Below are 144,179 nucleotides of genomic sequence, written 5' to 3'. Positions count from 1 at the left end.
TGCACATAGGTTAATCATTAAAAACCACATAGCATGACTTACAAAAAGATACATGTTTATCCACATACACCAAGAGAGTTAATCATGGTGGACATATCAAATGAAAAGGTACCCATTGAATGATTCAAGATATATAACCTATAAAGCACACAGTCACGATTGAGCAAGCATGATTATGATCTTTGGAAATCATGGATTATTAATTGAAAGATATTCAACACAAGCAACCTAAGCCAAGATACTACCAATTGAAAGGCAAGAACATAGCTATGATCACAATCAACGGAACTTCAAGATATTTAATGAAATTGCATAGTTCCATTCTCCATACCTTTGCCTTTTACATGAATGCCATGAGATCCATTCTTTTAGGTAGTGTGGAGTGAGAGCACCTCTTGTCACCAATTTAGGGCTCCTTTTGCTCATGCACCTCATAGCTCGAGAGGGTGCATTAGAGACACAACATGGATTTCTTGTTTTGGTATACAAAGAGTACCAAGACAAAGTAATCATGTGAGCATGGACTAAACAAAACTATCATGCTTGCACATAGGTTAATCATTAAAAACCACATAGCATGACTTACAAAAAGATACATGTTTATCCACATACACCAAGAGAGTTAATCATGGTGGACATATCAAATGAAAAGGTACCCATTGAATGATTCAAGATATATAACCTATAAAGCACACAGTCACGATTGAGCAAGCATGATTATGATCTTTGGAAATCATGGATTATTAATTGAAAGATATTCAACACAAGCAATCTCAAAAGCATAACTACTCCAAGGATAGGTATAGCACGACAATCCAACTTAAGAGCAATACTGATTAGAAATAATGCACTTAAGATACATGGGTACCGTCCTTTGGAGAGCAAGTTGCAGATTCTCATCAAAGTCTTTTGCTTGATCCACCAATAATGATTAAGGACCTCTACAATTTATTTAACTTGAGATGAACAAGGGATTAATATTGCACAATAATTCAACCTTGGGTCAATAAATAGACAATGACAGCTTAAGCATAGAGTTTGAATTAACCATCTTAAGCTCTCCCAGGGTCTCAGGTCCATCTCGAGGCACCTGCATGGTCTAGTTGGCACAGTTTGGTACCCATCTCGGGATGGGTCCATAACGTTCATCTAAAAGAGCCTTTGGTACCCAAATAGCAGTTGTGCTAATTCTAGGTGATCTCATTACTGATCTAGCACAAGTGTATGATTTGGGTCTCCTAAGCGAATAAGATTAATTTACTTGCTTAGGAACCTCACCCTTCTTACATACCTTAGGTAGATGACCATGCTCACCACACATGTAGCAGAAGCGTCGCTCAGCCTGACACAACACTCGTTGTTTGTCTTTTTTCTTAGTGAGGGTCATCTTGGAGGGTGCACATCTTTGATTCTTCATGAGCGGACATGAAGTGATCATATGGTCCTTATCGTTGCATCCAAAACATCTCCTCATTCCTTCATCCTTGCCTTTGTGTGGACAAGACGCAATGAAGTGGCCTAATTCCTTGCACTTGAAGCACCTCCTTTTTCCCCTTCCCTTTTTGCTCCTGGATGACATAGAGAGATGATCAGTGCAAACAACGTGACTAATTGAATCTTTACCTTTTTCTTGTTTCATGTTGATTGCTTCACTTATTGCCTTAGGAACTTCTTTCTTGTAGAGTTTGACCCTTACTGCGTGTCGGTGTTTTGGGTCCGACCGCGCACCCAGGGTTGCCCCTCGAGGTGCTTTTTTGGAGTAGGACGGTGTTACTGACTGTAGCTCGATGGTTCTGCCAGATGCACGAGAGACAGTGGACAATTTTGTACAGGTTCGGGCCACTTTGAGACGAGTAATACCCTATGTCCTGGCATGGATACTTTGTGTGGTGGGTTACAAGGGGGTTCTCTAGTATCTGGGATGTTAGAGAACTGAGTAGATTGCTGAGTAGTGAGATATATTTTTGAGGGGATGCCCCCTAGGCCTTATATACTCGACCGTGGGGCGTTACATGAGGATATGATAACAACATGAGCTTAAGTAATAGTGAACCGACTGAGCCTATCTTCCTATAATTCCGCCGACCTATCTCCGTTCAGTTCCGATATATGAGGACACTGTACGGGAAGGTCGGATCATTGTTGTGGTTGCTGCTCAAATTCATCGGGCCATCTGGGCTTGCGTTGATCCAATCTTATGTCAATCCACTTCACTGGACGTCCCTCCCCAGGCCCACGAAGGGATGACCTTGCGAACTATTGGGCCCAAGGCCTTTCGCGAGGTCTTTTAGCCTTCCAGTGGACCCAGTGGATATCTGTCCCCCACAAGCCCCCAATCTTTGGGTTGATTTTGAAATAACCGGCCCAAAGATTCTAGGTCCAGCTTGCAGTTTTTGATTTTAATAAGGAATGACTTGAAAATAGGTCTGTCGAGCCGTTGCTTCTAAACTCTGAGTGACTCGGTAAAAATGATCTTCTGTTGTTTTCTTCCGCCATTATTCATCGGCCTTCGCTTTATTCTTTAGAAATCGGTGCTCTGTCTCGGGTTTATGCTTTGGAGGTCAGCATTCTGCTCTTTGGACTTCAGGATTCATTGGGTGCACCGAAGGTGCACCCAATGGGTGTAGCCCCCGAGCTTCGAGTGGATTACTGAAAATAACCCACTCGAAGGTCTTCATCTCAAGTCTTTTCAGAAATCATTTTTATCTTCAACTCATGCTTTAGAAGTCAGCATTGTTTTATTTTCATCTCATGCTTTAGAAATCAGCATTCTGTCTTTTTAGGGTTGGGTGTAGCCCCCGATCTTTGAGTGGATTACTGAAAATAATCTACTCAAAGGTCTTCATCTTGTGCTATTTTTAGGAATCATCCTTTCATCTTCGCTGAATGCCTTTGAAATCAGCATTATATCATCAACTTTATGCTTTAGAGGTCAGCATACAGTTTTGCCTTTGAGATCGAGCATGCAATCTGCCCATGTCCTGTTAGGTTTGAAATTTATTTGATCTGCGACAGATTGGACGTTCGGTAGATGGCTCTTGGCTAGTCTTCATATCACTTCTTGCTTCAATGCTTCTGTTGATTAGACTTGTACCTCATCGGCTATTTTTGGCTTTTCTCTGATCTCCGTCGATATCTTCCTTCTGTCTTGATACATTCATTGCGTATACTGTATGGATGTGACTGCTTGGGAAAATCTATTGAAAATTCCTGGACGTCCCCCCCCCCAATGGGTGTAGGCAAGGGACGGCTTGGTGCGCTGAGCGTTTAGCAAACTGCTCCTGAGTAGTAACTTGACATGACCGCAGGTGTAATCATATCGTCCAAGCAGTTGACTTGAGTCCCAATGGGTGTCGTGTTACGTGAAACGACGCTAGCCGCCTAACTTGTTTGCAGACGATTTGAATTGCTTATTGAATATTTGCGACTGTTCAGTGACCGTGGTAGGAGATGAGTGGTTGCCTTCTTCTTCTATAAATAGAGCGCTTGTTTCACTGGTGTCTTCACACATCTCTCTGCCACTTGCTGCTTACTCTCTTCTCTTCTCTTCTACTCCACCATGGGTAAGAGCAAGAAAGGCAGAATCTCCTTGCACCACTCCGGCGACAAGCAGAAGCGCGAGCCGACTCCTCCCTCGGAGGACTTCGGCGATTCCGAGTACTCGGAGGAGGAGTTCTCCTCCGAGTCCGAGGGATCACCGGTCCATGCCTCTCCCCCGTCATCGTCTGACGACTCAGACGATTCCCAGGGGATTGCTGCAGAGGTGTGGACATATATCCGGGTCGTCGAGCGCGCTGGGCTCGAGGGCTCGGATGAGTCAGAGGTTTCTCGGACGATGGGATCTCCTCTGACTTGTCCGAGGAGGGGAGCGATGGTGACGACGGCGACGAGGGCGACGACGACGACGGGGGCGACGGTGATGGCGATGGCAACAAGGATGACGACAAGGGTGACAGCTGGGGCGGCAGCGGCGAGGGCGGCAGTGGCAGCGACAAGGCCAGTGGCTAGATGCCACTGGCTTAGATGTTAGTATAGGTAAATAGCACTAGAAGTAGTATTACTAGAATAATGTAGTAGTAGTTAGTAGTATAGTGTAGTGAAATGTAATGTAGTAGTGTAATGTATCGGACAGTGGGAAGAAGACCAACTCATAATGAGTTGTTTTTTAGTTTGTGGAGATACTTCCCCTCCTTATATAATGAAGAAGACTTCATCTTGTTCTGTGTGCGTTTCTTTGCTTTTCCACCGTTCCTTTTGCAGTCGGTCGATCGATTGTATTTGTGCTTAATGTAGCCGTTGTTCACGGAGGTAATGCTCAAGTAACGACTTGGAATTGTTGAGTCGCATTTTATGTCCGCCTGCATATTTGTAGAGAAAAACGGCTGATTTACTGTCAGTATCTTTAGAGGTAATAGCTGAATGGTTTTTTTACGACGCCGGTGTTTTAGAGGTAACAGCCGAGTCCTTTTTGAGCCACATCAGCATTTTAGAAATAACGGCCGAGTGATTACTAGTGACGTTGGCGTTTTAGAAGTAACGACCGAGTTATATCGATCCATGTCGGCGTTTTAGAAATAACGGCCGAGTGAAGACTGGTGACGTCAGTGTTTTAGAAATAACAGCTGAGTTACATCAAGCCACATCAGCGTTTTAGAAGTAACAGCCGAGTGATGACTGGGCACTTTTAGAATCGGTGCCTGTCTCGGGAAAACCCCATTTGCACCGCGCTGTCGCATGCCTCTACATTCTGAGCCCTAAACTTACTTTCTGCTTCTAGACCTTCTCTGTTTCCCTTTGATCTCGCTTCCGCTCAGTTCGCCGACGAGATTGAGATGGCGCCCAAGCGGAAGAGTCAGAATTCCGCCGCTGCGATTATTCTTCCCATCGATCCCAACAGCCAATTACCTTTCGCAGGTAACCATATGTCTGTTGTTTCCGAGTCGGACCTTTTTCATCTTGTCTCTGTCGGAGTTCTTCCCCCGAAGGAGCTTTGCTTTTGGCAGATCTGTCATGGGGTTACTGACCCGACCAAGGATACCCACGAGTCCGTTATTTACATTCCTTTTCTCATCCGCGGCCTTGCTCTTCCTATTTCTCCTTTCTTTCGTGGTCTCCTTGATTTCTACCATCTGAATCTGACTCATCTGAATCCCAACTCTATTCTGCAAGTTTCTGTTTTTGTTCACTTGTGCGAAGCCTACCTTGGAATCCTTCCTCATTTTGGTTTATGGAAATACTTGTATCACTGTCGGCCTGGAATGGCCGGGGGGTAGCACCAGCTCGTGGGTGGTGCGAGTTTGGAAATGCACCGTGGGAGGAAGACAGAGTACCTCAACATCCCACTCAAGGACAACATCAAAGGATGGCGCTTGGAGTGGTTTATTGTAGAGAATCATGGCAAGTCCCTCCCCCCTCGGTCAGGGAGACAGCCGGATGTTCGCGCTCCAAGTTGGACTGAATCCCCCACAGACTTGGAGATAACAGAGGCCAAGGTTCTGCTTGCCGAAATTGGTTTGTTAAAGGAGAGAGGTCTGACTGCTGAAGCTGTAGTTGCAGACTTTGTTTTTAAGAACATTCAGCCACTGAAGGACAGAGTGTACCCGGCTTATTTGTATACTGGTGTCACTGATTCAACCCGGGTTACCAACAAGAAGATTCCTGCTGTGGATTTGGTAAGCCGACTGGAGATGATTCTTAGAGGCAAAGTATCGAATATTGGGGCTCCTGTTGCATATTCTGCCTGGAATCTGCCACCTTCCAAGGCTTTTTTCAATTTTGTGTCCAATCCTCCTGCTAGTGACAGTGGCTTGGGTCTTAGAGTGCGACCCTCTCCCGAAGAAGTTGAGGCTCTGGGATCTTCACTTGGTGATCTCCCCAATGATGAGAGGCAAGTTCACTTTGAGATGCCTATAAACCCAAGCGATGCAGAGATAAGTGCTATGCTGGACATGTTGGCTGAGGATTCTTCTGACTCGGTCCCTGCTGAAACCATAGCTGTTGCAACTATCCTAGAGCCTGGAAAAACCTTGAATGCTCAAAAATCTGATAGTGCCCGCCAAAAGTGCCTTCGCCCGGCCAATCATCCAACTGCTCCTGCCGAGGGGAAGAAGAAAAAGAGGAGGCTTCGGCGAGTGTCGTGCTTGAATCAGGATGCTGGCCCTTCTGTTCCTGCTGCTGAAGAAGTACCCGTGGAACTTTTTACTGGGGCTGACCCCAATGGGTGTGACCTTGATGATGCTGATCCCAATGGGTGTGACCCTGCTGAAGCTAACCCCAATGGGTGTGACCTTGATGATGCTGATCCCAATGGGTGTGATCCGGCCAGAGCTGACCCCAATGGGTGTGTTGTTCGTATTGTTGACGAGGATGAGGAAGAAGAGGAGGAAATCCCCTTAATTCGGAAGAACAGTCGGCGTTACATAGTCAGTGGGGAGAGTAGCGATATTCCTTCTCCAGCTTTGTCTGCTCTCATTGGTCTGCAGGAATTGTCCATAGCTAACTTTGATCAGGCTCTCGAGGATGTGGTACCTGAAGATCTACTGTCCGAGCCAACAGATGGTGGTATGATGGACGTTTGCTCTTACAATCCAAATGTGGGATTAGAGTTATCCCGAGCAGCGTCTCGTGCATCGTCGACCTTGGAGTGTGGTCTTTGGAGTCAAGAGGCTGGTCCAGGTTGTTCCATTCCCATGGAGGTGGATGAGAATCATTCAGCCTTAGAGGTGGCTGCTACAAAGAACCCAGTCCTCAGAGATGGTGCAAGCGGTTACCCAGCCCCCGAGGGTGTTGCCGGTAATGATCTGGCTCGGGTGGGCAGCGCGAGCTACAACCCAGCCCCTGAGGGTGCTGCCGGTGGTGATCTAGCTCCAATGGGCAGTGCGGGCTGCAACCCAGCCCCCGAGGGTGTCCGAGCGGGCTCCCCTTCTCATACCTCCATGGATTTCCACGTCGGGTCTTCTCCACATTCTGATTGTATGACAGCAGCACGTGCTTCAAATCAGGAAGTCACCTTAGAGACCGATGCACCTGATGCTAGAGTTCTGATTCCTGCTGGTGATGTTGAGTTGATCCCTGATGATGCTCTTCAGATTGCCTCAGTTGATATTCCTTCATCGAGCCATCAACTGGCTTCTCATGGTTTGGGGCTTCCTTTATTCTTCTCCAATCTTCAGGTAATTTAGCTTTTCTTGATTTGGCTATACTCCAGGCAAAATATTGTCTTTGCACTCATTTGTTTTCAATATCAGGCTTTGGTTGACGAGATGGCTGGTCAGCTGATATCACAGGGTGCCTCTATCCCAGAAAGGGCTCTGTCTTTGACGCGTTGGAATCCGACGTTGCTTCAGCGGCGAGTATCTGAGTTGGAGATGGCAAATGCTGGTTAGTGTCTCTGTTTCCTCCTTGGATATTTGATTAATCTGCTTTTTTCTGAATATCTTTCTTCAATCATTTCTTGCTAGATATGGTTCGGCGGTACTCTGAGCTCGAGGAGAAGTATTCTCAAGGTCAGATGGACCTGGCTCGAGTTTCTGCTTCTTTGGATGATGCCAACTCATTGAATTCTTCTCTTAGTGCTCATCTTGACTCTGAAAGGGTGGCTAATGAAGTAAGTTTACTTGACTTTCTCTGTTGTGTTTTTACTGCTTGCTGGGTGTTTGAGAACTGATTCTTGTCTGTAGGAAGAAAAACGTGCCCTTGTAGTCTCTCGCGATAACCTTGATAGGTTGTATCGCGACGCCAACAGTTCTTTGACTATCTTGGAAAGGAGCCATCATTTTACCATGGCAGATTTGGATAATCACCGTCATAAGCTGCAAGAGTCCCAGGATGAAATCCTTTGCCTTAGGCAATTGGTGTCGAGCAAAGATTCTATCATCAAGGATTTGCGCACTTCCAAACGATCAGTCGTCCAGGAGCTAGAAGCTGCTCGGCTAGCTGTCAAGGTTGCTGAAGACACTTCCACTACTTTGAAGGCTCAGCGTGACAAGGCTATGGACAAAGCCATTCGCGCGTGGTGGATCTTGATGAGAAGGTCGGGCGTGATTGTTCCTGACGACATAATTGCCGATGTCAACGCTACTCCTGACTCTTCAAGTTGCCCTTCTTCGTCAGTTGCTCCTGAGAAAAACATTACTAAGTAGAAACACTAAATGCATTGTGTATGTGGTCAATGTGCTCGAATATTCTGTTAGAAAGTGTTCTCGGTACTGAATGCTATTATTATTTTTCTGTTGTTTGAATTCAACAATGATTGCAGAAGTAAGTGCAGTGTGATGGTTTTGAAACTTCTTTCTATTTTGCGAGGCATAGAGATCTCCCTAAGACAAGTAATCGCAAGCGTGCTTATGCTGGATCGAGTAGACGTGAGCATGTCGCGCCGATTTAAGTCACTGCTGACTTAAACCGACTGCTCCGTTAGTAGGGTCTAGTGGTCACCCTAGGTTAAGTAAGCGTGAGCATGTCACACCGCCTTAAGTCATCGCCGACTTAAGTCGATTGCTCCATTCGTAGGGTATAGTGGTCACCCCGAGTTAAGTAAGCGTGAGCATGTCACACTGCCTTAAGTCATCGCCGACTTAAGTCGATTGCTCCGTTAGTAGGGTATAGTGGTCACCCCGAATTAAGTAAGCGTGAGCATGTCACACCGCCTTAAATCATCGCCGACTTAAGTCGATTGCTCCGTTAGTAGGGTATAGTGGTCACCCCGAGTTAAGTAAGCGTGAGCAAGTCACACCGCCTTAAGTCATCGCCGACTTAAGTCGATTGCTCCGTTAGTAGGGTATAGTGGTCACCTTGAGTCGAGTAAGCATGAGCATGTAGTTTGACAATAAACGGTTTGAATGCCTTTGAGAATGAAGTCTTTTTATTGATGGTGTATTTTCCAATTACGGAATACAATACCGTCCCAATAGCTTTTGAAATATAGCTAGGGGTAAAACTTCCTGAGATGCTCTATATTCCATGAGTTCAATATTTCCGTGCCATCCATTTGAGTAAGACAATATGATCCAGGCCCAGTGACTTCTGTTACTATGAATGGTCCTTCCCATAGTGGTGACATTTTGTGCCGTCCCTCCCCCGTTAGAATTCGGTGGAGGACAAGATCTCCCACTACGAAGGATCGATGCCGTATGGCCTTATCATGATAGTGCCTCAGAGTTTGCTGGTACCTGGCTGACTGAATCACTGTATTCAATCTTTCTTCTTCTAGTATATCAACATCTTCCAGTCTAGTAGCCTCAGTTTCGGCTATGTTTTCGAAGATCAATCTTGGTGCCCCAAACTTGAGATCAGCAGGTAGCACTGCATCCGAACCATAAACCATAAAGAAGGGAGTGTTTCCGTGCAAAGCTCGGCTAGGTTGAGTTCTTAGGCTCCAGACCACATACGACAACTCTCTGATCCACTTTCCTGCAAACTTTTCATTCTTGTTGAAGACTTTCTTTCTGAATGCTTCCAATATCATTCCGATGGCTCTTTCTACTTGCCCGTTGGCTCTTGGGTGTGCCACTGATGCATACTTGATCTGGATGCTTTTTTGTTCGCAGAAATCAAAGAATTCTGAACTAGTGAAATTGGATCCCAGGTCAGTTATGATGATATTCGGTATTCCAAACCTAAATATTATGTCTTGTATGAATTCCACTGCCTTAGCCGAAGTTAGAGAAGCGATGGGCTTGTACTCTATCCACTTAGTGAATTTGTCAATAGCAACCAGTACGTGAGTGTATCCTCCTTGAGCTTTCTTGAAGGGTCCAATCATATCCAGTCCCCAGCACGCGAATGGCCATGTTACAGGTATAGTTTGCAGTTGCTATGCTGGTAAATGTTGTTGTTTTGATAAGTATTGACAAGCTTCACATCTTTGGACTAACTCGGCTGCGTCACTCTTTGCCGTTGGCCAATAGAAACCAGACCTGAAGACCTTCCCAACCAGAGTCCTGGATGCTGCGTGTATCCCGCATTGCACAACGTGGACCTCATCTAGTAGTTGCTTCCCAGTAGCCGAAAGAATGCATTTCATGAGGACTCCTGTCGCGCCCCTTCTGTATAGCGTTTCCCCAATGAGAGTATAGTGAGCTGACTGCCTTGTAATGCGCTCTGCTGCGTTTTTGTCATCTGGCTCCTCCTCATTCTTTATATATCTGATGATTGGCTCCCTCCAGTCATCAGAATCTGACTCTGGTTGGTTCAGAATATTGCACTCTTCTGCCCGATCTAATGAAATGCTCTGGCGTAGTACTTCTTGGACAAAAACTCCAGGCGGGACCTGAGTTCGACTAGATCCTAGCTTTGACAACGCATCAGCTGCCGCGTTGCGATCTCTCTCCACATGATGAAATTCCAGCCCTTCGAATTTGTCCTCTAGCTTTCGGACGGCCATGCAGTACTTGCCCATTGAGTCATTTGAGCAATCCCATTCTTTGTTTATCTAACTTATGACCACCAGTGAATCTCCATATACCATCAGTCTCTTGATGCCTAGTGATATAGCAATGTTCAGTCCACGAATCAAAGCTTCATATTCTGCTACATTATTGGACGCTCAGAATAGTAACTGAAGAGCATATTTGAGTTGTTCACCTTTAGGTGCAATGAAGAGGATTCCTGCGCCTGCCCCCTGCAGTTTTAACGAGCCATCGAAATACATCCGCCATACTTCTGCAGTCTCCGGGTTATCTGGCACTTGTTGCTCGGTCCATTCTGATACGAAGTCAACTAGTTCTTGAGTCTTGATTGTAGTGCGAGGTCGAAATTCAATGTCGTGAGCTCCCAGCTCGCAGGCCCACTTGGCTATTCTTTCGATGGCTTCTTTGTTGTGGAGAATATCCCCTATTGGAAATCCAGTGACTACTATGACGTTGTGATCATCAAAGTAGTGACGGAGCTTGCGTGCAGTTAGAAGTACTGCATACAATAGTTTTTGAACTTGAGGATATTTCTTCTTCGAGGGTCCCAGAACTTCACTGATGAAATAGACGAGATGTTGTACTGGATATGCATGTCCTTCTTCTGCTCGCTCGACTACCAACACGGTGCTCACCACGTGAGTCGTGCAAGAGATGCATAACAGTAGATCTTCGGCCGGCTCACTAAGTGTGGCTCGGCGCGGTGGCTTTAACACTGGTGGTGTTGTCAAGAATTTCTTCAGTGCATCTAGAGCTTCCTGAGCCTCTGAAGTCCACTGGAATTTGTCTACCTTCTTGAGCAACTTGTAGAACGGTAGGCCTTTTTCTCCCAACCTTGATATGAACCTGCTTAGAGCCGCCATGCATCCAGTAAGTCTTTGCACTTTTTTTGTGATCGTGGTGCCTCCATTCTCATGATAGCCTCGATCTTTTCTGGATTAGCCTCAATTCCCCGGTGGCTGACAATAAACTCAAGCAATTTTTCTGCTAGTACTCCAAAGACACACTTTTCAGGATTAAGCTTCCATCGATATCACCGCAAACTGTTGAAGACCAGCTGTAAATCTTCAATGAAATTTTTGAGTTTTCTGTCTTGATCACCACGTCATCCACATAAGCTTCCACACGCTTGCCCTAGTGGTCGGCTAAACATGTCTGAATGGCTCTCTGGTAAGTCGCTCCAGCGTTTTGAGGCCAAACGACATGAAGGTATAGCAGAAAGCCCAAAACGGGGTGATGAATGCTGTTTTTTCCTCGTCTTCTTTTGCCAAGCTGATCTGATGATACCCAGAATAGCAATCTAAGAAAGACAACATAGAACACCCGGCGGTCGAGTCTACCACCTGGTCTATTCTGGGAAGTCCGAAGGGATCCTTCGAACAGTGTTTGTTGAGATCCGTATAGTCGACGCACATGCGCCAATCCACTTTATTCTTTTTGAGTACAAGAACATGATTTGCTAACCACTCAAGATGTATCACTTCTCTAATGAATCCTGCTGCGACCAAGCGAGCCAGCTCTGCACGGATGGCTTCTCTTTTGTCGGGCGTGAAACGATGTAATTTTTGTCGGATCGGCCTCGCCTGGGGCTAAACCTTCAGTTTGTGCTCGGCCAGTTCTCTCGGGACTCCCGGCATATCCGCAGGTTGCCATGCGAATACATCTCGGTTATCTTGCAGAAACTGAACGAGCGCGCCTTCCTATTTGTCATCCAGGCTGGAACTGATGATGGTAGTCTTGCGCTCATCGGCGAACCCGAGGTTGATTCTCTTGGTTTCTTCAGTCGGTCGCATAGAGGTCACGACTTGAGCTTCATTCGTGGGTACTGCGAGGTCTTCCTCAGGCTTTGAGTTCGCCTGAGCAGAAGAAGTCGCCGATGGCTTGGTGGTTAGGGCCGCCTGAATGGCCACTCGGAAACACTTTGCGGTGCCTTGGAAGTCAGCGCGCACAGTTATGATTCCTTGTGGTCCTGGCATCTTCAATATCATGTACGCATAATGTGGAATGGCCATGAACTTCGCCAGTCCAGGCCTGCCGATGATGGCATTGTATCTGTAGTCGAAGTTCACCACCTCGAACCTTAGGAACTCGGTTCTATAGTTTTCCGGAGTTCTGAAGGTGACCGACATGTAGATGTGTCCGAGTGGATATTCTGCTTCAGTCAGCATGATGCCGAAGAAAGGAGTGTCTGACTCGTGGAGCTCTTTGAGGGGAACTCCCAAGCCTTGAAGCGTCCGGGGGAAGGTGACGTTAATGTTGCTTCCCCCATACAGTAACACCTTCTTCACCCTGCTCTCTCGGATCACCGGGTCGACGAGGAGCCGATACTTGCCCGGGTGATCGACGTTGAGCCACTGATCTGCCCGAGTGAAGGTAATCGGGTGCTCGGACCATCAATATGGGGCGGGAGGGCTGGTGGCCGCCACCAGTATCTGACGGTCGTTGAGCTTCTGTTGCCTCTTACTTTCCTGCGATCCATGTCCACCGAAGATGACGTTGACTTCTCCATCGACGCGTGGGAACGCTCCGCCTCCACCCCCCTCCTGCTGTTGAGGTTGTCAAGATTCTCCAGGTCCTCCTCGCGGTGGGGGAGGTGGCAGAGGTTGGAAGGGTCGGCCGTTCCCCACGGAGTGCTTGAAGTCTCTACAGTTCCGGAGGGTGTGGCGCATGTCTTTGTGGTACGGGCACTGGGCGTCGAGGATGTCGTCCAGTGTACGTTCACCTCCACGAGGTCCTCCTCAGGTGCGAGAGGCGGGTGGTCCGGCAGCGTGGACTTTCTCACGAGGCCTCTTCTCCCAACGTTTGTCGGGTTGTTGGTTTGTGTTGCGTCGTGGTGCCGCCGGTGCAGACTTTGCTCCTCTGATGAGGTCCTGAGCTCGTTCGTCGGCGGTGATGTAGAGGTCGGCTTCCCGGAACAGTTGCTCGGAGGTAGTCGGCGCTTTTTGCAGTATGGCTCGGACGAAGGCCGAGTCATTAGATCCTCGGTAGAAGTCCTTGATCACTGCCGCTTCCGCGACCTCGGGGATATGATTTCTCATGGTCTGAAATCTCTTGAGGTATGACCAGAGAGTTTCATCCCCTCGGCGCTTGATGGATTTGAGGTCCCATGGCTGTGCCGGTTTGTCGAAGAGAGATTGAAAGTTGGCGGTAAAACGCTGACTGAAGTCGCTCCAGTCATCGATGCAGTGTCGGGGTAGGTGTCGAAGCCATTGCAGTGCATCCTACCCGAGGACGATGGGCAAGTATGTGGTCATCACATCTTCGGTTGCCCTAGTGGCTCGGGCGGCGGTGGTGTAGACGGCCAAACAGCCTCCCGGATCTTGCTTAGGCTCGTACTTGTCGATGTTGGAGACTTTGAAATTAGGGGGCCACTGAATGGCCCTGAGGCGTGGAGTGAGCGCCGATACTCCACATGTATCCTCCTGTCATCGATGATGATGTCTATCCCGGGGAGGGGAGTTGTTGTCTTGATGCCTCGATCGTCCTCGGGTTGTGCCGCCAGTCGAAGCCATTGCCGACTCAATTCTGGTGGTCTGACTCCATGCAGGGATGTCGTGGTCCCGATCATATTCTTCTCGGCGCCGGATCTTGTTCTCGTGTCGTCGTTCGCGCGAAGCGTTGATGAAGCTCCATGCGTCCCGCCGACTGTTGATGGCGTGTCGTAGATCACTCGGAGGATGAGCGAGAGGTAGAAGATGATTAGCAGCCCGAGTGAACAGCCGCCAATAGCCCTCGGCGTCCGGAGTCCTGGGGAGGCCATCGGCTATCCGAGCCAATACTCCACCGACCTTACTCAGTGTGTTCATGGCTCGGGCGAAGTCAGGGTTCAGGTTTCGTCCGAAAAGAGGGTTCTCTCGGCGTTGTCATGCTTCCTGCTCAGCCTGCTCTTGAGCTTGCCGACGATCACGTCATCGGGAATTCCTCCTTTCCCTGAAGACCCGTTCTTCTGGAGTTTCTCCCATCTCTGAGATCTCATCTCATGACACAGGCTGCGCCGGGTCCCGCTCTCCGGCTTCGTGATGTCGCCGAACATTTCGGCGTCGGTTCCTTCGTCGGCGAGATTCCCGCTGAAGGGGTTCTTCTCCCGGCGAGGTTGGTTCATCGTCGGAGATGGGATTTGATTCTACTCTTCCCCCGATGAAGAGGACGTCGGGGTAGAATGGAACCGTCGTAGTGACAAGCTTCTTTCTGTTCTCCTTTGAGGGTGGAGGTATCAGAAGAGCAGTTTGACGATCCTTGACCTTATTCGCCTCCTTTCTCCTAGTGATCTGTGTCCATATCTCTGTGGGAGAGGTGGACAGCGGAGTTCTTCGGGTAGACGGACCCTCTGCCCCTGGTTTGCAGGAGGGAGTCTCTGTTCGGAGCGCTAGGGGTCGCGCTTTTTCCTGGTTTGCTCCGGCTTTTCCGGAGTTTGTCGAGGAAGGCTTTCTCTCCGGCGGATCCGCGATGCGATGTAGAGTTCCTTCTTCATCTGCCACGGATGAAATGTTTCCGAAGCAGAACGTGGACCCGGGGCGGAGGACGATCTTGTGCTAGAAGGTGATGGCCATTGAGCTAGCTTGGATCAGTGACACACCCCCTACCTGGCGCGCCAGCTGTCGGTGTTTGGGTCCGACCGCGCACCCAGGGTTGCCCCTCGAGGTGCTTTTTTGGAGTAGGACAGTGTTACTGACTGTAGCTCGATGGTTCGTGCCAGATGCACGAGAGACAGTGGACAATTTTGTACAGGTTCGGGCCGCTTTGAGACGCGTAATACCCTACGTCCTGGCGTGGATACTTTGTGTGGTGGGTTACAAGGGGGTTCTCTAGTATCTGGGATGTTAGAGAACTGAGTAGATGGCTGAGTAGTGAGATATATTTTTGAGGGGATGCCCCCTAGGCCTTATATACTCGACCGTGGGGCGTTACATGCGGATATGATAACAACGTGAGCTTAAGAAATAGTGAACCGACTGAGCCTATCTTCCTATAATTACACCGACCTATCTCCGTTCAGTTCCGATATATGAGGACACTGTACGGGAAGGTCGGATCATTGTTGCGGTTGTTGCTCAAATTCATCGGGCCGTCTGGGCTTGCGTTGATCCAATCTTATGTCAATCCACTTCACTGGACGTCCCTCCCCAGGCCCACGAAGGGATGACCTTGCAAACTATTGGGCCCAAGGCCTTTCGCGAGGTCTTTTAGCCTTCCAGTGGACCCGGGGGATATCTGTCCCCCACACTGCAGTTTCTCCTTCCTCAAGATTCTTCACCACGTGTTCGTAGATATCTTGAGGAAGTCGAGCATAGCGTATTCTCCTCAATTGTCTTTGTTTCTTGTTCCTAAGCAATTTTCTTTTTGACCCTACAACTTGTTGCTCAATCAAAGATTGGCCTTTCTTGGGGCAGTAGAGGTTAGCACATGATGATATTTTAACTAATTGATCACTTATGCAAGAATGTAGTTCACATGAGTTTAAACTAGTAATTACTACCTCATGAGCAATATCGAGCATGATATGGTCATCAACTAATTCATTATGAGAATAAGATAGCATATCATATTTTTCACTTAGAGCAAGTTTTTCTAAATTTATCATTTCTACTTGACTCTTAAGCATAGAATTCTCAGTTTTAAGTTGAGCAACATCAGATAATATATCATGATTATTTCTTTGCTCAAATAAAACAGATTTGTACCGTTGGACCAAATTATCATGAGAGCACTTTAGCTCCTCATGTTCTTTGGTCATCTTCTCCAGGCTGTCGTTGGTTTTGATGAGAGTCTCCTCTAGCCTGAGAAGCATCTCGCCTTGTTCCTTGTTCCTCCTCAACAGCTTAACCAAGAGCAGTTTGTCTTCTTTGTTGAGATGGGTGTAGAACCGGCGAATCTCCTCTTCTTCCACATCGCCGGTCTCATTTTCCCTATCATTATTATCAGTGGAATCAATACAGGAAAATGTACCTTGTGGTGATGAAGACTCATCCTCGCTATCATCCTCATATTCCTCCTCATCATCGCTTTCGTCTCCACTATCATTGTTAGCAATAAGACATTTATAACTACTGGAAGACAAATCTGTCGATGAGGTGGATTCATCGTTTGGTTGCCATCGTTTTTCTTCTCCCTTTGAAAGGTTAGTACCATAAGCAACATAGGGAGTAGAAGTAGTACAATTGGACTCACAATATTTTATTTTAATTCTAGTCCATAGATCATGAGCATCAACAAATAAATCACTATCACTACTCATGATGGCAAAATAAGCACCTCTAGAAAGAGAGTCAACTAAGATGTTGCAAGCATGGTGATTGAGAGATAGACATCTTAGTTCAGCATTAGAAGGTCTTTTACTAATATCAGAGGGAAAAATACTTCTACTAAAAATCTGTCTCAAATCAGGATTAATATGCATGAAAGCATTATAAATAGAGACAGACCAAGATTTATAATTAGAACCATCGCCTAGAAGAAGTTCTAGAGTTACCTCTTGTGACGACATCGTCATCTCCGGACGGCTAAGCCCACAATAGAGCGGCCTAGCTCTGATACCAATTGAAAGTTCCCTATGCCCGGGAACAGGATCTGGATGTCACCTAGAGAGGGGTGAATAGGCGAATAATAATTATCACTTTATAACTGGAAATTCTTACTCTACTCGAAAGCTGGATCGCAGTGGAATGAAAGACCCTTTGAGTAGGTTGCAGCGGAATTGAAGTTCCTGTCTTAACATACCCTGCACTTCGAAGACATCTTGTACCACATATAAATATTGAAGTGCAAGTAAAAACAACAAATAAGACAGAGAAACAACACACAGCACAGAGCAGAGCACACAGACACAGGGATTTATCCCGAGGTTCGGTCAAGCCTGAAATGCTTGCCTAGTCCTCGTTGGACTTAGCCACACCTTGGCTTGGAGTCTATTTCAACTCCTTCTGCGTTTGCTCAGATCTGTCAGTGCGACAGATAGAGCCTTCCACTGTGTTGATATCAGTTACAAAGATGTTGTGGATGCTTACAATCTTCTTGACAGCACTCCGGTAGAGTAACAATGCGCTCAAGATAGCTCTCAGCAGCACTTCCCCTCTCTCTAAAGGCTTATAACTTCGCCTCTACACAAACTAGAGAGATACACAAGAGAGGGAGAGAAAGAATTGATCCAAATTATGTATGGATTTGTTGGCTGCACTTGTGTACTTGTTTGAGGCGCCTAGGGGTCCCTTTTATAGCCCCAAAGGGCCTAGGAGCCGTTGGAGCTTCATTTGGAAGCTCCCAGCCTTCCCTGGTTGCGGGTGCACCAGACTGTCCGGTGGCGCTCCGGACAGTGAACGGTAACAGATCTAATTGACAGTTTCCTTCTCTGGAACAGCTAGCCGTTGGTGCACCAGACAGGTACTATTCACTGTCCTGTGCACCAGACAGGTCACTATTCACTGGCCTGTGCACCGGACACAGCTATTCACTGTCCTGTGCACCGGACAGGTCACTAATCAATTTCCTGTGCACCGGACATAGCACTATTCACTGTCCTGTGCACCGGACACAACACTATTCATTGTCCAGTGCACCGGACATATCTACTATTCACTGTCCTATGCACCGGACAGAGTTACTATTCACTGTCATGTGCACCGGATAGCTACTATTCACTGCCCTGTGCACCAGCCAACAGCACACTAAGTGATTTTTCCTCCGTTCTTTCTCCGTTTGACTTCAACTTTTGGGAGGATTTTCTTGAGACTTAAACAAACACATTTAGAGTAGAATCCAATTGATTTAGTCCTAGAAACTTACATCTTTTTTGTTCTTCTCCTAGCTTTTCTGTTTCTCCTCCAGCAGAGCTCAGAATGGTACTTTCTCTACAGAACGAGTTAGAGAGCAAACCAAAGCACCAAACTTGTAGTAAGAGGTGTATGCAACATGGTTGAACACTCAAACCTTACATACTTAACCTTTTTCATCGTTTTACCCAATTTTGCATGTTTGAGGTCGATGTTGGACTCTAAACCATTAAGTCAACTTGACTTGATCTAGATTGACATATCTGAGCTCCAACTCCCTTGTTCATTTCTTGAGCTTGATCTTGAGCCTTATGACTTACACCACATAACTGTAGATGTTACCTCATTGGTTGTAAGTCATGTTCTTATGTAGTGATCCTTGATGCACCATAACTCTTAACTCGATCAACCTTGACTTTGCAAGTCTTCTTCTCCACCCCTAGCTTTGGGTTCCTGGTCTCCTTGACCTTCTCCCGTGCACTCGGTACCTCAAAGCTCTTCTTGCCTCCATCCTTGGCTTGATCGGTTGTCTCTGAGTTACGCACACCGAGTCTCACTTAAGCAGTGTTCTATAGATAATTCAGTCTTTGGACCATCACACTTGTTCACTTGTGTTGAACCCTATTAGCTTTGCATTAAGCACCTGTTCAACACTTAGCACACTTGTTAGTCCTTTAATTGGGTTGTCATTCAAACACCAAAACCCACAAGAGAGCTTTCACCACTGTGATTAGGCATCGTCATGTCTGCCCCTGTCGTCGGGGACACCGTCTCATTCCCCATCGCTCGTGTGGTCATCGAGTTTCCATCCAACAATGTACGCACCGCAGTTCCAAGCCTGGCATGCGCATCAAGAACTCCGTGGCCGGATCAGAGCTCTCCCATTTGGTCGCCGCCGCTGGGGTTTGTGTTCTACCTCACTCTGCGTTCGGAGATGGAAGAAGGTACACATACCATCCATTTTGGAATGAGTGGATGAGATTAAATTGGTGGGTGTCGTTTCACATTTTTCACTTTGGCTATCGGATCTCGATCGGTTGGACCAGGGGCGATCTCGGTTATTTAGAATCCGAGCCATCCGACCTGGATCCTACGGTCATGGTCAAATACCGGCCTGATGTGGGCTAGATTTAATCTGGGCCCTCTAGGTTGAATCCAACGACCAACCCACCGTCCCTTATAGTTCTAAATGTATTACAGATGGGTCCTGTCTTTAACAGTTTAGCCTCTGTAGTTTATTTCAGGCATGAAAAGTACTATAAAATGCACAAAACTTTGGAAATTCATATCTTACATTTTTAACCCCGATTTGACCCATTCAAGTTGCGATAACTTTGTAATAAAATTGCCTATACAGTATTAGCCTTAATTGTATCATATCATATACTTTTATAATTAGATACTTGTTTATCCTATGTTTAGTAGATTTATCTTACTAACCAAAGTTACTATGTCTATATTTGGACTAAAATGAGTATTCTAATCAAGTTATAATTTGATCAAGATTAAGTTGGTTATTTCTTTAGGACTATCTTTCTCACAATTTATATTACTTAAAGTCGACCTAGAATCTAGTTTTCCTGTTTAATCACATAAGTCTTCAGAAAATCATACCTTTTTAACCGTAACTCTGATTTTAGTGATTCTCGAACCCACGATCTTGTAGCAACACATAGATTATTATTATGCAGCTTATTCTTATGTTTGGTGTGATGTTAATTTTGTTTATACCATGTTTGTTTGTATTGCTACGACTAGCAGTGAGGTCACGAGAATCTGAAGATCATCCTGGTACCTGGAATCTCAAGTCCCAGGCAAGTTGTGCCCTTGATCACTTTTTTTTACCCAGTCATGTTCTGGTTAATCATAATGATCTGCATAGGTTAATTTTGATGGGACCTAATATGTTACCCTAGTTTGACTATCTTTAAACCTTGTTTACCACTGAATTTTTGGGTAGTACCTGCTATTGCTTTATGTGGTTATGGGTATGGAGATACATTTTTTTCATGGTTATACCTTTATTATCAGTTGTTATTTATTGTTCATGATAAGATCATTATGTTAATTGGAACATGGAGAACCACCCGGGAAAACAGTGCTACCACAAGGGTGGAATGGGACGCCCTTGGCTGACTAGTTAGGAAAGCTAGTGGAGGACTACCTTACTCGAAAGGGGCAAGGGCAGCAGGGGAGTGGTCAGTGTAGGGAGCTCCTCAGGTTGATTTTACTGCGATGGCGGTCAGACGAGGGATTCCTGCATTGGAGCTTCCTATAAACGGTAGCGGGTTTTTCTGAAGCTAGTGGAACTTTGTAAAGGCCTCGTAGTGTTACCCTGCCTCGCCTCCTCGGTAGAGGTGTATGGGATTGGCCGTCTCTTGGTAGATGGGTAACATGACTTGTGGGTAAAGATGTGCAACCTCTGCAGAGTGTAAAACTGGTATACTAGTCGTGCTCACGGTCGTGAGCAGCTCGGACACTCACATGATTAATTTATGTTATTAAATTCAATTTGTCATATGCATTGCATCGCAGGTGATGTTGTTATTTTGTTCTACTACTTAATTGGGTTTGATATTTACTTATATTTAGTAACTGCTAATAAAATTTTGACCAACTTTAAAAGCAATGCTCAGATTCAACCATCCACTTTGGTAAGCCTTACACTACACGTGAGCTCCCACCTTTGGCGAGTTCATGCACATTATTCCCCACAACTTGTTGAGCTATGAACGTATGTGAGATCACTCTTGCTGTCTCACACCCCCCACAGGTCAAGAACAAGTACCGCAGGATGTGGCGCTTGGAGGATGCTGTGGCGTGTTCGTGAGAGGTCTAGGTCGTTGTCTCCCAGTCAACTTTTGAGTTGCTGGACCGTTGTCTCCTTATAATGTAATTATTTATGTATTGATTTTGTATAGAACTCCTGTTATATAGTAAAGATGTGACATTCGATCTTGTGCCATGATTCATCATATGTGTGAGACTTGGTCCCAGCACACCTGGTGATTATGTTCGCGCCCGGGTCTTGGTGCTCCGAAACCCGGGTGTGACAGAAGTGGTATCAGAGGAATGTTGACTGTAGGATGAAACCTAGATAGAACTGGACAACCATTATCTACTTACCTTTGCTACTCTAATTCTTTTCTAAACTTATCTTAATCTTTCCTCATCTATTTCCTCTTTACTCTGTTTATTCTTACCTTTTCACTTCTAAAGACAAAAGTGGATTTCACACTTTGAAATCTTGTGCCTAAAGTGACTTTTAGGAATAGGGACCTAATCTTAGGAACCAAAACAAAACTATTTTTATAAGTATCTATATGCTTGAATGCTTGTTCTTATGATATTTGTTTGATTTGGATCTTTGATAGAGTGTGATGAGTTGTGGAGTAATGTCCACAATTGCATCTACATATACATAAAGGCATAAAAATCATAATATAACTAGATCAACTAAGAATATCCCTCATTAAAATATATCTAGCTTCATAAGATCAATCTTATCTTAAAAGATACTATCTTACCTTAATAGATTCATCTCATCTTAAAAGATTTTATCTTATCTTATCTTATCCTAACCACTTTACTTATCTCATCCTGGAGTAACCACCATGATCTAGTCCAAAATTAATTAAATCTTATCTAGTCTAATCTAGTCATGCCAATCTATCAAATCAAATTTGATCTAATCTAAGGTGAGTTCTTAAATAAGTTAGTAAATGCTGGTGAAATAGATTAGACCCTAATCCTATAAATATGTGTTGACCTAAAATTAGTACCTTAGACCAACTTGGCCATGCAGAACCACCTGACCTACTTGATAAGTTGTCTAATCCACCTATCCTAACCTGTAAGCAAAGTAAACCATGTTTGACCTATATCCCGTTTCACAACCATATACGTATCTAAACCTTCTAAAACCCAGATGGAGACACCAAAGAGCTAGAAGGAGGGGATCAACCTCGACATGGAATAATAGGAGTCAAATCAGATCTCGAGATGATTCAAGATCTACCACCTTGGATGGAGTCTTCCCTTACCAAGTTCTTCTTACCATCATCTAACCTCACTCTGACCATCTCTCTTTGTTGGAACTTGCTCTCTGTTGCAAGGGGATCCAACGGGGGTGTGTAGTGACGCAAACAAGGTTCTTGTACGAGATGGCAATAGCTCTGTTAATCTAGCCTCTCAAGGGCACTGTGCGGGGGTATTTATAGGTATCTGAGTGCCCAGCGTCCTGTGTTAAGGACGCATGTGCCCTCAGACACCTAGGTTATCCCCGGAATATTCCCATAAAGCGGGGTTACAGACCGTAATTACAGGGATGCCTTTACAAATTAGGCCCGTAATGCGCAACGGCCACGCAGGGCCTGTTACAATGGGCCGGATCACACGTGGGCCTCCAAGCTAGACGAGGTCGCAAGATGAGACGACCTCGTCACAGGTCTTCGTCCGGTGACGTATGGGACGAAGGGTGAGTCTGCCCGTTGTCTTGTCTCTGTTGGTCCAGCGATTACGGCGAAGGCATCGAGCGAAGGTTGGCGTCTTCGCCTTCACCCCAACATTTGCCCTCCGAGGGACCAGTTCGACTAAGTCATCTGGTGCCGAAGACGTCGCTAGATGGCAGAGACGTTGCCCTCGCTCGAAGTGGTTCCGCGGGGGTTTTTGACATGACCGTTGATTGACGCCGTACTGTTGGACTGCGGGTTTCCCGAAGCGCCACGCCCTGTGTATAAAAGGGGACAGGGGGGCAGCGCATTTTGAACTTTATCTTTCCGCGCTCCGCGAAAACCCTAACCGCCTTTTCAAACCTCTTGCTGCTCGTCTTCCCTCCTTGCTCTTGTTCGCCGAAGATCTGGCCCGTGTGAAGCAGACCACCCGCCGCCGCCGACGGTACGTAGCGATGCCGACCTCTTCTTCTTCTGCTGTCTCACCGAAGGGTCGATTCCCAAGCTATGCTCAATTATGGATCGGCTGACCCCGACCAGGTCGAGGGCTGACCAGGCGAAGACGTCTTTGTTCTTGGACAAGCAGCAGAGGAGTTTCTCCTCTTCATGCGAAGTGAGGTCTTCGCTGATGGTGACTTTCTGCTTGGGCGTGGCCTGGTCTAGGGGAGCAGTCTTGGTCCCGTCGTTGCTCTGCAGCTGTGCCTTGTCGTGTTCTTTGTCGGTTGGGCCGACGGACGCAGGGACCTCGCGCTGGGCCGTGAGGCAGTGCACATTTCTTTGCCCGGGGACGAAGTCCCGCTCTATGTTGCGCGCAGTCTGCTGATTGTCGTAGATTGTGATGGCGCCTAACGGTCCTGGTATCTTCATGCACAGGTACAGTCCGTGAATGGCTGCCTCAAACTTGTTGATAGAGCCCCGGCCCATGATGGCATTGTACGGATACATCATATCGACGATATCAAAGGTTATTTGCTCACTTCGGGCATTGGGTGCTACACCGAAGGAGAGAGGCAGTTCTATTTTGCCGACAGGAAAAGTGCCCTTGCCGCCGAAGCCATACAACGGGTTGTCCGAAGGCTTGAGCAGGCTGTGGCTTATGCCCATGCGGTCGAAGGCATGGAGGAAAATGATGTCTGCTTGACTGCCATTGTCGACTAGGACTTTGTGCAGGTCCCAACCTGTCACGCTGCAGTTGATAACCATGGCGTCGATGTGGGGGGCGCTGCGTAGGTTGACGTCTCGTACGTCGAAGGTCAGCGGTACGTGGGACCACTTTGTCTGCACGACTAGGCCGGTGATGGCGACGTGGTTGATGCTGCGGTAGTGGTCCTGCTTCTGCCGCTTTGTGTCGAAGTCAGTGCTGGACCCCCCAGTGATCATATGAATGACTCCACGATATGGCTGATCGGTGAAGTCTTCTTGTTTTGGGGCATGGGGGTGGGGGATGTTTTGTTGTTGCTGATGTGGAGGTGGGGGTGGGGGAGGTACGATTTGTACTTCCTGGTGGTGTTGGTATGCGTGGTGCGGTGGATGCGGGGCGGGGGCGTGGATGTATGGTGGAGGGGGTCGCTGATAAGTGTGCGCGACAACTCTAGGGTTGTCGGCTGGCTACGCCCGTGCCATCCTGTCTTTGGTGGCCTTTGTCTCTGGGCAGTCTCTGGTTTGGTGGGCGCAGTCTTCGCCATGAAAAAGACAGTAGAATCGGTGCGGCGGCTGCGCACGCCCCCGACCCCTACCGCGAGTTCCATTTCCGAGGCCCTGGGGGGGATATTCCTGGCGGCGAGGGGCGTCAGGAGCGGGGTGCTGGTTGGCGATGTTGTGCACTTGCTGCTGATTGCGGCCGTCTCGACCGGAGTCTGGCTGCGGAGTCCTCGTCCACGTGCGGCTGGACTGTGGAGCATCTTTGGGTTTCCTCTGAGACTCAACCTTGCGCTGGTGGAGCTCTTCGGATTTGGCATATTTTTCAAATAGCTGATATAATTCCTGGAGGTTCTTGGGCGGATCTCTGATGCAGTGGCTGTAAAGGACGCCGGCGCGAAGGCCACTGATGGCGTAGTGGATGGCGTTCTGGTCGTCGACTGAGGGCAGCTGTGACTTGAGTGTTAGAAACTTGCGGTAATACTCCCGCAGAGTCTCTTTTTCTAGCTGCTTGCAGAGTGAGAGTTCGGCCAAGGCGTCGGTGTCTGGGCGGTACCCTTGGAAGTTGAGCAGGAATTTGTCCCGGAGGCTTCTCCAGGAGTCAATGGACAGCGGGGGCAACCTGGTGAACCAAGTGAGAGCTGGGCCTTCGAGGGCGATGATGAAAGACTTGGCCATCGTAGCGTCGTCCCCTCCGGAAGATGCAACGGCGACCTGATAACTCATGATGTACTGTGCTGGGTCAGTGCTGCCGTTGTACTTGGGATAGGTCCCTGCCCGGAAGTTGGCAGGCCAGGGTGTCACTTGCAGGTGTGGCGCCAGGGGACTTCGCTCGTCGAGGTAGTTGACCCCTTTGAATGGCGCGGCGTGTGGGAAGGCATGGTCGCGCTGGGGGAAGTGTAGGTCTTCCATTTGCGCGCGCTGTTGCAGGGGTGGCCCGTGCTGCAGGCCGACGTGGCCTTCGCGTATGTCTTCCAGTTGTGCGCGCTGTTGCAGGGGTGGCCCGTGCTGCAGGCCGAGGTGGCCTTCGCGCTGCATCAGTGCGATCTCCCGCTCGAGGTCTTGGGCCTTCTGCTCTTCGTCGCGTATCATTTGCCACACCTTGGCTAGTGCAGACACACGCTGGCGCTTGGCCTCCAGTATCTCTTTTTGCCTCTGGAGATTGTGGTTCTTGATGCGCAAGGCACGCAGCTGTAGCTGTTCTTCCGCTGAGACGCCAAGGACTTCGCCGTCCTCGGTGAGGTCCGCGCCCTCCAGTGGGGCGAAGCCTGGGGGAGGTTGCGGTTGTCCTTCAGGGCCGCAGGTGCGGAGAGCGTCATCTTCGTAGGTGCGGAGAACGTCGTCTTCAGTAGCCTCTTGGTGGGTGGAGTGGGTGAGGGCGAGGGCCTTGCCCTTTTTTGCGGCCAGCAGTGCTGCCTTCGCAGCCTCGTCAGCCTTCGAGCTAGCTTTCTTGGGTGCCATCGCGGGTGGTTTTTTCGTAGCCGAATGGTGGGCGCCAAATGTTGGAACTTGCTCTCTGGTGCAAGGGGATCCAACGGGGGTGTGTAGTGACGTAAACAGGGTTCTCGCACGAGATGGCAATAGCTCTGTTAATCTAGCCTCTCAAGGGCACTGTGCGGGGGTATTTATAGGTATCTGAGTGCCCAGCGTCCTCTGTTAAGGACGCATGTGCCCTCAGACACCTAGGTTATCCCCGGAATATTCCCATAAAGCGGGGTTACAAACCGTAATTACAGGGATGCCTTTACAAATTAGGCCCGTAATGCGCAGCGGCCACGCAGGGCCTGTTACACTGGGCCGGATCACACGTGGGCCTCCAAGCTGGACGAGGTCGCAAGATGAGACGACCTCGTCACAGGTCTTCGTCCGGTGACGTATGGGACGAAGGGTGAGTCTGCCCGTTGTCTTGTCTCCGTTGGTCCAGCGATTACGACGAAGGCATCGAGCGAAGGGTGGCGTCTTCGCCTTCGCCCCAACACTCTTGTCACCTAACTGTGTGTCTAAACATAGAAGATACCCATGCATTTCTAATCACTTGCTAAATAGTATTAAAAGAGAGAGAGAGACTCTTAATTTTTGAACAATTAGAAACTACAAACTCAATTACAAACCAATCTTGGTATAATTATTTTTCCTACAAATCTCGAGGACGAGATTCCTGTTAAGGGGGTAGGATTTGTGAAGCCCGAAATTGGTATAGAATAATAAAAAATAAATATATATATTTATAATAAGGTTTGAGATTTTGTTTTACCTTTAGAAGTTATTGGGACCTTTTCTTTTATAATCAATTAGTTATATTAAAATAGTTTGTGACACATATAATATATATTTGTTTATTTATTGTTTTAAAAGAAAATAAGTAATGAAAATTAAAATATACACTCCAAATGAGTATCCTATATATATATGTGTGGTTTGAGGCAAATAGATAACCAAATATTATAAATGAAATACAATTTCGCATTTCATGCTGGAATCTATTTTGTTTATGCATTTGAACTTGGGTGTGGAATTCAAAACCCAATTTAAATTTGAATAAATAGAAAATAGGAAATAGAAATGGAAATAGAAAAGGAAAATAAAAAGAAAAGAAGGGAGAATCTCCTGCGCTTGGGCCAAACTTCGCTTGTCTCAGCCCATTTCCGAATTCTATCCCGCGCAGCCCAAACTCCCATCTCCCCTATCAACCCATGTCTCGCTCGGGCGGCCCGCTTCGCAATTTTCTTCCGCGTAGCCCATCACTCTAACCTGGTCACTTCCTTGCGGGCCCCACCTTGTGGGTTTAGCACCAACCTTGCGGATGGACGCAACAGTATCGCGGCGAGCTCCTCTGCAGCAAACAGACTCCGTAACAAACTCAAGTGAATCTCGCGGTCTCCGCTATGACCTCTATGCGTGTGGGACCAGAGTACCTGAGCTCCTCCATGCTCGGAGTCTGTTGCGGGGATTGCAGCTCACGTGTTCGCCGAAATCTCTCAACAATAATATCTCCTTGGATCCGCCTGCTGGGAATTTGTGATATATAATCCCTGACCGCTTCCCTTACTCGATCCGCCCAAGCACCCACCACCGGGTGCTCCAGCGTTTGGAGACAGGGAGGCGCCGCGCCACTGTGCTTGGTGCCGGGCCACGAAGTCTCCATCACCGAGCTAGAGGTCGCCGCCGTTGGCACCGCCATTGGACTGGTGGCAGAACTATAGGAGGGCAAGCAATGCGGGGCGTAGTGAACGTCGCCGCATCCTCGCGAATTGGGGCATAGCCGGGCTTCGATGCCGTGACCGGATTGGCGCCACGGGGGCGCGCGTACCACTATGATTGGGCATCGTCGTGTCCGCCCCTGTCGTTGGGGACACCGTCTCATTCCCCATCGCTCGTGTGGTCATCGAGTTTCCGTCCAACCGTGTACTCCCCGCCGTTCCAAGCCTGGCATGCACATTGAGAACTCCGTGGCTGGATCAAGCTCTCCGGTATGGTCGCTGCCGCGGGGGGGCTGTGTTCTACCTCACTCTGAGTTCGAAGATGGAAGAAGGTACACATACCGTCCGTTTTGGAATGAGTGGATGAGATTAGATTGGTGGGTGTCGTTTCACATTTTGCACTTCGGCTGTCGGATCTCGATCGATTAGACCAGGGGCGATCTCAGTTATTTAGAATCCGAGCCATCCGACCTGGATCCTATGGTCATGGTCGAATACCGGCCTGGTGTGGGCTAGATTTAATCTGGGCCCTCTAGGTTGAATCCAACGACCAAGACTTCATGTCGGTTTGATCTAATCTGCACTAGAGTTTGATAATCCAACGACCTAGAGACCTTCGTACCCCTTCGGCCATCTAATTTTATAAAAGAGCCCTCACATTTTTAAAAAACCAACCCACCGTCCCTTATAGTTCTAAATGTATTACAGATGGGTCCTGTCTTTAACAGTTTAGCCCCTGTAGTTTATTTCAGGCATGAAAATTACTATAAAATGCACAAAAATTTGGAAATTCATATCTTACATATTTTAACTCCGATTTGACCCATTCAAGTTGCGATAACTTTGTAATAAAATTGCCTATGCAAGATTAGCCTTAATTGTATCGTATCATATACTTTTATAATTAGATACTTGTTTATCCTATGATTAGAAGATTTATCTTACTAACCAAAGTTACTATGTCTATAATTGGACTAAAATGAGTATTCTAATCAAGTTATAATTTGATCAAGATTAAGTTGGTTATTTCTTTAGGACTATCTTTCTCACAATTTATATTACTTAAAGTCGACCTAGAATCTAGTTTTCCTGTTTAATCACATAAGTCTTTAGAAAATCATACCTTTTTAACCGTAACTCTGATTTTAGTGATTCTCGAACCCACGATCTTGTAGCAACACGTAGATTATTATTATGCAGCTTATTCTTATGTTTGGTGTGATGTTAATTTTGTTATACCATGTTTGTTTGTATTGCTACGACTAGTAGTGAGGTCACGAGAATCTGAAGATCATCCTGGTACCTGGAATCTCAAGTCCCAGGCAAGTTGTGCCGTTGATCACTTCTTTTTACCCTGTCATGTTCTGATTAATCATAATGATCTGCATAGGTTAATTTTGATGGGGCCCAATAGGTTACCTTAGTTTGACTATCTTTATACTTTATTTACCACTGAATTTTTGAGTAGCACCTGCTATTGCTTCATGTGGTTATGGGTATGGAGATACATTTTATTCATGATTATACCTTTATTATCAGTTGTTATTTATTGTTCATGATAAGATTATTATGTTAATTGGAACATGGAGAACCACCCGGGAAAACAGTACTACCACAAGGGTGGAATGGGACGCCCTTGGCTGACTAATTAGGAAAGCTAGTGGAGGACTACCTTACCCGAAAGGGGCAAGGGCAGTAGGGGAGTGGTCAGTGTAGGGAGGTCCTCGTGTTGATTTTGCTGCGATGGCGGTCAGACGAGTGATTCCTGCATTGGAGCTTCCTATAAACTGTAGCGGGTTTTTCTGAAGCTAGTGGAACTTTGTAAAGGCCTCGTAGTGTTACCCTGCCTTGCCTCCTCGGTAGAGGTGTATGGGATTGGCCGTCTCTTCGCAGATGGGTAACATGACTTGTGGGTAAAGATGTGCAACCTCTGCAGAGTGTAAAACTGGTATACTAGCCGTGCTCACGGTCATGAGCAGCTCGGACACTCACATGATTAATTTATGGAATTAAATTCAATTTGTCAAATGCATTGCATCGCATGTGATGTTGTTATTTTGTTCTACTGCTTAATTGGGTTTGATATTTACTTATATTTAGTAACTGCTAATAAAATTTTGACCAACTTTAAAAGCAATGCTCAGCTTCAACCATCCACTTTGGTAAGCCTTAGACTACACGTGAGCTCCCACCTTTGGCGAGTTCGTGCTTATTATTCCCCACAACTTGTTGAACTATGAACATATGTGAGCTCACTCTTGCTGTCTCACACCCCCACAGGTCAATAACAGGTACCACTGGATGTGGCGCTTGGAGGATGTTGTGGCGTGTTCGTGAGAGGTCTAGGTCGTCGTCTCCCAGTCAACTTTTGGGTTGCTAGACCGTTGTCTCCTTATAATGTAATTATTTATGTATTTATTTTGTATATAACTCCTGTTATATAGTAAAGATGTGACATTCGATCCTGTGCCATGATTCATCATATGTATGAGACATGGTCCCAGCACACCTGGTGATTATGTTCGCGCCCGGGTCTTGGTGCCCCGAAACCCGGGTGTGACATAATGGCAGCCCCACCCCTCTCCCTTCTCCACACGCCTCTTTCTTCTCCAGCCTGCTCCCTCTCTCCCACGGGTGCACATGCCCTTCTCCCTCATGCGCACTCTCCCCCCTCCACCCTCCTCTCCCCTTTGCCTGCGCGCTGATCTTGGCATGGCCTACAGTTCAAAGCTCTGGTTGTAACGGAACCTCCCAAGGTATTAGGCCCACCTACAGTTGTCCTTGTCCTAAGGACCTCGGACAATCATGTAGATGAGCATAATCACTCGACAAGATCGGTCTTCTGTATCGTCATCATATCGCCCAAGAGCGCTTTACCCATCACGCAGACATTACACACATAATCGGAGTGAGAATAAGAGGAAGGGTTACAATAACATAATTTACATTCATAAAATATAGATAGAGTATTTATTACAATACCGGGTGTCAGAGTGCATAACATAATATTACATATCAGGTAGGTAAAACATCCTCCCACCAACAAGTTCACTGTTGGAGACTTGTTCTCAAATGCTATGAATTAAGAACAAGGCAACATAAAATGTTAAATATCAAAGCCCTTCGTCCTTCGAAGCATTAGTTCCCTTCGGATATAATGAATTTCGGACGAAGGTTATGAAGGTCACACCTTCATAATCATAATAAAAGGTGAGAGAGATTTATACACAAAACACGGAAAATAACATGATTACTTTAAACATTATTATTAATTCCTTTTATTATATTACTTGTATAAACAACGGCAAATTACAAATGTACCTTCGGCTTGAAGGAAAGTAAGGGTACAAGCGTGATGCTAAAGCGAATGCCCAGTCAGCGTGAACAGTACGGGAGTACTGTTCATCTATTTATAGGCACGGGACGCAGCCCGTGTAAAATTACATTAATGCCCTTTACATTTATCAATAACTCTATAGTAATTATTCGAGGTCTAATTTGGCTTTTCATCTTTAAGACGGTTCCATTTTTCTGCTGTCATGCCGAAGCTTTTCTGCATATAGCTTCGTGATCGTCTCATCCTTCGTCATGATCGCCTTCCATTCCAGTCAAGCTTCGTCTTGACCATGCTCTTGTATACCCGTAACATGATTCCGAAGATGCCTGCTCGCATACTTGGAAAACATTGTCAAATCATGTTTTTCAGGACCTTCGGAAGCCGAAGGCCCCCAACAGTAGCCCCTCGCAATATTAATTTGCTGGAATGATAAATTCATATTGCGACATGGACGAGGGCCTTAAGCCGAAGGTCCGAAAAAACACCTTCTCTTTGCTAGAATAGCAACAGTCTTTGACAAGCGGGACCCTCCAGTTTTCAACGCACTAGGTGTATAAATAAGAGCTCATCACGAGTTTATTTGGCACGCTCTCTTGCCAACTGCTTTTACTCACCCAACTTTTAGCCTGCGCGCAACAACACTTGCTTGGCTTTTTAGATTTTTAAGCTTCGGTTTCGAGAGCACCTTCTCAGCATTTGCAAGGATGTCTGAAGATAAAAAAGTCGTTGGTGACTCGAAGCTAAGTCTTTCTGAGGAAATGCATCTGGGCTTTCTTCAATCAATGTCAAAGACTAATACAGAGAAGATTACTAAGGAAATTTTGGAGGGTTTATCTGAAGATACCGGTGACAGTGACAGTTATGATGTGGATAGTGGTGGTGAAGACTCCGAAGATCGACCTTGGCGACCAAGCCATGCGGTTTTTGGTAAATCAAGTATTAAAGAAAATCATCTTGTCAATATGAGGGGCCGGTATTTTCGGGACTTGTCCGTTGTGAGGGCTGATAAAGGAGAGAAGACTTGTCCGACTCCTGAGGAAAATGAAGTCGTGGTATTCCGAAGCTTCTTGAAAGCTGGACTACGATTTCCCTTAAGCAGCTTTGTTGTGGAAATACTGAAGATATTTGAAATCTACCTTCACCAACTTACCCCCGAAGCAATCATAAGGATGAGCATCTTTGTGTGGGCCATGCGAAGCCAAGGTTTGGAACCTAATGCGAAAAGTTTCTGCAACATACATGAGTTATTGTACGAGACAAAACTCTGGGGTAAAGAACAGTATCACAACAATTTTGGCTGCTACAGCTTCGGCTCCCGGTCTAGGTCAAGCTACCCCATGCCAACCTTTCGAAAGAGGTGGCCCGGCGACTGGATGACAGAATGGTTTTACGTGAAGAATGACTTGAAATCACGGGAAGATATTAAAAGTATCATTATGTGTCCCATCTGGCAACGCTTCGGCCTGCGGAGGCCGAAGGTGGAAATGAATGAAGCAGCCGAAGAATGCTAGAGAGCCTTCGGTGTTGTTTGTTCTTTTAATGGGACAAGGGATTTGGTCCAAGAACACATTGCCTTCAGAGTATGGCCACTTGTGGAAAAATGGGAAATGTCGAAGGAGACCATTAAAGAAACTGACGAAGGTGGACTAGTCAGGCTGAAATACACATTTAAATACGGAGATAAATTCGTTGAGCCAGATGATGACTGGTTGAAAAGTATTGAGGCCATCAGTGATGAATTACTTGGTGTATACTCAAAGGCCGAAGATACTGCATTATCAGCGGCCTTCGGAGGCTGAAAAAGGAAAAGGCTCAACCGAGTATTTGATGCAATTGGGTTTGTCTACCCCGACTACCATTATCCAGCACGGGGTGAAAAAAGAAAGAATACATCCTCTGCGAAGGAAACTGCTTCAGCCGCTCCTAGCGAGCCGGCGCCGAAGAGGAGAAGGGTAAAAGTTCTCACACACCGGCCACGTTATATTGAACCGGCCATAGTGCCTGCATTTTGTTGGTGGGACTCCTTCGGCCACTGAAGCTAAAGAGACAGCTCCCCTGCCAAATATTGAAGTGCTGGCCAAAGTGCCAGTGACTGAAAAAATAGAAGAAACGAGGGCTGAAGAAGTAAAGACAACAAAAGTCTTGAGTCCTTCGGCAAAAACTGAGGCAACAAAAAGCCATAAGGGTCCAGCAGTGACCCCTAAAAGAAAAAGGATGGTTAATGTGCTAGATGTTTTAGAGACAATTAAATCTTCAAGCACAACTCCAAAGAAAATTGCTAAAACTTCTGGAGTGCACACTGAAACCTTTGACGCCGAAGCTTCAAAGCCACAGTCTGAAACTGAAGCCGGGCCTTCAGAGCCCGCCAAGGTGAAATCCTTGGAAGCCGAAAAAACAGAAATAGCAGAACAAATTTTGAGTGAAGAAACTGGCACTGCTGCCCCCGAAGAATCTTCCAAAATACGTGATTATATTGTACGACATGCTTCGGGGAAGAGATTATCTGAAGAAGAGATTTTTGAAGCTAATCACTATGCCCGAGAACTGAAGTATCTGAAGGGGGCCTTAGTGTTCAATGGCACAGACGAAAATGACTTCTTATACTGTCTCCAAGACAACAAAGAATTATCTGTCTGCCGGGAGATGGCTAGAAGTATGGGGTTTCCGAAGCTTGAAGCTTGACTCTGCGCTATGACGAAGGACGATCTTGCGGATAGCCTTGCATATAATAGTCTGAAGGTGTGAGAATTGTATATTTGGAAATTTATAATTTTTGAATCATTCTTTTATTCTTATACTAATTCTTTTTCATATAGGGTTTAATACTGAGCAACGCTTTGAGAGCGCAAAAGAATGCCGAAGACGAGAGCTACAATATTGCTTTCAACAACCTTCGAACAGAGGTTATTAAGCTGAGGAACGAAGCTTTGGAAAAAGATAAAATTCTACTTACATTGGTGGATAAAATAAAGGAAGACGAAGCTACCTCTAAGGCTCAAGCTGAAGCCCAAAAACGCGAAATTGAAGATCTTCGGAAACAGCTAGCCAGAGCTAAAGAAGAACGCATACTTGAAGAGACAAAACGAGAACTTAGTGATCAATGGGCAAATCATTTGGAAATAAATGTTAAAGAGCTTCGTGCATCCAAGAAAAGGTGCTATGACAAATCCATAGAATGTGCTAAGAAAATAAAATCCAGCTTCGCCAGCGTTGGCACATTCTCTAGCGAAGAAAATTTCACAAGGGGTAATCCAGAAGGCCCGATTGAATGGATCAGTCACGAAGCTGAGGCCTTCGAGGAAATCTTGAATAGCCGCGGAGACATTTGTGCTTTTTCGGGCGCCAGGGGGATTGTTACTGTTTTGGAAAGAAAAGGCTGTGAGCATGTGAAATCTTTAGCGCAATCCAAAACTGCCTTGTCTTTCGAAGATATAAAAGACCCATCGGCCGAAGCAAGCCTGGTCGGTGGGAATATTTTCACCGACATCTGGGACAATGGTGGCCGAGAAATGGCCCAAGAAATCATTCAAAAAAGCAAAAAAGGCATCCATCTTTGGCGGAAGTCATTGTCAGCTCGAATATACTCGTCCATCTTCTAGAGCAGCTTCTCCAAAGTTTGTGGTGGCTTCCTGGCAAAGTATTGCGCTGAAGGTCCCGGCCGAAGTCCCTTAATCATGGCCTCAATGACAATTTCATTGGGCACTGTTGGCGCCTATGCCCTCAGACATAGAAACCTTCGGACATACGCCTGAAGGTATTCTTCGTGGTCCTGGGTACACTGGAATAAAGCTTGAGCGGTAACTGGCTTCTTCTGAAACCCTTGGAAGCTGATTATCAACATATCCTTCAGCTTCTGCCATGAGGTGATTGTCCTTGGCCGAAGAGAGGAGTACCAGGTCTGAGCGACACTCTTGATGGCCATGACAAAAGACTTTGCCATGACTGTAGTATTGCCACCATACGAAGATATGGTTGCTTCATAGCTCATCAAGAATTGCTTCGGGTCTGAATGACCGTCGTACATGGGGAGCTGGGGTGGCTTGTAAGACTGGGGCCATGGTGTAGCCTGCAATTCTGTTGATAGAGGAGAAGCATCATCAAAAGCAAAATTTCCATGATGGAAATCTTCATACCAGTCGTCCTCATTGTAGAAGCCCTCCTGATGAAGCTCTCTGCGTGGAGGCCTTCGGTTCTGGTCATCTTGAGCAAGATGACGAACCTCTTCCGAAGCTTCATCTATCTGCCTCTGAAGGTCAGCTAGACGAGCCATCTTCTCCTTCTTTTGTTGCACCTGTTGATGGAGCATCTCCAGGTTTTGGATTTCCTGGTCCAAGTTGTCCTCCGGAGGCGTTGGACTGGTGGCCTTCCTCTTCTGGATTCGGGCCTCCCTAAGAGAAAGGACGTCCTGATTGGGGTCCAGCGGCTGCAGAGTGGCAGCCCCTGTCGCTGAAGCATTTTTAGGCGGCATGACGAAGGTGATGCTTGCCGAAGATGTTCAAAGCTCAAGAAATGGAAGTGAGTTCACCGGAGGTGGGCGCCAATGTTGGAGACTTGTTCTCAAATGCTATGAATTAAGAACAAGGCAACATAAAATGTTAAATATCAAAGCCCTTCGTCCTTCGAAGCATTATTTCCCTTCGGATATAATGAATTTCGGACGAAGGTTATGAAGGTCACACCTTCATAATCATAATAAAAGATGAGAGAGATTTATACACAAAACACGGAAAATAACATGATTACTTTAAACATTATTATTAATTCCTTTTATTATATTACTTGTATAAACAACGACAAATTACAAATGTACCTTCGGCTTGAAGGAAAGTAAGGGTACAAGCGTGATGCTAAAGCGAATGCCCAGTCAGCGTGAACAGTACGGGAGTACTGTTCATCTATTTATAGGCACGGGACGCAGCCCGTGTAAAATTACATTAATGCCCTTTACATTTATCAATAACTCTATAGTAATTCTTCGAGGTCTAATTTGGCTTTTCATCTTTAAGTCGGTTCCCTTTTTCTGCTGTCATGCCGAAGCTTTTCTGCATATAGCTTCGTGATCGTCTCATCCTTCGTCATGATCGCCTTCCATTCCAGTCAAGCTTCGTCTTGACCATGCTCTTGTATACCCGTAACCTGGTTCCGAAGATGCCTGCTCGCATACTTGGAAAACATTGTCAAATCATGTTTTTGAGGACCTTCGGAAGCCGAAGGCCCCCAACATTCACTGATTTGCCTCAACCCTTGGCGCCACCTTCGAGCATAAACAGCAAAACTCGGCTGTTTCATCACCTACAACATGGGTTCGAAAACCCTAAGTACGGAGTGTACTTTCGCAAGTCTTACCCGACAAAGCAAAAAGACTTCTCAAGGATATGCCGGCTTATGGGATTCAAGATAAAGCTGATCAAGAATCAAAGACTCTGTTTGCATAAATGCTTACTAACGGTGGATCCCAAAAAATCCAGTTTTATTATCAGGTTAAGTTATTACATGTATCTAGAGTTCTTTCTATCCTAGTTTAGGCACTTAGCCTGTACTAGCCATCTTTTATCACCCCTTCGGTTCACTGGATTGCTACGTGTAAGTTAGTGACCAAGTCTTCATGTCCGAGAAGTAACGGCGATCCGAATCGATTAATACCCAGCTGGGGATCTCCAACCACACGACATATGTAGCACTTTACCCTTGCATATGTCAACTCGCCATCGGGTTTCTCAAGACCAGAATGGGTTCACGCCAACCGAGAGCACAGATACACCACCATCCAGCCTCTTGCCACGGAGGGTACACGCTACTCTCGCCATCTCTCCACTCCCATTGCATGGTGGCCTTTCTCGTATTGGTCCGACCGAGGCAAAGCTTACCCATGACGAGGCATGTGGCCAGTTAAAAGGTCCTCGGTCAGCAGGCCCACATCGACACGGTCCTTAATTGACTTAGACGAAGACACTACACCGAGAGTTGCTTCTCGTGCAAGTCATCCGCCCGGTCTCGTCTTTATCATTTACAACCCAAAGTTTGGTACCTAACAGAGGTACATCTTTTTAGATGTTGAACCCATCACGGCCATGATGGATTCACCATCAAGTCTTTTCTTTGAAAAATTCCCATCCCATATGAAGCATCACCTTTTTGTTTAAAACGAAACATTTTGTTTTCTAAAGCAAAGCTAAGCATTAGAAAACTTTAAGTAAAACAGGTATCAAAGAATGGTAAATAGTTCCAAGGAAGGAAATGCAACAATTGTTTTAGCACATAACTCCTATCACCTAATGCATCATTTCAAGTGATAAAGAGTTTAAAACAACAAGGAAAGGGTTAAATGCACCGGGGATTGCCTTGTGTTGTAGGAGGCTCAGGGTCTGTCCCACAAATGTCAAAATAGAAGCTGTTCTCGGTAGGTGGAATTTTAGCTTGTTCTTCTTCGACTACCACTTCTTCTTTGTTTTCTATACATAACAATACATATACATGAATGCCTATGTGATGCTATGAATATGCAGTTATAATAGAAACACACTAAGTTGTATCTTGAATACAACTTTCCTTCACGATACACCTGAGTCACTAGGGTTTCCTAAGTTAGTATTCTATTAGGGTTAGGTAAATTTTACCTTAGGGAGCTAGTGTCTTAGGTTTGGGACCAAACAATGTCCAAAGCATACCAAACATTACCCAAGGGTTTTAATCATCAAACCAAGCTTATCCAAGAAGTTTTATTATTTTTGGGACTACCAAATTAATTCTAAAATTCTAAAAGGCTAGGTTTTGGCATCTTTAAATGCTAAATAATTCCAGGTTTGAATTAAAAATCTTGGAACATTTTTTATTAAATAGATAAATTTAGGAGTCTAGCAAAAATGGTCCTATAATTTTACCATTTTTTCTAGAATTTTCTACAATTTTCCAAGTCTGGTAGTAAAAAGAAAAGGAGAAAGGAGGAACAGTACTGGGCTGAATCCAACCCGAACCACCCCACGATCAGGCAAACGCGCCTGCGCTGGCCAAATTGCACAGAGGACCCCGCTATTCGAAAAATCATTAAAGAATCCTTGATCACTATTCCTCTATGTCTCTGACATGTGCACCGAGGCCCTTTTTCTTTCTCATCTTCGCAAGCCTGGGTCCCCCACGATGGACGACGGCGTGCACGCTCCGGCGAACTTGTACCAGCCGCAACACCTAACAATCCATGCCCTAAGTCGGTCTACGCCAAATTCCACCCCTGGCGATCCACTGGAAATCCCTAGTTTAACCTGAACGCAGTTCTAGAGCTCAGTCCATGCACAACCGCGGAGCTAGCGACTTTCCCGACATGTTCCCAACGACACAGTGCAGTAACATACAAATTAGGGGCGCGGTAAGCTTTAGCAACATACCAGGACTCAAGAATGATATCTAGGAAGATGGGTGGAGGGACATGACAGTGGGTCGACGGAGGGGGTCCTCACGGCGGCGCGGAGAATGGATTTGGGAAAAATTCCAAATTAGGGTGCTACAGTAACTATTCGGAGGTGAGGAGTGGTTCACTGAGTTTGTAATGAGTAGGCGGAATAGGGGGTGCTTCCAATTTATAGACTCCGACCAAGCTATCACGAATTTTGGATTGAGATCAAGGTTACCGCGGCCAGGATATTTTACGGTGGCCAACTCACCGTGGCGCGCGGGAGGGAATTGGTCCAGGGATGATAACCGGTCGCTTTCCATGACCCTTACGGCACGGAGTAGAGATCATTGCGTGTCATGGTCAGAGAAATGGTGTGCTCCGGTGATGCCAACGTGACTGACCGCGGCGGGACACGATGGCCGGTCCAGCCAGTGACTGGGTTTACCCCTCCCGGATATTTTCACCTTGACTCGGTGTTATCTATCACTCCTGCGGCACGAATCTCCCAGGCGAGCGTGAATTGCGGCAGAAGATGACCGGCGTCAGGCTCACGGCACTGGAGATCTTTCCCGCCACTGTACCATGGCTATCTTCGTCAGTCCCTCTGTCCGAGCAACTTGCAGGGCCTTGTTCTTCAATTTTTGTGTGGCAACTCACTCACCCGCCTGTATCAAAGTTGGTGTCCAATGTAACAACTACAACTTTGCTACAAATATCCTGCGCAAACATCCACTAAATCCCCCGCAAGTCGATCGCAAAGTTCATCCGATTTCACTGTTGGTCAAAATTCAGGCCAACATTAAACCCAATTATCTCCCATTTTCATACAACATCAGTGCTTAGTCTCTTAATCAAAATTGTACCCCTAACATAGCTCTATAAGTATGATGTATTGACATAGGGCAAAACCTTCATGGATTAAGAAATACAAGGCCCCAAACTTGACCTAGTTACACTGATTTTTCACAGTTACCACATAGATGCCCTTAAGGCTTTTTGCAATTAAGTCCAACTTGTTCCACATTACTTGAAAATCCTCCAATGTAAAAGATGTTTGGTTTTTGATACCCTACCACTTTGATATATACACTTTAGTCCAAAAGTGTATAGAAATTGAAATCACCATATAGGGCACAAATTAGGGTTTTGGGGTACTTTAGGGTTTTTGTGCCACTTAAATCCATCACACTTAATATCTTGTGAACATTTCTCATAACTTTTGAGGTATTACTCATTTTGGCCTCACATTCACCCGTATACCCCAATCCCAGGGTTAAGTATCCTATTCTAGGGTTAAGAACACTTCAAATCACCACATCACAACTTGTGTTGAAGTTTTAGCCTAGTGAATGCATTCTAGGTGTAACAAACATAATGACATGTCAATGCATATGATGTCATGCTCAAGTTTTAGTTCTAGTAACACCAGGGATGTTACACTGGTGCTCGCGCTCAAGGTGCTCGGGAAAATGCCCCAATGACTATCTCTTATGTGCTCAAGTTACAATTTTGGTGTCGCCTTATAAAAATCATATCTCAAGTTTGGGAGCTCCAAAAATAGTGAAACTTGTTTTGTTAGCTTCCTTGAAGTGTTCTACATATTAGATCTATGATATGGCATGTTTTAGTGGAAGTTTTCTACTGTAGAAATTCATATTGAAATGTGGTTTCAAAATCAAATTAACTTGCTTCTCTCTATATTTCTAGTTTTAGGTGTCCAGACAGAATGAGACTTGTTTGGTTAGTTATATGGTGTCATACTCTAGCTAATAAAAATATAAAACCCATATGTTGTATACTGTTTTCTTGGAAAAAAGATGATTGTTTTGCTTGTTTTTTTGGATCTATAGCTCTATTGCTCCAAATGGCTTGAATGTTTTAAAGTATACTCTAGTTATGATGACTGGTGTCTGGTAAAAAGTTCATGATTTACAGTGCATGTATCATTGAGTTAGTGATTTAACTTGTTTGATTCATATTAAGTAGTTTTATATGGTTTATAAATAATATATGGATGTAAAAATGGAAAATGGTGTTCCAATGTCTTTACATGATGTTGTAGTGGCCTAATAAACCTTAATATGTTCATGTGTTTCGAGAAAATAATTAGTTTAGATTTAACTTCCTCTCACATGCTTTATTGAATTAATAATTTGTTCTTTTTGTAGAAATTAATATATAAAACCTAGACATGTAAAATTTGTATAGTAGTCATGATTTTTTATCACCTATCTCTAGTAAAAACATGGAATCCAAATGAGATGTTTACTACACCACCCAAAAATAACATTTATAGGCTAAATGTGTATAAGTGATGAAGGATTAGGAATGAGTGAAATCATGCATGCTTCTTGGAATGCTTGAGTGTGTAAGTTAGAGGTTTTATGGTTATGTAATGATAGTCTAGAGCTAAATGTTTGTGGTGCTTCATCATAATCTTGCTTGGTAGTAAAGTTAAGTCTTGTTGCCCCTGAGCTGAAATTGTTGCATGTATGTTCTCTGTTGTGGTGATGATTTATTGAAGCAAGTTATCTTTTTATGTAGTGTTCTATAAAAAAGATGTATTAAAATTCATAATGTAGCATGTCCTAAAATTTCAATAGTATAGGCTAAATGGTTTAGGAGTTATGCTTGTAGCAAGTTTACCGTCAGGTTTTGCTTGTTTTCTATGCAGACCTTAATGATTGCATTGTTTTAGAATAACTTATTATTGATATTAAAATAGTTGTATTAGTTTTTCTAAGATCTATAAAAAGTCTAGAACCACATTTATTTGATACATAGAACTCTATTTATGGCTATTTTAAGTTGCACATTCAAAACTATTAAAACCTGAACAACAATGCTTCTTACTAACATTTGAACTGGTTATTTACCAAATCATCTTATGGTAACCATATGAAAGTTGTATATAACTTCTTTCTCTTTCTTGTGTTAAAATTTCGTGACCATAGGCTGGATAGTTTGGGAGTTATGAATTTTACAAGATGACAGTTGTGTTCTGTTTACTCTCTGGACAAATTTTGATATTTGTGTTGTTTGGATTGATTAATCTTGGAATCACTTCTTGGTGATTATAAACATTGTGTGGTACTTTTTTTGAGCATTCCAAAATGTATAAATCAATGTTTTTGGTGGTCTAGAGGTCAAGTTATAGATGTTTGATGTGTGGAGCCTGAATCTGTCCTAATCTAGACTGCAAAGCCTTTCTATTGTCCTTTACCCTTGATGCATATTGAATCACTCTGGGATGTTTATAAAGGTTTTTTCGAAAATTTTGTTAGATTTCTAGAAAGTCTAGGATCACCTATTTTAGATGCCTAAATCTCTAGTTATGAATTTTTGAAGTAAGAAGTCTGAATCTGTAAAATCTGGACTGAGCTGGCGTTTCAGCACCAATCAACCTTGCTAATTGTCTAATCATGTTGTGAGTATAATACCAAAGTTGTAGAGCACTTCTAAACCTTTCCATAAAGTACATATTCAGTATTTTTGGATGAATGTCTTTTGGGTTATGATTAAAACAAGTGACTGCTATGTTGTTGTCCGTAAATCTGCAAGTGCTCATTTGAATGTTGGATTCACCCTTATTAGCTAAAAAGGTTTAGCTAGCGCTTAATTAATATAGACTTGCAAGGACTAAAGTTAACAAGTGTGCCATGATTAATGTGCTTTCTCTCTATAGTTGGTTGTGGACAGGAATTCCAGTCATTGATGCCTATGTCCTATTTAAACTTGTTTTTGTCTTGGTTGCTCTTGTTTGATCAATAAGAGAACTAATGAAAGATTAGAGCAACCGTGATAGATGCTTGTGCTTGTGATGTTGTGTTTGCGTTGTTTAAGTATAGGAAGTGTTTGTCGTCTTCCAGTGGTATTGATTTCGTGTGCCCGATGACGTGAAGACAGCTAGCGCTAGTGTGTGGTTGTTCATGTTGTCTCGCTATTTAGTGTTTCGTTCACTACTGTGTGGCTTCAGAGTGTCTTGTGCTATTTTCCGTCATATTCATACATATGTGTCATGCATCTCATTTAGGACTGGGAGATGATGATTGTGCGAGATAAAGGATGTGGAGTGGAGCCGACCACAAGATGAAGTCGGTGGACAAACCCAAAGATGGATAGACAAAACAAGCACCAAGATAGGAGGTGCTCGCCAAGCGAGTGCCCTCTAGCAAACACTAACTAGTGTTGTATTTCAGGAAAGCCCCGGTTTATTCATAATCTATTATATGCTATTTTACTGTAATGTTGTTTGTAGGCTTGTATTGTACACTAAGTGTAGGAGTTATGTGAAACCCTAGCTGCATGAACTCAGGTGCCATTTTGAGATGAATACTAGTATGCTAGGAAGAGTAGCTGTTATGCTAATTTAGGATCTCGGTAGAAGTCGTGTGATTTTTCTAATACTCGTACGAGGTCAGGAATTGGTTGTATCCATTTTTGATAACGGGATTATGATTATCTATGGACACAGATCCCTAGGCGATGTCCTGTACACAGAAGGAATTGGAATAAGGATTAACGTGTGGATACTTGTGTCAAGCATTTCAAAGTACTAAACATATGCTGAAAAATATGGTAAATCGGTAAGCCTAGTACCTGATTGAACCTGCCCACGGACTTTACCCCTCGCCTGCCTTGAGATGTGGTCCTCCCATTCTGAATATGGTGGGTACAAGGGAAGTCACTGCATGCGCAGCAGCCGGGACAGTGGGGCATTGTATGCCAAGGCAGTGAGTCCTGATCCGTTGATAGGGAATCAACGGGTACGGTTGATGTGTGTAGGTACGGTGCCCTACATGTCGTATGTTTAGGTTTACCTAGCAAGGTTAAAACTCGACTCGAATCGTCTACTTCTCACACTTCATGAGACTGAACCAATCACACTTTTACCACTAAACTATACCGATATACATGTAGCGGGTATAGTTTAGTGGTGAAAGTTTATTCGGATTTAAGTGTGGCATCGCCTCTAAGGTGGGACTTAGGAACTTAAGCTGGAATAACCTGAGCGGTTCTGCCACGTAAATATATCTTGGGTAAACTAAATTGAGAACTAAACATGAAAAGGGTGAGAGGAGAGACAATATCTAACCATGATATGCAACCTCATTTGAGAAAATAGATACAAAAACCTATCTACTCTTCTCTCTAACATGTGGTGAAACCCTAGATCCAAAATGTGGCTAAAATTGAGCAAGAATGAACAAAAATTGGTAAGAGAAATATCAACCAACCTTTTCTAGCAACTAATAAACAAAAACTCTTAATTACCAAATGTATCTTCCTCTCTCTCTATCCATACAAACACATGCACTATTCATTAAACAACTAAATATATCTTGGATAAGCTAAATTGAGAACATGAAAAGGGAGAGAGGAGAGATAATATCTAACCATGATAAGCAACCTCATTTGAGGAAATAGAGAAAAAAAACTAGCTATTCTTCTCTCTAACACATGGTAAAAATCTAGATCCAAAATGTAGTTAAAATTGAGCAAGAATGAACAAAAATTGACAAGAGAAACATAAACCAACCTTTCCTAGTAACTAAGAGAAAAAATCTTAATTACCAAACCTATTTTCCTCTCTCTCTATACAAACACATGCACCATTCATTAAACATCTAAATATATCTTGGATAAACTAATTTGAAAACTAAACATAAAAAGGGAGAGAGGAGAGACAATATCCAACCATCATAAGCAACCTCATTTGAGGAAATAGGGACAAAAACCTAGATACTCTTCTCTCTAACACATGGTGAAACCCTAGATCCAAAAGGTGGCTAAAATTGAGCAAGAATAAAGAAAAATTGGCAAGAGAAACATAAACCAACCTTTCTTAGCAATCTTTTTCCAAAAAAAATAAAGATTAAAACCTATATCCTTGTATTTTATGAAATCTGGATTTCTAAAATCGCCTACAATAGAAGGTGACTGTGAGCAACAGTACTTATCGGGGAGGCAGAATGGGGTTTTTATACTACAACCGTCACAAGCGGTTGGAGTAAGGAACCACCAGTGGAAATATTTCCGCATACGGTTTGTTTAAGTGAACCGAATGTGATGGTCTAGTTTTCACTCACGATTCTCTTACACCAACCGCTAGTGGAAATAGAGGCGGTTAGTGAAAACTAGACCATCACAAGCAGTTCACTTAAGCAAACAACCAGTGGAAAAGAAATGGACAATTTCCATTATCGATTTAGTTAAGAGAATCGTCGGTGAAAATGTGTCTTCACTGACGGTTCTTAAATCGGGCCCATTGGTTTACTGACGTGCGCTAGTGTAAATTTATGCGCACCAAAGGTATAGAGTTGTTTTCTGAATATAACCACTGCAAAACACTCATAAAAAACATACTAAAATAAATATTATTATATTTTTATGCTATACCTTTTGATGTCATAAGATTCTCTCTGTAATTTTAAATGATGTACTTTTACTCTTTAAAAGGTAAAATATAATTTGTAATCCTATCGAAATGACCTTGTCTTCACTCAACATTATTTATCATCCAGGATATAATCAGCAACTGCCCGACACAAATCCGATCTTCTCCGCGGCAACGTCGTAGATCATCTCGGTGTTCCGCTGCTGCGTGTTGCCGACGATGGTGAACGGCATCGTGGAAGGTCTCGGCACGAAGGCGAGGCAGCCGGTGGCGGGCGCCGTGTCGTCAGGGAATATCAGGACCCCGAAGGGGCTGAGGTCGAACGAGGAGCCGTCGCTGAACTTGAAAGACACCAACGGCATGAAGATGGCGTTCTGGCCCGCGAAGTCGTAGCACGTGTCGAAGGGGTCGTACGCCGGCGCCGGCTTGTACTGCGTCATGGTGAACTTGAACCTGTCGCGGAGCGCAGTGTACGCCTCCGGCGGGAGGTAGGTGAGGACGGTGCCGGAGTCGAGGAGCGTGCCGTCGCGTGTGAACAGTATTGGTGGCACGGGCAGGACGAAGCCGCCGACGACGATGGAGACGAGATCCACGAAGTAGAAGGACGGGTAGTCTTGCTTCTGTATCATCGCCGTGTAGCGCACGCCGTCGGAGCCGGAGGCCGGAGTGGTGGTGCCGATGGTGAGGTATCCATGCGAGGTGTTGTACGACGGCAGGCAGTACGAGAAGGCGGCGCCGAACGACGCGGCGGCTTGCGAGGACAGCGACAGCTGGCCGCGTCCGAGGCCGATCAGCCCATCGACGTCGCCGAAGTCGCCGAGATTTGTCTCGCCGCATCCGAAGGCGAACCCGGGGAGCGCCCGCGCGGAGGTGAGCGACAGCGTCTCGTGGGACAGGACCCCGGCGGTGGACGAGCCGTCGCCGTACTGGACCTTGTAGAGGCAGGTGCCGTTGCTGCTGCACTTCCCGCCGGCGGCCGCGCACTGCGGGTGGCCGCAGGGGACGGCGGAGTAGGTGGCGGACTTGGTCGGGTCGAAGATAGGGTCGTGCTGCTTGTAGCAGTGCCCGGAGCACGGTAGGCACTGGATCCATGAGACGTCGCTGCCGGTGTCGAACATCAGCGTGTACGTCTGGGCCGGCGTGCCGAAGCCGACGGTGACGACGAACTCCAGAGTGCCGAGGGACGTCCCGGTGCTGTCCGGGATCGTCACGGCTGGCGCCTCGGCTGGCGGTATTGTTGGAGGATATGAAATCGGAATTCCTCGAGGGCGGTGGGGCGACGGTGCTGGACCATAGGTCCATAGGTAATCCAGGGGAAGGGGTCTGCCGTTGCAGGTGCGGCTGATGAGCCGAGGGACCTCTGGAGGAGGGTGCTCAGCCGGTTCATGTCGTGGTTGAGGACGTGGCGCTCAAATGACCCGGCAGCGCCGCAGCATTTCGGTGGAAGCCCGCAGCTTGCAGGGACTGTCAGCTTGTTACCGGAAGAAGTCACTGTGCGTCAATGGCATGAAGTCAGGTACTCCGTACATGTCAAGCATTAATATTATCGATCCGGTTTTTTTTTTTTGACAACAAATATTTAATAGTAAGGTCCAACACGGGTCAGACCGCGTAGTGAACCCGGCCGTCAGTACCAACCGAGACGATCGCAGCATCAGCTAGCTCGGCCGGCCGGTACGGTGGGTTCAGGTGGTACCGCCTGTGTAGGAGCCAGCGCGATCGATACCAACTGTTAAGTACTTTAGAGCCGTTGGTAAAATCAACTGGACGTGGTCGGTCCACTATCTGATTGGCTTATTCAATTTTAAGCTTTTGATTTTGAAAAATCAAATAAAAAACTAAACTCACACGTAACACGCTATAAATAGATGAGTCCTTTCCTTCTTTCACCCACATTCACCTTCCCTTCTTTCACTCATATTCATCCACATTCACATAGTTCCATCTTCAATTAGATATGAGTTCAAAGTGGCGCCCTAAATACAAAACTTTCGCCTCGAATCAATTTTTATTGCACCACATGGGTTAATCTTGTTGTAGACAGTATAAGAACACGATGTGGTACAATAGAAATCAGTTCTTGAATAGGTCATCGAACTAAATAAGAACTTTACCCTTTTATTGTTTTCTAAAATTCAATAAACTTTATTTAATCTATGCATTATTATTTTTGGAACTAGCTACGTATTATTTGTAATATTTTTTTCATTTTGCTTATGTTACTTGAATTAATATTGTGTTTCGTTGTGCATCGAGTCTATAAGATAAAAGGTTGATATAGCGTTAATATGGTTGTAGACTGACAGTATAAATTGTGCACTAGAAAATTCTGGTAGATAAAACCTGAGGATGATAGATACATACAGTCAATAGTGATGTGTTGGTGCATCGGAACCGGCCTAAGCTGCCACTGCACCAGCCAAAACTAAAGAAAAAACAACTTACTGGATTTCACCAATCCTCTTTTTATTATCTCTACTATAAAACATCATTTTCATGTGTCGTGCAACACGTAGGTATATTCATCTCCTCCGCTTCTCACATAATAGTGGACCGTTACCGTACAGATGGACCGTGAGAAATCACACAAGTCCAACATGATAGAAAGCCACACATAGCGCAACATTCCACGTAGTACCACCCCGCTACCCGAAGAAAGACGAGCGACTAAACGAACTATAGAAAAGGGACCAGACTCCTTTACAAATCATACACCTTTTGGTCTTCTAGATAAGATAAAGTCTAATATTTGTTCTTATTATTTTAATATCTAGCATGTAATAAACCATATGTTCACTTAGATATTAGATTTATATTTTATGGAAGTTTTTTATGGGGAGGACCACCACACTGATTTACAGAACCTCGTGTATCGCTTAGTTGTTGTACTACTGGTATAGACTAGTCCACCCTAATAACGTATATCATCAAACTGATTGTACGTCGTCGCAACGTGGAAATAACCTGAATGTGTTTTCTCGAACTAGTTTTTAGGACAATGAGTATTATTGGTTTCCTTTTTCAAAAATTTGTTGCACACACTGGGCTGAGAATTGGTTTTTCGGACCTGAGTATTCCTTTATTTTTTTTAAAAAAACATCTGCCAGTTTCAGTGCATTATCGAGGTTCGTAACTTTCTATTACCATTTACTAGTAAGCTGCTACTGCATTCCATCGATCAGTCAAAACTTTAGAAAAAAACAATTTACTTGAGCTGTTTTTTTTCCTCGCCAATCCTTTTTTTTATTATAAGAATATGTGGATATGGAATCTATTTTCTCAAACTAGTGGAGATGCTCTTATTTTCTGCGTAACTTATGATTCTGCGTAACTTAGAGAAACTGCGATCGTCGCTGGAGTACGTACGTAGTTTCAGGTGCATGCATGGTTCGATCTCTTGGCCGGCCGTACCTGACTTGTTCCAGGGAGGGCAGTCGACGTGAGCCTTCTTGGAGCTGCCCCCGAGCAGTTCGTCCATGCTGACGGAGAGGTATCGCCGCTTCGCCGCTGCGCAGGCGCCGCCGCAGAGAAGGCAGAGCACGAGCAGTCGCGCCGCCAGCAGCGGCGAGGCCATTGCGTGCATCTCGCTCTGTGTACGTGTGCAGCATGCAGTGTGACGGGGGGACTCGTGATGTGGGTCACTAAATAGCTGTGCCGTGTGGAGCATTGTACTATACTTTGGAGCGGCCGAACGGGCAGATCAACTTTGGCTGCGGAAACTAGGATAGTAAGAAAAACCACGATGCAATCGATGCAAGGTTGGACCGGGCGGATGCAAGGAAGTTGGCGCCGTTGATGGACGGAAGGTATAATACAAAATGCACTCGGTCGCTCTAATACTAAAATAAACCGATTTCTCCGTCGTTCGTTCTCGAGTATTTGCAGACAGAGGAAATCTCTAATACAAACCGTTTGGTTGCATGGACGAGCGAGGACGGCTGTAGCCGCGGATCCTTAAAGCCAGCGCAGTATGTTTGGTTGGATGATCGTTGCATACATGTGGTTTTGATGCAAAATCATCCATCGAGCTAGGTTCCGTCCGTGCGGTCACCAAGAGCATCGCTGCTTATGCAGACCGAAAGCATGTTGGTTGCTCTCCAGACACGCAGTCCAAAACACTTTTTATCTTTGTTTTTTTTAAATATTTTAGTTTAAATAGCTAATTACTCAACGGACTTTACATATATATATTCTCTGTATTTTTACACACAAAATTAGAACACACTTGCTATATAAAATTTAATGATTTTATTTATTATTTATCCGATCTTGTTTAACGCAGGCAACCAAACAATATTTACATTACTACCGGAATCGCAGGCTTTGCCGAGTGTTGCATTCTTTGCCGAGTGCCTTTTGTCGGGCACTTGGCAAAGAAAGCTTTGCCGAGTGCCGCACTCGGCAAAGATAGGCTCTCGGCAAAGAGACCCTTTACCGAGTGCTGAACACTCGGCACAGGGGGCTCTCGGCAAAGACAAGCTTGCCGAGTGTCAAACACTCAGCAAAGGGGGCTCTCGGCAAAGGGCCGTCAGCGACCGTCCCAAAGCTGACGGCCGTTAGTCTTTGCCGAGAGCCAACTGCTGGCACTCGGCAAAGAGGCTTCTTTGCCGAGTGCCACATATTGGGCACTCGACAAAATGCTCTTTGCCGAGTGTCTTCTATAGACACTCGGCAAAGTATATTAGTATTTTTTTGATTTTGTCTCCCAAACTTTTTGTGGTATGTTCCTACACTATGTAGATCTACATGTACCATTTTGGGACAATTATAACAGTGTTTTCTATAGCTAGTACATTTAGTTTGTTTATTTAAATTTCTTCGGAAAATTCAGATTTGAACTGCAGGTCACTCGAAACTTGGAAAACCGTGCATGCAAAAATGATATCCATGCTACTTAGCACAAGTTACGACCGATTTCAGGAGCGGACCGAAAACTTCGAGCACCATGCTCACTCAACATGACCGTAAACTTGCCATGCATGTGTTTAAAAATTGTATAAAACAGAAACAAAGTCAGAAAATCATGAAACTTGTCCACGTGTCATGATATCATATGTAGAGGCTGTGATAAAAATTTGAAAAAGTTTCGAGAAAGCTGTAATGCACTATGTGTACAAACCTAAGAGATCCACATTGAAACTCTATGATTTCATGTGTGGTTCTCTTAGGTTTCTACACATAATGTCTCACACCTTTCTCCAAACATTCTAATTTTTTTATCACAGACTCTACATATGATATCATGACACGTGGACAAGTTTCATGATTTTCTGACTTTGTTTGTGTTTTATAAAAATTTTAAACATGTGGATGGCAAGTTTAGGACCATGTTTAGTGAGCATGTTGCTCAAAGTTTCCGATCCGCTCCTGAAATCGGTTGTAACCTATGCTAAGTAACATGAATATCATTTTTGTATGCACAGTTTTCTAAGTTTCGAGTGACCTGCATTTCAAATCTAAATTTTCCGAAAAAATTCAAATAAACGAACTAAATCTACTAGCTATTGAAAACACATTTATAATTGTCCCAAAATGGTATATGTAGGTCTACATAGTGTAGGAACATACCACAAAAAGTTTGGTAAACAAAATAAAAAAAATAAAAATATATTTTGCCGAGTGTCCAAGCCTAGGCACTCGGCAAAGAATGCTTTGCCGAGCGGCTCCCGTGCGACAGTCGGCATAGGTTTTTTAAAAACCCTAAGTCTAGTCTTTGCCGAGTGCCACCAGACAGGCACTCGGCAAAGAAGCCTTTGCCGAGTGCTAGATCGCAGGCACTCGACAAAGTATATTTGTTAATTTTAAAAAAATCTTTGCCGAGTGCCAGATCGCGGGCACTCGGCAAAGACATCAATTATACAGACCGACAGCCTCTTCTTCTCCTTCCTTCACCTTTCACTCTTATTTTCACACTCGCCGCCGTCCTTCCCACGCGCCGTCGCCCACGCGCCGTCGTCCGGCCACGCGCCGCCGTCCGGCCACGCGCCGCCGTCCGCCATCGCGCCGCCGTCCGCCCAAGCGCCGTGCCGCCGTCCGCCATCGCGCCGCGCCGTCCGCCCACGCCCTCGCCCACGCGCCGTCCGCCATCGCGCCGCCGTCCGCCATCGCGCCACACCGTGCGCCCACGCCCTCGCCCATCGCGCCGTCGTCCGCCATCGCGCCGCCGTCCTTCCCATGCGCCGTCGCCCACGCCCTCGCCCACGCGCCGCCGTCCGGCCACACCCCGCCGTCCGCCATCGCGCCGCGCCGTCCGCCCGCCCACGCGCCGTCCGTCCGCGCCGCGCAGTCTGCCCGCTCGCCGCCGTCCGCGCCGCATCGTCTGCCCGTTCGCCGCCGTCTGCGTCGCACACATCTTTGCGCTCCAGCAGCAGGTACGTATGTAGTAATACTATACTATACTAGATAGATTGTATGCCCGTTCCTTTGAGCTAGGCAATAGAGAATATATATGCACTAAGAGTATTGTGAGATGAAAGTGACTTATTAGATCGAGTAGGGTGTGCACACTCACCATGATGTATTTTTTGTTGATATACATAAGTAGTTCCACTTCACAATAAAAGCGATAGTAGCACAGTAGCGCAGTACGTAGAAAGTTTCTATATAATGTTTGTGTGGCGATAGATATGATTGTGTAGGGGTCCTAGTTTTAGTTGTATGCCGATTAGATATGATTGTGTGGCGATAGTAAAATAGTTTCTATATAATGTGATGGTGGATATGGATGTCGATTAAATGTGATTGTCGGCCATCGTGCCGTTGATAGTAAAATAGTTTTACTTATATTTTTTTAGATGATTCCTCATTGGTGCGCCGTGCATCCTGAGTGCTGGGAGCAGATGGTGCAGAGGTGGTGCTCGGCTGAGTGGGATGAGGCGCACAACGCTAGCCGGGAACGGCGTTTGCTGATGCAAGGTCCCTCCCACCATCAAGGCAGCCGCAGCCTGGGCAAATACGCGGAAGCATGGGTACGCGCTCTTTTTTATTTAGGTATATAACTTTCGATTAGACATGATTTCTAACCATCTCGTTGGTTTTCTCGCAGTCGGCGGCACATGGTGGCGCGCCTTGCTCCACGTTCTCGGCATATGCCATGGCCCACAAGGGGAAGGCGACGTCCGACGACACCTACAACCCGGATCACGGGCCCGAGGCGTACACCAACCCCGCCATCCACAGCCGACTCAGTGAGTACACCGCCATGGCCAAGGAGGTCCATGGGCCAGATTACGATCCGAGGACCGAGGACATCGACGGAGATGTCCTCATGAGGGTCGGAGGAGGCAAGAGGCATGAGCGGTACTGGATTGCCGACGGGGCAATCGACTCGTCCTCCACTCCCACTCTCTCTCAGGTGCGAGCAAGGAGCACGAGCGCGAGCCCAGCCATACGACCTCGGCAGGACACCTCACAGCATCGTATCCAGCAACTCCAGGTTATTCCTTATCTATTCATCGTTCATTGATTTTTATATATCTTCTCTTTGCATTATCGTAACATTAGGGCAAAATATTACAGACTCAGCTAGATGATGAGAGGAGGCAACGTGAGGAGCTGGAGAAGAGGATGGCGGAGATGTTCGCGTACATGCAGAGCCTTGGCGCCGCACAGGGTCATGCTCCACCACCTCCGTTGTTCCCTGCAGCTGACCCTACAGAGTTCACTACTCCTGTGAGTATCAGAATTTTAGTACTGCATGATATATATTCATATGTTCTCACACATACAATCTCTTCTCTCCGCAGGGTCAATCGGCGGCGTCGAACAACCCTCATGCTTCGTCCAGTCCTTCGCCGAACCAGTCCAGATGCCCACCTCGTTGATGATCTGTTTTGTGATGATCCAGACTTACCTTTATGAGTGTTGGTGATGTTAGTTAGACTTTATCTTGTGAGATACTTGGTGATGTTAGTGATGATGCAGACTTATATCTGTTTTGTGATGATCCTGACTTTAGTGAGACTTGTGATCTGTTTTGTGAGACTTTAGTGAGACTTTGTGATATATATGGTGTTGATGATAAATGTGTTCATTTTGTGATGTGATTGATATATAATGTGATGTGAATGATATATATCTTTTGTTTGTTTGGATGGAACAACAAAAGCAAATAAAAAAGGGACATCCTGGTCACTTTGCCGAGTGTAACACTCGGCAAAGGGTTGCTTTGCCGAGTGCTATGACCATGGCACTCGGCAAAGAAGGTAACCTGGGAACCGGTAAAGCCATCTTTGCCGAGTGCTGACAATGGCACTCGGCAAAGAAGGAAACCTGGGAACCGGCGAAGACATCTTTGCCGAGTGCTGTTGCCAAGGCACTCGGCAAAGATACTGGCAAAGGGGCCCACTGGAGGGTTCTTTGCCGAGTGCCAGTCCACCAGACACTCGGCAAAGAAGCCTCCTTTGCCGAGTGCCTACTAGAGCTCTCGGCACAGGGACTGGCGGTGGGGTCCACTGGACCAGTCTTTGCCGAGGGCCTCACACTCGACAAAATTGGCCTCTTTGCCGAGTGCCACAGAAGGCACTCGGCAAAGGATCCGTCACCGTCACTTGGCGCCGTGACGGTGACTTTTCTTTGCCGAGTGCCCGACAAAAAGTACTCGGCAAAGAGGCTGTTGCCGATGTACAGTTCGCCGAGCGTTCTTTGCCGAGTGTTACACTCGGCAAAGGCTTTGCCGAGTGTAAAATAGCCTTTGCCGTGTGTCTCAGACACACGACAAAGGAGCTGATTCCGGTAGTGCATCTAGTTTGTATAGACTTACACATCTAACCAAACAAGAGTTTCTCGAATATGTTGAGGTTGTCTTGTGGAAGCTTGGCTCTCTACATACGGACAAGAGTAGCTAGGCTCTGCTGATCCACAAACGAAGCACATGGAAAATGAACCATCTGGCGTAGCATGTCGTACCATTGGGCAACGAACATATGCTCCTTGCCTTTTTTATGGGCAAAGCTTGCGTTCCAAAAAAAACTATCAAATATATAGCTAAGCTTGGCTCATATAGAATTTTTAACTTCTCAAAATCCTATTTATATGTGCAACAAAGAGTGAAAGTGGAAATCCTTTAGCTTATCTCACTTGTGGAAGTGGAGGTAGTTGTACTTAAATATGTCCTCTCCACTCCGATTGTTACTTTATTCTATTGTGCTACCACCATAGTCTCTTCATCCTGGGTGCCTGTGTGCACTAGCGAACGGGAGAGTAGATATCTAAAATCCTTTTTCTTGTGATCCTACACCAGGTGAGGACAAAAAAGGTTTGGAAGCACTTCTAACCTTTACAATGGGTAGGGGTGGGCGTTTGGGTTAACCGAAAATTTCGGGTCGAATAATTCGGGTATTTAAAATTTCGGTTTTTGAGAATCGATACCTGAAACTACAACGGGTTTTACAATACCCGAAAATTCGGGTACCCGGAATTTCGGGTTCGGGTTCGAGTATTCCCGAACTACCCGAATTGTTGTGTCGGCTTCATAAAAACACATACACCCTATTAAATTAGTATAAAAATACAGTTTGAATAATGATATACATGGACATATAAAACACAAGCAATCTACAATCACAAGTTATGCACACTTACACATAATTATAGATGCACGAATTAATAATTAAGCATAACATGAGTACATGACACATGAAAGTTCGGGTAATTCGGGTATTTCGGGTACCCGATTGTGATACCCGAAATAAATTCGGGTTTTGCAAGTTGCTAACCGAAATTCTCGAACAAAATTCGGGTTTCGGGTTACGGGTTTTTTGCCCAGCCCTAACAATGGGTCATCTTCCATCCAACTTATGATGTTATGTTCTGACGTATTCGACGTCAACTACTCCAAGCTCTTCCTCTATCGTTCGACGACAACTTATTGCCACCAACAACAACAATATTTCCACCACTAACAATGTTGCCTCCCTCTACAAATGAAAGATACTGTTGGGGGCCTTTGTCTTCCGAAGGTCCTCAAAAACACGATTAACAATGTTTCCCAAGTATAATACATGTACAAGAACCTTTGGACTCGGAATAAAGTTGTACACAATATAAAAAGCATGGTCGGGACGAAGGTTGAATCAGTTCCGAAGCTACGCGCAGGGAAGCTTTGGCTCAGCAGCAGAAAACGGAACCGACTTAAGTCGATAGTAAACATAAAGGGCATGAATGTAATTTTACAGAGGTTGTGCCATGTGCCTATAAATAGATGAACAATACCCCCATACTGTTCACGCTAACTTGTATTCACTCGTGCATCACACTTGGACTTTTGCCTTCTGTGAAGTCGAAGGTACAAATGTAATTCAATATTGTACATGTTCATGATGATATAATAAAGATATATAAATGGTGTCATATGATTATTCATGTTATTTCTTATGTTTCATATGCTTCTACTTCCATTAATATACACTGTAATGATGAAGGTACGTCCTTCATAACCTTCGTCTGAAGATCATTATATCCTAAGGGAGATAATGCTTCGAAGGACGAAGGACATTAACCATTAATGTTTTGTGTTGCCTTGTTCTTAACTCATAGCATTTGAGAACAAGTCCCCAACATTGGCGCCCACCTCCGGTGAACTCAATCGACCACCTTCGGCAAGCCATGACATTCGTCATGCCACCGAAGAAAACTTCTTCAGAGCTAGGAGCCGCACTGCAGCCACTGGACGTCAACCAGGACACACTACGCGAAGCTCAAACTCAAAAGAGGAAGGCTACAAGTCCAACACCCCAGGAGGAGGAGCTGGACCAGGAGATAAGGGATCTCGAAGCTATCCATCAACAGGTCGAAAGGAAGAGAGAGAAAATGCTTCGTCTTTCCGATCTACAGAAGAAGATCGATGAAGCTGCTGAAGAAATACGTCATCTTACTCAAGATGACCAGGACCGAAGACCTCCACAAAGAGAGCTTCGTCAGGACAATTCCTACAATGATGATGATTGGTATGACGATTTCCATCATGGAAATTTTGCTTTTGATGATGCTTCTCCTCTATCAGCAGAACTGCAGGCTACCCCATGGCCCCCATCATACAAGCCACCTCAGCTCCCCATGTATGATGGGCACTCAGATCTGAAGCAGTTTCTGATGAGCTACGAAGTAACTATATCTTCATACAGGGGCAATACCGTAGTCATGACAAAGTCCATCATGGCAGTCCGAAGTGTGGCCCAGACATGGTACTCTTCTCTCCGGCCAGGGACAATCACGACATGGCAGAAGCTTAAGGACATGCTGGTCACCAGTTTTCAAGGGTTTCTGACAAAGCCAGTCACTGCTCAGGCCTTGTTTCAGTGCACACAAGACCATGAGGAGTACCTTTAGGCGTATGTCCGAAGGTTCTTATGTCTGAGAGCACAAGCGCCCACAATGCCCAATGAAATCGTCATTGAGGCCATGATCAAAGGTTTTCGGCTAGGGCCTACGGCTCAATACTTCACCAGGAAACCCCCCAGACTCTAGAGAAGCTGCTTCAAAAAATGGATGAGTACATCCAGGCTGATAATGATTTCCGCCAAAGAAGGGATGAAGCTTATAGGTTTTATGAGATGACTAGGGGCTTCGGAGGAAGAATCCACCCTAGGCATGTCAGATCAATCCACAGCTCCATCTAGAATGATGACAAAGGAAGCCAGTTTTAAAGGCCACAGCATAGCTCACAGTCTTCAGGACAGCAGCAAAGCTCCTTCAGGCCACCAGCTCCAAGGGGCAGAGGCGGCAGGGGCTCCGGAGGTAGATATGGGGATCAGCCCAGAAAAATCTATTGCTTATTCTGTGAAGACAAGGGCCACACGACAAGAACGTGTCAGATTACCATTCAAAAGCAAAAAGAGATCGCCGAAGCAGAAGCCTGGCAGAATCAGCCGAAGTAGGTCTTACATACTGCTTCATGCCACTCTCCCTATATACTAGAATATGTGGGCAATCAACCTGCAGCTTCTGTTGCTTCGGCGAGCCATTCACAAGCTTCCTAGCCTCAGCTCCCACCGCCACCACCATTGCAACCTACTTATACCCGAAGCCAGCAGCCAGAAGGACGCCAGCACCCTCAACAACAACGTGACTTCAGGGAGGAGTCCGAAGCTCGTACAGTCAACAACACTGTACCAGAATCAAAGCACATATACTAAGCAATATCCTACTTCTGAAATACTTTTACTTCTTACACCATTTTGCTTTCTCTATGAGGAACAAGTAATGAAAACTTAATTTTAATTTCTTGTAATGATTCTGCCTGCACCAGAATGAAATATATCTTCTTCACAGATTCACGAAGCTCAAGAGTTGTTCCTAAGAGAATGCAATAAACGAAGTTACAAAAGTCGTTCCTAAGGGAGCGCAGCGTAAGTTTTTAAGCTCAAAACTCATTCCTAAGGGAATGTGTGACACCCCAGTGTCACCTAGGGTTTCTTCTTTAAGCTAACTCAAACCATTATCACATGTGAACCAAATAGAGGAATGAACATCAAAAATTAATAACAAAGGTTAAAGTGAGTTTTTTCATCTTAAGAAATTCTCCTTAATCATGTCATGAACCTCAAGGCAAGAAGAAATTTCAAACCCTAATTAATCCTAAGTGAACCATTTAAGCACATAAAGGGAATTTGGGAAAAGACTTGGGAAAAATACAAAATTTTGGTAAGAACCAAATAACAAAGTTGTAGTGCACTAAATAACCAACAAAATATAGTAAGAAAGTTTTGCCATTTGAATTTTCAAAAATCCCTAAATCAGTCCTTGAACCCATGCGCTATGGAAAAATTTAGAAATTCAGAAAACTGAATTTCAAACTCTGCCTAAAGTTCAGTTGTGTTCCCTGTTTTCTAAAACTCAAATCCTCGAAGTCCAAATATCAAAGTGGTGCCAAAACACCCTAGGAACACTCTAGAGAAGTTTGAGATCAAACTCAAATCGTTTGACACAACTTGACACAGGTTTTGTCTCGGTTTGGACAGTGGTGACAGAGCAATCTTTAGGCCACCATATCTTCTCACCTAGGCCATATCTTCACTCGGGACTCACACAAGACAGGAAGACCTTGGCACGGTGAAGAGACGCTACACAGGATCCATTGCAAGATATGCACGTTTTGGTCGGCCAACGGGCGATTGAACTCGGGCAGAATCACACTTCCACGTGTTCGATCGCGTGCCCAAGCGCTCGGTCGTGCACTGGCTGCCCTCTGCGCGCTCCAAGCACGATCGGCTTCTGTCCCCCGCGCCTGCGCCCAACCATGCCTGAGGGCGCCTATAAGTACCCTGGGTGCGCAACGGTCTGCCCTTCACTCTGCCTCACGCCCGAGCAAGAACTCCAACTCCGGCGAGCTCTCCTCCGCCCGCCATCACCGCCCGAGCCTCGGCCACCGCGGCCAGCTCCCCCAGCCACTTCCAAGTTGCGCCAGTCACTCGGTTAGCTTTGCCAGTAGCCCGTGAAGCTTTCCAAGTCCTCGGACCCGGTAGAACTTCACCGGAGACCCGAGATCATCCTCGCCGGACTTCGGTCGCCCGCAGCCGCGTGTAGACCGAGCAATCCGATGAGCCATTCACAAATTCCTCGTGCGCATACCTTCCTTGATCTCTGGTAAAGCTCCCTGACCCATTCGATTAGACTATGGCGCCGTGAGCAGGCCGGATTCCTCGCCGCCGACGAGCTCCCCCGCCTGCGCACGCGGACCGATACTCCGACCACCAACGCCGACGATCCGTACCTCGACATGATCGCGAGAGACCCCCGGACCTCACCTGACCCCTCATCGGAGCAACCTCACCGCCGGTAAGCCCCTCCACCCTTTTCTTCCGCTGCGATCACTGTTCCATTAGGGGAATGATCGTGGGTTCGATTTCGTAAAACCCTAGGGGGTTTTCTGCAGAGTCATAGACTCAGATGAATAGTGAACCGAGGACCTGTCTGTAATACACTGAAAACCTTTCGCCAGGGACCCCAGTGCAAAACCCTTTTTCCTTTATCCATTTTGTCTATTCTTTTTAAATTCAGTAGAGAACTTAGGAAATTTATATCTTGAGTAATATTCAACCAAATTTAGCCAAACCAATTTTGTTAGATTCAAAATATTATGAACTATCACATAAAAATACTGAACTCTGTGCTTTCCGTTGTAAATTCTAGAGTTTGGAATTAATTAAAGAAATTGACCAAACCTTATATAAAGGAAGAAAATTAGTTATGCTTCTATCTGAACTTAAGAAAATTTGTAGAAGTTCAAACCCTACTTAGGCACTGTTAAAAAATATTGAGCACCACAGTATTGAAGATTTAAACATGGTTATCTATTGAAAGCCATAATTGCCCAAAACTTAAGAAAATGATATAGGTATTAGAAAATAATGAAAGTGGATGCAAATATTTTTCCTAGTCCACTTAAGTAATAAAGAACCTAGGAAAAATAAAAGAAACACTAGTCTAGAACAAATTCAAGGTGAAATGTTTTATTAGACACTAATCAAACTAGAAAGACAATTATTAGAATTATGAAAACAATTTCAAAATTGTTGAGAAAAATTCAGTGGACTTGTAACCACTAGGGCACCACTACAAAAAAATGTCTATTATTTTAAGTAGGGTGAACAAATAAAACTTGATATTGAGCCATATGTCCATTAAATCATAAGCAAGCCAAAAAGTGTGCAATAGTGGGCAAATAAATTTTTACCAGATTAATAATAAAGTAGTCCACCAGAGAAAAATGCAAACCCAATTGAAAGCTGCAAAGTAATACCCATTGCCCCTACTTCATGAAAAAGGCCATTTAGTTCAAGTAATTCCTACCACCCTTCCCTTAAGCAAAAAGTTGCCAAACTTTAGAATGATTGCTCTTGCACAAAGAAGAAGATAGGAAAAATGAGAAATCTGTTGTTTGATATTTTTCAAATATAGTGGTAGTAGAAAGCACCCCTTTGGCTATAAACTTTAGAAATCATAATAAAATAACTAATAAGTATTACTAGCTAAAAATTTGTACAAATTCATGTTATAACATCTAAATGCCAGAAAAAATAAGTCTTAGAAAATAACCCCCTGTTAAAAGGAGGTTGTAGTTCAAAACACCCCCTCTGCTCTAATGTTTGATAATTTTATATAGAGAGAAACCCTCACTTTTTAAGCCCCAAATTTTGAGACAGAGAATTATACACCAGTAAGAAGCCATTGTAATTGTTGCAGAATTTTTGGAAATTTATTAAGCTATCTTGTAGTTCAAACCCACCTTAAAAGCATGAAAGAAATAGAAAAGAAGAGAGAGAATAATAAATCTCACTCCAATAAATTCAGCTAGGAATCTTAACAAACTCTCACTAAGACATTAAAAAGAAATAAACGGAATATCGAAATAAACTTACCAATTAGCTTAACCAAGCTTGACCCTAATTTGCTAAGTGTACCACAAAAATCTTCAGTAGTAAGATTAAGCTCTACCTTATTAATTTGATCGTTCACCATCAAAGTTTAATTGCTAAATTGCATATCATGCCATGCATGTATCTTACTCATTGCATTCATTAGATTGCAATCTCGCTGACGAAGAGTACGTGCTCATCCCTGAGCAAGGAGCTGTCCGCGAGGAAGACCAGGAGCAAGCTCCCGAGACTTCCATCGAGGATCTCCCCGCAGCCCTAGCATTTGAAGGCAAGCCCCAGTTTTATGCATAACCAAGTTATATATATATGCTACTTTATTGCACTTAATGTTTATAGGCTTGTAATGTGCACTGAAGTGTAGGAGTTGATTGAAACCATTAGTTGCATGAATTTAGGATTCCTATTTGAGATGGATACTAGTATGCTAGGTCGAGTAGCTGCTTTGCTAAATTAGGATCTTGGTAGAAGTCGAGTGATTTTTCTAGCACTCGCGCGAGGTCAGGAATTGATTGTATTCATCTTGATAACGGGATCTATGATGGCATATGGACTTGGATCCAGGGAGGATGCCTTGTCGATGAGACGGGAAAAGGAATTAAGGATTAATGTGTGGATACATGAGTCAAGCGTTTGAACGTACTAAACACATGTCGAGAAATATGGTAACCGGTAAACCTAGTACCTGAGTGAAGCCGGACGCGAACTTTTCTCCTCACTCGTCCTGGGACTGGGTCTCCCATGCTAGCTATGGTGGGTACAAGTGCGGTCACTGCACGGCGGCAGCCGGAGTCAGTGGAGCATTGTATGCCAAGGCAGTGAGCCCTGGCCGCGAACAGGGAATCGATGGGGATGGTTGGAGTGTGTGGGGACGGAGTGCCCTTACATGTCGTGTGCTTAGATTTTCCTTGCAAGGTTTAAAAACTCGATTCGAATCGTCTGCTTCTCACAGCTAATGAGACTGCTTGACCCCTTGTACTACATTGAGTAAGAAGTGAAATGAGGTTTACATGAGATAACTTGTTGATTGTACTAAATGCTTGTTATCATGTATGCTTAGAAGGAGCAAACTTAGCTAAGATAATGATGATAGACATTGAAAAGCTAAAAATTGATTTTAGACTCAGCTAGTGCTTTTGGCAAACCAAACCCCTCAGCCAAACAGCTGCATGGTCTATAGGTAGAGGAGTAGTTTCCTCACACCGGGTAAGTCTAGCTGAGTATTAGTATACTCAGCCTTGCTTGTGGCATAATTTTTGCAGGTACGCTTCAAGATATGGTTGATGGTGTAACTTGACCTACCACCCTGCCACCGGGTTGGATGGTCGAGTGGGATGCTGCTCTAGCAGGAGAGGAGCAGGAGGAGTAGTGGGCTAGGCCTTGCCCTATTCCTCGCTTTTGACAATATCGATTATCCGCTGCAGTTTATTTTGTGAACTCATATCAGCTACTTGGAAGACTCCGACTTATGTAATAATTCCAGTACTTTAATTTGAGGTTTTCCTGCTTTATTGTATTTCTTCTGTGACTCACCTTCAAGTGAGTTTGTGGTATTTGATCATGGTTAAGTGGCTCTATCAGACTAGATCTGAGGGACTGACGGGTTATTCCGATTTAAGCGTGTTGCGGTCCCTGAGGCGTGACTTAGGCACTTAAGCTGGAGTAATTCGGGCGGTTCTGCCACTGCTGGTATCAGAGCAAATACCACCACAGAGAAGAACAATAAACCATGAATACCAATTTTCAAAAATCTAAAACTTGCTTAGAAACTAGTGTGAATCGTCAGGGCTAGACCGCTAGACCTAGGACGAAAGGCCTTAGGAATAGTGGGAGAAATAGGTGGCTAAGTAAGTAGGCCCTGTGGGCCAGTCCTGAGCTTTTTAAAGGATGCCCTAAGAGCACCCTTTTATTCGGAAAGGAGATGTTATTTCCAGCATGCATGCATTATAAAAAATTAAAGGGAATAAAAAACTAAAGAAGTAAAAATTTGAGCTAACCCGCTTCCTTTTAAACCACCCAGTTTCTTTTATTTTCCTCTTCCACCATAATCTTTACATCTGATACCCTTCCACAGATGACTTCACCCACCCCCACCAATGGAGGAGACACTCGTTTTAGCTCTGATTTCCTTTCTCACGATGGTTTTCCTTCCATCTTGTGGGAAGTGCTTAACTCCGCCGGTTACCCTACGCCCCCTTTGTACACGGTGCAGCTGTACGAGGAGCATCGGGTACCATGTTGCCGAGTCTGGCTGACTTTGGAGGCTCATCCCCTTCAGTTGGGTTAGCGTTCTCTTGACTCCGAGACGATTGGATTCAGGACGGACGACACCACTGAAGCAGCAGCTATGAAGACCCTGACGACTTTCTATGGCTACCATCCTCTGGAGATGGTGATGCACCCCTTGGGACTCTTCCCTGCTGAGAAGAAGGATGACCCCATGTGGTGCAACCGTGTGAGCCATGTGAAGGACGTGTGGGTGATGTATCCTGACTTGGTTGGGAGGGTCACTGTTCAGTGCATGAGTGCACTGTACCGCCTTCAGGCCCTGCAGAGCGACGCTATGACACATCTTGCTAACCTCGCTCAAACCACCAAGCTCACCCTCGACAGCCGGGAGGACTTCGTGGTCGACTTGTCCTCCAAGTTGGTGGAGAAGGACCTATAGGTGGGAAGCCTGAGCCAGCGCATCACCACCTTGTAACAGCAGGTGGAGATCCGAGACAAGACCATTGATGTCTTGGAAAACCAGCTCCATGATGTGCAGCAGGAACTTGAAGAAGCTAATGACCACCTGGACATGCACCACCTGGAGATGGAGGCCAATGAGGCCGGAAGCGAGGGAGAAGAGGCTCCTGAGGAGTTAGGACCAGCCCCTGGTGCCAATGTGACTGCCTCCGAGATGCACCCTTCACCTGCATCCAGTGTCGCTTCCACTACTCGGGGTTGATCAGTCGTTTTGACGCTTTAGGCGGATAGAAACCTACGCAAGCTTAGTAATGGCAGATTTTGGACTAGACTTACGGGTACTTTCCCCTAATTGATGTAACCCTTGAGAACTTTTGAGATCTATGGGATGTTTGTAACCATGTTATCTTCATTCGAACTTAATATTATAATTATGGCAATTCTTCTTCCATATGAGATAATAGCATGTTGTTCGAAATTGTGAATTGGGATAACAATGGCGACAATCTCTGTTTTCAGATGGCAGCTAGGCAGCATTGCGGGCAAAACGAGCAAGTTCCCCCACCACCTCCTCCAGCTCTCACAGTGCAGGAACTGATGGCCCAGCAGAACGAGATTCTGCGACATCTTTTGCAGCGCCAGCCCCACCCTCAGCAGTATGGTGGAGGCTAGCCGCAGCGACCTCCGGCAGCGGCAACCTACTAGGAGTTCCTGAGTACACAGCCGCCCTTGTTCACCAAGGCAGAGGATTCGTTGGACGCTGACGTGTGGTTACGTGTCGTGGAGTCCAAGTTTCCCCTCCTCACGGGAGACTGCCCTGATGACACCAAGGCTCGCTTCGCCGCGCAGCAGCTTCACGGACCTGCTCGGACTTGGTGGGACCACTTCCATGCTATGCTACCTGCTAGTCATGAAGTTTCTTAGGAGGAATTCAAGACTGCTTTCAGAGGGCACCATATCCTAGCTGGAATTCTTGATCGCAAGCTGAATGAGTTTCTAGCACTCAATCAAGGAACCCACACGGTATTGCAGTATGCTCAGGTCTTCAACGACCTGTGCCAGTACGCAGGATATCATGCTGATTCCGATGAGAAGAATAGATACCGCTTCCGCAGGGGTCTCAACACCAAGTCGCGTGAGCGTCTCAACACTTTCCGGGCCGATAGCTTCAATGAGTTGGTCAACCTGGCCATCTCTCAGGAGGATTGTATTGTAGCTCACCGGGCAGAGAAGAAGAGGAAGGCACCAATGGCAGCACCATCCGCTCAGACCCAGAGGTTCGGGATTGTTCCCCACAATCAGAGCGGGGGATTTCAGCAGCAGGCAGGCAGATGGGTGATCAGGCCACCTCAGCAGTAGCAGCCAGCACCCACTCATTTTCCAGCCCCCGCTCCAAGGAACAATCAGCCTCCGCAGCAGCAGTAGTTCCGCCAGGGTAATGGGAACAAGTGCTTCACTTGTGGCAATGTGGGCCACTATGCCAAAAATTGCCCAAGAAATCAGTAGAGGCAGATGCCGGCACCAAATCAAGACAAAGGAAGAAAGCAGAAGGTGCAAGTCAGGCAAGGGAAGCTCAACTTCACTACTCTGGAGGAGTTACCTGAGGGAGCCCCCATCATGACTGATACCTTTTCAGTTTTTAATCAACCTGCATTAATTCTGTTTGATTCTGGTGCATCTCATAGTTTCATGAGCCAGAAGTTCAGTGCTAAATGACAACTGCCTTTCTATCATACAAAAGGGTCATTCATGATAGCCACACGTGGGGGTAAAATTGCAACCAACCAATTAAACCGAAATGTGCCTATCTCAATGGGAAGTAAAATCTTCAAAACCACACTACTGATTTTGGGATTAGAGGGTATGGACATCATTCTCGGAGCCGACTGGATGACTCAACACCGAGTAATGTTGGATGTAGCTGCCAGAGCTCTAGAGATCCGTTCTCCTACGTCCGAAGACCTGGTGTTGTATCTACCCAGCCAAGATTCTACTCCATCATGTACTTTTGCTATGATGGAGTCACCTTTGAAGAAGATTCTAGTGGTCTGTGAGTACGCAGATGTTTTTCCTGATGAATTACTAGGAATGCCCCCAGACTGGGACATCAAATTCGCCATCGAGTTGCAACCGGGAACAACACCTATTTCCAAGAGGCCTTACCGGATGCCACCCACTGAGTTGGCAGAGTTGAAGAAACAATTGCAAGAATTGTTGGACAAAGGTTTTATTCGCCCAAGTACTTCGCCTTGGGGATGTTCAGCCTTGTTTGTGAAGAAGAAAGATGAAAGCTTGAGGCTATGCATAGATTACCGGCCACTTAATGCGGTGACTATCAAGAACAAGTATCCTTTGCCTCGTATTGATGTTCTTTTCGATCAGTTGGTCAGAGCCAAAGTGTTTTCCAAGATAGACCTTCGCTCCGGATATCATCAGATCAAGATACGGGCAAGTGATATTCTGAAGACCGCCTTCTCAACCAGATATGGGCCGTATGAATTTTTGGTGATGTCATTTGGGCTGACTAATGCACAAGCATACTTCATGTATCTGATGAATTCGGTTTTCATGCCTGAAATAGACAAGTTCGTGGTGGTTTTCATCGATGATATCTTGGTGTACTCAAAGAACGAAGAAGAACATGCCGGTCATTTGCATGTAGTGCTTCAACGACTGTGAGAGCACCGTCTTTATGCCAAATTGTCAAAATGTGATTTTTGGCTAAAGGAAATCAAATTCTTGGGTCACACTATCTCTCAGGTAGGCATAACTGTTGATCCTGATAAGGTGCAAGAGGTGATGAACTGGAAGCCGCCAACGACTGTCCGTCAGATTCGAAGTTTTCTAGGACTGGCTGGTTATTACCGAAGATTCATTCCGAATTTCTCTCGAATTGCGAAGCCCGTAACTGAATTGTTAAAGAAAGAAGCCAAGTTTGTTTGGGGTCAGAAGTTCGAAGATGCCTTCCACACATTGAGGCAACATCTGACCACAGCACCGGTGTTATCGCAACCCGAAAGCAGCAAGCCATTTGATGTAACTGTGATGCCTCTGGCACTGGACTGGGTTGTGTCTTGATGTAAGACAACCGAGTCATTGCTTACGCATCAAGAACACTCAGGCCTCATGAGCAAAATTATCCCACTCATGACTTGGAGTTAGCAGCCATGGTCCATGCATTGAAAATATGGAGACACTATTTGATGGCAACCCATCGCAACATCTTCACAGATCATAAGAGCCTTAAGTACATCTTTACTCAGGCTGATCTCAACATGAGGCATAGAAGATGGCTAGAGCTGATCAAGGACTATGACCTGGAGGTACATTATCACCCAGGGAAGGCCAATGTGGTGGCAGATGCCTTGAGTCGGGAATTGCAATGCAACTGTATTATGATGGATTCTCACATCAACACCCTATCTGATGAGTTGAGAAAAATGAAGATTGAAGTGATTCCTTCTAGTGCTTTGTCTCACATTTCCGTTGAGCCAACTTTGCAAGACCAGATCATCATGGCCCAACTCAGTGACAAGGGAGTGCAAATCATTAAAGAGAACCTCCGTCAGAGGATAGAGAAGTATAAATGTTTCTGTCAAGATGGAAAGGGTATATTGTGGTTTGAAAGCAGATTGGTGGTTCCTAAAAATAAAGACCTCAAGAAGAGAATCTTGGATGAGGCCCATCTCTCCTAATTCTCTATGCATCCAGGAAGCACCAAAATGTACCATGATCTAAAGCCCTTGTATTGGTGGACCAAAATGAAGAGGGAGATAGCCCAATATGTATCAGAATGTGACACATGTCAGAGGATAAAGGCAAGCCACTTGAAATCAGCTGAAGCTTTGCAACCCCTATCTATACCTTCGTGGAAATGGGATGACATCAGCATGGATTTTATCGTGGGTCTACCCAACACCTCTCATCATCATGATTCAATTTGGGTTATTGTGGACCGATTGGCGAAAGTGGCACATTTTCTTCCAGTGCACACCACTGATAAGGCTCAGAAGTATGCAGAGCTGTACATTAACCACATCGTGTGTTTGCACGGATTACCTCAGACCATTATCTCTGACCAAGGAGCACAATTTGTTGCCAGATTTTGGGAACAACTTCAAGAGTCTTTGGGAACCAAGCTAATCAGAAGTTCAGCTTACCACCCACACACTGATGGTCAGACCGAGAGGGTAAATCAGATCCTTGAAGATATGTTGAGAGCTTGTGCGATCGATTTGGCAAGAACTGGGATAAGCACCTCTCCTTGGTAGAGTTTGCTTATAATAACAGTTATCAATCCAGCCTCATTTGGTCTCAGCCTGGAGAAAGAGAAGTTTTCGGACCTGACTTTGTGACTGAATCCGAAAGGAAGGTCAAACTAATCAGGAAGAATTTAGAAGCTGCTCAGGCCAGACAGAAGAGTTACCATGATAAGAGAAGGAAACCTCTCCAATTCGAGGTGGGAAATTTCGTATATTTGAAGGTATCACCCACCAAGGGAGTGCAGAGGTTTGGGATCAAAGGCAAGTTAGCCCCTCGCTACATTGGACCTTATGAGATCATAGAAGCATGTGGACCCATGGCATACAAATTGAAGTTACCTCCAAAAATGTCTGCCATCCACAATGTATTCCATGTATCCCAACTGAAGAAGTGTGTTCGATTGCCGACTGAGGTCATAGCGGAACCATAATTGGAGATAGAGCCAAATCTATCATACCAAGAGTACTCTTCCAAGGTTCTGGATTGCAAAGAAAGATCAACTCGGGCTAAATCGATCAAGATGTATAAGATCCAATGGAGTAATCACTCAGAAGAAGAGGCTACTTGGGACACCGAGGAATTTCTACGTTTCAACTTCCCCGATTGTCTACCTAAGGAAATTGGTACGTAATCATGCCCAACCCCTCCCACTGCCCTTTGAATCTAAATATAAGAAAAATGATCTTAATATAGAAAGAGTTAATTGTAAGACTAAAATTAAAAGGACTTCCTTCTGAAGTTGCAAAGAGAATGACATTCGAAGAGCAGTTTACCAAGAAGAACCTTAATGAATAAATCACCCACATCAAGAGAGCCTTAACCCTCACTTCACCCCGGGAGGACTCCGCCCCGAATCTCGGGACGAGATTCCTTTAAGGGGGAGGATGTGACACCCCAGTGTCACCTAGGGTTTCTTCTTTAAGCTAACTCAAACCATTATCACATGTGAACCAAATAGGGGAATGAACATAAAAAATTAATAACAAAGGTTAAAGTGAGTCTTTTTCAACTTAAGAAATTCTCCTTAATCATGTCATGAACCTCAAGGCAAGAAGAACTCTCAAACCCTAATTAATCCTAAGTGAACCATTTAAGCACATAAAGGGAATTTGGGAAAAGACTTGGGAAAAATACAAAATTTTGGTAAGAACCAAATAACAAAGTTGTAGTGCACTAAAAAACCAACAAAATATAGTAAGAAAGTTTTGCCATTTGAATTTTCCAAAATCCCCAAATCAGTCCTTGAACCCATGCCCTATGGAAAAATTCAGAAATTCAGAAAACTGAATTTCAAACTCTTCCTAAAGTTCAGATGTGTTCCCTATTTTCCAAAACCCAAATCCTCGAAGTCCAAATATGAAAGTGGCTCCAAAATACCCTAGGAACACTCTGGAGAAGTTTGAGATCAAACCCAAATAGTTTGACACGACTTGACACAGGTTTTGTCTCAATTTAGACAGTGCTGACAGAGCAATCTTCAGGCCACCATATCTTCTCACCCAGGCCATATCTTCACTCGGGACTCACACACGACAGGAAGACCTTGGCACGGTGAAGAGACGCTACACAGGATCCTTGGCAAGATATGCACGTTTTGGTCGGCCAACGGGCGATTGAACTCGGGCAGAATCACACTTCCACGTGTTCGATCGCGTGCCCAAGCGCTCGGCCGCGCACTGGCTGCCCTCTGCGCGCGCGCCGTGCACGGTCGGCTTCTGTCCCCCGCGCCTGCGCCCAGCCATTCCCGAGGGCGCCTATAAGTACCCCAGGTGTGCAACGGTCTGCCCTTCAATCCGCCTCACGCCCGAGCAAGAACTCCAACTCCGGCGAGCTCTCCTCCGCCCGCCATCACCGCCCGAGCCTCGGCCACCGCGGCCAGCTCCCCCTAGCCACTTCCAAGCCGCGCCAGTCACTCGGTTAGCTTCGCCAGTAGCCCGTGAAACTTTCCAAGTCCTCGGACCTGACAGAACTTCACCGGAGACCCAAGATCGTCCTCGCCGGACTTCGGTCGCCCGCGGCCGCGCGTAGACCGAGCAATCCGGTGAGCCATTCTCAAATTCCTCGTGCGCATACCTTCCTTGATCTCTGGTAAAGCTCCATGACCCATTCGATTGGACTATGGCGCCGTGAGCAGGCCAGATTCCTCGCCACCGACAAGCTCCCCCGCCTGCGCACGCGGACCGACCTACTCCGACCACCATCGCCAACGATCCGTACCTCGACATGATCGCCAGAGACCCCCGGACCTCACCTGACCCCTCAATGGAGCAACCTCGCCGCCGGTAAGCCCCTCCGCCCTTTTCTTCCACCGCGGTCACTATTCCATTAGGGGAAGGATCGCGGGTTCGATTTCGTAAAACCCTAGGGGGTTTTCTGCAGAGTCATAAACTCAGATGAATAGTGAACCGAGGACCTATCTGTAATACACTAAAAACCTTTTGCCAGGGGCCCCAGTGCAAAACCCTTTTCCCTTTATCCATTTCTGTTTATTCTTTTTAAATTCAGCATAGAACTTACGAAATTTATATTTTGAGTAATATTCAACCAAATTTAGAAAAACCAATTTTGTTGGATTCAAAATATTATGAACTATCACATAAAAATACTGAACTCTGTGCTTTCCGTTGTAAATTCTAGAGTTTGGAATTAATTAAAGAAACTGACCAAACCTTATATAAAGGAAGAAAAATAGTTATGCTTCTGTGCTGAACTTAAGAAAATTTGTAGAAGTTCAAACCCCACTTAGGCACTGTTTCAAAATATTGAGCACCACAGTATTGAAGATTTAAACAGGGTTATCTATTAAAAGCCATAATTGCCCAAAACTTAAGAACATGAGAAAGGTATTAGAAAATAATGAACAGTGGATGCAAATATTTTTCCTACTCCAATTAAGTAATAAAGAACCTAGGAAAAATAAAAGGAACCCTAGTCCAGAACAAATTCATGGTGAAATGTTTTATTAGGCACTAATCAAACTAGAAAGACAATTATTAGAATTATGAAAACAATTTCAAAATTGTTGAGAAAAATTTAGTGGACTTGTAACCACTAGTGCACCACTACAAAAATGATAAATACCCCAGTCCATCATTTTAAGTAGGGTGAACAAATAAAACTTGATATTGAGTCATATGTCAATTAAATCATAAGCAAGCCAAAAAGTGTGCAATAGTGGGCAAATAAATTTTTACCAGATTAATAATGAAGTAGGCCACCAGAGAAAAATACAAAACCTAATTGAAAGTTGCAAAGTAATACCCATTGCTCGTACTTCATGAAAAATGCCATTTAGTTTAAGAAATTCCTACCACCCTTCCCTTAAGCAAAAAGTTACCAAACTTTAAAATGATTGCTCTTGCACAAAGAAGAAGATAGGAAAAATGAGAAATCTGTTGTTTGATATTTTTCAAATATAGTGGTAGTAGAAAGCACCCCTTTGGCTAGAAACTTTAGAAAATCATAATAAAATAACTAATACGTATTAGTTGCTGAAAATTTGTATAAAGTCTTGTTATAACATTCAAATGCCAGCAAAAATAAGTCTTAGAAAATAACCCCCTGTTAAAATAAGGTTGTACTTCAAAACACCCCCTCTGCCCTAATGTTTGATAATTTTATACATAGAGAACCCCTCACTTTTTAAGCCCAATATTTTGAGACAGAGAATTTTACACAGTAAGAAGCCACTGTAATTTTTGCAGAATTGTTAGAAATTTAGCTATTTTGTAGTTCAAACCCACTTTAAAAGCATGAAAGAAATAGAAAAGAAGAGAGGGAATAATAAATCTCACTCCAATAAATTCAGCTAGGAATCTTAACAAACTCTCACTAAGACATTAAAAAGAAATAAATGGAACACCGAAATGAACTTACCAATTAGCTTAACCAAGCTTGACCCTAATTTGCTAAGTGTACCACAAAAATCTTAAGTAGTAAGATTAAGCTCTACCTTATTAATTTGATCGTTCACCATCAAAGTTTAATTGCTAAATTGCATATCATGTCATGCATGTATCTTACTCATTGCATTCATTAGATTGCAATCTCGCTGACGGAGAGTACGTGCTCATCCCTGAGCAAGGAGCTGTCCACGAGGAAGACCAGGAGCAAGCTCCCGAGACTGCCATCGAGGATCTCCCCACAGCCCCAACATTTGAAGGCAAGCCACGGTTTTAGTCATAACCAAGTTATATATATATGCTACTTTACTGCACTTAATGTTTGTAGGCTTGTAATGTGCACTTAAGTGTAGGAGTTGCTTGAAACCATTAGTTGCATGAATTCAGGATTCCTTTTTGAGATGGATACTAGTATGCTAGGTCGAGTAGCTGCTTTGCTAAATTAGGATCTCGGTAGAAGTCGAGTGATTTTTCTAGCACTCGCGCGAGGTCAGGAATTGATTGTATTCATCTTGATAACGGGATCTATGATGGTTTATGGACTTGGATCCAGGGAGGATGCCTTGTCGATGAGACGGGAAAAGGAATTAAGGATTAATGTGTGGATACCTGAGTCAAGCGTTTGAACGTACTAAACACATGTCGGGAAATATGGTAACCGGTAAACCTAGTACCTGAGTGAAGCCGGGCGCGGACTTTTCTCCTCACTCGTCCTGAGACTGGGTCTCCCATGCTAGCTATGGTGGGTACAAGTGCGGTCAATGCACGGCGACAGCCGGGGTCAGTGGAGCATTGTATGCCAAGGCGGTGAGCCCTGGCTGTGAACGGGGAATCGATGGGGACAGTTGGCGTGTGTGGGGACGGAGTGCCCTTACATGTCGTGTGTTTAGGTTTACCTTGCAAGGTTTAAAAACTCGATTCGAATCGTCTGCTTCTCGCAGCTAATGAGACTGCTTGACCCCTTGTACTACATTGAGTAAGAAGTGAAATGAGGTTTACATGAGATAACTTGTTGATTGTACTAAATGCTTGTTACCATGTATGCTTAGAAGGAGCAAACTTAGCTAAGATATTGATGATAGAATTTGAAAAGCTAAAAATTGATTTTAGACTCAGCTAGTGCTTTTGGCAAACCAAACCCCTCAGCCAAACAATTGCATGGTCTAGAGGTAGAAGAGTAGTTTCCTCACACCGGGTAAGTCTAGCTGAGTATTAGTATACTCAACCTTGCTTGTGGCATAATTTTTGCAGGTACGCTTCATGATATGGTTGATGGTGTAACTTGGCCTACCCCCTGCCACCGGGTTGGACGGTCGAGTGGGATGCTGCTCCGACAGGAGAGGAGCAGGAGGAGTAGTGGGCTAGGCCTTGCCCTATTCCTCGCTTTTGACGATATCGATTATCCGCTGCAGTTTATTTTGTGAACTCATATCAGCTACTTGGAAAACTCTGACTTATGTAATAATTCCAGTACTTTAATCTGAGGTTTTCCTTCTTTATTGTATTTCTTCTGTGACTCACCTTCGAGTGAGTTTGTGGTATTTGATCCTGGTTAAGTGGCTCTATCAGACTAGATCTGAGGGACTGACGGGTTATTCTGATTTAAGTGTGTTGCAGCCCCTAAGGCGTGACTTAGGCACTTAAGCTGGAGTAATTCGGGTGGTTCTGCCACAGAATGCAGAGCCAAAATTGACGAAGCTACAAAAAGTCGTTCCTAAGGGAGCACAGTGTAAGTTTTCAGCTCAAAAGTCGTTCCAAAGGGAATGCAGAGCCAAATACCACCGAAATAGAAGGCGAAGAAGTTCAAAAGTCGTTCCTAAGGGGATGCAGAACTTATGCCGCCGAAATAGAAGGCGAAGAAGTTCAAAAGTCATTCCTAAGGGGATGCAGAACTTATACCACCGAAATAGAAGGTGAAGAAGCTAAAAAGTCGTTCCTAAGGGGATGCAGAGCTTAGACTCAAAAGACGTTCCTAAGGGGATGCAGAGTCTTGTGTATTCCAGTATGGGCGCGTGGGTGTGTGTCTTCGGCATCCTCATCATTTTGCATCATATCATCACATCATTTTGCATAACATTACATCATACATCATACTGCATAACATTACATCATACATCATACTGCATTAACGGCACAAGAATCGAGTACGAAGCCAATCTTCGGCAAATGCTTCGTTAAACTAAAAATGTGCTAAGGCACAAAGCAAGCTTCGGGAAATACAGTTTTATCAGACTTGCCATAAGAAGGGATCTCTTTCTTTACGAAGCATGAATAGAAGGGAAGGTGTTTTTTCGCCAAAGGCTCAAAAACGGTATCTGTAAATTTCATGCATAAGAAGGAAATAAGTTACAATAATTTACATATTCGATTCAATGTTACATACATCAAATGTTACATAGTTTTGTTACAATAGAAGCCTAATGTTCATTCCATTGTCCTATACATCAAGCATTTCAAAATATTATTACAATAAAATCTATTCTTCTCTAAGGACTTTTCCAAAACTTCGTTCAAAAGTTTATCGATTTCGTCAATAATGGAGTCCGCCATGCTTATAATATCCAATGCTTCCTTCATTTCTGGATCAGCTAGGGGATCGTACGGTTCCGATGGCGGGGATAGTTCAGCTGAAGTAGGTAAATTGATTAATTCAAAGCCACAAAACAAGTACTAAAGCTAAAAAACCAAATAATAATACCTATACGCCTTTCGCGTTCAGCAGTCTCTTCAGCTCGCTTTGCTTCTACCCGGGCGTCGTGGGTGTCTTTCTCATTCTTTTTTATAATCTCGTGGGCCAACTCTCGGCCACCGTTCACCCAGACATCGTTAAAAAACTTCCCACCCATTAAAGTTGCTTTGGCTGAAGGATCCTTCGTATCGTCTATGGAGAAGGTAGCTTCGGCCTGGCCCATAGCCTTAACGTGATTACATCGGCCTTCTCCAAAATAGCTGAGATTCCCCGAGCACCGGAAAACGCACAAATATCCCCGCGATCATTTAAGATTTCCTCGAAGGCTTCGGCTTCAACACTTATCTATTCAATAACGCCCTCGGGGTCACCTTGGATAAAATTTTCTTTAGAAGAATAGGCACCAACTTTGGAGAAGCTAGTTCTTAATTTTTTTTCATGCAATCCAAAGATTTTTCAAAACACTTCTCCTTGGATTCGCGAAGTTCTTTAACAATTTTGTCTAACTTATTCTTCCAATATTCACTAATCTCTTGGTTAGCCTGTGTGAGCGTGCAGTTCTCCTTAGCTTCGGCCAGTTGTCTCCAAAGGTCTTCAATCTCGGTTTTCTGGGCTTCGGCCTGAGAATTGTAATTAGCTTCGTCTTCTTTTACTTTGTTCACCAATGAAATCAAAATTTTGTCTTTTTCTAGACCTTCGTTTCTCAGTTCAATCACCTCTGAGCGAAGGTTGTTAAGAGCCATTGTATAGCCTTCGCCTTCGACGCTCTTCTGTGCCCTCAAGGCATTACTAAGAATTAAGCCCTGCAAAGAAGAAGAAAGGATTGAGCATGGCAATAAAGTACTTCATTTTTTCAACTTCAAAGTTAACTTCTATACCTTTATACTGTTGTATGCAAGGCTATCAACAAGATCATCCTTCGACAAGACCGAAAGGCCTTCTTCAAGCTTAGGAAATCCCATACTCTTAGCTATCTCCCAGCAAACAAGATATTTCTTTGTTGTCCGGGAGACACTATAGGAAATCATCTTCGTCAGTGTCGTTAAACACTAGAGCTCCCTTCGGATATTTTAATTTTTGGGCATAGTGTCTGGCTTCAAGGATTTCTTCTTCGGATAATTTCTTCCCTGAAGCATGTCGATAAATGTAATCAACAGCTTTAGCTCGGGCTTTGAGGGCAAGGGATTTTGCTTTTTTCCATGCTGGTATCCGAAGTTTGCTGATCAGCTTTGTCTTCAGGCACGACAGCCTTCGCCTCAATGGGCGCTGAAGGCCCAGCTTCGGCCTCGTCTTGGACTTTGGCAGCTTCAGCATTTTTCTTAGTAGGTCCAGGGCTCAAGGCCTTCGTGGTCTCCAAGACAGCGTCCAGCACGCTGGCCATTCTCCTCCTCTTAGGAGTTGCGGCAGGAGCCTTTTGCACCTTCGGCAATTTTGCCTCAGTTGGTGGGCTCAGAATTTCAGGCATTTTCTCTATTTTTTCCACCTGTGGCTCTTCGGATTTATCATTCTTAGCTTCGGCTGGCCCGAGTATAGATACCTTCAGCATTACAGTCGGCTCTTCAACGCTTTGCACAATCAGAGCAGCTTGTCGTGCTTCGACAGTTGAAGAGGCCCCTTCGCCAAATTCAGGCACTATGGCCGGTTCAATATACCGCGGCTGGTGGATCAGAACCTTCACTTTTTTGCCCTTCGGCACATCAGTGGTGGCCGAAGCAGCAGTTTTTCTCTTTTTCCCTTGCCTTCACAGCGGGTAGTGATAATTAAGATATACAAAGCCGATTGCATCGAATACCCTGTTCAATCTTTTTTCCCCCGGCCCCCAAGGCTGCGGACAAGGCACCATATTCGGCCTTGGAATATGTTCCAACCAGCTCGTCACTGGTAGCTTCAATTCATTTCAACCACTCATCGTCTGGCTTGTCAAACTTCTCCCTAAATCTGAAGGTATACTTCAATCGGACTAGACCACCCTCACTGGAATCGACAGTGGTCTCCTTCGGCATATCCCAGCTCTCCACAAGTGGCCATACCCTGAAGGCTATATGCTCTTGAATTAAATCCCTTGTGCCAATGAAGTCACACACAGTACTAAAGGCCTTATGACATGCTTCAACATTGCCATCAATTTCCACCTTCGGTCTTCGGAGGTCGAAGCGAGACCAGATGGGGCGCTGGATAATTTCCTTGATGTCTTCCCTTGTCTTTAAATCCTTTTTAACGTAAAACCACTCCTCCATCCAGGCCTCGGGCCATCTTTTTGAAATGTTGGCACCGGGTGGCTTGCATTAGAATGGGCAATGAACCCGTAACAACCGAAGTTGTTGTGGTATTGTTCTTTGCCAATAGCCTTCGTCTCATATAAAAGCTCGTGCATGCTGCAGAAACACTTTGCGCTCGGCTCCAGCCCCTGGCTCATTACAGCCCAGACAAATATCCCCATCCTGATTATAGCTTCAGGGGTAATCTAATGAAGAATGATTTGGAATATCTTTAATACTTCGACCACAAATTTACTCAGCGGAAACCAGAGGCCTACCTTCAAGAAGCTTCGGTAAATAACAACTTCGTTTTCCTCCGGAGCAGGGGCAGTACTATCTCCTCCAACTCTGACAATAGACATGTTGCGAAAATACCTCCCCCTCATGGTGTCAATATGACTCTGTTTGATAGTCTACTTTCCGAAGATAGTATGACTTGGCCGCCAGGGCCGATCCTCAAAATCTTCATCCCCACTTTCCACGTCATAACTATCACTGTCTTCAGAATCTTCGGATAAACCCTCCATGATCTCCTTAGTAATTTTCTCTGTATTTGTTATTGCCATGGACTCATAAAATCCACAACTTTTTTCTCTTCATACAGCTTCGTCTCCTCGGTTATTTTCTTCTCTTCAGTCATCTTCTTCTCTCCACTCATCTTCTTCTCTTCAAATTTGGAGCAAACATGCCTTTATACCGAAGCTCTAAAAACTTGAAAATCACGCAAGAGCTAATGAGCAAGAGCTAAAAGTTTGAGAAAATAACGCAAACGGAAGAAATGGCGTATCAAATGTTGCCGCTATGGTTCATATTTATACGCCTAGTGCATTGAAAATTGGAGGGCCCTGTCTGTCATTGACTGTTGCTATTCTAGCTAAGAGAAGGTGTTTTTTCGGACCTTCAGCTTAAGGCCTTCGTTCATGTCGCAGTCTGAATTCGTTGTTATAACAAATTAATACTATGAGGGGCTACTGTTGGGGGCCTTCGTCTTCCGAAGGTCCTCAAAAACACGATTAACAATGTATCCCAAGTATAATACATGTACAAGAACCTTCAGACTCGGAATGAAGTTGTACACAATATGAAAAGCATGGTCGGGACAAAGGTTGAATCGGTTCCGAAGCTACGCGCTGGGAAGCTTCGGCTCAGCAGCAGAAAACGGAACCGACTTAAAGAGGAAAAGGCTATCTAGTCCTCGATAGATTGTCCTTAAGTCGATAGTAAACATAAAGGGCATGAATGTAATTTTACACAGGCTGCGCCCTGTGCCTATAAATAGATGAACAATAACCCCGTATTGTTCACGCTAACTTGTATTCACTCGTGCGTCACACTTGGACTTTTGCCTTCTATGAAGCCGAAGGTACAAATGTAATTCAATATTGTTCATGTTCATGATGATATAATAAAGATATATAAATGGTGTCATATGATTATTCATGTTATTTCTCATGTTTCATATGCTTCTACTTCCATTAATATACACTGTAATGATGAAGGTACGTCCTTCATAACCTTCGTCTGAAGATCAATATATCCTATGGGAGATAATGCTTCGAAGGACGAAGGACATTAACCATTAATGTTTTGTGTTGCCTTGTTCTTAACTCATAGCATTTGAGAACAAGTCCCCAACAGATACACATCCCATATGTTCCAATTCGTTATTTTAGTATGGTTGTTATCTTGATCATAATGGTGTTTGTTATGTTATTGTTCATGCTATTCAAACAAACTAGTATGTTAGAAATATTCACGCTCCAATATGAGATTATCATTATTTATATTCATCTTTATCACACCTGGAAATAATGTAATATGGCACATCATATCTTTGATATTTGAGGCCTTGCAAGTTTGGCAGACAGTATGAAAGGATCAAGATGGCTAAGAGGGAGGGTGACATGGGGTTATCTAAAATTTCTCACAACAATTAAATCCTATCGGATAGCCCACTTAACCCCTTATGCCTAAAAGTATTTTCAAATCTATCGTAAAACTTTTACACCCTAAGTTCCAATGCCATTCTAGAATGACAATTCTAGTAATGTAAAGACAATAAATGAATTCCTCATGTAAATTCTCAAAGTAATGAAGGGTTAGAAACATACTGATGTTTGTTGACATATTAAAGAATTAACACTCTCCACTCTCCACTAGTCCCTGTTGGTGCCACTATAGCACCAATAACTCGCTTGTTTCAAAGACTTTTTGAATTGTTTTCGATCTCAAATGTCTCACTTCAGATGTAGTTGTTGCACCACAAACTCGCTTGTTTCAAACACTTTTTGAGTTCGATTTGTTTTTAGACTTGGGATTTCATAGGGATACCTAGTACTAGATTTCACAAGTGTGCATCACCACTCATCACTAAACTTACCTATGTCAAGATACCTATCCATGCCCCCATTAGAGTGTTGGCATAGGAAAAATAAAGGTCCTACCACATTCTGTGTCCATTAACTCAATTAAAACTTAGAAATAGCTAATCCTTAACCTCATTGCTCATCCTTTGAGAACAAATAATTGAATACCATTTATAGGGGCATGAAAACCATATAATCCCAATTAATCACCATTAAAAATACATAACTCAATTTGCTTATCTATAAAACACACATTAGTCAGAATAATCTAGTGTTGTCATTAATCAGTAAACCCAACTATGGGCCTAGATGTTTTCATTTTCTCCCTTCTTAGTGATTGATGGCAAGACAACCTCGAGTATGTGAAAGAAGGATTTGAGGTTTTCAATGTACTTGATTTGCATGAACTTGGGACGATAATAACAAGGATCTTAGTGAAAGTTCATACAAACCAAGTCCACAACATGTACCTCACTAGTGAATGGTTAAGCATGAGTACATGGTTAAATAAGCTCATTTGTATGAAATTTGAAATAAAAGGCATAAATGATAAGGAGTGACATGATATGAATACAAAGAAAGTAGCACATGTCACGAGATACCATACACATGCAAACAGAAAGTATCATACAATGCATAAAAGGTAATGTGCATGCAATCATATGTATCATACAATGCACGAAAGGAAATGTGCATGCAACATAAGAGAGTATCACACAAAGATAACTAACCATCCCCTATCTCTCTTCCTACCTCACATTTTTCCCTTCTCCCCTTTGGCATCAACCACCAAAAATACTACAAAACCTAAGTGTCCTATAGAGGGATCTACACAATCATTTTAGGAACTAAGGTGTGTGGAGGCATCTTAAATTGCATGAGAAGTGCATCCTCGTCTATGCTAGAAGAATCCTTTGCCTGTCTAGAAGTCGTGGATGCCATAGCTCGTCTGAGACTCTAGCTGACTGGTCAAAAGAGCTATTACAAACTATGGGGATTAGACGATGCTAATGAAGATGGAAGAGTCTTTACTATGCCTATCAATGGAGTAGTTAAAACTGAAGACACAAGAGTTGTTGGTAGTGCAACTATTTGAGAGAAAACTCTAGTGACTTAACTATTAGTGATTAAGACTATCTAAGTAGGTGGTACTATAGCTCTCGCATATGTGACTAATCAACAGTGCCAAGAGTGCTAAAGAAGGGATATCATATGTGAAAGCTCCCTTGTGGGTTTTGGTGTTTTGGATGACAACGTAATTAAAGGTCTAACAATGATGTTAAGTGTTGAAAAGGTGCTAAGTGAAAATACTAAGATGTTCAACACATGGAGATAGATGTGGTGATCCACACAAGCTGAGATGACTATGTTTTGTGGACATCACAAGTAAAGTTGAAGGATTAACAATGACTATGTGGAACTTGATATGTATAACTTGGAGACAGCTGGTCAAACTTAGGACAAAGGAAAGAAGACTATTGAGGAACCAAGTGCATGGGAGAAGGTCAAGAAGATCGAGGTACCTAAAGCCAGGGGTGAAGAAGATGGCTTGCAAGAAATCAAGGTTGGTCAAGCTAAGAAGATTTTTGGTGCATCGAGGATCACAACATAAGGACATGACTTGGAACCATTGAGGTAATTCATAGGATTTATGGTTCAAGTCATAAGGCTCAAGATCCTAGCTCAAGAAGTTGGACATGGTCACAAGAAAGTGGAGAAGTATCAAAGTCAGAACTTGGAAGGGACCCAAAAGAGCAAAGTTCACTTTGACTTTTAGTTTGGGTCATTATTGTGTTTGCAAATATTCTATATGACCATTGCATTGTGTTCGAGCTCAAAGATGGCTATAATGATTAAATCATGGAGACTTAGAGTTTTGGAGTCCAACCCTGACCTCATACAGGCCATGAAAGGAAAATTGGGTTAACCATTTCCTATAATTAATTTTGGTGGTTGATAATCAACACAAACACATGGACTAACTAGTTTGTCTAGAATTCATGTATTACAGGTGCATAAGGTTCAACACAAACCAAGTTAGGGACACAATTTTATTGGAGCAAAAGGACTTGAGTGTGCTGAAGATTGGCGCACCAGACTGTCTGGTGTGCCACAGGACAGTGTCCGGTGCACCAGGGCCGTACAACTCCAAACCAGCCACTCTCGGGAAATCCACGGCGCGCTCCGCTATAATTCATCGGACTGTCCGGTGTGCCACTGGACTGTCCGGTGAGCCAACGGAGCAACGGCTCCCTGCGCGCCAACGGTTGACTGACACGATGAACAGTGCAACATAGTTTCGCGCAGAAGTCAGAGCAGCGAAGTCAGAGGGGCACTAGGCTATCCGGTGTGGCACCAGACTGTCCAGTGCAGCTAGAAGACAAAAGCCCCAATGGTCGACCAGCTCAGCACCCTAACGGTTAGGTGACGTGGCGGCGCACCGGACAAGGAACAGTGCCTGTCCGGTGGCGCACCGGACTGTCTGGTGCTCCCATCGCCAGCAGCCTTAGCCAACGGCTACAAAGTGGTTGGGGGCTATAAATACCCCCCAACCACCACAACCTTTGGCATCCAAGTTTTTCAGAGATCACATTCAATACAAGAGCTAGTGCATTCACTCCAAGACATATTTCCAAAAGATCAAACCCTCTCCAAGTCTAGAATTCATCTCAACCATTTAGTGACTTGAGAGAGAGTGTGTTCGTGTTCTTTTGCGCTCTTGTTTCTTGGATTGCCTTTATTCTTTTCTCATTCTTGTTCTCAAATGCTTTGTAAGTGAAGCAAGAGACACCAAGTGTGTGGTGGTCCTTGCGGGGTCTTAGTGACCTGTGAGATTAAGGAAGAAGGCTCACTCGGTCTAAGTGACCGTTTGAGAGAGGGAAAGGGTTGAAATACACCCGGTCTTTGTGACCTCCTCAACAGGGACAAGGTTCTTTGGAACCGAACCTCGGTAAAACAAATCACTGTGTTCACTCGCCTTGATTCTTATTTGATTTGTTTTCCTATTTCTTCTAACTTGAATTTAATTCTAACGCTAACTCCAGCTTGCAGTGTGTGTTTAAAGTTATAAATTTCAGGTTTCTCCTATTCACCCCCCCTCTAGGCGACTTTCAATTGGTATCAGAACCAGTGCTTCATTAAGAGCCTAACCAACTTGAAGTGATGTCTGGAGATCACGCCAAGAGGGAGATCATGACCGGCGACAAGTCCGCAAGCTCGGGGAGGACTCTCTCAAGGGAGTCCGACAACAAACACAAGGAGGAATCCTCTTCCTCAATCAAGTCGCATTGGAAAGGTGACAAGAAGAAGAAGATGAAGAAGGTGGTCTACTATGAGACCGACTCTTCGTCACCCTCCACATCAAGCTCTGAGTCGTCCACTACTTCTAAGCGCCATGAGTGCAAGAAGTTTAGTAAGATGCCCCTACGCTATCCCCGTATTTCAAAGCGCGCTCCATTACTTTCTGTTCCCCTAGGTAAACCACCATACTTTGATGGTGAAGATTATTGTATGTGGAGTGATAAAATGAGGCACCATCTAACCTCACTACGAAAGTATTTGGGATATTGTTGAGTATGAAGCGCAGGTACCAAAGGTGGGGGACAAAGACTATGACTCGGATGAGGCCGCCCAAATTAGGCACTTTAACTCTCAAGCCACGTCTATACTCCTCGCCTCCTTGTGTCAAGAGGAGTATAACAAGGTGCAAGGGTTAAAGAGCGCCAAAGAAATTTGGGTCGTCCTCAAAACCGCGCACGAAGGGGACGAGGTGACCAAGATCACCAAGCGCGAAACGATCGAGGGAGAACTCGGTCAATTCGTCCTCAACAAAGGAGAAGAGCCGCAAGCCATGTACAACCGGCTCAAGACCATGGTGAACCAAGTGCTCAACCTCGGGAGCACCAAATGGGATGACCATGAAATGGTCAAGGTTATTCTAAGATCCCTTGTATTTCGTAATCCTACTCAAGTACAATTAATACGTGGGGATCCTAGATACAAACTAATGTCTCCCGAGGAAGTGATTGGCAAGTTTGTGAGCTTTGAACTTATGATCAAAGACTCCAAACACATCGTCAACTTGGATCAAGGCGCCACCTCTACACCCAAGGTGCAACCCATCACATTCAAATCGACGGAAGAAAAGAAGGAGGAGTCTACACCAAGTTGGCTTCTAATCGATGCCTCCAAGCTCGACAACGAGGAAATGGCGCTCATCATCAAGAGCTTCCATCAAATCCTGAAGCAAAGGAGGTGGAAAGACTACAAGTCCCACACCAAGAGGGTGTGTTACCGCTGTGGTAAGTCCGGTCATTTCATAGCCAAATGTCTCATGGCTAAGGACGGCAAAAAGAAGAAGGTACACTCTAGAGCCACCCCAAATATACAACATCTAGTGATGATGGTAGCTCTAGCGATAATGAAGATGATTTACTTGCTCTTTTTGCCAACCTTAACATGGAATAAAAGAAAAAATTAAATGAATTAATAGAAACCATTAATGAGAAGGAAGATCTCTTGGAAAGCCAAGAGGACTTTCTTATTAAAGAGAACAAAAAATTCGTTAAATTGAAAAATGCTTATGCTCAGGAAATAGAAAAATGAGAAAACTTATCTAAGGAGCTTAGCATTTGTCATGATTCTATTTCAAGTCTTAGAACTGAGAATGCTAGTTTAGTTTCTAAGATTGAAAAGTTGAATGTTTGTAATGATTCAATTTCTAGTCTTAGAATTGAGAACGATAAATTAATGCTAAGATAGAGGAATTGAATGCTTGCAAACCCTCTATATCTACTGTCGATCATGTTTCCATTTGTACTAGATGTAGAGATATAAATGTTGAAGCTATTGATGATCACATTGCCATGATTAAAAAACAAAATGATCACATAGATACATTAAATGCTAAAATTACCGAGCATGAGCTCGAAAATGAAAAGTTTAAATTTGCTCGCAGCATGCTTTATAATGGGAGACGCCCTGGCATCAAGGATGGCATTGGGTTCCAACAAGGGAGCCAATCCAATGTCAAGCTTAATGCCCCTAAGAAATTGTCTAACTTTGTGAAGGGCAAGGCTCCCATGGTTCAGGATAGTGAGGGTTACATTTTATATCCTGAAAACTATCTCGAACATAAGATTAGGAAAATTCATGCTAGGAAACCTCATTCTATTTCTCATCATGCATTTATGTATAAAAATGAGGCTTCTAGCTCTAGGCATACCACTCATGTTAAAATGCCTAAAAAGAAAATTCCTGCTGCATCAAATGAACATAATATTTCATTTAAGACTTTTGATGCTTCATATGTTTTAACTAACAAATCAGGCAAAATAGTTGCCAAATATGTTGGGGGCAAACACAAGAGCTCCAAAACTTGTGTTTGGGTACCCAAGGTGCTTGTTTCTAACGTCAAAGGACCCAAGACTGTTTGGGTACATAAGAACAAGGCCTAAAATTGTTTTGTAGGTTTATGCATCTGGTGGTTCAAGTTGGATAATTGATAGCGGGTGCACAAACCACATGACAGGAGAGAAGAGAATGTTCTCCTCCTATGAGAAAAATGAAGATCCCCAATGAGCTATCACATTCGGGGATAAAAATCAAGGATTGGTCAAAGGTTTGGGTAAATTTGCTATATCTCCTGACCATTCTATTTCCAATGTTTTTCTTGTAGATTCTTTAGATTACAACTTGCTTTCTGTTTCTCAATTATGCAAAATGGGCTACAACTGTCTATTTACAGATGTAGGTGTTACTATCTTTAGAAGGAGTGATGATTCAGTAGCATTTAAGAGAGTGTTAGAGGGTCAACTATATTTGGTTAATTTTAACGATAACAAAGCTAAACTTGACACTTGCTTAATTGCTAAGACTAATATGGGTTGGCTCTGGCATCGCCGACTTGCCCATGTTGGGATGAAGAATCTCCATAAACTTCTAAAGGGAGAACACATTTTAGGACTAAAAATGTTCATTTTGAGAAAGACAGGATTTGTAGCGCATGCTAAGCAGGAAAACAAGTTGGCGTCCACCATCCACACAAAAACATAATGACGACGGACATGCCACTCGAGCTACTCCATATGGACCTATTCGGCCCGATCGCTTACATAAGCATTGATGGGAGTAAGTACTGTCTAGTTATTGTGGATGATTATTCTTGCTTCACTTGGGTGTTCTTTTCATAGGAAAAATCCTAGACCTAAGATACCTTAAAAGGATTCTTGAGGCGAGCTCAAAATGAGTTCGGATTAAGGATCAAAAAGATAAGAAGCGACAATGGGACGTAGTTCAAGAATTATCAAATTGAAGGATTTCTTGAGGAGGAGGGCATCAAGTATGAGTTCTCTTCTCCCTACACACCTCAACAAAATGGTGTAGTGGAGAGGAAGAATAGAACTCTACTAGACATGGCAAGAACCATGCTTGATGAGTACAAGACACTAGACCGGTTTTGGGCGGAAGCAATCAACACTGCTTGCTACTCAACCAACCGGCTCTATCTTCACCGAATCCTCAAGAAGACGTCATATGAACTCTTCATTGGTAAAAAGCCCAATGTTTCATATTTTAGAGTCTTTGGGAGCAAATGCTTTATTCTTATTAAAATAGGTAGAAAATCTAAATTTGCTCCTAAAGGTGTAGAAGGCTTTTTACTAGGTTATGACTCAAACACAAGGGCATATAGAGTCTTCAACAAATCCACTGGATTAGTTGAAGTTTCTTGTGACATTGTGTTTGACGAGACTAATGGCTCACAAGTGGAGCAAGTTGATCTTGATGAACTAGATGATGAAGAGGCTCCGTTCGTTGCGCTAAGGAACATGTCCATTGGAGATGTGTGTCCTAAGGAATCAGAAGAGCCTCCACAAGCACAAGATCAACCATCATCTTCCAGACAAGCATCTCCACCAACTCAAGAAGAGGATCAGGCTCAAAATGATAAAGATAAAGATCAAGAGGATGAGCCACCTCAAGAGGAGGACATGGATCAAGGGGAGATGAAGATGATCAAGACAAGGAAGGTGATCAGGAAATAAGGGATCAAAGACCGCCACACGCAAGAATCCACCAAGCAATTCAATGAGATCACCCAGTCAACTCCATCCTTGGTGACATTCATAAGGGGGTAACCACTAGATCTCGAGTTGCTCATTTCTGTGAACATTACTCCTTTGTTTCCTCTATTGAGCCATACATGATAGAGAATGCTCTAAGAGATCCGGACTGGGTGGTGGCAATGCAAGAGGAGCTCAACAATTTCACAAGGAATGAGGTATGGCATTTAGTTCCATGTCCTAATCAAAATGTTGTTGGTACCAAATGGGTATTCCGCAACAAGCAAGATGAGCATGGTGTGGTGACAAGGAACAAAGCCCGACTTGTGGCCAAAGGTTATTCACAAGTCGAAGGTTTGGACTTTGATGAAACTTATGCACCCGAAGCTAGGCTTGAGTCAATTTGTATATTACTTGCCTATGCTACTTACCATGGCTTTAAGCTTTATCAAATGGACGTGAAAAGTTCCTTCCTCAATGGACCAATCAAGGAAGAGGTCTATGTTGAGCAACCTCTCGGCTTTGAAGATAGCGAGTACCCTAACCATGTGTATAAACTCTCAAAGGCGCTTTATGGGCTCAAGCAAGCCCCAGGAGCATGGTATGAATGCCTGTGAGATTTTCTTATCACTAATGGCTTCAAAGTCGGTAAAGTCGATCCTACTCTCTTTACTAAAACAGTTGCAAAAGACTTGTTTGTATGCCAAATTTATGTTGATGATATTATATTTGGGTCTACTAACAAGTCAACTTGTGAAGAGTTTAGTAGGATCATGATTCAAAAATTCGAGATGTCTATGATGGGGGAGTTGAAGTATTTCCTTGGATTTCAAATCAAGCAACTCCAAGATGGCACCTTCATCAGCCAAACAAAATACATTCAAGACATACTTAAGAAGTTTGGAATGAAGGATGGCAAACACATCAAGACACCCATGGGAACTAATGGGCATCTCGACCTCGACACGTGAGGTAAGTCCGTAGATCAAAAGGTATACCGGTTGTTGGGGGCCTGCTTCGTCATCGAAGGTCCTCCAAGCAAAAACACCTGCGGCAGTATGAAATGCGAACTGACACGACATGAAGGCACAAGCCGAAGCTATAACCCAGAAAGCTTCGGCATAATGACGTGCCTTGAGACGAAGGGCGGCACCGACTTAAAGCGGAAAAGACCGTTCAGTCCCTAATAGTTTATGTCACATTTGTAATCTATTGTTAAGGACACAAATGTAATTTCGACCGGGCTGCGTCCCGCGCCTATAAATAGGTGAACAATAACCCTGTACTGTTCACGCTAACTGGTATTCACTTGTGCGTCACGCTTGGACTCTTGCCTTCTGTCAACCGAAGGTACAAATGTAATTCAGTATTGTTCATGTTTATTCATGATGATATAATAAAGATTTATGCTGATGTCATATGATTATTCATGTTATCTCTCATGTTTCATATGCTTCTTCTTTCAATAATATAAACTGTGATGATGAAGGTACGTCCTTCATGACCTTCGTCTGAAGATCATTATATCCTAAGGGAAATAAACATTTTTTGTGTTGCCTTGTTCTTAACTCATAGCATTTGAGAACAAGTCACCAACACCGGTCGATGATAGGATCTTTACTCTATTTATGTGCACCTCGACCAGACATTATGCTTTCTGTATGCATGTGTGCAAGATTTCAGGCAAATCCTAAGGAAGTTCACCTTAGGGCCGTAAAGAGAATCATGAGGTACTTAGTTCACACTCCTAAGTTTGGGCTTTGGTACCCCAAGGGATCTACCTTTGATCTAATTGGATATTCTGACGCCGATTGGGCAGGGTGTAAAATTGATAGAAAGAGCACATCAGGGACTTGTCAGTTTCTAGGGAGATCCCTGGTGTCTTGGGCTTCAAAGAAACAAAACTTTGTAGCTCTTTCCACCACCGAAGCCGAGTACGCTGCAGCAGGTCATTGTTGTGCACAATTGCTTTGGATGAGGCAAACCCTTAGGGACTATGGCTACAAATTGAGTAAAGTCCCTCTCTTATGTGATAATGAGAGTGCAATCCGCCTGGCGGATAATCCCGTTGAACACAGGCGCACTAAGCACATAGATATCCGGTATCACTTACTGAGAGATCACCAACAAAAGGGGGATATCAAAATTGCCTATGTTAACACCAATAACCAATTAGCTGACATCTTTACCAAGCCACTAGATGAGAAGACCTTTAGCAAACTTAGGAATGAGCTAAATTTACTTGATTCTCGGAACTTTGATTGAAACATTGCACACATAGCTCATTTATATACCTTTGATCATGTCTCTTTCATTTGGTACAAATGCATATTTCTTATTCTTCTTGTGCCAAGACTAAGACTAATCTGCTTCCTTGAGTATATCTTGTATTAGTCTTAGATTGAAAGTGAAATGGAGTATCCAGCAAAGACAACGCTTCCACTCAACTCTAACTGTATCAAGTAACCTTTGTCGTTACTCCACAAACTCTCAATTGGTATAATCTTTCACTCATATTTCTTTTACCAATGGGGGAGAAAGTATTAAAAGGCTCTCAAGTTCTGCATTTTTGGCGATTAATGCCAAAGGGGGAGAAAATATTAAGCCCAAAGCAAAAGGACCGCACCACCACCATTTCAAAAAATTTCGAAATGAAATTTTCAATTTATGTATTTTCAAATTGGTATCTATCTCAAAACCCTCTTGAAAGCTAAGAGGAGAATTTCATTCTGGGGGAGTTTTTATTTAGTCAAAGGAAAAGCATTTAAAACAGGAGAAGTTTCAAATCTGAAAAATGCTTATCGCAATATCATTCCTATACCTTTAACTATTAGCAAAAAGACTTTGAAAAGATTTTCCAAAAAGATTTGCAAAAACAAAACAAGTGGTGCAAATGTGGTCCAAAATGTTAAATAAAAGAAAACCAATCCATTCATACTTAGTGAGATTTTCAATTGGTTTAACTCCAAGCAACCTATACACATTTTAAATGCAAACTAGTTACATTTCTGCACTTTATATTTGCTTTGGTTTGTGTTGGCATCAATCACCAAAAAGGGGGAGATTGAAAGGGAAATTGGGTTAACCATTTCCTATAATTAATTTTGGTGGTTGATAATCAACACAAACACATGGACTAACTAGTTTGTCTAGAATTCATGTATTACAGGTGCATAAGGTTCAACACAAACCAAGTTAGGGACACAATTTTATTGGAGCAAAAGAAATTGAGTGCGCTGAAGATTGGCGCACCGGACTGTCCGGTGTGCCACCAGACAGTGTCCGGTGCACCAGGGCTGTACAACTCCAAACCACCCACTCTCGGGAAATCCAGGGCGCGCTCCGCTATAATTCACCGGACTGTCCTGTGTGCCACCGGATTGTTTGGTGAGACAACGAAGCAACGGCTCCCTGCGCGCCAACGTTCGACTGACAGGATGAACTGTGCAGCACAGTGCTGTGCAGAAGTCAGAGCAGCGAAGTTAGAGGGGCACCGGACTGTCCGGTGCAGCTAGAAGACAAAAGCCCCAATGGTCGACCAGCTCAGAACCCTAATGGTTAGGTGACGTGGCGGTGCACCGGACAAGGAACAATGCCTGTCCGGTGGCGTACCAGACTATCCGGTGTGCCCATCGCTAGCAGCCTTAGCCAACGGCTACAAAGTGGTTGGGGGCTATAAATACCCCCCCAACCACCACAACCTATGGCATCCAAGTTTTTCAAAGATCACATTCAATACAAGAGCTAGTGCATTTACTCCAAGACACATTTCCAAAAGATCAAACCCTCTCCAAGTCTAGAATTCATCTCAACCATTTAGTGACTTGAGAGAGAGTGTGTTCATGTTCTTTTGCGCTCTTGTTTCTTGGATTGCCTTTCTTCTTTTCTCATTCTTGTTCTCAAGTGCTTTGTAAGTGAAGCAAGAGACACCAAGTGTGTGGTGGTCCTTGCAGGGTCTTAGTGACCCGTGAGATTAAGGAAGAAGGCTCACTCGGTCTAAGTGACCGTTTGAGAGAGGGAAAGGGTTGAAATAGACCCGGTCTTTGTGACCTCCTAAACAGGGACTAGGTTCTTTGGAACCGAACCTTAGTAAAACAAATCAATGTGTTCACTCGCCTTGATTCTTATTTGATTTGTTTTTCATCTCTCTTCGGACTTGAATTTAATTCTAACGCTAACTCCGGCTTGCAGTGTGTGTTTAAAGTTATAAATTTCAGGTTTCGCCTATTCACCTCCCTCTAGGCGACTATCAGGCCAAAAAGCAGCAAAACGATGAAAAATGTTAAGTATGCAAGGTTTGAGTGTTCGAATATGTTGCATACAACTTTTACTATGCATTTGGAACTTTGGTTTGCTCTCTAACCTTGTTTGTAGAGAAAGTGCCATTCGGGGACCTATTTGATGAGAAATAGAGAAGGTGGGGGAGATTGAGAAAGAGGTAACTTTTTTGGAACTTAGTCAAATGGATTATGCTCTAATTATGTTTGTCTAACGCACAAGAAAGTCCTCCAAAAACTTAAAGCAAAAGGAGAAAGATTGGAGAAGAAAGGACTCACTACAGCTTGTCGGGGCACACTGGACCGTCTATAGTAAGGGCCTGGTGGCGTACCGAACTGACTAGGCAGTAGCCTGTTTGGAGCCTTCGGTAGCCTGGTGCATCGGACCGAGTCCGTGTGCACTACAGCATGTAAAGCTAAATAGTGAGCTCTTGGATTTTTAATTATAAAAACGACTGGACCTTCACTGTGCACACTTCGGTGGTGCACCGGACCATCTCCAACGGCTATCTTCCAACGGGCATGCGCTGACCAACGACTAGCTGACATGGCACCCAGTCCGCCGGTCTAGTGCCCGTCAGCTATGAAAACCGCCCAATCAGATCATAGAGTCGGGGCTCATGGACCTGGTCCGGTGCCCCCATCGCCAATCACTTTCTCCATTTGATTTTCAACGTCTACAAGGGGCATGGGGGCTATAAAATGACCCCTCCACGACTCCAAGGAGTACACAAATTCAGCAAGAAAGTGTGGAACAATTTCATAATATATTTTGTGTCTCTCTCTTGTGTACTTTGTCTCTAGATCTAGTGTTGGCATAGTTATAAGCCAAAAGAGAGAGATGAGGAATGCGGCTGGGAGATAGAGCTAGCAAGATCTTGAGCAAGTGAGTGTTACTCTACTGGAGTGTTGGTTAAGGAGTTGTAAACAGCCACGACCCTATTGTAATCAGCATCTACATAATGGAAGACTCGGGTTTTCACCTAGTGACAAACTTGATGAAATAGAGGAAGGAGTTGAAATATATTCCAAGCCAAGTTGGCTGATGAAGACATCCACGCCACTGATACATCCATGCCAATACAAGTACCAATTTTTGGTCCCATTACTCGCGCTCGTGTTCGTCAACTCAACCATTAGGTGAGTACACTCTTGAGTTTATGGCCATCATATTTATACCATGGAGACCCATGCACTCTTGTTTTGCTTAGGAACCAGGGAGAAGACCGAAAGGCAAAAGGATTTGAACAGGCTAGATTTGGACTGCAGAAGAACACCAACTTGTGATGGTCACCACGGTCACATACAAGCTCCGATTTGGGTGATCAAGTACTACATGGAAAGCTTATAAAGTCTACTTTCATATGGATCCAGAATTGTAGTCATATCTTCTCTAAGGCCGTCACAATCATCATTTCCTTACCGATACCTTTCTTGCATTTTCTGCCCATGGTGCTGCGTCACACCATTTTATCCCAATGGGTCGTGTATCAAGTTAGGTCCATTAGGGATACATCCTAGGGTGCAATACGACCCCAACACTATTGTGGTCCTCCTCCCATGTTTATAAATCCCCTAGCTACCACCAAGAACAATATGTTTTTGTTTAGATCAAGTTTAGCTCTCGTTACTTGCTTGTAAGCGTGGATGCTGGTTCAGTCGTCCGTCTTCTTATCTTCAAAACCCCACCTTATTGGAGATTAACTTTGAAACCTACATTTACATCTGGTAATTCAGTACCTATTCTACTTGTTCTTGCTAGTTCTTCGATTGCTTGCAGGATGAGTGCCTTAGTGGCCGAGGTGTCGCGCTCCACAAGATTGTGATAGCCATAGGAGGTGGTGTATCGGTTTCTAAAGCACAACGTTCTTGGAAGGCTGTTGTCGGGTCATGAACGTCGTCTTGCCACCAATCGAGTTGTTCCACACCCGCTCATCGTAAGATCGGGAATTCACCCAACGGGTGCACATCAGTTGGTAATCATAGCAAGGTTTATCGGTGAGAGATTTACTATTCTTCGTTGTTTTCTTATCTCCTATAGTCCAGAAAAATCCAAAAATAGTAGATTAGTTTTACCGCAATCCTATAAACCCTTGAGCCTTTACTATTACTACTTAGTTAGGGCTTGTTGAGTTTTCGGTTGCATCGATTGTGTTGAGTTGCTGGTCTTAGTTTATTCCTTTAGAGTTTTGAGTTCAATCATGTTTTGGTCACCATGAGATCCACCATTACCATAAATATCTCTGGTTCTCTTTTTCCACCTTGGTTACATCTAATGTCTGATTTGGAAGTTTAAATACAATCTTGAAAGCTTAACTTGTCTTCTTTCCAACGGATTTGACCTTGCCTCAAAATTCATTCTGAGCGTTTCACAATCATCATAGAGCTTGTGTCATGTCATGTTTCTACGGCACCAATATACTTATTCCACGGTTGCATACTTGTTGGTTGTCGACCCCTCTTGTTGAGCAAGGTAAGAAATTGTAAGAGCTTGTGTGGCAGGTTGAGAGTGAGTGCCTTGCAGTAGCTACATCCTAATAGTTGTAGAGTTTTTGTTCCTTCACTTGTTTTTTATCTTGTTGCCTCTGTTCGTATAACCATGGAACGATTGTAGGATGATGATGCTTCTCGTAATATGCCACACTCACCTCACACCAAGGGAATCATACAACAATTTTTAAGGCTGGTGAAGATGCACACAGAATGTCTTGATAATGACTTGCACGTGACGAATGGAAAGATGGGGCCATTGGAGGCCACACAGATTGACACAAACACCAAACTTGCAAATGTGGAAGTGACAGTTGCTCATATTGAGAAGAGTCTTGCCGCACTCTTAAGGTGATTTGATGAGATGCATGCTAATACCAATGGTGGGCGTGATGAGGACGCCAAAGATAACCGAGATAATTATGTTACTGGTACTAAACAAGATGACTAAGAAGCATCTAATCGTCGGTGACTACGTACTAACCGTAGAGGTATGGGTGGTTTTCGCCGATGTGAGGTACATTGTAATGATGATGCTTTTAGTAAGGCTAAATTTAATATACCTGTTTTTATGGTAAATATGACCCTAATGCTTACATTACTTGGGAAATTGCGGTTGATCAAAAGTTTGCAGGTCATGAATTTCCTAAGAATGCACGGGTTAGACCTGCTACTAGTGAGTTTACTGAATTTGCTTCTGTTTGGTGGATAGAACATGGTAAGAAGAATCCTAATAACATGCCACAAACTTGGGATGCGTTGAAACGGGTCATGCGGGCTAGATTTGTTCCTTCTTATTATGCACGTGTTGTGTTAAACAAGTTGCAACAATTGAGATAGGGTGCTAAAAGTGTAGAAGAATATTATTAGGAATTACAAATGGGTATATTGCATTGTAATATAGGAGGGTGAGGAACCTGCTATGACTAGATTTTTTGGTGGGTTAAATAGGGAAATTCAGGACATCCTTGCTTATAAAGATTATGCTAACATAACCCGTTTGTTTCATCTTGCTTGCAAAGATGAAAGAGAAGTGCAGGGACGACATGCTAGTGCAAGGTCTAATGTTTCTGTAGGAAAATCTAAACCATGGCAGCAGCATACGACTACGTCCATGACCAGTCGTACACCACCACCAACTCCCTCGTCAAGTCGACCAGCACCACCGCCTTCCTCCAGAGACAAACCATGTGCATCATCCATAAATTTAGCAACCAAATCTGCCCAGAAACTAGTAGGCAGTGCCTCTTCCGTAGCCTCCATGGGTAGAACAAGAAATGTTCTGTGTCATCAATGCAAGGGCTATGGACATGTGAAGTGTGACTGTCCTAATCAACATGTTTTGGTGGTAAAAGACGATGGTGGGTATTCCTCTGCTAGTGATTTGGATGAAGCTACACTTGCTTTGCTTGCGGCTGATGATGCAAGCACTAATGAACCACCCGAAGAACATATTGGTGCAAAAGATGCAAAGCATTATGAGAGCCTCATTGTGCAGTGTGTGCTTCGTGCACAAATGGTGAAGGTGGAGCAGAATCAATGACATACTTGCTTCAAACAAAGTGTGCCATTAAGGAGCATTCATGTCATTTGATCATTGATGGAGGTAGCTGCAACAGCTTGGCTAGCAGCGACATGGTGGAGAAGCTTACACTTACGACCAAACCGCACATGCATCCATATCACATTCAATGGCTTAACAATAGTGGTAAGGTCAAGATAACCAAGCTGGTACGAATTATATTTGCTATTGGTTCATATCGTGATGTTGTTGACTATGACGTTGTGCCTATGGATGCTTGTAATATTCTGCTAGGTAGACCATGGCAATTTGATACAGATTGTATGCATCATGGTAGATCAAATTAGTATTCTCTCATACACCATGATAAGAAAATTATTTCGCTTCCCATGTCCCCTGAGGCTATTGTGCGTGATGATGGTGCTAAAGCTATAAAATCTAAAACTAAGAACAACAAGAATATTAAAGTTATCGGTAATAACAAAGATGGGATAACATTGAAAGGACATTGCTTGCTTGCGACTAAATCTGATGTTAATGAATTATTTGCTTCCACTTCTGTTTCCTACGCTTTGGTATGCATGGAGGCTTTGATTTCAATTCATGATATGCAACATTCTCTGCCTCTTGTTGTTGCTAACATTTTGCAGGAGTATTCTGATGTATTTCCATGTGAGATACCAGCGAGGCAGCCACCTATAAGAGGGATTGAGCACCAAATCGATCTTATTCCTGGTGCATTTTTGCCAAACCGTGCGCCATATAGGACAAGTCTGGAGGAAACAAAAGAAATTCAGTGGCAAGTGTAAGAACTACTCGACAAAGGCTGTGTGCGTGAATCTCTTAGTCCTTGTGTTGTTTCAGCTATTTTAGTGCCTAAGAAGGATGGAACATGGCATATGTGTGTTGATTGTAGAGCTATTAATAATTTCACCATACGATATCGACACCCTATTCCACGTTTAGATGTTATGCTTGATGAATTGCATGGTGCTATTGTGTTTTCTAAAGTTGATTTGCATAGTGGGTACCACCAGATTCATATGAAATTGGGAGATGAATGGAAAACTGCTTTCAAAACTAAGTTCGGATTATATGAGTGGTTAGTCATGCCTTCCAGGTTAACCAATGCACCTAGCACTTTCATGAGATTAATGAACGAGGTTTTGTGTGCCTTCATTGGAAAATTTGTGGTAGTATACGTTAATGACATATTGATCTATATCAAATCTATGGATGAACATGTTGACCACTTGCGTGTTGTTTTTTATGCTTTACGAGATGCACGTTTATTTGGTAACCTTAAGAGGTGCACATTTTGCACCGATCTAGTGTCGTTTCTTGGCTATGTTGTGACTCCACAGGGAATTGAGGTTGATCAAGCCATGGTTGAAGCAATACAAGGATGGCCTATGCCAAACACTATCACACAGTTGCGTAGTTTTCTAGGAGTTGCTGGCTTCTATCGCCGTTTTTGAAGGACTTCAATACCATTGTTGCACTGTTGAATGGGCTTACAAAGAAGGGAGTGCATTTATGTCACACCCGGTTTTTAGAAGGCAAACCGAATGCGAACCATGTACGTGCCAGGATCAGTTATTCACGTACACAACAGTTACATAACATGGACATCATCACACAGTGCTAAAATAGTATTAAAAAGGGAAATAATAGTCGATTACATCATACGTCCGAGACGTCCATATAGTCCTTACAATAAATCAAAGTGCGGAAAAGAAACGTAGATAAACGTGGCCTTCACAGGCAGCCGACTGGGGGTTGCCGCTAACCCACGCCTAGAACTCGCCGTAGTCTTGGAACTCCTGAAGGTCTCCTTCCACAGCTTCATCTTCTCTCGAGCAGTGGTTGCAATGCTGACAACCTAGGGATGGGGGGGGGGGGTTTGGTGTGTAGAGCAAGGGTGAGTACACATCAACATACTCAGCAAGTATCCTGTTTGGCTATAGTGGACTAGCTTTATGTGGGGGTAAGTCAAGCAGTTGCTTTTAGTTGGTCAGATTATAATTTACTAATAGAAAGCTAGGTTTAGCATTAACTCAAGTTATTAGCCCGATGTACCCTTTCCAAACGGAAAGAATACCACTTACCAGCACCATAGTCATAACCAAAACCATCGATCTCATAGCCACCTGTACCATAATGTCTCTGATCAAGTACCACTAATCACTGGAGCTCCCTTGGCCGCTCATAACCGTGAGCACGACTAATATATCAGTTTTCAAACACTCTGCAGAGGTTGTGCACTTTACCCACAAGCCGTGATTCCCATTCTGCCCGGAGAGAGCTACTCCCCATTGACCACTACCTAGGTGGCCTAGCAGGGCATCACTACGTAGCCTTTACAAAGATTCCTCGGGGCTGTAGCCACCCGTTAGGTTTCCTAAATGCACTGCACTCCTCCCCAAGGGGCGAACCCAAACTTGGCGGAGCGAGCCGTATACACCGAGCCCCATTGACGGCACGACGGCTAAGTGAACTACACCCCGGATCCTCTAATTATTCAGCTAAGGGCATCCCATTCCACCCTCATGGTTGCACTGTTTTCCCGGGCGGTCATCCATAGAACAGGTCCTTACGGACAGGCACTCGAGAAACCACTCGAGCCCCCTTGAAGACCACAAGTATAACATCATAATAAGAGAAGGGAAAATAGCGTATCATAGATAATCTCATCATGTTCATTGATTAGAGTTTGAGCAATAGCATAAAGCTAAACAATAATAATCCAACCCAAATAGGTAAACAAGGACATGGATAACAAAAGCTAGTCAATCCTTAGGCATAAATGTGTAATGCGGGAGGTGAATTAAAGAGTGAATAGGACAGAGATAGGTCAAGGGACACTTGCCTCCACCAACCGACTGCTGCTCAGGGGCTTCTCCTGCGAGTTCCTCGGGTTCTTCGACCGGATCATTCTCTATGCGATTGCAAGCATACATACATCCATCCATTCAAATTAGGGAACAAACAGTACACCATACAAGAGAACAAATGAGGTAGATATACATAGAATATCACATACGATAATAAACTTACCATGGTTAGAAAGAAATGAGAAAAGATCTCGCGAGGGTTAGAGCTTAAGCCCGAGATGCACTACGGGTAGGCGAATAACTAGACGCTACGTGTTCTAGTTCCAATTGGTTCTAACAAAAGGATTAGTTACATGCACTAATGTAAACGTGACCACTTTTAGTAGATTATCATTGAATGAGATAGATGATTAGCTATACAAATTAACTAACATAACCAATTTCCAAATTGAGACTCCTATCTTATTAATATAAACACGTGATTAGCGCACATAGGACACGAGGGGGGGGGGGTAGACGGGGCGTCTGGGGGTAGACGGGGGCACGACGGGTCGTGCCAAGGCACGCGCACTACGCGAGCACGCGCGCGAGGCCGCACGCACACGCCACGAACTAGCCGTGCGCACGTCGGGGCCGAGCGCTAGCCGAGCTCAAAGCCGCGCGCTAAAGGCACGCTGGGCCGAGTTCGAGGCCACGCCGGGGCCGTCACGACGCGAGCAAGGCACGGCGGGGCGAGCGGGCGAGCACGGCGCACGGGCGGGGCGGGAGGCACGGCCGGGGCCGGGACGGCACGGGGCCGAGGCGGGCGCGGCCGAGCCGGGCGCGGGCGCAGCGGGGACGGCCGAGCCGGGGCGGGGCGGCCGGACGCGAGGGGCCGAGCGGGGCTCGCGCGGGGGCGGCCGAGCCGGGGCAGCCGGGGCGCGGCGAGGGGCGGGCTCGCCGGAGTGAGGCGCGCCGGGGCCGGGGATGGCCGAGGCCGGGCGGGGTCGGCGCGAGCTCGCCGGAGGGCCGGGCGGGGCGAGGCCGCGGTCGGGGCGGGGTCGGCGCGAGCTCGCTGGAGGGCCGGGCAGCGCGGAGCGGCCGGGCGCGGGCGCCCGGGCCGGGGACGGCTGAGGGCGGCGCGGGGAGGGCGGCCGAGCGGGCGGCCGAGCGCGGGGCGGGCGGGGGCGACCGGGCGCGGGGCCGGCCGGGCGCGGGCGAGGCGGGCGCGCCCATGGCGCGGGGGCGGGGGACGCAGGCGGGAGGGAAGGAGGAGGGAGGGGAGGAGAGAAGGGTGGGGGAGGGAGAAACCTCACCGGAGAGGGAGGCCGGCGCGGCGGCGGCGCCGGGGAGGGGCGGCGGCGGCGCGGGGGCGGGACGGGGGCGATGGCGGCTAGGGTTAGGGTGAGGTAGAGAGAGAGGGGATGACGAGCGGGGCCCGCGGGGAGGGGATTTTTGGAAAAAGAAAAGGGAGGGGGGGCGGTTGGGCCGGCTGGGCCCAAAGGGGGATGGGGGGGCGCGCGGCTGGGCCGCCAGGCGGCCCACGGCGGGGAGGGAAGGGGGGGGCGGCTGGGCCGAAAATGGGGAAGGAGGGGGGAGAGGAGAAGGAAAAGGTTTTTTTTTTCTAAAATCTATTTTCCTCTAGATGAATGCTTTCACATTTTTAAACAATCAAAAAAGTATGCATGGTTCGACATGGTGCATCACCCAAAATAAAGTATTTTAAGGTTTTGCTTTACACGAGGTCTAAAGCCAAAACCCGCTATAACTTTGGAAAAGATCAAGGTTTAGCGAGGGGAAAAGGGAAAAGGGAAAAGGAAAGGGTAACGCCTGAATTTGGTGAGAGAAAAGAAGAAAAAATTCTACCCCCAAATTCAGGGCGTTACAAACCTATCCCCCTTAAAAGAATCTCGCCCTCGAGATTCAGGGTTGGCTAGCAAAGAGTTCTGGGTATTTAGCCAACAGATCATCTTCACACTCTCAGGTTGCTACTTCCTCTGCGCCTGTTCTTTGGCATCTGCAGAATGCAACCACACATCAGAACTGATCTGGCAAATCTTGCAGCATAAGAAAAGAGTATAGAATCCTTCAATAGCACTGAACAGATGAGCATCTTCACTGATCTCCAACACAGACCACACAGCTTCTCAGATAAAGGGGAAAGTGGAATAAAAGGTTTCCCAACTATATAACTAACTCCATTAACATAATAGGTAAACCAAAATGCAGGGGATACCCACACTCTGGTGACAGTCATTACAAAGATCCAAACCAAACATAGATCATCATGACAACCATAAATGCACAGGATATAGCAAACTACCTTGTCTAACTAAGACTAACTAAGAGCGAGACTAACACTAAGACTGTAGCTTCTACGTATATATTTTGTATTAATTACGAGATCCAACTCTAACGATCTATGGTTCTAGATTTATCTTGGTCTTGCAGTCGGGGTGGCCATAAGGCTGGTGTCCACGCCAAGGTGAGCGGTACGGGTGCTGAGTCCCGACGGGAGTGGGGGAACCATCGTCCAGGTGACGATGTTCCGCGCGCTCAGCCCGCAGCAGGGCGATCTCAGCACGAGCCCTACTCAGCTCGTCTAGTGCATGGTCCAGCTCCGTGTTTAGCACGACGGCTAGGTTGACTGTGCTGCTCAACCTAGGATTGTCCTCACCGACAGGTGAGACAATCACGGCTCCTGTGCTGCCAGATGGACGGCGGGGGTAATACTTCAGGTCAAGACCGTCAGCTACCCCACCGAGAACCGAGCAGTAGTGCGAAAGCGCACGCCGTGCAGCATCTTGCATGGCCGCCTCAGCCAAGTCCCGCTCAGAGATAGAATAGTGCTCTAAGCAGGCCTCCGCACCCTGGAGACTGTTCTCCGGACGGCGCACCAAGCAGGTCGCCTCCCAGCGGTCTGGGTAGACCCCGCGACTATGCTGGTAGACCACACAGCGATACTCGATGGACCAAGTACGCCGGTTAAGTGCCCGACGTAGCAGGGTGTCGAGCGCATCGTGGAAGTGACACCCGCGAGCAGCGTCGCGAGTGATGGGTCGGGCGACCCATCCTTCCGGCTCATGGTCAGTAGAGAAGTCGGTGTCGTGGCTCGAGCTGTCGTCGCCACCTCCATCATCTGGGTCTCCTCCAGCAGCTACTCCATAGGCTGGGGCGCCAAGTGGTGGTGCAGGGGGCGCCTCCAGGGGAAGCACAGGGGAGTAGCTCCTCACGGACTCTATCTCCTGCTGGAGCGAGAAAGAAGAGCCCTGCTGCTCCTGTCGTCAACGTTCCTGCTCCTCATGCAGGCGGTGGTGCAGTCTCTCCAAGTGGCTGGACTGTCCGGCCACGGGACGGCGAAGCGGACGCTCAGCAAGGCGGGAGGGTAAGAAGGGGATGACAGACTTTCGTGCAGTGTGTTTAAGTCGAGCCATCTACAAAAGACATCGCAAGCAAAAGGGTGAGGACAGAATTAATATGACCAGCAAATAATGAATCATAAATAAATAAAGGATTAGAATAAAACACAATTTTCAGCAAGGTATAATGTATAGTAGAACATAGGTTTGGTCGGTATGACCAACTTCTGAAGGGATATCAAAGTCAAGGCAGGGACAGAGGTCTATAGTCCTTAGAACGACCATTCTATTCTAGGTTAGCGGTCCTACAGTCAGCACGGCTTTGATACCACTTATGTCACACCCGGTTTTTAGAAGGCAAACCGAATGCGAACCACGTACGTGCCAGGATCAGTTATTCACGTACACAGCAGTTACATAACATGGACATCATCACACAGTGCTCAAATAGTATTAAAAAGGGAAATAATAGTCGATTACATCATACGTCTGAGACGTCCATATAGTCCTTACAATAAATCAAAGTGCGGAAAAGAAACGTAGATAAACGCGACCTTCACAGGCAGCCGACTGGGGGTTGCCGCTAACCCACGCCTAGAACTCGTCGTAGTCTTGGAACTCCTGAAGGTCTCCTTCCACAGCTTCATCTTCTCCCGAGCAGTGGTTGCAATGCTGACAACCTGGGGATTGGGGGGGTTTGGTGTGTAGAGCAAGGGTGAGTACACATCAACATACTTAGCAAGTATCCTGTTTGGCTATAGTGGACTAGCTTTATGTGGGGGTAAGTCAAGCAGTTGCTTTTAGTTGGTAAGATTATTATTTACTAATAGAAAGCCAGGTTTTAGCATTAACCCAAGTTATTAGCCCGATGTACCCTTTCCAAACGGAAAGAATACCACTTACCAGCACCATAGTCATAACCAAAACCATCAATCTCATAGCCACCTGTACCATAATGTCTCTGATCAAGTACCACTAATCACTGGAGCTCTCTTGGCCACTCATAACCGTGAGCACGACTGATATATCAGTTTTCAAACACTCTGCAGAGGTTGTGCACTTTACCCACAAGCCGTGATTCCCATTCTGCCCGGAGAGAGCTACTCCCCATTGACCACTACCTAGGTGGCCTAGCAGGGCATCACTACGTAGCCTTTACAAAGATTCCTCGGGGCTGTAGCCACCCGTTAGGTTTCCTAAATGCACCGCACTCCTCCCCAAGGGGCGAACCCAAACTTGGCGGAGCGAGCCGCATACACTAAGCCCCATTGACGGCACGACGGCTAAGTGAACTACACCCCGGATCCTCTAATTGTTCAGCTAAGGGCATCCCATTCCACCCTCATGGTTGCACTGTTTTCCCGGGCGGTCATCCATAGAACAGGTCCTTACGGAGAGGCACTCGAGAAACCGCTCGAGCCCCCTTGAAGACCACAAGTATAACATCATAATAAGAGAAGGGAAAACAGCGTATCATAGATAATCTCATCATGTTCATTGATTAGAGTTTGAGCAATAGCATAAAGCTAAACAATAATAATCCAACCCAAATAGGTAAACAAGGACATGGATAACAAAAGCTAGTCAATCCTTAGGCATAAATGTGTAATGCGGGAGGTGAATTAAAGAGTGAATAGGACAGAGATAGGTCAAGGGACACTTGCCTCCACCAACCGACTGCTGCTCAGGGGCTTCTCCTGCGAGTTCCTCGGGTTCTTCGACCGGATCGTTCTCAATGCGATTGCAAGCATACATACATCCATCCATTCAAATTAGGGAACAAACAATACACCATACAAGAGAACAAATGAGGTAGATATACATAGAATATCACATACGATAATAAACTTACCATGGTTAGAAAGAAATGAGAAAAGGTCTCGCGAGGGTTAGAGCTTAAGCCCGAGATGCACTACGGGTAGGCGAATAACTAGACGCTACGTGTTCTAGTTCCAATTGGTTCTAACAAAAGGATTAGTTACATGCACTAATGTAAACGTGACCACTTTTAGTAGATTATCATTGAATGAAATAGATGATTAGCTATACAAATTAATTAACATAACCAATTTCCAAATTGAGACTCCTATCTTATTAATATAAACACATGATTAGCACACATAGGACACGGGGGGGGGGGGGGGGGGGGGTAGACGGGGCGTCTGGGGGTAGACGGGGGCACGACGGGTCGTGCCAAGGCACGCGCACTACGCGAGCACGAGCGCGAGGCCGCACGCACACGCCACGAACTAGCCGTGCGCACGTCGGGGCCGAGCGCTAGCCGAGCTCAAAGCCGCTCGCTAAAGGCACGCTGGGCCGAGTTCGAGGCCACGCCGGGGCCGTCACGACGCGAGCAAGGCACGGCTGGGTGAGCGGGCGAGCACGGCGCACGGGCGGGGCGGGGGGCACGGCCGGGGCCGGGACGGCACGGGGCCGAGGCGGGCGCAGCCGAGCTGGGCGAGGGCGCGGTGGGGACGGCCGAGCCGGGGCGGGGCGGCCGAGCGGGGCTCGCGCGGGGGCGGCCGAGCCGGGGCGCGGCGAGGGGCGAGCTCGCCGGAGAGAGGCGCGCCGGGGCCGGGGATGGCCGAGGCGGGGCGGCCGAGGCCGGGGTCGGGGCAGGGTCGGGGCCGAGGCCCGGCGGGGTCGACGCGAGCTCGCCGGAGGGCTGGGCGGGGCGAGGCGGCCGAGGTCGGGGTCGGGGTCGGGGTCGGGGTCGGGGTCGGCGCGGGGTCGGCGCGAGCTCGCCGGAGGGCCGGGCGCGGGGGCGGCCGGGCCGGGGACGGCCGAGGGCGGCGCGGGGAGGGCGGCCGAGCGCGGGGCGGGTGGGGGCGACCGGGCGCGGGGCCGAGGCCGGGCGGGCGAGGTGGGCGCGCCCATGGCGCGGGGGCGGGGGACGCCGGTGGGAGGGAAGGAGGAGGGAGGGGAGGAGAGAAGGGAGGGGGGAGGGAGAAACCTCACCGGAGAGGGAGGCCGGCGCGGCGACGGCGTCGGGGAGGGGCGGCGGCGGCGCGGGGGCGGGACGGGGGCGACGGTGGCTAGGGTTAGGGCGAGGGAGAGAGAGGGGATGACGAGCGGGGCCCGCGGGGAGGGGATTTTTGGAAAAAGAAAAGGGAGGGGGGCGGCTGGGCCGAAAATGGGGAAGGAGGTGGGGAGAGGAGAAGGAAAAGGTTTTCTTTTTCTAAAATCTATTTTCCTCTAGATGAATGCTTTCACATTTTTAAACAATCAAAAAAGTATGCATGGTTCGGCATGGTGCATCACCCAAAATAAAGTATTTTAAGGTTTTGCTTTACACGAGTCCTAAAGCCAAAACCCGCTATAACTTTGGAAAAGATCAAGGTTTAGCGAGGGGAAAAGGGAAAAGGAAAGGGTAACGCCTGAATTTGGTGAGAGAAAAGAAGAAAAAATTCTACCCCCAAATTCAGGGCGTTACAATTTAGTTGGGGCAAAGTACAAGAGCACTCTTTCAACGTGCTTAAAGATAAGTTGACACATGCGACTCTCCTCCAACTTTCTGTTTCTAATAAGACTTTTGAGCTTGAATGTGATGCTAGTGGGATTGGATTGGGTGGTGTTTTGTTACAAGAAGGCAAACATTAGTGAAAAATTGAGCGGGCATGTTCTAAACTATTCTACTTATGATAAGGAATTATATGCTCTTGTGCGAACATTAGAAACATGGCAGCATTATTTGTGCCCCAAAGACAAATTATTCATTCTGATCATGAATCTTTTAAACATATTCGTAGTCAAGGAAAACTGAACCATAGACATGCTAAGTGAGTTCAATTTATTGAATCTTTTCCTTATGTTATTAAGCACAAGAAAGGAAAAGAGAATATCATTGCTGATGCTTTGTCTAGGAGATATACTTTGCTGAATCAACTTGACTACAAAATCTTTAGATTAGAAACGATTAAAGAACAATATGTTCATGATGCTGATTTTAAAGATGTGTTGTTGCATTGTAAAGATGGGAAAGGATGGAACAAATTCATCGTTAGTGATGGGTTTGTGTTTAGAGCTAACAAGCTAAGCATTCCAGCTAGCTCCGTTCGTTTATTGTTGTTGCAGGAAGCACATGGAGGTGTATTGATGGGACTTTTTGGAGCAAAGAAATCAGAGGACATACTTGCTGGTTATTTATTTTGGCCCAAGATGAGAAGAGATATGGTAGGATTTGTTGCTAGTTGCACGACAAGTCAAAAGGCGAAGTCTCGATTAAATCCACACAATTTGTATTTGCCTCTACCCGTTCCTAGTGCTCCTTGGGAAGACATTTATATGGATTTTGTGTTGGGATTGCCTAGGACTAGGAAGGGATGTGATAGTGTGTTTGTGGTTGTTGATATATTTTCTAAGATGGCACATTTCATACCATGTCATAAAACTAACGATGCTACTCATATTGCTGATTTGTTCTTTCGTGAAATTGTTCGCTTGCATGGTGTGGCCAACATAATCGTTTCTGATCGTGATGCTAAATTCCTTAGTCATTTTTGGAGGACTTTGTGGGAATTGGGGGCTAAGCTTTTGTTTTCTACTACATGTCATCCTCAAACTGATGGTCAAATTGAAGTTGAGAATAGAACTTTGTCTACTATGTTAAGGGTTGTTCTAAAGATGAATATTAAGGTGTGGGAAGATTATTTTCCTCATATTGAATTTGCTCATAATCGATCATTACATTCTACTACAAAAATGTGCCATTTCATATTGTATATGGATTGTTGCCTTGTGCTCCTATTGATTTAATGTATTACCATTTTCTAAAACACTAAATTTTGATGCTACTAAGCGTGCAGAATTGATGTTAAAATTGCATGAAACTATTAAAGAAAACATAGAGCGTATGAATGCTAAATATAAGTTTGCTAGTGATAAAGGTAGAAAAGAATTAAAGTTTGAACCTATAGATTTAGTTTGGTTGCATTTGAGAAAGTAAAGGTTTCCTGAATTGCAGAAATCTAAATTGTTGCCTTGGGCTGATGGCCCGTTTAAAGTGCTAGATAAAATTAATGACGATGCATATAGGCTAGATTTGCCTACAAACTTTGGGGGTTAGCCCCACCTTTAACATTGCAGATTTAAAGCCCTACTTGGGAGAGGAAGTTGAGCTTGAGTCAAAAACAACTCAAATGCAAGAAGGGGAGAATGAGGACGACATCCACACCATTGATACATCCATGCCAATACAAGTACTAATTTCTGGTCCCATTACTCGCGCTCGTGTTCGTCAACTCAACCATCAGGTGAGTACACTCTTGATTTCATATCATCATATTTAGACAATGGAGACTCGGGCACTCTTATTTTGCTTAGGAACAAGGGAGAAGACCAAAAGGGAAAAGGATTTGAGTAGGCTGGATTCGGACTGCAGAAGAACACCAAATTGTGACGGTCACCACGGTCACATGCAGGCTCTAATTTGGGTGATCAAGTACTACATGGAAATCTTATCAAGTCTACTTTAATATGGATCTAGAATTATAGTCATATCTTCTCTGAGGCCACTGCAATCATTATTTCCTTACCAAGATCTTTCCTGCCTTTTTTTGCCCATGGTGCTGCGTACCCTATTTTGGCCTGATGGGGTGTGTATCAAGTTGGGTCCATTAGGTACGCATCCTAGGGTTGCAACATGACCCCAACACCCTTGTGGTTGTCCTCCCATGTTTATAAACCCCCTAGCCACCACCAAGAACAACGGTTTTTTAGATCAAGTTTAGCTCTCGCTAGTTGCTTGTAAGGGCACGTGTTGGTTCAGCCACCTGTCTTCTTGTCCTCGAAACCCCACCTTATTGGAGATTGAGTTTTAAACCTACACTTACATCTAGTAATTCAGTACTTGTTCTTGCTAGTTCTTTGATTGCTTGTAGGACGAGTGCCCTAGTGGTCGGGGTGTCACGCTCCACAAGATTGTTATAGCCACAGGAGGTGGTGTATCGGTTGCTAAGGCGTGGCGACCTTGGAAGGCTGTAGTGGGGTCATGAACGTCGTCTCCTCCATCAATCGAGTTGTTCCACACCCTCTCATTGAAAGATCGGGAATTCAACCAATGGGTGCACATCATTAGCTAACTCCAACTTGGATGTAGACAAGCATTTTAGGCTTAGCTAGACCACAGGATAAAATTTATGTGTCATGTATCGCTCTATGGTGTTTCTTGTTTGCTTCACTATTTGCACGTCTATAATCATCTTGGCATAAACTGTTTATGAAGTGTAGGCTATTGTGAGACAGGGACTTCTACTCTGCTATGATCTACTTGACTCGACTACATTCTGTTGTGTACACTATTTCGAGTAGAGTAAGAAAGTTCTAGTTTTTGTTGTTATTTTTTATTCGCCTATTCACCCCCACTAGGCAACATCCAAATAATTGTGTTCCCCTCCAAAGGGAACTTTCACTATGACACTCCATCAAGTCCTAAGATCACATCATATCCTAGTGAAAAGAAGTCAAGGGACATAATATGAATTGGAAACACGAACTAGTAAAGATTTTGGCCTTGAATAGCTATAGGGGCGCCATTTGAAAGGGAGGTGGTGGTGCTACTACTCATATGTACTACATGATATGTTAAAAGTATGCAAAGTTATAGGCTTTGTGTGTTAGCAATTGCTTTTGGAGCTGACCGTGTTGAGCCTGAATGGTCTTGGACAGGATGATCATCCTATCTATCTAACGTTATTGTGCCTTAGCTCGATGCCTCTACTCCTCCCTATCATGTGCCTCTCTATGTAGCTACTCGGCAAGCATCCTCTGCAACTTTGTTTCAAGCCTCTGGTACTTAGCTACCAATTATTGTGGTTCTGCTATCATTTGCTAAAGGAGTGCAACCATCTGGTCTTTTGTGGTCCAAAATACTAAAGGTGAAGTTATGGTACTGGAACCACTTTCTCTAAGTCATGTGGTATTGGTAGTTGCATTGGAGACAAATATGGTGGTACATAGTAGTCCTCATGTGTCATATTGTCGAAGCTCTATCTGCTCAACCTGGCGAATAGCCTCATTCTACTACTCTCTCCTTAGTTGTCTTCTTTCGATATATCTATGTGTCTATATTGCTAATAGCTTAGGAATCTAGACGTGCGTGGACGGTGGACTAAGGACTTTAAACTCTATAATCTCTTTAGGGAACACTTGTGAAAATACAATACTACAAGCGGGCCTCTTTAGGGACCGCTTGTAATAAACTCTTTTTGCAAGGGTTCACCTAAACTAGCCGCCTACAAATATATATTTTATAGGCAGCTAACTTAGCTCAACCGCTTGCAAAAGTTGCTGACTAAGAACAAAATACTTGAGTATTCATTATAGAATACTGCAACATACAACCCAAGAACAGAATACTTGAGTGTTCATTACAGAGTACTACAACATATAACCCCAAAACATAATACTTGAGTGTTCATTATAGAGTACTACACAACATATGGCCCAAGAACAGAATACTTGAATGTTCATTATATAGTCTACAACATCCAATACCCACACAACATGCAATACTTATAACTAGCCACTGAGTATTTTCTATACAATACTAGAGTGTTAAGAATAAAATACATACAACCAAAAACAAAGGAGTTCACAACACCCAATACCCACACAACATCATCTAGCTATCAGGACTCGTTTATGACTTTTAAGAGATATTCTTTTGCTTTAGAATCTTGTAGCACAATGAATATCTGACGATATTTCTAATCATCCTTCAATAATGTGGTACAATTCGTCATACTAAATGACCTTTAAAATTTTCATCTGAACTTTTTGTCTTCTCTCAGCAATGTAGCAAATTGTTGATCTATGCTTGATTTTGATAGGGAAGGAGTGGCTTCGTTGGACCTATTCAACCTCTTTGATTTGGATAGAATACACACAAGGAGAATGCTTGGAGAGATTAGTAGGAGTCGATGGGATAGTGTCAGGAATATTATAATGGAACGCATCAAGCCATGTATCCAAGTGCTTATAAATTGGTTCAATTCCTTCTTTCATACCAAAGGTAGTCAATTGGGAAGGCTCTTAAAATGAAAACAAGTTTTTGGATTATAATATGAATTGAATTGTTACCTTATGATGTTTGACTCTATTGCACTTCAATACAAATTGTCTTAATTCTTCTTGACTCATATTGTGTGCATACTCAACCTTATTTAGCCATTTGAGTACATGATCACTAGTAGCTTTCCATGCATTGTCTCCTTCAAATAAATACTTATTATTATATAGACTAAGAAGGACTCTTCTTTATTTTTGTGTGAATTGGGCTTAAATATGAAAATAAACTTACATTATCCAGAAGTTTTTAAAAAATATATAATCTGTTATATAAACCAAAAGCATTACTAAACCTCATAGGTGAGCTTCCACACAATTTTCGACCGAAGTGTTGGCGATTTACCAATCGAACGATATAAGGCCAAATATGTAGTTGTTATGATTAGAATAATTGACCTCTTCAATATACTTGTGCAAAGTCTTCAAGACTTATGGATCATATTAAAAAACCTTCTAGTTCATGTAGTCTTGAAAAATAGCCATAACCTTCGAGTAAAGAGTGTCATAGGCAATCGCTTGGAAGCAGTTTCTCACGATTGAAGCAAGACGAGCGAGTTCAGCGCTTGGGGCGAAAGCGACACAATGAGCCTAACGACTTGATTGAAGCAACAACTTAGTACCTGTGGCGGAGCAAGAACTCGAAGAAATGCATTCCATTTTGCTTCTTATGTTGTTTTAGTTAATAAAATATATAATAATAGTTCTACCATTAATATAGATATATCTAGAAATATATAAATATATCTAAGTAACAACTTAGACAAATATTACCTCATGAATATAATTATAATTTTAAATAATTAGTTAGTATCAGTAGTATAATAATTGTTAAGAAAATATTTTTATGATTGCTAGGACATTATATAATTAATATGTCTTATTCGTCACACTAGGTGATGATCACCAACCCTCTAAAATAACTTAATAAATTTAAGTTATTTGTGATCTTTGTAAGCCATTTAAGAGTAGGAGGCGATGAATAGTTATATATATGACCTTGTGCCTTGTAATGCTAGTGCCACCAGTGAGCGTCGCGTGCGGCCAGTGCCCTTCCCTGTCGGCAAGCAACATGTCTTCTTCGGGCCCTTCGATGACTAGTTCCTAGGTCTTCTTTGCTAGCTAGTGCTCAGGTCTTCTTCGACCGATTCGCTGGCGTGCACCAACAGCTTCGCCCACCGAGTCCTTCCTGTTGTGCGAAACTGAATAGCTAAGCCGATGAACTCAATTTTCTAAAATTTCATTTTCAATAAAAATTGATCCATTTGTGGAGAAATGTGTTAACATAACATAATAACATGAATGGCTTTCTTCATTACATTATAGTTGTGCACTTTATTGGAGCGAAGATGGAACTAGCCCTCGATCACCCCTCGTACTTATCCATTGACAAGATTTCTGTTGAAGGGTAAGCAGCTAGAAGGAAACGAAGACAGATATGGGGGCTCGGTGTTGATAACTCATTTTTTATTCCTAAGGATATCAAAAACAAGGCAACACAAGTTATTAAATTGAAAGCTTCTCCCTTCAATTAATTCTTCTTCGAAGGTTAATTCAAGGGAGAAGACGAAGGACGTAACAATAAGATGATAAAAACATTATGTAAATCAAGAGGAGTAAGATATATCACTCATCTGGATGTGCATACTCTTATTTATTTTATTCCTTTTCCAAGATATCAAATGATTACAATTGTACCTTCGGCTTCACAGAAGCGAGAGCTCGAAGATATCTTCGAAGGCTGCGCGAATCAATATTCTAGGCTCGAAACCGTGTCTTATGCATGTCATTGTTCCTTTATTTATAGTCATGGGGTACAACTTCGTATGAAATTACAAACATATCCTGAAATCGTATACATAATCACCACGACCATTATGATGGCAATATTATACTTTTCCATCTATATATCTTGCAAATCATGTCTTCCACGACCTTTAACTTCGTCTTGGCTTCGTAAGCCACAACTCACAACATAAAGCTACCCCTTTGACATCAACAGGCTTAGCGCTCTCGCGATCTTCAATCTTCTTAGGCTATCTCCAGTGAATTCTGTAAAATAGGAAACACAGAACTGTAGATGACAATGTTTGATACTTTTGTAGTGTGAAGTTTGAAATAAGAGATGAGATAGGGGATGTGGTAGTGGATCTGCTGGCGATGTCTTAGCTTTGACTTTGTGACGAAGGTGAAGATTTTTATTTGAAACTTGCTTTTCATGACAAAGTTAGTATCTTATAGACCTTCGGCGATGAAGACTCTCCCCCAATAGTAGCCCCACGTGGAATGAGCTCATTTTCATAACGAGCTTAGGCCATGAAACATATCAGGGAGGCCTTGCGCCGGAGGTCCAAAAATCACCTTCCCGGGCTCGTTAATGAAAATGACAAAAGCATGTACTTCGACATAAATAAAGGTGTATCCACGGTCCACTGGGTAGTGAGAAGGTGAACACACATCTTTTCGTGCCAATTCACCCTTTCGCGCCCTGCGCCTGATTCTTAGTATTAAAACAAAAATGTGTAGTGAGGCAGGACTACATTTACTGCCCCACCTATATGCTGCTAGTTTTTTCTCTGGCTCCAAAGCTTTTTGCTGAATACCGTTTTTAGAGCGAACTTGGGGTAGAACTCCTTGCTGAGATGGCCAAAATTCACACAACCGCTAGATTAGCCCCTCCCACTTTGTCGGAAAGCCCTTTAGGGGGAGGAAAACACATCAGACACTACGCCGATTTCCACCACGTCGATTCCCAAAGTTATGAAGGCTTCATCGGCACCGAAGTCCAGGAGCAGCTCGAAGCCTATAGAGGAAGAACACGAAGATCGGTCATCAAAGCCAAGACATATTGAGTGGGTCGGTCCATTCTGAAGGACAAAGATTTGAAGACAATGAAGGATCTTGGTTATTTTGGTGACAGGGTCAAGGTACGACTTGCTGGTGATGAGACAATCCCAAAGCCGAAGAAGAGTGAGGTTGTGGTTTTCAAAAGCTTCTTCTGAGCCTGCCTTTGGCAACCGATGCTTGCGAAGGTTTTATAGAACTATAAAGTTTATATGCATCAGATGACGCCAAATGTCATAGTCGTATTGGGTGTTTTCATTTGGGTTGTACGAAGCCATGGGGTTCGTACTGAGGCTAATGCCTTCTGTAGAGTGCATGACTTGCACTACCAGACGAAATCTAGAGGTTCTGATGGTCTTTGTAACAACTTCAACTGCTATTCCTTCGCCTACCAGAAGGATACTGTTTCCCCAGTCCTTGCATACTGAACAAAATGGCATGGTGACTGGACGAAAGAGTGGTTCTATGCTAAGGTGGATTCTAAACAACGAGAGGACTTCAAGGATATGGTGATGAGTCCGCTGCAGATTAGTTTCGGTCTGAAGAGACCAAAATACGAAATGAATGATACTGCTTAGAATTGTTACAAAGCTTTCAATGATGTTTCTGAGAAGATCATATCTCAAGATCTAATCCAAGAATTTCTTGCATACAACACTTATCCTACACACACTGGGTGGAAATTGCCGAAGGTGGTGAAATCTAGAGAAGGTGAGCTTGTAACTTTTGCCTTACAATTCAAGGAGCAAGCTTCGTTCCAAACTCCTTTGTTAGGGTGGCTGAAGCTCATTGAAACAAAATGTAATGAGATTTGTGGAAATTATCTTACTAAGGAAGACAAATCTTTGACATATGCCTTCGAGACCCAAGGGAAACGAAGGCTGAACAGAGTCACAAATGCTATTGGTTTTTGAAGGACCGGTGAGGTGACCAAAGGGGGTGAATGGGAGCCACTAAAAATTCTCGAACTACGAGAACACTGTGACTTGATTCCCTGATCCTATCCAACCTCTAGGGACACCAAAAATACTCTGCAAAAGAACAGATCAACCACAGAATGATCGATTGCTCCTACCAAGTTCTAGAGAAGAATAAGAGCTCAGCAAAACTTAAAAGGCTTGATTTCAACCCAAACTTTCACTAGAAACTCCAAAGGAGACACAAAATAAAAGTTTTGGGTCAAACTCCGAGAAAGACATCGAGTGGAAGTGTCGCTCGTAGGTGCGGTAGCCCAGACCACTGTAATTTATATAAAAGAATTCCCAACAATTATTATATTGAATCAAGTCACAAATGGAGCATTTGAAGAAGTGCTAAACTGCCAGGAGCTGGACTGTCTACGCCAGGGGGCTGAACGGTCCACTCAACCATGACCAGACGGTCCACGCCACCCTGGCGTACGGTCCGCGGCCCATTAGAGTAGATTTTGAACTCCCATTTCGCCTCAAAACTTTCAATCACTGATTCAATCAATTTAACCAATGGAAATCATTCAAAATTTTGCAGTATGTTCTCAAGGACTAGCATAACTGATTCCACCAAGTGATTTGATAAATTCATTACACAAATTCATATCAGAGAGCGATTTCTAGAAACCCTAGAACTTGTAAATTTGAATGAAATCCATGAGATTTTGAAATACCGAGATGACAACATTGTGATATAGTTCTAAGAGATCTTTCAGACAATCCACATGTGAATCCAACTCTCCGAATGCTTACAAACAACAAAGGAGCACTTTTGCTTTTGGTGAGACAATCCACATGTGATTTCTAGAAACTCTGGCGGCCTCTGCCCAACATATCAACCTGTCACAGACGGTCCACGGGGGAACGACAGATAGTCCGCTGTCTAGGAAATCCAGACTGTCTGCATTGACTTCGGACTGTCTTTGACCCAATATGGTAGACAGTCCACGGTCACAGCCTAGACGTGTCGTGGCCAGACACTTCAACTTTCTGAATTATGTCCATTTTTTCGAATTTCAAATGGATTTCTTTGCTCAAGTATGAACATTTTGACTCACTCAAGGGTTAGTATGTATGCATGAACATATAATATACTAGGACAACCAACATTGTCACATAAACTTCATAAGGTCATACATGAATCAAAAATTCACAAAAAATAGACAATAAATAACTTAGAGAGCACACACAAGAGCCCAAATGCACCACTACACATGTGTACTCTGCAACTTGCAAAACCTTGATTCATCCAAAGGTTTTGTAAAGATCTCCACCAATTGATCATCTGTCCCAATTGAACAAATTGAAATATCCCCTTTGCCAACATGATCTCTCAAGAAATGATGCCTTATATCAATATGCTTCGTTCTTGAGTGTTGGACCGGATTTGTAGTCAATTTTATGGCACTCGCATTTTCACACATATGAGGCACATTCTTGAAGGAAACCCCATAATCCAATAGTGTTTGATTCATCCACAAGAGTTTAGCACAACAATTACCGTCTGAAATATATTCTGCCCCGGTGGTAGAGAGAGCAACCGAGTATTGCTTCTTACAGGACAATGAGACAAGAGACCACTCGAGAAATTGATAACAACTGAAGGTACTCATCCTATCAACCTTGCAACCCACATAGTCTGAATCTGAATATCCAATTAATTCAAATTGAGCACCCTTGGGATACCATAGACCAATATTGGGGGTATGCTTCAAATATCTTAGAATTCTTTTGGCGGCTTTCAAGTGAACTTCTCTACGTGATGCTTGAAACTGAGCACACATGCATACTCTAAACATAACATTGGGCCTAGATACGGTAATGTAAAGTAAATGACCAATTATTGAGCGAAAAAGATTTTCATCAACAATTGTACCTCCCTCATCTAAGCCAAGATGACCATTTGTAGCCATAGGAGTCTTGATCGGTGTAATACCCAAATTATATTAAATAAAGTGTTGGAGTATTTGGTGTTTGGGGAATATTTTTTCTATTTTATACATGCATGAGTATACAAACATAAGTTACATAGGAATAAACCCCTTAATAATAACAAAATATAAATAAAATAATGAAAACATTTCTCCATGCTGGTATTTTGATTTGAGCATTTGATCTTAGTGTTAAATTCCCAACAAAAAATTGAATTTAAATTTGAAACTTAAAAGTAAAAAGGAAAAGAAATGAATAAAAGAAAAAAAGAAGAAAACATAACTACCTTTACTGGGCCACTCGAGTGAATTCGGCCCGCTTAGCCTACTGGTCGCGCGCAGCTCAGCCCCGCTGTGGCGCTGACGTGTGGGACCCGCCTGCAAGCCACTTACGCATGTGCGCCTTAGTTCCTCGACGCCGACAGGTGGGCTGGCCCGCGCTAGTCACTCACCCGTCACCAGTCGCTGGGGAGGGGGTCCGATGTTTCAGTCTCATGTTGTCTCCACGGACTCGAGGAGGGATCGCTGTCAACTGGGGTCCATCGGTCATAGGCTCAGGGGCACTGTTGATCTTCCCCTGTCATAACCACTATGTCGCAACAATTGTCGACGTCGTCGCACAAATCTTGCTAGCTCGGTGCCACCAGCCTAGCCGGGTATAAATCTGTGATGCCTATGTACCCCCTTTCCCTATTCCTTGCTTAGACCTAGCTCGCCACGCAGTCGTCGAAGAGAGGGAGCCATTGCCGCAGTGTGAGGAGTGCCACCACACTGGGTCCTCTGCGCCTTTCTCTAACTACGGTGGATTGTTGGTGGGGATTCGGATTGGTCCGAGGAAGACAGCCGCAGCTGTAGCACGTCGAGAGGATCCTCGGGGCGACCTTTATTCGTCGCCGGAGTTGAGTTCCGCCTTGGATCCACCTTCCTCTGTCGCCGCTCGCATCTTCAATCGGATTCCAGTGAGAATATCCCCAGGATGGTTCGCTTAATCCTCTTCTCTACGTTCTGCAGGTCGATCGCGAGTTGGGGGCGTGGAATTCGAGGCTCGATGGGTGGTCAGCCATGGCGCCGCCTCGGGGTTTGCCGCTGCCATATCACCGCCGGGTTTGGGGAGGATGAATGGGCGTTGTCAATCCCGTGATCAACGGTCCTGATTAGAAGATGAGTGTCTCGGTCGTACTTCAAATCTATGTCGCATATCGGGTAATGGACGTCCCTGGATGAATGTGGCGTGGTAGAATTTGGCCCATCGGATTTGGATCGGGCGATCGCTATCGCGTACCGCTTTGGTGAGTAGGGGATCTAATGTGAACTGTAGGATGGAATCGGACGGCTATTATCACCCGGTACCCCTTCGGCTAGAAATTTTACTAAAGAGACCTCGAGGATTTAAAATATCAACACGCAGTGCAGGCCATAAAGAAAATAATTAGAGTTAGCCCCTAAAATTTTGCGCATAGAACCCTGAACTTCTCAAATATAGTGCGTGCAATCCAGAACTCGAGGGAATTAAACAAATTAATATAGAAAATGGTTTTTAGTATAAAAATAATTTAGGATCTTGTTTAATTCATAGAAAATTAATTTTAACTCCTTTTTGGTCCATTCCAGTTGTATTAATTTTGTATCAATATTGTTTATCACAAGGTAACTCTGTTTTATCGTGAAAAATAGATTAAAATTACTCACCTAGTTTATCCTGTGCCAAACACTTAATAACTTCGGAAAATCATAACTCTTTAACCATAACTCCAAATTTAGTGATTCTCGAACCTACGATCTCGTTACGATGCATAGAATATTATTATTTAGTATGTTCTCATGTTTGGTGTGATGTTAATTTCTTCTATTCCATGTTTGCTTGTATTGGTGCGAGTAGACGAGCAAGTGACTGAGAACTTAGAGGCTCGGCAGGTAGAAAATACTCAGTAGGAGCTCGTTGAAGGCAAGTTCTGCCCTTGATCACTTCTATTTAACCAATAATGTCCCTGTTAAACATTATGATTTGCATAGGTTAATTTTGATGCGACCCAATAGGTTACCCCAGTTTGGCTATCTTTATACCTTGTTTACCACTGAACTTTTGGGTAGTACCTGCTATTACTTTATGTGGTTTTGGGTGTTAAGATACACATTATTCATGATCATGCTTTTATTATAAATTTGTTATTTACTATTCATGACAAGATCATTATGTTAATTGGAACATGGAGAACCACCTAGGAAGACAATGCTACCACAAGGGTGGTATGGGACGCCCTTAGCTGACTAATTAGGAAAGCTCGTGGATGACTGCCTTACTCGAAAGGGGCGATGGCAGTAGGGGAGTGGTCGGTATAGGGAGGTTCTCATGTTGATTTTGCTGTGATGGCTTTTCAGACGGGGGATTCCTATGTTGCGCTCCGTAGAAAATGTAGCGGGTTTTCTGAAGCTAGTGGAACTTTGTAAATGCCTCGTAGTGTTATCGTGCCTCGCTTCTTTGGTAGAGGTGTATGGGATTCATGACCCCTTGGCAGATGGGTAACATGACTTGTGGGTAAAGATGCACAACCTTTGCAGAGTATAAAACTAGTATATCAGCCGTGCTCACGGTCATGAGCGGCTCGGACCCTCACATGAGTAACTTATGGAATTAAATTTAACTAGTCATTTGCATCGCGGTCATGAGCGTCTCAGACCCTGACATGAAGAAACAAATTGAATGGTGATGATCAACTAAAATGAACACGATGATTTGTTTCCTGAGGTTCGGTTCCAATGAACCTGCTCCCCGTTGAGGAGGCCACAAAGGTCGGTCTATTTCAACCCTTTCCCTCTCTCAATCGGTCACCTAGATCGGTCGAGTGCTTCTTAATCTCTTGGGTCACAAAGACCCCACAAGGATCACCACACAATTAGGTGTCTCTTGCTAGCTTTACAAATCACTTAGAAAATTTAGAGAGAGATGAAGAAAGCAACCTAGCAACAAATGCAACACACATCACCCTCTCTCAAGTCACTAAACACTTTTGATCACTTGACTTGATTATGGCACTTGGAGACGATTGAAGGCTTTCAATGTGTCTTTGGTGTGTATTCTTTGCTCTTGTATTGAGTGTAGAGAGTGGAAAGCTCGGATGGCTTGAATGGTGGTGGTTGGGGGTATTTATAGCCCCAACCACTATTCTAGTTGTTGGCTGATTTCTCTTTTGATGGACACACCGGAGAGTCTGGTGCGCGCCAGATAGTGCACTATTCACTGTCCGGTGCGTGCCACGTTAGCCGACTGTTGGGGTTTGGAGCTGTTGACCATTGAAGTCGTCTGTCCTTGTGGTGTACCGGACAGTCCGGTGGCAAACCATACAGTCTGGTGCGATCTAACATCGTAGACTGTCACTGACCTTTTGACGCTTCAGACTACGCTGCAATCGACTGTTGGCGAAGATGATCGTTGCTCGTGGGCTCACCGGATAGTCCTGTGCTATCACACCCGGGTTTCGGGGCACCAAGACCCAGGCGCGAATATAATCACTAGGTGTGCTGGGACCTAGTCTCACACATATGATGAATAGTGGTACAGAAACGAATGTCACATCTTTACTATATAATAGGAGTTCTGTACAAAATAAATAAATAATTACATCATAAGGAGACAACGATTGAGCAACCCAAAGTTGACGGGAGACGATGGCCTATACCTCTCACGAACTCGTCACAGCATCCTCCATGCGCCTCATCTTGCAGTACCTGTTCTTAACCTGTGGGGGTGTGAGACAACAAGGCTGAGCTCACATACCTTCATCGCTCAACAAGTTGTGGGGAATAATGTGCATGACCTCACCAAAGGTGGGAGCTCATGTGAAGTGTAAGGCTTACCAAAGAGAATGGTTGAAGCTGAGCATTGCTTTTAAAGTTGGTCAAAATTTTATTAGCAGTTACTAAGTGTAAGTAGATACCAACCCAAATAAGTAGTAGATCAAAATTGAGAACAACACCCACAATGCAATGTGTATGACAAATTAAGTTTACTTCCATAAATTAATCATGTGAGGGTCCGAGCCGCTCATGACCATGAGCACGGATGATATACCAGTTTTACACTCTGCAGAGGTTGCGCATCTTTACCAACCAGTCATATTACCCATCTGCCAAGGGATCGCGACTCCCATACACCTCTACCAAGGAAGCGAGGCAGGGTAACACTACGAGGCCTTTACAAAGTTCCACTAGCTTCAGAAAAACCCGCTATAGTTTATAGAAAGCTCCAATGCAGGGATCCCTCGCCTGACCGCCATCGCAGCAAAATCAACCTAAGGACCTCCCTACACTGACCAGTCCCCTATTGCCCTTTCCCCTATCGGGTAAGGTAGTCTTCCACTAGCTTTCCTAATTAGTCAGCCAAGGGCGTCTCATACCACCCTTGTGGTAGCACTGTTTTCCCGGGTGGTCGCTCCATGTTCCAATTAACATTATGATCTTATCATGAACAGTAAATAACAAACTAATAATAAAGTATGATCATGAATAATGTGTATCTCAATACCCAAATCTACATAAAGCAATAGTAGATACTACCCAAAAATTTAGTGGTAAACAAGGGACAGAGATAGCCAAACTTGCTCTTCAAGATTATCGGACAACTTGTACAGATTATTATGATTAATAAGAACATTATTGGGTAAAAGAAGTGATCAATGGCACAACTTGCCTGGGACTCGAGATTCCAGGTACCAACTTGCTCTTCAAGATTCTCAGGCCTCACTGCTATTCGTAGCAATACAAACAAACATGGTATAGGCAGAATTAACATCACATCAAACATAAGAACAAACTGCACATGAATATTTTATGCGTCGTAACGAGATCGTGGGCTCGAGAATCACTAAATTTGGAGCTACGGTTTAAAAGATATGATTTTCTAAAGTTTTAGGAGTCGGGTATAAAAGAAATCAAGTGCATAATTTTAATTTATGTTTCATAGCAAAATAATGTTACCAGGGGATAAACAATATTAATATGAATTTATTGCAATTGGAATGGACTAAAAAGGAATTAAACGAATTTAATATGAATTAAACAAGTTTCTAAATTTATTTTTATACTAAAAATCATTTTCTCATAATTATTTTACTTAATTCAAGTACTGTGGACCGGGGACACTATTTCAGGAGAGCTCAGGGTTTAATCCATAAATTCTAGGGCCTCATAGTAATGGTTTTTAAGCAGATGAGGATGGCGGGTTGTTTTGTGTATAATGTGAGGGCTCTTTTGTGAAAAACGCACGGCGCAGGGGCACCAGAGGATCTGGACCATCCGATTAATCACCAACCGCCTAGATTAGATGTTACTTTCATTGAACTGGTTTGCACTATTAGCCCTTGGATCTGGGATCCATGGTCAGAGTTTCACGCGACCCCAAAACCGTCCGATCACTGGTTGACGTCAGGGATTTAATGCATCGAATGGGTATGCCCAACCTAATCCCAGCCGTTCAAAATAGATCGCACGGCAGTGAGTCATCTTCCTTCCCATGCCAAAAGACTAAGCTGGCGCCCACCCAGAGACGGCGATGCGCTGACCAGGGGCGCCCCAGCGAACCAGGACCCATATCCCCCCAGTGCTTCGGTGCTCGATTCCTAGCGAATCCAAGTGCTAATCATCGCGATAACCATGGGGAAGCGATAGTGAGGACTCACCGAGACTTGGAGCGCGGATCCGCTCGCCCGTGGTGGAGCGAGATTTAACGACCACTCCCGTGAACCGACCGGAAATTCGCCGCCCCGGGTTGCCGCCCTGTCATAGCAAGGCCACAGGTATGAGTGGTGCGCACCGGCGGTCACAAAAAACCGCAACCCGAGCGCCAATTTGGTGGTGTGGCGCGATACGGTCTGCGGCGGCTCCCTCCAAGTTCTCTGTTGCCACCGGTTTTGTTCTTCGGATGGACGAGAGGAGGTTCACGGAAGTTAATATAGAGGCAGGAGAGAAACAAGGTCCGAGCGTACGGCGAAGATCACGGCCGCACACAACGATCCGTATCAAATCGCGTGCCCCCTAGATTTTCTCGCTATTTGTTGCCGTGAAGATCGCTTTCGGTGAAGATGATGAACCAGTTCCGCGGCCCCACCAGTCAGCGGTTCAATGGTCCTGAGGCAAGCACGCCAGAGAGAGTTGGAGAGCGGGGACCAACGACAGTGGCGGACGGCCATACGCGGCGCCAAGTAGCTGGGGCGGCCCCATCCGTCAGCGCAAGTTTCGTGGCTGGGCTGGCGCGGTAAGAAGGGTCTAGTGGGACGAAAGGGGTTTTGTTGTCCCATGGTAGCACAGTTCACTTCGTTTATTATTTTTTATATCCTTTCTAATTTCTTTTCAAATTTCAAATTGAAGGGTTCAAACCGAATTTAAATCCCTATTTTGAACTTGGAATTTCCAAGGGGCAAAATATCCTTTAATGTGAATATAAACTCTAAAGTTTTACAATATTATTATTTATTCTATTCTTATTATTTATTTATGGGAGAAATAAAAAGGTTCCATAAACATTTCCTTTCTCATTTTCTATTTTATGTTTTTATTTAAAATTGGAGGGCAAGTTTATGTTTTCCATAAAATGCATTACCACAAAATCATTAACCAGAGATCAACCCTGCTTTATCTATTTATTGGTCATTTAACTAATTTAGTACACTTAATTGATTATGAAGAGGAAATTCCCTACTAAATTCCAAAGGTTTCAAAAAATTCTAGAACCACTATCATTGATATTCTTATATCTTTATTCCATTATTTTATGATATAAATATTTTTTTGTCAATTTTAGGTCTTACAAATCCTACCCCCTTAACAGAAATTTCATCCTTGAGATTTGTAAGAAAAAAGATGTAGCTCTTTTTGTCTCAAAATATATGCACAATCAAAACTCTCAGCATGATGCATAACTTATTAGCAAAACATAGGGTCAAGTAGACCTTATTATTAATCTTAAAATAATAAAATAATATCTACTACTAAAGTAATATTTAGGTCTTACAAATAGTACTTAAATATATATATATATATCTACATTTATGTTTATATATTTATATGCTCTAATCTTGCTGCTTGTTGACTTCTTCACCAACTTCTTCATCTTCAACCAGTACTTCTTGGTTTTCAGGTTCAGCCTCTACTTCTGAATGGTTAGCATGCCTCCAGTTGATAGATAAGGTCTGACTCTTGCCTGCCGAAGCCAGACCCTACTTCATCGGAGCCGGAGTAGTATAAGCGGCCATGTTGGGATAATAGTTGGCGTAGTGTCCAGACTGTCCACACTTGATGAATGATCTGTTGGTGGATGTATTAGGTGCAACAGGTCTCGTTGGAGTGCTTGCTTGAGGAGGAGGAGTTTGTTTCTGTTGAGTCTGTTGTCCGGAACTGCCACAAGTTGGTGTACTTTGAGTGGTAGTATATCGAGGACGGGAACTACTTCTAGCATGTCCCTGGTTGGCAGCCCTTCTTTTCTCTCCAAATTCAAACCTCTTGTTTTCCACAACAATAGCTTTGTCTAGTAGTCTCTAGAAGGATAGAAATGTGTGTGATACCAGTTGGTATTGTAGTGGTTCAATTAAACCTCTCAGGAAGAGCTCATGCTTCTTCTCATCATCCTCAACATCCCTAGGAGCATAACGTGATAGCTGAATAAATCTGTCCCTATATTCGCTCACGGACATGCTTCCCTGCTTGAGGGATAGAAACTCCTTCCTTTTTATCTTCTTGAGTCCAGCTGGAATATGGTAATTCCTGAATTGAGTGGAGAATTCTGCCCAGGTGATTGTGTTTACAGCAGCATTGGCAGCACAGTATGCATCCCACCAATCTGCGGCGGGGCCGGTATGGCAACCCGATGCATTTAGCACCTTCTCTCTGTCCGAGCACTGAGCTATGTTGAGCATCTTGTCTAGAGACTTTAACCAGTCATCAGCTTGTAGTGGGTCTGGGGAGTTAGAGAATGTCGGTGGTTTGTGACTCATAAACTTCCGGTGCTTATCCCTTGGTGGATCTGGTGGTGGTGGAGGTGGTTGTTGTTGCCGTTCCAACCGTTCTTGCCTCATTTCTTGACGCATTTCCAGTCATTCCTGATGCATTTCCTGGCATTGTTGCCTCATCTGATTTTGCATTTCATGCATCATGTTGGTCATTTGTTGTAGTATCTGCATTTGAGCGGCAACCACTGGATCGGTCCTTGCCGGTGGAAGATTTGGAGGATTCATTTTCTGTTTGCTATTGTCTGATAATCCTCGTGTTGTGGGGGTTAGCAGGTAGATCGATTCCTCCTCCCTTCCTGTTATTGACCATCTGGGTTAGAAGTATATGGTAAGATAGTTTTGCAAGGGTTATTTAGTAGGCAGAACAGATAGGCTAGTAGCTGGTTATGAACTGAAGATTCTTTGGCAGGGCTTTGATCTGTTGTTTTATGTCAAGATTGGGATAACTAGTCATATAAGGTGAATGTCCAAAGGTAAGATAGAATTTGTCAAGATGAGATAGATATGTGATACTAGTTGTATTATATAATGAGATAAGCAAAGTGGTTGGGATAAGTATGCTTATTAGGATAAGATGTGTTGGGGGCCTTCGTCTTCCGAAGGTCCTCAAAAACATGATTAACATGTTTCCCAAGTGTAATACATGTATAGGAACCTTCGGACTCGGAATAAAGCTGTACACAATATGAAAAGCATGGTCGAGACGAAGGTTGACCAGCTCCGAAGCTATGCGCAAGGGAGCTTCGGCTCAGCGGCAGAAAAAGGAACCGACTTAAAGGGGAAAAGGCTATCTAGTCCTCGTTGGATTGTCCCTAAGTCAATAGTAAACATAAAGGGCATGAATGTAATTTTACACAGGCTGTGTCCTATGCCTATAAATAGATGAACAGTACCCCCGTACTGTTCACGCTGACTTGTATTCATTCGTGCGTCACTCTTGGACTTTTGCCTTCTATCAAGCCGGAGGTACAAATGTAATTCGATATTGTTTATGTTTATTCATGATGATATAATAAAGATATATAAATGATGTTATATGATTATTCATGTTATTTCTCATGTTTCATATGCTTCTCCTTTCAATAATATATATTGCGATGATGAAGGTACGTCCTTCATAACCTTCGTCTGAAGATCATTATATCCCAAGGGAGATAATGCTTCGAAGGACGAAGGGCATTAACCATTAAGATTTTTGTGTTGCCTTGTTCTTAATTCATAGCATTTAAGAATAAGTCCCCAACATTGGCGCCCACCTCCGGTGTACTCACTTCCACAATCTTCGGCAAACCATCAACCTTCGTCATGCCGCCGAAGAAGACAACAGCGCTAGGGGCTACACTATAGCCACTGGACACAAACCAGGAGACTCTCTCTCTCTCTCTCTCTTCGAGAGGCCAGAAGCCAAAAGAGAAAGTCCACCAGTCCAACACTTCAGTAGGAGTTGGACCAGGAGATCAGAGACCTAGAAGTCATTCACCAGCAGGTGCAAAGGAAAAAAGAGAAGATGGCCCGGTTGGCCGACCTTCAGAAGAAGATAGACAAAGCTGCTGAGGAAGTGTGTCATCTTACTCAAGATGATCATGACCGAAGGCCCCAACACAGGGAGCTTCGCCAAGAAGGCTCATTCAACGAAGATGAATGGTACGATGATTTTTATCATGGTAGCTTTACTTTTGATGATGCTTCTCCCCTGGCAGCAGAATTGCAGGCTATTCCTTGGCCACAATCCTACAAGCCACCTCATTTACCCATGTACGATGGCCACTCAGACCCAAAGCAATTCTTGATGAGCTATGAGGCAACAATATCCTCATATGGAGGCAACACAGCTGTCATGGCAAAGTCCTTCGTCATGGCAGTTAGAAATGTGGCTCAGACATGGTACTCTTCTCTCTGGCCAGGGACAATCACGTCATGGCAGCAGCTCAAGGACATGCTGGTTACCAGTTTTCAAGGCTTTCAGACGAAGCCAGTAATAGCTCAGGCCTTGTTCCAGTGCACACAAGACTATGAGGAATACCTTCAGGCGTATGTCCGAAGGTTCTTGCGTCTGAGAGCATAAGAGCCTACAGTGCCCAATGAAATCGTCATTGAGGCCATGATTAAGGGTCTTCGGCCAGGGCCTATGGCCCAATACTTCGCCAGGAAACCCCCTAGACTCTGGAGAAGTTGCTTCAGAAAATGGATGAGTACATCCGGGCTGATAATGACTTCTGACAAAGAAGGGAAGAAGCTTATAAATTTTCTGAGATGACTAGGGGCTTCGGAGGAAGAATCCACCCTAGGCATGTCAGATCAATCCACAGCTCCAGTCAGAATGATGGAAAAGGAAGCCAGTTTCAGAGGCCACAACACAGCTCACAGTCTTCGGGACAGCAGCAAAGCTCCTTCAGGCCACCAGCTCCAAGGGGCAGAGACGGCAGGGGCTTCGGAGGCAGATATGGGGATCAGCCCAGAAAAATCTATTGCTTGTTCTGTGGTGAAGATAAGGGCCACACGATAAGAACATGTCAGATTACCATTCAAAGCAAAAAGAGATCGCCGAAGGAGAAGCCAGGCAAAATCAGCCGAAGCAGGTCCTACATATTGCATCGTGCCACTCTCCCTACATACTAGAATATGTGGGCAACCAACCTGCAGCTTCTGTTACTTCGGCAAGCCACTCACAAACTTCTTGGCCCCAGCTCCCACTGCCACTGTCACACCCGGTTTTAGAAGGCAAACCGAATGCGAACCATGTACGTGCCAGGATCAGTTATTCACGTACACAGCAGTTACATAACATGGACATCATCACACAGTGCTCAAAATAGTATTAATAAGGGAAATAGTAGTCGTTTACATCATACGTCCGAGACGTCCATATAGTCCTTACAATAAATCAAAGTGCGGAAAAGAAACGTAGATAACCGCGGCCTTCACAGGCAGCCGACTGGGGGTTGCCGCTAACCCACACCTAGAACTCGTCGTAGTCTTGGAACTCCTGGAAGTCTCCTTCCACAGCTTCATCTTCGCCTGAGCAGTGGTTGCAATGCTGACAACCTGGGGATGGGGGGGTTTGGTGTGTAGAGCAAGGGTGAGTACACATCAACATACTCAGCAAGTATCCTGTTTGGCTGTAGTGGACTAGCTGTATGTGGGGATAAGTCAAGCAGTTGCTTTTAGTTGGTCAGATTATTACTTACTAGTAGAAAGCCAAGTTTTAGCATTAACCCAAGTTACTAACCCGATGTACCCTTTCCAAACGGAAAGAATACCACTTACCAGCACCATAGTCATAACCAGAATCATCGATCTCATAACCACCTGTACCAAAGTATCTCTGATCAAGTACCACTAATCACTGGAGCTCCCTTGGCCGCTCATAACCGCGAGCACGGCTGATATATCAGTTTTCAAACACTCTGCAGAGGTTGTGCACTTTACCCACAAGCCGTGATTCCCATTCTGCCCGGAGATCATGACTCTCCATTGATCACTACCAAGGTGACCCAGCAGGGCATCACTACGTAGCCTTTACAAAGATTCCCCGGGGCTGTAGCCACCCGTTAGGTTTCCTAAATGCACCGCACTCCTCCCCAAGGGGCGAACCCAAACTTGGCAGAGCGAGCCGCATACACCGAGCCCCATTGACGGCACGACGGCTAAGTGAACTACACCCCGGATCCTCTAATTACTCAGCTAAGGGCATCCCATTCCACCCTCATGGTTGCACTATTTTCCCGGGCGGTCATCCATAGAACAGGTCCTTACGGAGAGGCACTCGAGAAACCGCTCGAGCCCCCTTGATGACCACAAGCATAACATCATAATAAGAGAAGGGAAAACAGCGTATCATAGATAACCTCATCATGTTCATTGATTAGAGTTAAGCAATAGCATAAAGCTAAACAGTAATAATCCAACCCAGATAGGTAAACAAGGACATGGATAACAAAAGCTAGTCAATCCTTAGGCATAAATGTGTAAAGCGGGAGGTGAATTAAATAATGAATAGGACATAGATAGGTCAAGGGACACTTGCCTCCACCAACCGACTGCTGCTCAGGGGCTTCTCCTGCGAGTTCCTCGGGCTCTTCAACCGGATCGTTCTCTAAGCGGGTGCAAACATACATACATCCATCCATTGAAATTAGGAAACCAACAGTACACCATACAAGAGAACAAGTAAAGCAAATATGCATAGAATACCACATACGATAATGAATTTACCTTGGTTAGAAAGAAACGAGGGAAAGTCTCGCAAGGGTTGAGGCTTATGCTCGAGGGACACTACGGGTAAACGAAAGACTAGACGTCACGTGCTCTAGTTTTAATTAGTTCTAACAAAAGAATTAGCTACATGCACTAATGTAATCGCGACCACTTTTAGTAGATTAACATTGAACGAGATAGATGATTAGTTATACAAATTAACTAACGTAACCAATTTCCAAATTGAGACTCCTATCTTATTAATATAAACAACGCGGTCACATGCATAGAATGCACGGGGGGGTAGACGGGGCGCCTGGGGGTAGATGGGTTACGACGGGTCGCGCCAAGGCACACGCACTAATCGAGCACGCGCGCGAGGCCGCACGCACACGCCACGGACTAGCCGTGCACACGTCGGGGCCGAGCGCTAGCCAAGCTCAAAGCCGCGCGCCATAGGCACGCTGGGCCAAGCTCGAGGCCACGCAGGGGCCGACACGACGCGAGCAAGGCACGGCGGGGCGAGCGGGCAAGCACGCCGGGGCAAGCGAGCACGAGCGAGCGAGGTCGCGGCCGGGCGAGGCCGGGCGCGGGCGGTCGAACCGGGGCACGGGGCGGGGCGGGACGGCTCGCCGGAGGGCGGCCGGGGGCAGGGCCGAGCGCGCGAGGCAGCCGAGCCGGGGCCAGGCGCGACGAGGGCCGGCCAAGCCGGGCGGCCGAGCCGAGCGACGGGGGCGGGGCGGCGCGGGCTCGCCGGACGAGGGCGGGGCTGGGCGAGCCGGGCGGGTGCGGGGAGGGCCGCCGGGTCGCGGCGCGGGACGGGCGGCTCGCCGGGGCGAGGACAGGGGCGGGGCTCGCCGGAGCGAGGCCGGGCGAGGGCGGGGAAGGGGCGGGGCGGGCTCGCTGGAGCGAGGCCGGGCGAGGGCGGCCGGACGCGGGACGGGGGCGGGGCGGGCTCGCCGGAGCGAGGGCGGGCGAGGGCGGCCGGACGCGGGACGGGGGCGGGGCTCGTCGGGCGCGGCCGGGGGCGGCGAGGCGGGGGGCGGGCTCGCCGGGGGCGGGGCGGGGCCGGCGCGGGACGAGCTCGCCGGAGCGGCCGAGCCGGGTGGCCGAGCTCGCCGGAGCCGGGCGCGGTCGGGGGCGGGGCGGGCTCGCCGCGGCGAGGGGCGGGCGCGGACCCGGGGCGGCGCGGGGAGCCAGGCCGAGCGGGCGCTGGGCGGCCGGGGAAGGGGGAGGGAGGGGAGGGGAGGGGACCTCACCGTGGGCGGGAACGGCGGCGGCGGCGCGCAGGGGCGGGCGGCGGCGGCGCTAGGGCAAGGGGCGGCGCGGTTAGGGTTTGGGGAGAGAGAGAGAGCGAGAGAATGACGGGCGGGGCCCGCGGGAGGGATTTTTGGAAAAAGAAAAAAAAAAGGAGGGGGAGGGAGGGGCGGCTGGGCCGGCCATGGGCCCAAAGCGGGGGCGCGGCGGGGGGCGAGGTGGGCCGCGGCCAAGCCGGCCCACGACGCGAGGGGGGGAGGGGGCGAGCCGGCTGGGCCGACCGGCCAGCCGGGCCGCGCGCGCCAAGGGGGGGGGGGGGGCTGGGCCAAAAAGGAGAAGAGGGAGGGGGAAAGAAAAGAAAAAGGTTTTTCCTTTTTCCTCAAATCTATTTTCCTAGATGAAGGCTTTCACATTTTTTAAACACCCAAAAACAATATGCATGGTTCGGCATGATGCTTCACACAAAATAAAGTAATTTAGGGTTTTTCTTTACACGGGAAATCCAAGCCAAACCCCGCTATAACTTTGGAAAAGATCAAGGTTTAGCGAGGGAGCGAGAAAAGAAAAGGGGTAACGCCTGAATTTGGTGAGAGACAAGAAGAAAAAATTCTACCCCCAAATTCAGGGCGTTACAAACCTATCCCCCTTAAAAGAATCTCGCCCTCGAGATTCAGGGTTGGCTAGCAAAGAGCTCAGGGTATTTAGCCATCAGATCATCTTCACGCTCCCAGGTTGCTTCTTCCTCAGAGTGGTGATTCCATCTGACCTTGCACATTCTGATGGTCTTCCTTCGGGTGACTCTGTCTGCAATCTCAAGGATTTGCACTGGCTTCTCAACGTAGGTCAAGTCCTCCTGGACTTCAAGACCTTCCACTGGCAACTTCTCTTCTGGCACACGCAAGCACTTCTTCAACTGAGACACATGAAAGACATCATGCACAGCAGACAAATTCTCTGGCAAACTGAGCTGATAAGCCACTTCTCCACGTCTTGCAAGAATCTGATACGGACCAATGTAGCGGGGTGCTAGCTTGCCCTTCACTCCAAATCTTCTGACTCCTCTGATCGGTGACACTTTCAGATAGACAAAGTCTCCGACCTCGAAACTCAGCTCTCTTCTTCTTGTGTCTGCATAGCTTCGGTGCCTCGATTGCGCTATCTTCAGATTCTCTCGGACCATCTTGATGTTCTCTTCGGCTTCAAGCAAAATGTCTGGCCCAAACACTTGCTTCTCTCCAGGCTGATCCCATTGCAACAGAGTTCTGCAACTCCTTCCATAGAGCGCCTGAAATGGTGACATCTTCAAACTGGCCTGGTAACTGTTGTTATAGGAAAACTCTGCATAAGGCAATCTCTTATCCCATCCGGACTGATCTTGCAATGCACAGGCTCTCAACATGTCTTCAAGAATTTGGTTGGTTCTTTCGGTCTGGCCATCTGTCTGCGGATGATAAGCTGAACTGAAATTCAGATGCGTGCCCAAGGCTTCATGCAACTACTGCCAGAAATGAGAGGTGAACTGCGTTCCTCTGTTTGACACTATCTTCTTTGGCACACCATGAAGACAAACGATCCGAGACATATACAATTCTGCCAATACTGCACTGCTGTAGTTGGTCTTGACAGGTATGAAGGGGGCTGACTTGGTCAAGCGGTCCACTACTACCCAAATGTAATCGTAGCCGGCTCGAGTGCGAGGCAATCCGACTATGAAATCCATACCGATTTCATCCCATTTCCACTGAGGGATCTGCAACGGTTGCAACAATCCAGCAGGTCTCTGGTGCTCTGCCTTAATTCTTCGGCAACTATCGCACATAGCTACATGCTCTGCGATTTCCCTCTTCATTCCGTACCACCAGAATTTCTTCTTCAGATCCTGATACATCTTCTCACTGCCAGGGTGAATCGAATAGGCTGTCTCATGAGCTTCTTTAAGGATCAATTCCCGAATGGACTGGACATTGGGAACACACAAGCGGTCCTTGAACCATATCACGTCTTCTGCATCTTCTCGAAAATCCTTGCCTCTGCCATCTAGAATCAGTCGCCGAATCTCACTGATTTTCTCATCATTCTTCTGCGCTTCTTTGATTTCGCGCTCTAAGGTAGGTTCCAACTCAACTGTGACTCCTCGCGAATTATTCAGAAATCCGAGACTCAACCTGTCAAACTCCTTGGCCAACTCATAAGGCATCGGACGAGCGACCATCAGATTGACTTGACTCTTTCTGCTCAAAGCATCTGCCACTACGTTTGCTTTGCCTGGATGGTAATGGATCTCCAACTCATAGTCTTTGATCAACTCTAACCATCTTTGCCATGGAGCGAGGCCGGGCGAGGGCGGCCGGACGCGGGACGGGGGCGGGGCTCGTCGGGCGCGGCCGGGGGCGGCGAGGCAGGGGGCGGGCTCGCCGGGGGCGGGGCGGGGCCGGCGCGGGACGAGCTCGCCGGAGCGGCCGAGCCGGGTGGCCGAGCTCGCCGGAGCCGGGCGCGGTCGGAGGCGGGGCGGGCTCGCCGCGGCGAGGGGCGGGCGCGGGCCCGGGGCGGCGCGGGGAGCCAGGCCGAGCGGGCGCTGGGCGGCCGGGGAAGGGGGAGGGAGGGGAGGGGAGGGGAGGGGACCTCACCGTGGGCGGGAACGGCGGCGGCGGCGCGCAGGGGCGGGCGGCGGCGGCGCTAGGGCAAGGGGCGGCGCGGTTAGGGTTTGGGGAGAGAGAGAGAGCGAGAGAATGACGGGCGGGGCCTGTGGGAGGGATTTTTGGAAAAAGAAAAAGAAAAGGAGGGGGAGGGAGGGGCGGCTGGGCCGGCCATGGGCCCAAAGCGGGGGCGCGGCGGGGGGCGAGGTGGGCCGCGGCCAAGCCGGCCCACGACGCGAGGGGGGGAGGGGGCGAGCCGGCTGGGCCGACCGGCCAGCCGGGCTGCGCGCGCCAAGGGGGGGGGCTGGGCCAAAAAGGAGAAGAGGGAGGGGGAAAGAAAAGAAAAAGGTTTTTCCTTTTTCCTCAAATCTATTTTCCTAGATGAAGGCTTTCACATTTTTTAAACACCCAAAAAAAATATGCATGGTTCGGCATGATGCTTCACACAAAATAAAGTAATTTAGGGTTTTTCTTTACACGGGAAATCCAAGCCAAACCCCGCTATAACTTTGGAAAAGATCAAGGTTTAGCGAGGGAGCGAGAAAAGAAAAGGGGTAACGCCTGAATTTGGTGAGAGACAAGAAGAAAAAATTCTACCCCCAAATTCAGGGCGTTACAGCCACCACCATTGCAACCTACTTATACCCGAAGCCAGCAGACAGAAGGGCGCCAACACTCATGTTGGGGACTTGCTCTCAAATGCTATAATTTGAGAACAAGGCAACACCAAAACAAGTTATTTGTAAATACCCTTCGTCCTTCGAAGCATTATTTCCCCAAGGATATAATGATCTTCGGACGAAGGTCATGAAGGACATACCTTCATCATCTCAATATTCATATATGTATAATAATTAACAACGAATGGAGCATGTAAAGTATAAGAAACAATGTGAACAATAACATTATCATATATATTTCTCAGTATATAATTGTAAGTTAATATAAAGACAATATTGAATAACATTTGATACCTTCGGCTTGACAGAAAACAAAGGTACGAGCGTGACGCAAAAGCAAATGCCCAGTCAGCGTGAACAGTACGGGAGTACTGTTCATCTATTTATAGGCATGGGACGCAGCCCATGTGAAATTACATCCATGCCCTTTACATTTGCTAATGACTCTAAGGTAATTCATCGAGGTCTAAATAGCCTTTTCCCCTTTAAGTCGGTTCCTTTTCCTGCTGTCATGCCGAAGCTCCCTTGCGCGTAGCTTCGGCGCTGCATCAACCTTCGTACTGTTCGTGCTTCTCACACTGGGGTTCTGATCCGAGTCCGAAGGTACCTGTTCATGTATTACACTCCGGAAACATTGTTAAATCATGTTTTTGAGGACCTTCGGAAGACGAAGGCCCCCAACAGTAGCCCCTCGTAATATTAATTTGTTAGAATAACGAATTCAGATTGCGATATGGACGAAGGCCCTAAGCCGAAGGTCCGAAAAAACACCTTCCCTCCAACTTGGAGCGCGTTGATCTTATAAATAGGAACTCACCCTGAGCACATTTGGTACGCTACTTGCCGCTTGTTTTGTTTACTCAGTTTTTAGTTCTTGCTTGCCACCGCTTGCTTAGTTTCTCAGACTCCCTAAGCTTCGGTTTTAAGGACGCGTTTTCGTCATACCCGAAGAAAAGATGTCTCAAGACAAAAAAGTTGTTGTTGAGACGAAGCTGAACGAAGAGGAGAAGCTCCTTGAGGAGAAGACTGCTGGATTTATTGAGTCAATTGCAAAAACAAATACAGAGAAGATAACTAAAGAGATACTAGAAGGCTTTGAAAGGGAAATGTGCCTTTGGGCCATTTCTAAGTATTTTGGTGATTGAGTGCAAACACAAGTGCTTAAATGTGAAAATATGCCCAAGGATGATCAAAGTGCAAATCACAAGTTAAGGTATGTTTCTAAGCCTTAGTACATTGGTTTTGTGTACTAATATATTTGTCTAAGTGTTAGAAACAGATAGAAGAAGAGAAGAGAAGACTTGGCTGTGTACAGCCAAGGGGCTGCTTCGGTCTGGGGCACCGGACTGTCCGGTGGTGCACCGGACAGTGTCCGGTGCGCCAGGCTGCCTCGGCCGAAGAGGCCGCTCTCGGGTTTTTCTCCGGCGACTTCGGCTAAAATTCACCGGACTGTCCGATGTGCACCGGACTGTCCGGTGAGCCAACGGTCGGCCAGGCCAACGGTCGGCCGCGCGATCGGCGCGCGACACGTGGCCGAGCCAACGGTCGGAAGGAAGCACCGGACTGTCCGGTGTGCACCGGACTGTCCGGTGCGCCAGATCTGCAACGGTCGGCAACGGTCGGCTTCGCCATTTAAGGAAACAAATCGGGCACCGGACAGTGTCCGGTGTGCACCGGACTGTCCGGTGCGCCACGAGACAGAAGGCAAAGATGGCCTTCCAGATTTGTTCCCAACGGCTCCTAGCTGCCTTGGGGCTATAAAAGGGACCCCTAGGCGCATGGAGGAGTACAACAAGCATTCTTTGAGCACTCTTGATCACTCACACATCAATCTCGCGCACTTGTTCGACATTCTAGTGATTTGAGCTCCGTTCTAGTGTGCTAGTCTTTTGAGCTCAAGTCTGGGTCTTGTGTGTGCGTATTCGCTGTGATCTTTGTGTTGTGTGTGAGTTGCTAATCCCTCCCTTGCTCTGTGATTCTCTGTGAACATCTTTTGTAAGGGCGAGAGGCTCCAAGTTGTGGAGATTCCTCGCAAACGGGATTGAGAAAAGAAAAGCAAGAACACCGTGGTATTCAAGTTGATCATTGGATCACTTGAGAGGAGTTGAGTGCAACTCTCGTCCGTTGGGACGCCACAACGTGGAGTAGGCAAGTTTTGTACTTGGCCGAACCACGGGATAACCACTGTGTCATCTCTGTGATTGGATTCTTGTGGTTATTGTGTTTTGACTCCTCTCTAGCCACTTGGTATAAACTGTGCTAACGCCTAATCAAGTTTTGTGGCTTTAAGTTTAAGTTTTTACAGGATCACCTATTCACCCCCCCCCTCTAGGTGCTCTCAATTGGTATCGGAGCCGTTCTCTTCAAGAAAGGGACTAACCGCCCGAAGAGATGGATCCTAAGGGGAAGGGAATTGTGATCAACGACAAGGAGAAGGAGTCCTTCGTCAACGAGCCAAGGGATGACAAGTCCAATGACTCGGGCTCGGGCCACAAGCGAAGAGATGGGAAGAAGAAGAAAACAAGACGCATCAAGGAGATCGTCTACTACGACAGCGATGAGTCCTCTTCTTCCCAAAAGGACGACGACTACGACAAACAAAGGAAACCGGTTAATTCTAACTTTTCTTTTGACTACTCTCGTATTCCGCAAAGTTCAAATTCACATTTGCTTTCCATTCCACTCGGCAAGCCCCCACACTTTGATGGGGAGGACTACGGATTTTGGAGCCACAAAATGCGTAGTCACCTATTCTCTCTCCATCCTAGCATATGGGAGATTGTAGATAGTGGAATGCACTTTAATAGTTCGGATAATCCTATATTCATTAATGAGCAAATCCATAAGAATGCACAAGCTACTACTGTTCTTCTAGCCTCATTGTGCAGGAATGAATATAATAAAGTGAGTGGCTTGGACAACGCCAAGCAAATCTGGGATACCCTCAAGATCTCTCATGAGGGAAATGATGCTACCTTGCTCACCAAAATGGAGTTGGTGGAGGGCGAGCTTGGACGGTTCGCGATGATAAGGGGCGAGGAGCCAACTCAGACATACAACCGGCTCAAGACCCTTATCAACAAAATAAGGAGCTACGGAAGCACGCGATGGACGGACCACGACGTCGTCCGACTAATGCTCAGGTCCTTTACCGTTCTTGATCCTCATTTGGTGAATAATATTCGTGAGAATCCCAGGTACACCAAAATGTCGCCCGAAGAAGTCCTAGGAAAATTCGTCAGCGGGCGAATGATGATCAAGGAGGCAAGGTATGTGGACGACGCCTTGAATGGACCGATCAACGAGCCGCAACCTTTTGCTCTCAAAGCCACAGGGAAAAAGGAGGCGCTACCCAGCAAGGTGGCGCAAATTGAGGCGGCCGGTCTTAATGAAGAAGAAATGGCCCTCATTATCAAGAGATTCAAGACGGTGCTAAAGGGTCGCAATGGACAGCCGAGCAAGACTAAGACCAAGGGGAAGCGATCATGCTTCAAATGCGGTAAGCTTGGTCATTTTATTGCTAACTGTCCCGATAATGATAGTGACCAGGAAAAGGGAAACAAGAGGGAAAAGAAGAAGCATTACAAGAAGGCAAAGGGCGAGGCGCATCTAGGCAAGGAGTGGGACTCGGATTGCTCCTCGTCCGACTCCGACAATGAAGGACTCGCCGCCACCGCCTTCAACAAATCAACCCTCTTCCCCAACGAGCGTCACACATGCCTTATGGCAAGGGAGAAGAAGGTATGTACTCGTAACTCTACCTATGCTTCTTCAAGTGAGGACGAATCTAGTGATGAGGATGAAGTAGATTATTCATGTTTGTTCAAGGGCTTAGATAGATCTAAGATAGACAAAATTAATGAATTAATTGATGCCTTGAATGAAAAGAATATACTTTTAGAAAAGCAAGAGGATTTGTTGTATGAAGAGCATGATAAATTTGTTGAGGCACAAAAATCCTATGCTTTAGAAGTTAAGAGAAATGAAATGCTTTCTTTTGAACTATCTACTTGTCATGAAACCATTTCTACTTTGAAAGGTGTCAACAATGATTTAAATGCTAAATTAGAAGTAGCAAATAAATCCAATTCTTGTGTAGAACATGTTGAAATTTGTACTAGGTGTAAAGATTTTGACATCAATGCTTGTAGTGAACACCTAGTTTCAATTTCCAAGCTTAATGATGAACTGGCTAGTCTTAATGCTCAACTTAAGACTAGCAAGAATGATTTCGATAAGCTAAAATTTGCAAGGGATGCCTACACAATTGGTAGACACCCCTCAATTAAGGATGGACTTGGCTTCAAGAGAGAAGCTAAGAACTTAACAAGCCATAAGGCTCCCATTCCCGCCAAGGAGAAAGGGAAGGCCCCTATGGCTAGTAATGTGCAAAAGAACCATGCTTTTATGTATTATGATAGGAGACAAACTAGAAATGCTTATAGGAGTTATAATGCTTTTGATTCATATGTTTATGATTCTCATGCCATGTCTGCTCCTAGTTCTTCTTATGTGAATAATAGAAGTGTTACTAGGAGAAATGTTGTTCCTAAAAGAAATGTTGCAAATGTTCATAGAAAAGTAGTGAATGAACCCTCTACAATTTATTGTGCTTTGAATGCTTCATTTGCAATTTGTAGAAAGAATAGAAAGATAATTGCTAGGAAGTTAGGGGCTAAATGCAAAGGTGATAAAACTTGCATTTGGGTCCCTAAGAAGATTTGTGCTAACCTTGTAGGACCCAACATGAGTTGGGTACCTAAGTCCCAAGCCTAAATTTGCCTTGCAGGTTTATGCATCCGGGGGTTCAAGCTGGATTATCGACAGCGGATGCACAAACCATATGACGGGGGAGAAGAAGATGTTCACCTCCTACGTCAAGAATAAAGATTCCCAAGATTCAATTGTATTCGGTGATGGGAATCAAGGCAAGGTAAAAGGTTTAGGTAAAATTGCAATTTCTAATGAGCACTCCATATCTAATGTATTTTTAGTAGAGAGTCTTGGATATAATTTGCTATCTGTTAGTCAATTATGTCATATGGGGTATAACTGTCTATTTACAAATGTAGATGTGTCTGTCTTTAGAAGAAGTGATGGTTCACTAGCTTTTAAGGGTGTATTAGACGACAAACTTTATTTAGTTGATTTTTCAAAAGAAGAGGCCGGTCTAGATGCATGCTTAATGGCTAAGACTTGCATGGGCTGGCTGTGGCATCGCCGCTTAGCACATGTGGGGATGAAGAACCTTCACAAGCTTCTAAAGGGAGAACACGTGATAGGTTTGACTAACGTGCATTTCGAAAAAGATAGACCTTGTGCAGCTTGTCAAGCAGGTAAACAAGTGGGAGGAGCACATCACAGCAAGAACGTGATGACCACTTCAAGACCCCTGGAGCTGCTGCATATGGACCTCTTCGGACCTGTCGCCTATCTGAGCATAGGAGGGAGTAAGTATGGTCTAGTTATTGTAGATGATTTTTCCCGCTTCACTTGGGTGTTCTTTTTGCAGGAAAAATCCGAAACCCAAGGGACTCTCAAACGCTTCCTTAGGAGAGCTCAAAATGAGTTTGAGCTCAGAGTGAAAAAGATAAGAAGCGACAACGGGTCCGAGTTCAAGAACCTTCAAGTGGAGGAGTTCCTTGAAGAGGAAGGGATCAAGCACGAGTTCTCCGCTCCCTACACACCACAGCAAAATGGTGTGGTAGAGAGGAAGAACAGGACGCTCATCGACATGGCAAGGACGATGCTAGGAGAGTTCAAGACCCCCGAGTGCTTTTGGACGGAAGTCGTTAACACTGCTTGCCACGCCATCAACAGGGTCTACCTTCATCGCCTCCTCAAGAAGACGTCGTATGAGCTACTAACCAGTAACAAACCTAATGTATCGTACTTTCGTGTATTTGGGAGTAAATGCTACATTCTAGTGAAGAAGGGTAGAAATTCTAAGTTTGCTCCCAAAGCTGTAGAAGGGTTTTTATTAGGTTATGACTCAAATACAAAGGCGTATAGAGTCTTCAACAAATCATCGGGTTTGGTTGAAGTCTCTAGCGACGTTGTATTTGATGAGACTAATGGCTCTCCAAGAGAGCAAGTTGTTGATTGTGATGATGTAGATGAAGAAGATGTTCCGACGGCTGCTATACGGACCATGGCAACTGGAGAAGTGCGGCCACAGGAACAAGATGAACGAGATCAATCATCTTCCTCAACAATGGTGCAGCCCCCAACTCAAGTGGAGGCGCTTGATCAAGGGGGAGCGCAAGATGATCAAGTGATGGAGGAAGAAGCGCAACCGGCACCTCCAACCCAAGTTCGAGCAATGATTCAAAGGGATCATCCCGTCGACCAAATTCTGGGTGACATTAGCAAGGGAGTAACTACTCGATCTCGATTAGTTAATTTTTGTGAGCATTACTCCTTTGTCTCTTCTATTGAGCCTTTCAGGGTAGAAGAGGCCTTGCTAGATCCGGACTGGGTGTTGGCCATGCAAGAGGAGCTCAACAACTTCAAGCGCAATGAAGTTTGGACGCTGGTGCCTCGTCCGAAGCAAAATGTTGTGGGAACCAAGTGGGTGTTCCGCAACAAACAGGACGAGCACGGGGTGGTGACGAGGAACAAGGCTCGACTTGTGGCAAAAGGTTATGCCCAAGTCGCAGGTTTGGACTTTGAGGAGACTTTCGCTCCTGTGGCTAGGCTAGAGTCCATTCGTATCTTGCTAGCATATGCCGCTCACCATTCTTTCAGATTGTTCCAAATGGATGTGAAGAGCGCTTTCCTCAACGGGCCAATCAAGGAGGAGGTGTACGTGGAGCAACCCCCTGGCTTCGAGGATGAACGGTACCCCGACCATGTGTGTAAGCTCTCTAAGGCGCTCTATGGACTTAAGCAAGCCCCAAGAGCATGGTATGAATGCCTTAGAGACTTTTTACTTGCTAATGCTTTCAAGGTTGGGAAGGCCGATCCAACTCTTTTTACAAAGACATGTGATGGTGATTTGTTTGTGTGCCAAATTTATGTCGATGACATAATATTTGGTTCTACTAACCAAAAGTCTTGTGAAGAGTTTAGCAGGGTGATGACGCAGAAATTCGAGATGTCGATGATGGGCGAGTTGAACTACTTCCTTGGGTTCCAAGTGAAGCAACTCAAGGACGGCACCTTCATCTCCCAAACAAAGTACACGCAAGATCTGCTAAAGCGGTTTGGGATGAAGGACGCCAAGCCCGCCAAGACTCCGATGGGGACCGACGGACACACCGACCTCAACAAAGGAGGTAAGTCCGTTGATCAAAAAGCATACCGGTCAATGATAGGTTCTTTGCTTTACTTATGTGCTAGTAGACCGGATATTATGCTTAGCGTGTGCATGTGTGCTAGATTTCAATCCGATCCTAAGGAGTGTCACTTAGTGGCGGTGAAGCGAATTCTTAGATATTTGGTTGCTACGCCTTGCTTCGGGCTCTGGTATCCAAAGGGGTCTACCTTTGACTTAGTTGGATACTCAGACTCCGACTATGCTGGATGTAAGGTCGATAGGAAGAGTACATCAGGGACGTGCCAATTCTTAGGAAGGTCCCTGGTGTCATGGAACTCTAAGAAACAAACCTCCGTTGCCCTATCCACCGCTGAGGCCGAGTATGTTGCCGCAGGACAGTGTTGCGCGCAACTACTTTGGATGAGGCAAACCCTCAGGGACTTTGGCTACAATCTGAGCAAAGTCCCACTCCTATGTGACAATGAGAGTGCTATCCGCATGGCGGAGAATCCTGTTGAACACAGCCGCACAAAGCACATAGACATCCGGCATCACTTTTTGAGAGACCACCAGCAAAAGGGAGATATCGAAGTGTTTCATGTTAGCACCGAGAACCAGCTAGCCGATATCTTCACTAAGCCTCTAGATGAGAAGACCTTTTGCAGGTTGCGTAGTGAGCTAAATGTCTTAGATTCGCGGAACCTGGATTGAATTGTAGCATACATGTAGTTATGCTTTTGATCATGTTCCTTTTTGCATTATGTTGCTTATTATGGTGCTCAAGTTGTACAAACACTCCCTGGACCTCACAAGTCCGTTGCAAAGTGATGCACATGTTTAGGGGGAGATGTGTTACAACTTGACCCTTTGAGACTAACCATGTGCTTGAGTTTTGTAATTTAGTCTCGAAGGAGGATTGAAAGGGAAAAGGTGGACTTGGACCATGAAAGACTTCCACTGCACTCCGATGAGAGGGTAACTAATTCCAAGTTCATCTCATGAAATCTTATTGCCATTTGCTCTTAATTGAAGACTTTGGTGAGGCAATGGGGTTAAAAAGGCCAAGATTAATCCCGTTTTGGTGCTTGATGCCAAAGGGGGAGAAAATAAAGGCCAAAGTGATAAATGGATCAGCTACCACTTGAGAGATTTCGAAAGTAGTAGAATAGAGTTTTTGTTTTGTCAAAAGCTTTTAGTGTCTCTTTTATTGTCTCTCTTGTCAAAAGTTGGCTTCTTGTGGGGAGAAGTATTGATTATGGGAAATAGGGGGAGTTTTTGAAATCTTTGATCAATCTCTTTTGGAATGACTCTCTTTATGCTTCAACATGTGTGTTTGACTTAGAGATAGAGATTTGAGTTTGATTTGCAAAAACAAACCAAGTGGTGGCAAAGGATGATCCATATATGCCAAAATTGAATCAAAACCAATTTGAGTTTTTATTTGAAGTGATTTTGCACTTGTGCTATCTACTTTATGTTGTGTTGGCATAAATCACCAAAAAGGGGGAGATTGAAAGGGAAATGTGCCTTTGGGCCATTTCTAAGTATTTTGGTGATTGAGTGCAAACACAAGTGCTTAAATGTGAAAATATGCCCAAGGATGATCAAAGTGCAAATCACAAGTTAAGGTATGTTTCTAAGCCTTAGTACATTGGTTTTGTGTACTAATATATTTGTCTAAGTGTTAGAAACAGATAGAAGAAGAGAAGAGAAGACTTGGCTGTGTACAGCCAAGGGGCTGCTTCGGTCTGGGGCACCGGACTGTCCGGTGGTGCACCGGACAGTGTCCGGTGGTGCACCGGACAGTGTCCGGTGCGCCAGGCTGCCTCGGCCGAAGAGGCCGCTCTCGGGTTTTTCTCCGGCGACTTCGGCTAAAATTCACCGGACTGTCCGATGTGCACCGGACTGTCCGGTGAGCCAACGGTCGGCCAGGCCAACGGTCGGCCGCGCGATCGGCGCGCGACACGTGGCCGAGCCAACGGTCGGAAGGAAGCACCGGACTGTCCGGTGTGCACCGGACTGTCCGGTGCGCCAGATCTGCAACGGTCGGCAACGGTCGGCTTCGCCATTTAAGGAAACAAATCGGGCACCGGACAGTGTCCGGTGTGCACCGGACTGTCCGGTGCGCCACGAGACAGAAGGCAAAGATGGCCTTCCAGATTTGTTCCCAACGGCTCCTAGCTGCCTTGGGGCTATAAAAGGGACCCCTAGGCGCATGGAGGAGTACAACAAGCATTCTTTGAGCACTCTTGATCACTCACACATCAATCTCGCGCACTTGTTCGACATTCTAGTGATTTGAGCTCCGTTCTAGTGTGCTAGTCTTTTGAGCTCAAGTCTGGGTCTTGTGTGTGCGTATTCGCTGTGATCTTTGTGTTGTGTGTGAGTTGCTAATCCCTCCCTTGCTCTGTGATTCTCTGTGAACATCTTTTGTAAGGGCGAGAGGCTCCAAGTTGTGGAGATTCCTCGCAAACGGGATTGAGAAAAGAAAAGCAAGAACACCGTGGTATTCAAGTTGATCATTGGATCACTTGAGAGGAGTTGAGTGCAACTCTCGTCCGTTGGGACGCCACAACGTGGAGTAGGCAAGTTTTGTACTTGGCCGAACCACGGGATAACCACTGTGTCATCTCTGTGATTGGATTCTTGTGGTTATTGTGTTTTGACTCCTCTCTAGCCACTTGGTATAAACTGTGCTAACGCCTAATCAAGTTTTGTGGCTATAAGTTTAAGTTTTTACAGGATCACCTATTCACCCCCCCCTCTAGGTGCTCTCAGGCTTGTCTGAAGACACTGATGATAGCGACAGCTATGATATGGAAAGTGGAGGCGAAGACTCTGAAGATCGGCCCTGGCGACCAAGTCATGCAGTCTTCGGGAAATCAACTATCAAACAAAGTCATCTTGATAATACGAGAGGAAGGTATTTTCGAGATATTTCTATTGTGAGGGCTGACGCAGACAGAGCCGTTCCTGCTCCCGAAGAAAACGAAGTTGTGATCTACCGAAGCTTCTTCAAAGCTGGACTTCAGTTCCCGTTGAGCAGATTTGTGGTTGAAGTTTTAAAGACATACCAGATTTTCCTTCACCAGATCACTCCCGAAGCAATTATCAGATTGGGGGTCTTTGTCTGGGCTGTGAGAAGTCAAGGTCTAGAGCCAAGTGCAAGATGCTTTTGTAGTATGCATGAACTTTCGTATGAGACCAAACCCTGGGGTAAAGAACAGTATCATAACAATTTTGGTTGCTATAGCTTCGTTGCTCGTCTGGCTCAAGCTACCCAGTGCCACCGTTTCGAAAGAGGTGGCCCGGGGCCTGGATGGAAGAGTGGTTCTATGTGAAAAATGATTTGAAGGTGAGAGAAGACATTAAAGAGATCATCATGCGCCCCATCTGGTCCCGCTTTGGCCTCCGCAAGACGAAGGTAGAAATTAATGAGGCAGCCGAAGCATGCCGAAGGGTCATCAGCACAGTTTGCTCTTTTATTGGGACAAGAGACTCAGTTCAAGAACATGTAGCCTACAGGATATGGCCACTGATAGACAGCTGGGAAATGCCAAAAGAAACCATCACTAACCCTAGCGAAGGTGGTTTGGTTCAATTGAAATATACCTTCAGGTTTGGAGACCAGTTTGTCGAACCAGATGGCGACTGGCTGAAGTGTGTTGAAAATACTAGCGATGAGCTACTTGGAGCATATTCCAAGTCCGAAGATAATGCACTATCTGCGGCCTTCGGGAACCGAAAAAAGAAAAGATTAAATAGAGTTTTTGATGCTATTGGATTTGTGTACCCTGACTATCGCTACCCGCCACGCGGGGTCAAAAAAAGAAAGGGTGCAACTTCTGGAAAGGTTGTCGCTTCGGCTGCTCCAAGCGAGCCTGCGCCGAAGAGGAAAAAGTTGAAGGTCCTTACCCACCGACCGCGCTACATTGAACCGGCCACAATGCCTGATTTTGGCGAGGGAAACTTCTGCAGTTGCTGAAGCAAAAGAACCTGCTCCTCCTACGCAGAAAATTGAAGAGCCGGCTGCAATGCCGAAGGCACCCTCAGCCAAATTAGCTAAGCCAAAGACTGATAATATTGAGGAGACAAGAGTCGAAGGGACAAAAACATTAGAAGTTTTAAGCCCTTCGACAGAAGTGACAATGCCCAAGGCACAAAAAGGTCTTGCGGCAACCCCCAAGAGAAAAAGGATGGTCAGTGTGCTAGATGTGTTTGAGACGGTAAAGGCTTCAAGTTCTATTTCTTCAGGGAAAATTGCCAAGGCTTCGAAAATACAAATCGAAGCTGAAACAAGACCGGACGAAGTTGAAGGTGCAGTGAGCCAAGATAGCGCCGAAACCGGGCCTTCAGAGCCTATTGATAAACAACATTCGGAAATTGAGAAAAAGGCAGCAGAGAAAGAGGCTACAGAGCAGAGTTTGCCTGAGAAAGCTGTCACTTCTACTCCTGAAGTTTTAAAGGAAAATATTGAATATATCATCTGTCATGCTTCGGGGAAGAAACTCTCTAAAGAAGAAGAATGAGAGGCTCAACACTATGCCTAGAGACTGAAATATCCAAAAGGGACATTAGTGTTCAACGGCAGCGGAGAAGAAGATTTCTTGTACTATCTCCCCGACAGCAAGGAGATATCTTTCTGCCGGGAGATGAGCAGAAGCTTCGGATTCCCAACATTAGAAGACGGGCTTTCAGTACTGTCGAAGGATGAATTGGCCAACAGTTTAGCATATAACAGCATAAAGGTGTGTAAATCAATTTTTGTACTTAAAAACGAATTTGTTCATTTGTTCATACTTAATACTATGCTCCTTGCGTAGGGCTTGATCCTTAGCAATGCCCTCAAGGCACAGAAAAATATCGAAGACGAAGGATGCACTATAGCCCTGAACAACCTTTGTTTGGAAGTAATTGAACTTAGGAACGAAGGCCTTGAAAAAGATAAAATATTAATTTCATTGGTGAGCAAAATAAAAGAAGACGAGGCTAGTTCGAAAGCCCAAGCTGAGGCCCAGAAAAGTGAAATTGAAGACCTTCGGAAACAGTTAGCCGAGGCTAAATTAAAATGCACAGTTGCCGAAGCTGATCGAGATGCCAGTGAGTACTGGAAAAATTATTTTGAAAAAACAGTTGAAGAACTTCGTGCATCAAAAGAAAGATGCTTTAAAAAATCTGTGGAATGCGTAAAAAAGATAAAGACTAGCTTCAGCAACGTGGGCGCGTACTCGAGCGAAGACAACTTCATAAGTGGCGATCCTGAGGGCGTAATTAAGTGGATCAGCGGTGAAGCCGAAGCTTTTGAAGAAATTTTGAGTGACCGTGGGGACGTCTGTGCGTTCTCTGGTGCGAGGGGAGTTGTAGCTATTTTGGAGAAGGCAGGGTGCGAACATGTTAAAACTTTGGCCCAGGCCGAAGCTGCCTTCTCTATTGACGATACGAACGAACCCTCGGCCGAAGAAAGCTCAATAGGCGGAAATTTTTTCACTGATATCTGGGAAAATGGCGGCCGAGGGATGGCCCATGAAATAATGAAAAAGAGCGAAAAATATATTCATGACACTCGAGAAGCAGCGAAAGCAGCTGAAAAAGCTACGGAACTTGAAAGACGGATATGTATTACTTAATATCTTTTAACTTTATTGTTGTTTATTTTTGTGACTTCGAACTAATTCATGTCTTCTACCGCAGCTGAACTATCTCCTCCCCCAGAGCCATTCGACCCACTGGCCGACCCAGAGACAAAAAAACAATAGAAATTATTAATATGGTCGAAGCTATTGTAGACGAAGTCGTTACCAAATTGCTGACCGAAGCTGCAGATAAAGTTTTGAAGGAAGAAGAGTAGCTATTGTAAAAACATTTCTAGAATATTATTGTAACATTTGCTGAACTATGCTTGTAATATTTGGTACTTGAATGTGATATATGAATTGTTTGTAATTCAGTTCTTTGCGATGCATGAAACTTTATGTACATACCGTTTTTGAGCCCTTGGCGAAAAAAACACCTCCCCTTCTTTTCATGCTTCGTAAAAATCATCCGTACTTTGTAAAACATCAATGCTTCGTAAAGAAAAGCTTTTTCTGCATCAGAACTGATGAAGCTGTGATTTTCAGCTTACTTTGTGCCTTGGCCTCTTTTCATTTTTTGTAAAGCATTGCCCGAAGATCGGCCTTGTTTTCAATTGATATCATTATTGTGATATGATGTATGATGTGATGTTATGCGATATGATGCAATGAATGATGCTAATGTATCGTGCAAATGAATGCCCAAACACACACATCCGAAGCTTCTTCCACAACCTTCATTCCCTAGGGAATGACTGAAATCTCTTTGCCGTTTACTTTTCGGCTGCACCGTTTATTTTTCGGTGTAAGTTCTGCATTCCCTAAGGAACGTCTTTTGAACTTATTCGCCTTCTATTTCGGCGGTATTCGCGTTGACTTTTCGCGCTTCGCCTTATATTTCAGCGGTATTTGGTTCTGCATTCCCTAAGGAACGACTTTTGAGCAGAAAACTTACGCTGCGCTCCCTTAGGAACGGCTTTTTGAAGCATCGGCAAACTTACGCTGCGTTCTTTAAGAACGACTTTTTGTAGCTTCGGTGAAACTTTTGCTGCGATTTTTAGCACTGTATTCCCGAAGGAATATCTCTTTGAAGCTTCGGCATCTTCGTGAGTCTGTGACGA

At 45.2% G+C, this 144,179-nt stretch overlaps 1 protein-coding gene across 1 annotated transcript; it reads right to left on the bottom strand.

Annotated features, from left to right (window-relative positions):
- Positions 1 to 44,722: 44,722 nt before the first annotated feature.
- LOC103639914 (aspartyl protease family protein At5g10770) lies at positions 44,723 to 48,162 on the bottom strand. The gene is made up of 2 exons (XM_008662594.1): positions 48,000 to 48,162; positions 44,723 to 45,873 (listed from the first exon to the last, which is right to left on the bottom strand). Exons 1-2 carry the CDS (start codon positions 48,160 to 48,162, stop codon positions 44,723 to 44,725), a joined length of 1,314 nt encoding a protein of 437 aa, XP_008660816.1.
- Positions 48,163 to 144,179: the final 96,017 nt, after the last annotated feature.

This window comes from Zea mays, chromosome 9 (genome assembly GCF_902167145.1).
Source record: "Zea mays cultivar B73 chromosome 9, Zm-B73-REFERENCE-NAM-5.0, whole genome shotgun sequence".
Taxonomy (NCBI): Eukaryota; Viridiplantae; Streptophyta; class Magnoliopsida; order Poales; family Poaceae; genus Zea; species Zea mays.
The sequence above is the reverse complement of the archived record's forward strand: the minus strand, read 5'-3'. Positions and strand labels throughout refer to the sequence as shown.

Coding starts and splice junctions, on each gene's coding strand:
- LOC103639914 (XM_008662594.1), bottom strand. CDS start 48,162: ATGGCCTCGCCGCTGCTGGCGGCGCGACTGCTCGTGCTCTGCCTTCTC. Junction 45,874..47,999: donor CCCTCCCTGGAACAAGTCAG/GTACGGCCGGCC, acceptor CCTATGGTCCAG/CACCGTCGCCCCACCGCCCT.